This window comes from Ictalurus punctatus, chromosome 27 (assembly GCF_001660625.3).
Source record: "Ictalurus punctatus breed USDA103 chromosome 27, Coco_2.0, whole genome shotgun sequence".
NCBI classification, from domain to species: Eukaryota; Metazoa; Chordata; class Actinopteri; order Siluriformes; family Ictaluridae; genus Ictalurus; species Ictalurus punctatus.
The window spans coordinates 315,163-459,341 of NC_030442.2; the positions used below are offsets into that span (position 1 = coordinate 315,163).

The following is a 144,179-nucleotide window of genomic DNA, read 5'->3' on the forward strand; positions in this document are numbered from 1 at the left end:
TTTACTGAACTGTTGTTTAAAATGAATTACATTTGCAATCTTCTGGAAAATATTACTCTTGCTCGTGGGATATTGCTCCAGCAAACAGGGGACTTCCGCCGGACGTTGCAAACGTCCACTTAAGTCCGCCTTTGGCCCGGTTTATAACATTCGCTGGCAGACACATCCATGGATTTAACCTTATGGAATGTGCTTATTCCTTAAAAACATCCCTTAAATTAACTTTGATAATGGATTTTATGCAGAAACCATGTTTTGTTGTCCCCCCCCCGATTGACAGTACTATGGTTTTAGTGCAAATAAACCATAGTAAAAAAAAAAACGTCTATTTGTAGTTGCTATGGTTTTACTAATAAAAATAATTAATAGCTACTATAGAACAAATATTGTTCTTAATATTGGTTTAGAAACTACTCAATATTCTGTAAAACCTGGCCTTTATATTTATCCATTACAGATTATATTACAAAGATCCAACTAAACCTGTTTATATTTGTACTATAATACTGTCCCGTTGCACTCACACCCATCATCATGAAGTGCTTTGAGAGGCTTGTCATGAGACCCTGACATCAAGACCCTGCTGCCCCATTCACTGGCCCTGCTGCAGTTTGCGTATCGCACCAACCACTCAACAGATGATGCCATCACCACCACCCTACATCTGGCCCTCACCACCTGGATAAGAAGGACACTTACGTTCGAATGCTGTTCATAGACTTCAGTTTAGCATTCAACACAATCGTTCCTCAGCACCTGATTGGAAAGCTGAACTTACTGGGCCTGAACACCTCCATCTGCAAGTGGATCCTGGACTTCTTGACTGGGAGACCTCAATCAGTCCGGATGGGGAACAACTTCTCCAGCACCACCACGCTGAGCACTGGCGCCCCCCAGGGCTGTGTGCTCAGTCCACTGCTGTTCACTCTGCTCACGACTGTGCAGCAATGAACGGCTCCAACCACATCATCAAGTTTGCCGATGAGACAACTGTGGTGAGTCTCATCAGCAAGAAGGAGGTGCAGTGGCTAATGGACTGGTTCAGAGCCAACAACCTGTCTCTATATGTGAACAAAACAAAAGAGATGGTTGTTGACTTCAGGAGAGCACGGAGTGACCACTCTCTGCTGAACATGGATGGCTCCTCCGTGGAGATCGTCATGAACATCAAATTCCTTGGTGTTCACCTGACGGAGAACCTCACCTGGTCCCTCAACACCAGCTCCATAGCCAAGAAAGCCCAGCAGCGTTTCTACTTTCTGCGAAGGCTGAAGAAAGCCCATCTCCCACCCCTTATCCTCACCACGTTCTACAGAGGAACTATTGTGAGCATCCTGAGCAGCAGGAATCACAAGACCCTGCAGAGGATAGTGAAGACAGCTGAGAAGATCATCGGAGTCTCTCTCCACCAATCACAGACATCCAATTAAGTTATAGAAACATCTCAAGGATGATCACTGGAAACAGGATGCCCCTGAGCTCAATTTTGAGTGTCATGGCAAAGGCTGTGAATACTTATGTACATGTGCTTTTTTTGTTTTTTATTTTTAATAAATTTGCAAAGATTTCAAACAAACTTCTTTCACATTGTCATTATGGGGTATTGTTTGTAGAATTTTGAGGAAAATAATCAATTTAATCCATTTTGGAATACGGCTGTAACATAACAAAATGTGGAAAAAGTGAGGCGCTGTGAATACTTTCCAGGTGCACTGTATGCATAAAAGGGAATAAAGTAATCACCTCCAAAAAGTCTGTAGAGCAGGTGTCTCATTCTGTCATGCCAAGCTTTGGCTGTGCAAACAACTTTGTACATAAAGTTAAATTAAAGTATAGTACATAAAGTTAAATACAACAGAAGTTGCACAGAATGTCTTTTTCTGTAAGGGATGCTGTGTCTACGGAGCTAAACCATGTGTTAGCAGCAGACATTATTGAAAGAGTAAATGCCTTGCCCTGGGTATCGCCGATCGTAGTGAGTCAGAAGAAATTTGGAGATATCAGAATGTGTGTGAATCTCAGGGAACACAACAAATCAATCATTGTGGACAGCTATCCTATTACACACATCAAGGAACTGTTTTCACAGTTGAGAGGCGCTGTGATTGTGTTTTCCACAATCGATCTTGCAAATGTGTACCATCAGGTTCCACTACACGAGGAAAGCAGAGACCTGACTGTTCCGTTTCAATACGGTCTGCTATGGATTAGCGTCAGCCCCAGCAGCATTTCTAAAACTGATGTCTACTATATTCAGAGATGTTCCAGGTGTTCAGTTTTATCTGGATGAAATAATTGTGTTTGGTGATTCTGCTGCCAGTCATGATGTCCACCTCAAAACAGTGCTACACAAACTGCAAGAAGCAGGTTTATGTCTAAATCAAGAGAAATGTAAGTTCCACCAGGAGAACTCACATTTCTTGGACATACCATCTCCAAAGAAGGGTTGATGCAAGACAACAGTCACTTGCAGGCAATACAAAATGCCCCAGCTCTGTCAGATGTGTCTTCACTAAGATCATTTCTAGACCTCACCGCTTGGTATGCTAAATTCATTCCAACCTACACAGCAGTTGTTGAGCCAATGAGAGATGTGTTCAGAGGAAACATAGATTTCACATGGCCCACCAAGGCACCAAAGTTTCCCAAAACTGGCTTTATTTGACCCTGCTTTGTCCACAATTGTTACAACAGATGCTTCGGACTATGACATAGGTGGTATCCTGACCCAGCTCCATCCAGACTTTTCAGAAAGAACTGTGGCTTTTGCTTCCAAAACTCTGACAGTTGCAGAGAGGAAATATTCTGTAGTCGAAAAAGAAGCCCTCGCTTGTGTCTGGGCCATTGAGCATTGGAGGACATATCTGTGGGGCATACAATTCAAATTAACATCAGATCACCAAACCTTGACTAACCTTTTGACTACTAAGGGTATGGGACGTGCTAGACTAAGAGTAGCTTAATGGTCTGCAAGACTGCTCTGCTTCAATTATGACATGGAGTACAAACTTGGAGCTGACAACCGTGTTGCAGATTGTCCATCACGTCTGCCATTGCCAAATGAAATTAACTCTGATTTTGATTCCGAACCAAAAAATGTAGCTGCCATCACCACCCTGCTGTCAGCTGTTCCTGTCACCGAGTTTGCTGCTGAAAGCTCCCCCTGCCCTCAACTAACCAAACTGCGCCAATATATTGAGAATGGCTGGCCTACAACATCTAAAACATTGCCTGCTGATGTGCTTCCTTATTTCCCAGTAAGAGACGAACTAGCTATCCATGACTCTTATGTGCGAAGAGGAACTCAGACTGATTGTGAAACTTAGATTACGTTCACGTTTGGTCATTCTAGCACATGAAGGCCATCAAGGAATTGTGAGGACTAAACAACGACTTAGAGACTTATATTGGTGGCCTAAAATGGATTTGCATGTTCAGTCCAAAATTGCAACCTGTGCCACCTGCCAGCTTAAGGATAAGATAGCTAGAACTACACATGCACCACTGACCCAAGTTCAATATCCAGCCGGTCCGTGGCAGAAACTGGGCATTGATGTGGTAGGTCCTTTTGAGATAGGCCCTGTTAGCTGCAGATATGCCATTACATTAATTGATTACCATCAAAATGGCCAGAGGTCGCATTTACACCTCACGTGACTGCGTCTACTGTTACCAGTTTTTTGAGATCGGTGTTCAGCCAAAAAGGGAATCCACTGGAAATTGTCTCCGACAATGGACCTCCGTTCCTTTCATCAGAGTTCAAACATTTTCTGCAAGAAAGAGATGTCAAGCACATTCGTACCTCCATATACCATCCGGAAGGAAATAGAGCTGTTGAATGTTGCAATAAGGTACTGAAGGATGCCATTCTGACTGTGGAGAGAGAGAGAGAGCTCCACGGACATCATTTATTGTAGAATTCTTGCAAATGTACTGAGCTACACCCCATGCTACCACAGGCACATATCCTTTCGAGCTCTTGTTTGGAAGGAAAATGAGGACAAAATTGTCAGTCCTTCCACAGTGCAATCCGAACCCTGCCATGAAAAAAACTGAGAACAAAAGTGATGCAAACTCAGCAAAATATGAAAGCATACCTGAACACAAAGCGTAAAGCAGGGTTTTCAAAGCTTAAGGAAGGTGACTTTGTAATTGTGAGAAAACCTGTGCACGTCAGAAAAGGGAAATCAAAATTCAGTGACCCTATGCAGATTATAAGGAGAAAAGTGACACACAGTTAAAAGCTGAGTGGTGGACGAACTTGGGACATGTCTCATCTGGCACCACTACATGCAGATTTCACTCTGGCTGAACAATCAGCTTCTGCTCCACCACTGGAAAGTGTCGACACCCAAGCAGAGAGACCTCGTTGTAGAAGGAAGCCAAAGTGGTTGAAAGAGTATGTAACTTAATGTCTCACAGTAAGCAAGAAGAAAGTAACGGTCAACTAAAAGTGAGAAAAAGACACGTTTATTAGTTAAAGTTAAGTTGAACTGTATTGATGCACATATAAATATTCATGTTGTTCATGCTTGCTTACTAGAGCATTGTTCTGCATTTTGTGAAATGTATAGGGGAGGGGATCAAATCAGAAAACCTTTGAATGAACTGAGTATACTGTTTTGTATATTTGATAATGTTCAGTGAAGCTGCAGTACAGATGTAAACAGTTAAGGCTAGGGTAGATGTTGTGTTCAATTAATACTGTTGAATGGTAAATGCCACTAGGGGGAGTTGTTGTATTATGTGGGGAACTGGTATGCATGTAAGAGGGGGAGAAGAGAAATTTGTTGTTGGGCATGTAATGCTTAAGTAAAGAGCCATGTGCATTACCCGAGTGTGATCTCGCTTGATTTATGTGACTACACAACAGTGTGATATCATGATACTTCAGCTGGTATAGCATTGCATGCTTAGAAAATAAACAAACAATTGCATGAAATACAGGTGACATTTATTAAAATCATTTAAACATTTGGCAGATGTAAGAATTGCAGTTGATGCATCTTCTTACAAATCTCCCTGCCATCTAGGAAGACAAGAGTCACACTCCCTTCCATCTGAAAATCTGTAAAAGAGCAAAAAGTGTTGGTTAATTGTTAGCAACAAAATATGGACAAATGCCTTTGAGCTTCAACTGCATCACAGAATCTAAATTGTGTAATTTTGGAAATGTGACCTCCATGCTCCCAATGAACAAAATGGTGGTGTAAACTCACCAGGGAAATTGAGCTAACTTTTTAGCCTTTAGCACCTCACCGTCAATTTTTTGCACAACCTAATTAAGTCAGCCAACATTACAGAGATAGTGGAAAACATCCTAAACCCATCCTCTCTTTTTGTCACTTTAACCTTGTGAAGAACTTTTGGCCTCAACATTACTGAGCTAAAAAAGTTCTGTTAGTCAGTGACTGTCTACACCTGTTAACCAGCATCAACATTCACAGAATACATGAGGAAACACGGCCCTAGCCCATCCTCCAAATGCTAATTACTACAGCTTGCCTTGTCCCAAACACTTGCTAAATGTAAATAACATTAACTCTGTATTACTCTCTGTATTACATCATGGTGAAGAGCTGTAATGCTACGTTATCATTAACTCTCAAAAAGGGAATAGGAATGTCTACCATTACCACAAGCTGTATGCTAAAGTAATGCAATCAACTCAAGTGAGCATCTACGTTAGCATCACTCATTCCTACTGTGATTGGTGACAGCATCCAGCTAGCTAACCCTAACTCTGAGCCACAGATGCAGACCTAGAGAATAATAGAATAACCTCAGTCCATATTTCACAACCAACATAAACATATGACACTTGTAGTGTAACTCCAACACTGAGGAAGCAGTACATGATATTCACTATTGAAGCCATCGCAATAGGTAAATTATCACTTGCTGAGTTATTGTTTTCCAATTAATACATTTTCAAGAGCTCCCTGCCTAAATATCACAAACTCAGCCAGGCATTTTCAGCAGCATTAATAGTAAATAGTGATGAACGCTAACTTACCAGTAGTCATTTCGTTTCCTCGCCTCAGGACTCTGACTCTGCAGTCAAAAGGTCAAAGCAACGAACATTCACTTTGAGGTGAGTTTAGATTTGGACGATGATGTCGGCAGCACAGTCTGCAATGTGGTTGGACAATAATTTAACACATTGTGTTGATCACGCGTTTGAATTTTTTTTATTTAAAAAAAAAAAAAAAAAAAACATTTATTGGATCATTTAACACATGACAGCAATTTTAGGCTACTTTTCAGTGTTTTTATGTACATATTCAGAATTCCAATAAAAATAATTGCTCGGAAACCATATTAATGAATCGTATACTATGTAAAGCTTTCTGAAATGTGTAATGCTGCAATGGCGTAGAAAATGAAACTAATACATAAGGCTCATCAATTGTTTGCACAACAAAATTTATTAGAAGAGTGTTATTGAAAAGAAGGTTGTAGTTTCCAGGGAATGCTAAATTATGCGAATCTGAACTGAATAAAACTCTGTAAAACTCACAATTACATTTGCCAAAGGACAGACAAAAACAACGTTTTTTTTTTTTGTAGTCAGCAATTTTTATCAATTCAATGTTTCTGCATTCAAACAGAAAAACAAAGTGCAATTGCCTTCCTTCCAATTGCCCAGAAAACAGACACAAGCAGTAGCTTAAAAATAAAGAATAAACTTTCACAATACAAAAAATAACAAAATTAATGTACATAAATAAAATTACAGGAAAAAAAACACCCCAAACCATTTAATAATACAGTTTACATACCGTGTGAAATTGTAAACAGTAAATCTGGAAATGAGGTCCGTTCTGGCCATAAAATTCATGTCTGAGACTTGGACTGACAGTGTAACTTGTGTATTACACTAGTATAACAACTATATTCTCAGGTAGGTATAGGTAGGTAGGTAGGTAGATAGACAGACATATCAGTAATAATAATAAAAGGTTCTGAGGTATATGGCTAAAACACTAAAATGCAAAACCAACATTTATAACTATACGTTAACTTATTTTTAACAGAAAAGATAAACGTTGCTACAATGCCCCATCTGCATAAATTCCAAAAGTAAATAATAGATAATCATATTGTTAATAAATTAATACAATACAAATGTAATATTCTAGGTAAAACTGTAATATTAAAAAACACTTAAAACTGGCTTCTTCTTGTTTCGTTTCAGGCAGTTTCCTAAGCTGGAACGCTTACATGGACAGAACAGAGATCCAATAAGAATGATAGCCGACTGTAAGCGAAAACTACACTTGCACTATTAAGGTGTGCATTTAAAATTCGTGCTAGGAGTAGCTGTATTATTTTAAAAAGTTGCCTTCTATTGTATTAGTGGAGCATATGAGGCACAGTGTTTACAGAGGACTTTAAATGCAGCTGAATGAATCGCAAAAACACTACTGAAAAGGGCTAATTTACCATTTAAAAAAAAACTTATGTGTTAAATAATCTTGACTGCCAGGGTTCTGTATCACTTTGATGTTAGTCCCTGAGGGGTTGTGGTTGTGATTGTGTTAAATTAAATTTTTATATACAAAATGACACAAACAACCATATTCACAACACCAAGTATAAAGCAGTTTTAGTCAAATGTTTAGAGAAAATAAATGCAGCAGGTGACACATTAGGTAAATCTACAGTCATGTGAAAAAATAAATACACCCCATGGAAACCGTTGGCTTTTTTTTTGTCATATTTGGACAAGCAAACATTTTATCACATTTGAAAAAGTGCCTATTAATAAAGTTGATATACTTGAACAAAACCACAATGAAAATTAACTTTTTTCTTTTACTCAACAGAAATATCAACAGATGATATTGTTCTCTGGAAAAAGTAAAGTACACCATTTTTGACACCAACAGTTGCAAGAATTACTGTACTAGCAGATCATGTGAGGAAATTTTGGGGTTCTTGGAGACTTCTTTTTGCATCAGACGATCTGCTCGTGGGCTGAATTTCCTGGGATGGCCAGTCCTGGACAAGTTGGCAGTCGTTTGAAATCTGCACCATTTGTAGATTATTTTTTTGTACATTACCAGACACTAGATGTAAGTGGGGTATAAATAAGACAGTTCCACCTGTACTCCCTAAGCAGTTTTGAATTACTGAATTGACACCCAATCTTGAACACCTGATTTTATGGATTTGAAGGTGAGATAAATGTATGGGTGTACTTACTTTTTCCATATGACTGATCTGTTTTTTGTTCATTTAAACAGTGAAAATTACTACAAACTGTCAATTTTATGTGTCATTTAATGGAATGTATCAACATTATTAATAGGTACTGTTTCAAAGAGGATGAAATGTTTGCTTGTCCAAATATGTAAAAAATAAATAAATAAATAATAAAAAAAACATTAAAGAATTAAAAAAATTCCATGGGGTGTACTTATTTTTTCACATGACTGTTTGTTGGTGTAAGCTAGATTTAGGACATTTGTCTTATAGCAATATTTTACAACTGTTGCACCCATCAGACTTAAAAGGTGTATACTCATGTACCATGCAAAATACTAGCAATAACAGTAATTAAAAAGTACCTATCCATGGTTACAAAAGAAGTAAAGTACCATCTGCAAATATGTATTACACTGTAACCCGGATTTTAATTAAAAACTTTTTAAGCAGACACAAAACATACATGTGTCACTATTTACATGCAAAGAGTCAAGTATTTCACTCTATATATATATTTATATTACTATAAAGATTAGGTACTAAACCCCACTCTTTACTACTGGCAGTCTTTATACTATAGACAAGGGTCTTTATCTGTTTTCTTTCAACTGAAACTGACTTTACTACAAAAAAGGAAAGGATCAATGTAGCAAATGGGCTATATTAAGGGAAAATGAGTTCTGATTAAATATACTGTTTTAAAACCTTTATTCCCTGAATCAAATAAGAAAGAGATGCATCCCTTTCCTGAAGATGATATGCAAGAATATTCATTATATAGTAGACATTGTAATGAGCAAATACATGTATGAACATGTTAATTTAATCTATTAAATTTCATTAAAAAAAGTTTTACATTAAGTTTTGCGAATACTGAATATGAAATAATGGAAAAGCGCTCACCACCAACAGTGTACGATGTGACAATCCATTAACAGTCCCAATCTTTTTCATTATTTATATGTACAAATATGTTTAATTCTGTGAGACTTACTAATTTTACAATGATGCAAAAAATAAATAAATGAAATAACTGCTTCAAGTAAACCCACAAGTAAGTGCCCTAACATGAAAGGCATCACGTTTTAGGGATGTTACCAAATATGAATACATTATTTGGTTAATGTTCTAAATGAATCCAAATATAGATACAGTCTGTTTACAAGGTGCACTACTTAACTCAAAAACCACACAAAAAGACTGGAAACTACTTCTGATTTTTCAGTATATGCAATACATGGATAGTAACCACTCCATAAACCCTCTCACAATCTTTGCAATAATTCTTAAAACAGAAAGTGTTATGTACATTGTATGCACACTGCCTGTACTTAACCTTTCCCTGTTTGCCATAGCCTATGTTTATGGAAATTGGACTTGTGGACAGTATACTGTATACTCATTGACCATTTTATTAGAAATAATGGCACACCTGCTCACTGTTTCAAAAGAACCACAAAATGCACATCAAGTCAACCCTTGAGGTGGATGGCCTACAGTAACACAAGACCACATTGTTTTCAACTACTTTCAGCCAAGAACCAGAATCTAAGGATACAGTGGGCACAGGCTCACAGAAACTGGACCATTCAATATTTCTCTTAAGAGAAAAAGCCTCACAAACCTATTTTTAATGTCTCTATGTCTGATGTGCTACAGTTTCCATTCAATAAACAAAGTGACCCATATCCCAAAGCTATGAATTTTCCTTCACAGGCAACTGATCTAATCTTTTGACCATTAAAAGCATTGCAAAGCTGAGGTAGCAGAGAATAATGCTCAATCTTATAGTCCACTGGACTGCAAGGCTGGAATAATCACTACACAGTCACATGCCACTTAATGTCAAAGAATAAAGTTTAGATTCACAAGATTCTAGTCATCTATAAGTGTTTCTAATGTATAATTAAAAATAATAAAAAAAAAAAATAGGTGATAGGTATTCAAAGAGGACTGCTCAGTACTAGTGCAAGTGAGGTTACATGAAGAAAGCTTTATTTTTCACTGTCAGTTGGCATTCCCTTGAGTTTATTTACATTTGTAAGCCTGTCATTTGTAAGAACAGTAATGATCTTACTAACCACCTTACTGATTTATATTAGATACTATTTGCTACAGAAAATACTTAATTGTAAGGCATGGCACGTCTTTTACCTAAGAATAATACTGAAACACTCATGACAAACTACAAGCTTATGCACTCATAAGGCCGTATTTTATCAGATTTTGTCAGACTTATGTCAGAAATTCCAAACGGTTGTGTATCCTATAAGTTTAGTCAAATCTAGCAAACTCTGAAACTAAAAACGGTTTTATTGTAAATAAAATTCAAAAGTCAATAGTAAAACTATTCTCCGAAGTGCATTGCTACCCCAACTGAAAATAGTTCCAATGTGATCTGGCATCTATTTTGTAATCATAACCAATATTGAAAAGACGAGGGAAAGCAAAAAAAAAAAAAAAAACCCAAATATTTTCTACTTAAACAACTTTCTACTTATATAATTATCATCATAGCTTAAGTATGTGCATATCTTTTTTTCAGATTTACCCTCTTTAACATTGGTAATTGTTAAAGGTAAAATAATTTAAAGCTTTGGAAGGTGAACAAACTCAAGGGATTAACAGTGACAGTCTTGAAGGAATATCAGCGTGGAACTTTCTATAACACCAGTAACTGCTCTGTGATCAGCTTGGAACAAAGCAAGTTCCCTACAAGTGGTGTTCATATGTGCTTTTACTTGTGTGTCTTTAAGTATGTATGTGCAGTAGGGGTTGGACCAATACAAATTATTACTAGTAAACCAGTCCTAGTCAACTATTTTAGGTTGTTTAATTTCTGCAGCAAAGAATTTGTCAAACTGCATTTCAATGAACAACACACAAGCTGCAAAGTACATGTCCAGCTTCAATGTTTTCAGGCTACACTACACTACTACTAAGTAATTAAGTAGATAAATTGGTAAAACATCTGTCAATAAATAAAAATAATAAATCTGTGAATCATCATATTGCACTTGTTAATAACCTACCAATTCATAAAATGCTCTCATGTACACTAACAAAGTCACTTATCCTGTTGTGTTTTTTATTTATTTATTTATTCTGTCACTGTTTCTCTATCTAGTTGACATCCCCTCTGTGGTGACTAGTGAATGTATTAGTTGACTAGTCCATGCAACCCTAAGGTACAGCATGAATTATACTTCCATATGGTTCCATATGTGTGACTGTGTGCTCTAATGACAGTACATTAAAGTTGCATTAAAAAATAGACCTGGGTTTTATCAAGTAGGTATTGAAATGACATTCTACACTAAATCAACATGACAAAAACCATTTATAAAACACTTCCACAAAACAGTATCCAAGTTTGTATTAGAAATACATGATTAATGTACATGTAATGTAAAGTCCTGATTAGCAGCTCTGGAGAGGTCTGACCTGAGGTAACTAGATATGCAGCACAGAGCAAAACTCATAGAAAAATTATCTGAAATGTTTACAGCAAAAATGAATGATATATGCTATAGAAAGTGAGGTAAGAGCAGAGCATTTTTGTAGTTATCCAGTGTGATATGCAAAAAGAATCACTGAATCAACAATATAAACATATACTGTACACTATATATAACCAATGTTAACATTTCCAGTTTCCATGTTTTCATTTGGAACTCCTGTCCTGAACTGTAGGCAATAAATAAAAATGTAATGATTAAGCCATGGTTCATATTTTAGTAAAAACAAAACCAACCCCCCGCCCCAAAAAACAAAACAAAACAACAACAAACAAACAAAAAACCCTGATGTGTCTATTCTAACACAGTAATGTACGTAAATATCCATGAAATAGTATTTATGTAAAAGTCTCTTTACTTTTTTTTTTTTTACCTGAAAGCACATGAATAATTTGGATGTAAGTACTGGTCTGTCATACAATCCAAATGTTCCTTCGTCAGGCAATGCTGAATGTGAAAGAGCCACACACATGAATCTGTATTCCAACGCTGAGGTATAGCAGTTGCACAAAGACAGTCATACATGTATATCAACACACTACTAATACGGAGAAGTCTGTCGTCCTATGAATGAAAATATTGCTGCCCCTTCAATTCCATTTATCCTGAGATAAACAATGTTGAAGGCTACAGCTGTATTGTGTTAAGAAACAAAAAATTAAAATGTAACAATAAAATATTTTTAAACCTAAATGGCATCATATGTTACACACCATTTTAAAGCTCTGATACATTCAATGCATGTAACATGGGAAAGCTTGAAGACATATCTGAGGAGGTTGTTTTGGACAGGAGGATTCATTAACATAATGGTAAACTTAAAACATCAAATAAAAAACTACATCAAAATGGTGTTTAGATGGCTACAATTTAGGATAACTAACATTCAACATTGGGTTCATGCCATTTGATTACAGAATGAATAAGTAGATAACAGTAATACATAAAAACAAATTTAACTAAGTGATTTTCTGAAAAAAAAAACAACTTCTCAGACTGAGTGAGCACAAGGACAAATGCAAAGATAAAACACGTTTTGATAACTAAATAACAGACACAGCATCATTTTTTCATAAAACTAAGTCTACAAATACATTACACACTAATTCAAGTTGTCAACCAGTGTACATTAAAAAGGTAATTAGGTTTGGGTCAGAGCTGCAGTATTTTATTTTAAGACACTAATGTTCCACCCTCTGACTTCACATACTACAATCTAACCTGCTACTGCAACCGATACTATAATCACATGCTTCCAAAAGTTATTTAAAAAAGTGCTATTCTCAGAGATTCCCTGACAAACTTTCAACTAATCTTTTGAAGGTCTATTTCCTTATGCCGGTTTATATCATTAATGGCTTGGCTAGACCTGACAGACACCTTACATTACCAACAGACAGTGTTGCCTGTTTTTCCTTAATCTTTGACAATAAAATCAATATTTATATATACTGTGTGTGTATATACATACACACACACACACACACACATTATATATATATAGATATATAGATATATAGACATTCACATATACATATACATATATATATATATATATATATATATATATATATATATATATATATATATATATATATATATATATATATATATATATATATATAAAATAAGGTGTCTGTCAGGTCTAGCAAAGCCAGCAAAGTCTAGCAAAGTTTATGAATTAACGATATAAACTGGCATAAGGAGATATATATATATATATATATATATATATATATATATATATATATATATATATATATATATATATATATATATATATATGTATATGTGTGTGTGTGTGTGTGTGTGTGTGTGTGTGTGTGTGTGTGTGTCTCAGTTACCCTGAGAATTAGTGAAAAATAGCATACAGACATGGGCTGCTTCTTATTATTATAATAATTAAATCTTAAATTAAACTTACTCCTTACTATGCACACCATAACTCCACACCGCACACCATTAGAAGCAATGCCAATCTCAATGAAATGATCAGTAACAACTCATCAGTAACCCCTCCATGAGTATTGGAATGGCAATGCAATTAAAAAAACATTGTTATACACTGAAGACATTTGGGTTTGAGATCAAAAGATTTATATGAGATGATAAATCAGAAACTCAGCTTTCATTCCTGATGATGTGTTAAACAACTTAGAGAATGGTAACTTTTGTTTGAACTCACCCATTTTTCAAGTGATCAGAAATATGGAACATGTAACTGACAAGTGTTTTTTTGTTGCCCAGGTGTAATAGCTGTGAATGTCTACTCTTGGTTGAAAGTGGAATCAGAATTTCAACTTTAAGTTCCTGATATTTACATCTAGATGTGTTAAACAACTTAAAACCTGGCCCCTCTGGTGGCAAAAGTATAGGAACAGATGGTCTTAAAGCCTACTTCTTATTCCTAGCATTATTCCCACACTATGGCAGGGTCTGCTTAGATTTTGATTTGGCACAGGTTTTATGCTGGATGCCCTTCCAGACGCAACCCTCCCATTTCTCATCCGGGCTTGGGACCGGCACTGAGCGGAGTGGCTGGGGTTCCCTGCCCGGGAATCGAACCCGAGACACGGTGGTGAGAGCATGGGATCCTTAGCCTCTGGATCACCAGAGAACTCAACAGATGGTCTTAAATAAAATACAGTAACTACCACTTAATATTTGATTCCATATCCCTTGCTTGCAATAACTGTATCAAGCCAGCAATCCACTAAGATCAACAAACTGTTGTATGCTTTTTTGCTTTTTCAAGCTTGTACTGCAGCTATTTTTCAGTTGTTTGTTTTGGGGGTTTCTCTATTCAGTCTCCTCTTCAGCAGGTGAAATGTATGCTTAATTGGGGTAAGGTCAAGTGATTGACGTGGCCAGTCTACAACCATCCACTTTTTCCCCCTGATGAAGTCATTTGTAGTATTGCCAGTATGTTTTGGGCCACTGTCTTTTTGCTTGATGAAATTCCTCCCTATTAGACTGGGTGCATTTCTCTGTAAATTGGCAGACAGACTGTTTCTCTTTCATAGACAGCTCTCTGGCATTCATGTTGGTTTATCCATTTTAACAACAAATGCAGTCTTCACAGGTGAAACCTAGGGCTCAACCAAGAGTAGACATTCAGAGCTATTATTTCTTTAAGCAACAACAAGGAACACCTGGGCAACAAGAAACGCCTGTCTATTATATGTTCCAATATTTTTAATCACTTGAAAATGGCTGGGTTCGAACAAAAGGTGCCATGTTCTAAGTTGTTTAATGTATGCACAGCTTACATTGCACAGCTTGATGTAAATATCAGGGAATAAAAGCTGAAATGCTGATCCATCATCTCATATTAATCGTTTGATCTGAAACATAATTGTCTGCAGTGTATGGCAAAAACAAAAGAACTGGCCTTGTCGAATATTTTTGGAGGGGACTGTACAAAAAACAAACAATGAGGCTCCCAATGGACGACACTTCTTTAGTATCATGAAGTGAGCCACACAGACTGTTAAGTGCATAATGCAAATAACACTGAGGTAATCAGGTCACCAAATTATCACCAGAATCACCAGTATCTGGTAAATCCCAGACTGTAAGAACAGTCCAGAAGAAAACAAACATTTTTTAAAATAAAAAATAAAAACTGAATCAACCTTTTTAAATACTCATATTCATCCCTGAATTACTATTTACCTAAAGCAACATGTTCCAAATGAACATGGCTAACTTAATTTAACAGACTATAAATGTCTGTAATGTAATATTATCTAAATAGACAGACAGACAGCCAAGCATCAGATACCCAATAAGAATCATTGCAGACTTAAAATTTAAATTACCAAAGTATATTACAAACCTGTAGTATGAGAGAGGGAATTGTGGAACGCGAGGGAAAAAGATTCTTTCTTGAAAGGGCTTGTGTCATTCTTTTGACTTGCTAACTGCAACCAATATTTACTGTCCCCCAAAGTGCTTTTTTAAATTGCATGTAGCTGAAGACAGGGGATAGGGCAAGTAGAGGTTTAAACTTCATAATGTTCCTTATTTTTTATATATATATATTTAAAAAATAAATAAATAAATAAAAAAAATCTGGTTTTGCCACCCTCATGGCTTTAATAATGGTTACTTTTGTGAGATTAAATAACAAACCTAAGAACTGCTTGGAGTGACCACTGTAATATTGTTCTTTATCCATTGTATTGGATGCTTATGGTTGTGCTACCCCAGATACTGCAAAGCAAACCGGCATAGTTAAAGCCGTGTTCTTTTGCCAATAATATTTCATTTTGTTCCAACATGGTGTATTTACTAATTTTTTTTTGTTTTTCTCACCACCTACAATACATCCTCTTGCACTGTGCTGGATGTGGCAGTTGGCGCTGCAGTAATTGCCGAGTCTTTTCTATCTATCTTCATAATCATTTTAATCTTCTTTTTTGGTGGGTTCTTCAGTGTTCCCATCCTCTCTTTCACCTTGTACTCCAGGGTACTATGAGGAATACCATAAATGTTCTGTGCCTTTGAAACACTCATTTTCCCACTCATCACCACACCAATAGCCTCTTCCAGGATCTCACTGTTATACTGGCGATACCGGCCCCTTTTTTTGCGTGGCTGCTTGGAGACTGTTGGATCTGCTTCTGGATCTGACGTTGGATACTGAGGTCCAGATGTTGATTGGTCAGCATCAGTGCCTAAATATTCACTCACCCCACTGCCATCAAAGAGGTTTCCCAAGCCAGCTCTACTACTCTCTTTGGGCAAAATGGCCCTAAGCCTCCTGCTGAGAGAATTATCTCTCTGCACACTGCCCATAGAAATGGAGCTGTAATTATATATATCAGAAATGTTACCATTGGAGTTCCAGGAGAGATCCATACCCTTTACTTGTGGAATCTTCAAGTCAACTGGAGGTGAGTTTCTTGCATCTTTCTTTGCTGTAATGGCAAAGATATCATGGGACTTGCTATGGCAGGCACTGGTACCTTTGGTGAAGGTTCCATGATTTTCTAAGACAAGCGGAAGGTTCTTTAGATCACTAATATGGCTGCTGACCGATTTATACTCCAGTACACCATCTAGTTGTGGTTTCTCCCAGAAGCCATCAGAAGACAGGAGAGGGTGTGTTTGACTGGAATTGAGAAAACCTACCATCTCTAAGCTGGCCAAAGATAGAGGTGAGTGTTGTCCAAGAAAGCGATGCTTCTGACTCAGGAGTTCCTCCTTTATAAGAAGTGATTTGGCGAGTAGAGGCTTAATAGGGGCAGAGCAAGTATGGTCCCCCCAAATGCCATCTTGCAAACCTTGTAGTGGCAATCCGTCCTTTTCATCAATTTCTTGGTACTTTTGATCTGTTATCACGGGTTGCCTGATTAAGAAAAAGAAAAAAAAAGAAAAAGAAAAAAAAAGGCTCTCCATGCTTAGCTTTAGGAATAAAATTACAATATACTGAACTGCCTGTAGATCAACATATGAACGTACCAAAAATAAACAGTATTTTGAGGGAAACAAATATAAATTCATTAAACCATAAATACACTATATGGCCAAAAGTATGTGGACACCTGACTGTCACATCCATATGTGGACCTTCCCAAAACTGATGCCACAAAGTTATACGCACACAATCGTCTTTGTATGTTGTAGCATTAAGCTTTCCTTTCACTGGGAATAAGGGGCCTAAACCTGTTCCGGTATGACTATGCCCCTGTAGACAAAGTAAGGTCCATTGAGACATTGTTTGCCAAGGTTGGTGTGGAAGAACTCAAGTGGTTTGACCTCAACTAATACTGACTACAACCTCATTAAACATCTTTGGGATGAATTGGAACGCTTATTGCATGCCAGACCTCTTTGCCCAACATCAGTGCCTGACCTCATTAATGCTCTTGTGGATGAATGGGCAACTCCCTATAGTCACACTTTAAAAATGTAGTGGAAAGACTTCCCAGAAGAGTGGAGGTTATTATAACAGTAAAGAGAGGACTAAATCTGGAATCGGATATTCAACAAGCACATATGGATGTGATTGGTCAGGTGTAAACATACTTTTGGCAATATAGTGTACATCATTGCAAACTGCCAAATCAATAAGAACCTAGAACCTATCTCTAAATTAGTAAAATAACCAGAATACAGTACATAAATAAAAAGATCCTTGTGTAGTGTCCACATCTAATTTATGTAATGTACATTTAATTTATGTAATGAATGCAATGAATAATGTGTAATTTTACATTTTAGTAAAGTAAAATTGTAATTTAAGTAAAATTCACCAGTTATTCATTACCGATATATTATTTCTTTATATAAATCCTTTGAAAAAAAAGTAACAGGTAGTATGTCAGTGCAATTGTACTTAATCAAAAACTTATCTTACTATGGCTGTTGCTGAAATTAGATTTAGGAATATAATTAAAATAAGCTTTTTACATTGTTGCCCAACTAATTAAACCTGTTTTACATCCAGTAGGATGCACTCATTTTTGTGGATTTGTCATAAACACTCAGATTTATAAACTTCATGTACCTTCTTTAACTCATTAGGAACTAATTTGGGATTATTATTATTATTATTATTATTATTATTATTATTATTACTTTCAATTTATAGTATACTGTATATTAAATAAACAAGTATAACAAAAACTATGGTCAATAGGGTGTAAACCATGTTAAATGGAAAAGAATAATATGTAACAGTTGCTGAGGAAAAACACTATCTAGCCTTTTCAATGTTAAAACAGTAAATTGAATTAATACCTGAATGAATATGGCATCAGAAATAACAAAGGACAATTAGGCAGTAAGGCAGAAACACAACAGAATTGAAATGGTGGATAGAAAAACAAAACAACCTGATAAAAATGGCTGTGCTCACCTTTTCACTACAGGTATGACAGAGAAGTCATGAGTGGGATCGAGAGAGATTCTGCTTTGTTTTTTCTTGGTCGAGAGATCCAGGACTCCATCTGTGAATATAAAAGTATCCCCTTTTTACTTGTTTTTTTTTGTTATTGTTGTTTGTGTGTTTCTTTCTTGTTCATTTTAAGTTTGCAATTATTATTTTATGTCAGAGAAAAGTAATAAAACTGTTTTAATATGAATTTTGACTTTAAATAAATGAATATTTATTTGAAAATAAATTCAGTGATTTCAAATTCATCCTTTAAATAACTACTTATTTTTCAGACAGACAGTGCTTGCACATGCATACGACTGCAAATCATTTGATCTTTTATTGACTGTTATATTTTATACAGGGATGTAGCAGTTTTCAAACATACAGCTAGCAGTTGTTGTAGACATGCAGGAAATTGCTGTATTTTCTGCCTTTTAAGCTAATCCTTTCAAACTGTGTACTTATTTACATTATAAAATATACTGTGTACCTAAAAGAACATTATAAAATAACCTAAAAACAAACAAAAAAAACCCCCACAGAATTACAAATTTGAGCAAGGAAATGAACACACAGTATTTCTGTTAACCTGTCATAGATAGGAATCAACACCTGTCCCATTTCGATACTTTGCTTAATTTTTAATCAATTTCAGTGATAATAGTTCCTTTTTTTTTTTATTGCTGATCAATAACACATACAGATTTCTAATTTTTGTTTCTTTGTAGCTGACAGGAAAGAGAGTATGCCAACCCTCCCACTCACAGAGCATGGACAGTTTGGCTCTCCAAAGCTCCCAGCCACAGATGGCTACGGCATCATCAGATTGCTAAATATTTCTAAATATATACTTGACAGACATCATTCATTCATTGTTCATCTTCAGTAAACATATAAAAAAAGCCCTCAAGCTGCATTCCTCTCATCATTGTGATGAACTGAAACACTAAAGCGTACATCTGGGCAGGAAAATATAGTATTGCTTACTTACTTCAGCTATTTTGATTTTGAAACTGTAAACTGACTTTACAATCAGCATTCTTTAAATGAAGGTAATAATATTCAGCACCATGAATCTCTCCTTTCTCTCTTTGTTCTTTCTCTTTCTTGCATGCAATCTCACTCTGCTAACCGACTCAGTCAATAATCTCCATTTTTAGTGAGAAAAAAAAAAGCCCCAAACCCTGTAGCATTATACCCATTAACATTATTACACTCTGGAACTAATTTTGTCATCAGGACTATTTTTAAAGTTTCTATTCCTGGCCATCTACCACGTGTGGTGTGTTTAAAGTCCCAACCACACTTTTTCTCCTGATCGTTCTTCAATTACACACATCAGGAAGCACGCCCACACATCTTGTGTGGTAGTAGCTCAGCATATATTTCAGCATAATAACAACAGTCCCGGTGTCGGCCGGGAAGGAATTACAGGTACTCTTCATGATCAATACAGGGGCTACTTATTCAAGCATCGGGAAAGAAGGCTCACAGCTCCCCCTCACCCATAAAGCAATTCAAACTATGGGCTTCTCGGGCTTCACAGAGCCTCATGAACTTTTGCTCAATGATATTACTATACAGACACCCCTGCTATATTCTCCAAGAGCACCAGTGAACTTACTACGCCAAGATACCCTGTGTGAACTAGCGGCAAAGATACAATGTGACCCGACTGGGCTATGGGTTACCTTTCCGCAGCCTATAGGTACACCTTACTTGCTCCTCCAAGAACAAGACAAGACTCCCCCAGTAATCGACAATGTGTGCTGGTTGGAAGTGGAGGACATGGATAAATTGGAATTATGGGAGATGTTTGAAGAATGGAAACTCTGGCTGAAGTACATTCGCCCACACTGCCATGAAACACAAACTCTGTTGCACTGTACAATCAAGTATGACAAAGTAGGACAGGACTAGGAGTTTGCCCAGTTGTGGGAAGAACTCGAGAGGGATGTAAAGTGGCAGTGAAGACTTTGGATCTAATAAGTGGCCCCCAGCCATGGTACAATTACCAGAAAGACTGAAGAAGTGGTACCAGGTGGAGGATGCAGTCCCCCATGTCTCTCTTATGGTCGCAAATAAGTTTGAAAATAAAGATTTAGGACCAATGGTTAAGCAGGCTAGGGAAGTGAGGGAATGGAAACCAACTGAGAACCCATACTTACACAGGTCACCTGATGGGCAGTTCATACATAGCAACGTGTGTCATGATACATGATAGGTCAAAGGTAGCTGCAGAGGAAAGGCAGATGGTAATTCTAGGGTCAGGAAAAGATCCAGATGAGGAAGAACTGCTGAGAAAGGTGCCAGATGTTATCTACAAATCACCCAACAGACGTGGTGATAGTTGAATCGGCAGGGCTAGGAAAAAATAAAAGTCAAAGAGAACATTCACCTACCATATCAAAGACAATACCCCCTGTCCCCACAAGTCAGGGAAGGTACAAGTCCAACCATACAAGGGCTAATCGAAGCAGTATTGATCTCCACCAGGAGCCCTTGCAATACTCCAATCTTTCCTGTCAAGAAGCTCGATTCAAATAAATGGACGTTGGTACATGATTTGAGAGCTATAGATCAAAATAATGGTACCTGAAACGCCAGTTGTTATCAAACATACCTGAGGGAACAAAATGGTATTATGGTAATTGATCTGTGCTCTGCATTTTTTTAGTGTACCTCTCCACCCAGATTCACAGCATCTATTTGTCGTTCACTTGTTGGACTGTTGTGTATGTGTATATTGTTATACACGTACACGTCACTTTCTCAGGGATATTGCTAATGTCCCTCTATATTCAACCAGGTTCTAGCTCATGACCTTTATACTCTGAATTGTCATAGCACCCTGTTGCAGTACATGGATGACCTTCTGCTTTGCAGCCCTACTAAAGAACAGTGTCAAGATGACTCGGTAAAGGTGTTAACTATGCTAGCCGAAAACTGCCACAAAGTGAGTAAAGAAAAACTTCAGTTTTGTAAACCTAAAGTAGAGTACTTGGGATGTGTCCTAGAAGGAGCAAGCCACAAAATTTCACCTAAACACATGGGAGCCATAAGGAAAGTGCCCCAACCGCAAAAAATACAACAAATGTTGGCATTCTAAGGAATGGCAGGCTTTAGCAGACCGTGGGTCTGTGACTTTGCGCTAATAGTTCACCCTCTTCGTGATTTAATCAAAAGCACAGACCAAACGCAGCTAAATGCTGCTCATACCTGGACTCCTGGGGCGTTAGCTGCATTTGATCGGCATCTGCATTGGCAAACCCTGATTATGGTAAACCCTTTCACTTGTACATTTCAGAAAAATGGTGCTTTGCATCTGCTGTATAGACACAACAACAACAAGGTGTAGGTAAATAACCTATAGCATACTACAGTACCACTTTGGATAATGTTGAGAAGGGAATGCCACCTTGTTATCGGGCACTGGCGGTTGCCGCATTCACATACCAAAAGGAATCCTCAATTACGATGGGGCATCCAGTCACACTGTACACAAGCCTTTCGCCATTACCAACTCGCGAATCACGACGTACGATGTCATTCTGTCGGCCCCGGAGTTGACTATAGAAATATGGAACACAGTCAACCCCACTGTCAAAATGGTTGCTCCACAAGGTGAGTTGCCCCATGAATGCATGTCCTAATCAGAGAAGTTCTTTAAAGCACAAGCCGACTTAGAGAATGAGCCCTTGTCAAGTGCACGTGTTCTTTGTAGATGGGTCATGTTTTCGAGCCAATATAGGGAATAAAGCTGGATTTACTGTCATAGCGGCTAGGTTGGATCTGCATTCATTAAATACAGTAATGGAGGTCTCTTTACTCTATACCTGCTCAACACAATTGGCAGAAATCAGGGCTCTGACTGCTCCGTGTGAACTAGGGAGTGGTAAAAGCTGTACAATTTATACTGACTCAGCATATGCATATGGTGTACATCATATGTATTTGGGCCTATATGGGCACAGAGAGGATTTCAGAGGGAGGATGGGTCCACAATTACTCAAGGAGCAGCTATATCAGACTTGTTGTATGCTATGACTTTGCCAGCCGAACTAGCAATTGTGAAATGTCAGGCTCACAAGACTGAAGGTACTTTTGTTATTAAGATAAGATAATACTTTATTAATCCCCAGATGGAGAAATTAGGGTGTCACAGCAGCAGTAAAAAAAAAAAAGACAAAAAGAAAAGAAAGAAGAGATAAAAGAGATAGTAAGTAGAACAATACAGGGATATATAAAGAGTATATACAGTATGTATCAATATTTATAGACATAAGCACAATCTCTCTCTCATATATATATATATATATATATATATATATATATATATATATATATATATATATATATATATATATATATTACATACACACACACACACATACATACATATGAGCAGTATATACAGCAAGCAACAATGTACAGTCCAACTATGCAAGTAGCCCATGTACATATCGCATATGTACAATACTATATACATATTGCAGCTGTATGGTATAATCAGTGTGGACATATAACAAAAACTTTGAAGAAGTGATCTCATGTGTGAGCAGTGCAAAAATTACAGTATGGTACCCATATGAAAACAGTGTAGCAGAATATTTTTAGTGAAGTCAAAAGTAAGGTAAGGTCAAGGTGGCTAGGTGTTGTACAGTCTGATGGCTGTCGGCACAAAGGAACATCTGAGGCGTTCCGTCTTGCACCTGGGGGGATGAGCCTGTGACTGAAGGTGCTCTCCATCTGCCGCAGCTCAGCATGCAGTGGATGAAGAGGGTTTCCCAAAATGGACCTGATTTTGTTAATTATTCTCTTCTCCACCACTGTCTCCAGATTGTCCAGTTTGTGACCAACAACAGAGCTGGACTTCTTCACCAACTTGCTGAGTTTGTCAGCCTCCCGAGTCTTAATTCCACCTCCCCAGCATGTCACAGCAAAGAACAGCGCACTGGTTACTACAGTCTGATAGAACATTTGCAGTAGCTTGCTGCTCATGTCAAACGACCTGAATTTCCTTAGAAATAACAGTCTGCTCTGTCCCTTCTGGTAGAGAGCTTTGGTGTTTTCCAACCAGTACAGCTTGCTGTTGATGTGCACTCCCAGGAACTTGTACGAGTCCACCATCTCTATTTTCTCCCCCTGGATGGTAATAGGTTTTGGGGGGGAGGCAGGGCGGTGGATGGTGTTAAATGCACTTTAAAAATCGGAAAACATGATTCTCAATGTGCTTCCTGGCCTCTCAAGGTGTGAGTAAGCTCTATGCAGTAGGTAGATGATCGCATCGTCCACGCCGATTTGGGTCCGGTATGTAAACTGCAGCGGATCAAGGGAGTCACTTACGATCAGCTTCAGGTGCCTCAGGATCAGTCTCTCAAAAGGTCTTCATGACATGTGAGGTTAGCACTACAGGTCTGTAGTCATTTGAATTACTGGAATGACTTTTCTTGGGCACCGGAACAATGCAGGAGGTCTTTCACAGTTGTGGCACCTTTTTCAGCCTTAGAGAAAGATTGAAAAGGTATTGAAACACACCTGCAAGCTGTGTGGCACACACCTTGAGCAGCATGGGGTTGATGATGTCTGGGCCCATAGATTTGTTGACTTGGACAGCTCCCATCTCAACTGGCTTGATGTTATTAATGGACTGGTGGAGGGGGTTGTTGGGGTGCCTGTGTCTGTGATCATTCCTGTATTGTCCTCATCATCAGGAGGGTGTGAATGTCCATTTGAGCTCTCAGGGGTGGGGGCTGAGTCAAACCTGTTCAAAAACCGGTTTAACTCATTTGCATGTTCCAGGCTGCCCTCCATGGCTGGTCTGGAATTTTTAAGCCCAGTACTCCTGTTCATGCCCTCCCATACCTCTTTGGCCCTGTTTTTTTCCAGCTTGCACTCTAGCCTCTCCCGGTAGCTTTCCTCAGATCCCTCCTTAGCTCCTTTTGGACTGACCTGACCTCCTCATTGTCTCCTGCCATGAATGCTCTCTTTTTCCTGTTTAAGAGGGCTTTAATGATAATGGTAATGAGTCTTTATTGGTCACATATACATTAGAGCACAGTGAAATTCTTTTTTTCGCATACCCCAGCCTGTCAGGAAGCTGGGGTCAGAGCACAAGGTCAGCCATGATACAGCGCATCTGGAGCAGAAAGGGTTAAGGGCCCAACAGTGGCAGCTCAGCAGTGCTGGGGCTTGAACCAAGGTTACAAAGACCTGTGAACGCTCGCAGCTTAATTGGGTTCAAGCATTGCCACTAGCCATAATGAAAATGCGGTCCCAGACTAACCGTACTACTCATCTAACCCCACACAAGATGTTGAAGGGCTGCCCTATGCCTATGGAATTTACTCAGGTCCCTACAAGGGCCCACCTCTTGAACAATTAGAGGGCAAAATGCAGGAATATATGCGCCACCTAACCCAATCCACAGGCATTTGAATTCGCAGGTTCACGAGGCACTTCATTGTGAAGACGTCACCACACCAGAGAGATTGGTGGAAACAGGGGACTACGTGCACATACCCATGTTCAAAAGGAAGCACTTCAATGACCCTCGAAGAGAAGGACCATTCAAGGTGGTTGCAGAAACTCCAACTGTGGTAAAGGTTGAAGCAAAGATCGGTTTCCCGGGGCGGGAAAAGGCAGGTTTTTGTGCCCTACTGAGGATGGGGAAGATAGGCTCCAGCATCCTAATCAAGGAGGGAAGGGCAGACTCTTGCATCCTGCCGAAGAAGCAGACGGCTCACTCTCTGTAGATGACCAAGAGGACTTAGACTTCACAAGCAACAGTGATCTGGATGACCCCCAGATAGGTCTGTCCCACAGAATACCTGGACAAGTTTTAGGACAGAGTGCAAACCACGCCGACAGGCAGCTAGCGACAGTGACACCCTTAAGAGCACACCAGGTGGTAACACTCCAGAGCACGGACAGTTGTTGATTCCATGTGGAGACTCCCCACTGGCAGTACCAGAAGTGGCTGACTTCCCACCTGAGGAAGTCCCTGCACATCCAGCCCCTATCCTAGACCCAGGCCAGATTCCTGAGGGCCCTTTCATACTTGACGCCGAGACTGGGGAGGGAGTAGTGCAGTTGTTAGAGGAAGACGTCACCCGCATGAGCAGCCGTTTGGGACTCTATACCTACAGGATCTGAGAGATCTCGACATCCCTCCTGATCCCCAACAGCACCTGAACACTGTCCCTGTCGTAGATAAAAGCCAGCAAATTCTACAGTTCCTCTCACCTGAATTCGTAGTTCCGTTGCCGCACGCAGCCCTTGCAGTTGGACCAGATGCCATACCCCAAGCTGGCCCCAAGGCCATACACCCCGAGTGCGGCTGACATCACACTAAAATCTGGGTGCTTCTTGCGGCCATCATTCTAATGAGTGTTTTCGGAATGACTGCACTTGTTATTATCTTTCTAGGTGGCACTAAAGTCCAGAAAATAGTACCTAGTATGAAATCTCTTTGCACCACACTACCTGTCAAGCAGAATCGTAGGCAGGTTCATGGATTTTTTTTTTTTTTAAATCATTAAACACTTGAAACGTGTTAGACTCAAGCAAATCGTGTATAGAATGTCAAATAAAGTTTAAAAAAATTGCTAATGTAGGTAATCTTTTGAGAGCTACAACAATGATAACAAGCTACTTACATTTGTAGCTGGAAGTTGGCTGAGAGTTCATCACCCATTTTTTTTCGAGCTGAGAGGCATCAGGAAACATGACATTATTTCTAGTAAGGGAACATATTGAGCATCGATGCTCCCTGGTTTTTGTGGTGCATTGTGGGATTTTTTATATACTCAAAATTTGCCATTGAAAGAGTCCTTTTTTACTGAACTAGGGAGCTGGTTGAGACATAGGGTGCTTCAAATTTCTTATTTGTGCATCCTCATTTCCTTTCCTTGCCTTAATATTTCATTACTTATTACATTAATAGTAATTACATTTCATGTACACACACCCCCTTAGGATGTGAGAGAAGAATGCAAGGATGAGATGTGAGGAGAGAAGAATTGAAGCCAGTCAAATGGAATATCCTCGCTGTCTCAAGCGTCGCTTCAGAGCGACGTCAATTAATGATGACTGTGCTCAGCTGGATTATGTCACTGCGCTTCAGGGATCTGCCGTTATCCTTTTTTTTAATCTGCTGTTATGTTGATGGAGCTTGGTTAATAACATTCTTAATAAAGCAAAAAGCACTGATAGTATGTGAAATGTTTGGGTTATTGAATAATGAATTAATGGACAATACAAAAATCATCACATTTTTTGTGCAGCTTTGCATATCCAAACATGCAAGGATCAATTAATTACAATAGTCATTGTAAGCATATTATTATTTTATCATATTTCACACAAAATTCCATCACATCATCAAGGGACTTTCTGTTTGAGATTGTGGCAGATGTAAAGGAGGAGGGCAATTTATACGTGTCAGGTTTTTCGACAAGAAACACTTCCGCATAGGATACATCTGTGTATCCTCACTCCTAGCACCTCTGGAAGCTTCCGCATTACCCGTTCCTCGGGGTGCAATTACAGAACTGATATGTCCTTCAAGATGGTTGACGATCAATTTCCGGGTCACAGGCTGGAGAGTGGAGGAGTGAAGAAATGAGGAAGCATCATTTTGAGTATTGAGAAGCACCCATACCCTTTGACAGCATGGAAAACACTAATTTCTGTATTGATCATCTGATCAGTCACATGACAATGTCAACATTATGAAGGATTATAATTAGAACAGCCAGTAGGAGGAGACAAACTATTAAGCAAACAAACATTTCCCTTAAACTGCTACCGAATGTCTGAATCTAAACTGTAACTGAACAAAGGACTTCAAAAAAGTAGTTATAGATTAGCATATACTGTACATTGATCAGGCATAACATTAAAACCACCCGTATAATATCGTGTAGATTCAGTTCTGACCCACGGACTCCAATCAGCTGAAAGGGTACTGTGGTATCTGGCACCAAAATGTTAGCAGCAGATCCTTCAAGTCCGGTAAGTTGGATCGGACTTATTTGTCCAGCACAACCCACAGATGGTCGATCGGACTGAGATTTGGAAAATTTGAAGTCAAAACCTTGAGATCTTTGCTATGCTCCTCAAATCATTCCATTGTTTAGGTTGGTGGTACGTGTCAAAGCAAAAGCCACATGAATGCCAGGATCCAAGTTTTCCTAACAGAACATTGCCCAGAGCATCACACCAGCTTTCCTTCTTCCTACAGTATAGTGCATCCTGGAGCCACCTCTTCCCCAGGTAAGCGACGCACCCAGTCATCCACACGATGTAAAAAAACAAACAAGATTCATCAGACCAGGCCACCTTCTTCCATTGCTCCATGGTCCAGTTCTAATGCTCATGTGCCCATTGTAGGCGCCTTCGGCGATGGACAGGAGTCAGTATGGGCACTCTGACCGGTCTGCAGCTACAAAGCCCCAAAAGCACCATGCTGCGATGTACTATGTGTTCAGACACCTTTCTACTATAGCCAGCATTAACTTTTTCAGCAATTTGTGTTACAGTGGGAAGCTTCTGTGAGATCGGAACAAACAGGCTAGCCTTCATCATCCATGGCCTTTGGCTTCAATGAGCCTTGGGCACCCATGACCCCGTCACTGTGCCAAGGACCCTTGTCCTTTTTTGGACCATTTTTGGTAGGTACTAACCACTGCATACCTGAAACATCCCACAAGACCTGCTGTTTTGGAGATGCTCTGACCCAGTCGTATAGTCGCTCAGTCATCAAAGTTGCTCAGATCCTTATGCTTGCCCATTTTCCCTGCCACCAATACATCAAATTCAAGAACTGGCTGTTCACTTGCTGCTTAATATATCTTACCCCTTAACAGGTGCCACTGTAATGAGAAAATCAATGTTATTTATTTCACCTATTCGTGAAATGTCACGGTTTTAATGCTATGGCTGATTGGTGTAGATGCAGCATAAATATATATACAGTATCTCACTAAAGTGAGTACACCACTCACATTTTTGTAAAAATTTGATATCTTTTCATGTGACAACACTGAAGAAATAACACTTTGCTACAATGTAAAGTAGTGAGTGTACAGCTTGTATGACAATGTAAATTTGCTGTCCCCTCAAAATAATTCAACACACAGCCAATTAATGTCTAAACCACTGGCAACAAAAGTGAGTACACCCCTAAATGAAAATGTACAAATTGGGCCCAATTAGACATTTTCCCTCCCCGGGGTCATGTGACTTGTTAGTGTTACAATGTCTCAGATGTGAGTGGGGAGCAGGTGTGTTAAATTTGATGTCATCGCTCTCACGCTCCCTCATACTGGTCACTGGAAGTTCAACATGGCACCTCATGGCAAAGAACTCTCTGAGGATCTGAAAAAAAGAATTGTTGCTCTACATAAAGATGGCCTAGGCTATAAGAAGATTGCCAAGACCCTGACACTGAGCTGCAGCACGATTGCCAAGACCATACAGCGGTTTAACAGGACAGGTTCCTCTCAGAACAGGCCTCGCCATGGTCGACCAAAGTAGTTGAGTGCACGTGCTCAGCGTCATATCCAGAGGTTGTCTTTGGGAAATAGACGTATGAGTGCTGCCAGCATTGCTGCAGAGGTTGAAGGGGTGGGGGGTCAGCCTGTCAGTGCTCAGACCATACGCCGCACACTGCATCAAATTGGTCTGCATGGCTGTCATCCCAGAAGGAAGCTTCTTCTAAAGATGATGCACAAGAAAGCTCGCAAACAGTTTGCTGAAGACAAGCAGACTAAATACATGGATTACTGGAACCATGTCCTGTGGTCTGATAAGACCTAGATAAACTTATTTGGTTCAGATAGTGTCAAGCGTGTGTGGCGGCAAACAGGAAAGGAGTACAAAGACAAGTGTGTCTTGCCTACAGTCAAGCATGGCGGTGGGAGTGTCATGGTCTGGGGCTGCATGAGTGCTGCCGGCACTGGGGAGCTACAGTTCATTGAGGGAACCATGAATGCCAACATGTACTGTGACATACTGAAGCAGAGCATGATACCCTCCCTTTGGAGACTGGGCCGCAGGGCAGTATTCCAGCATGATAACAACCCCAAACACACCTCCAAGACGACCACTGCCTTGCTAAAGAAGCTGAGGGTGAAGGTGATGGACTGGCCAAGCATGTCTCCAGACCTAAACCCTATTGAGCATCTGTGGGTCATCCTCAAACAGAAGGTGGAGGAGCACAAGGTCTCTAACATCCACCAGCTCCGTGATGTCATCATGGTGGAGTGGAAGAGGACTCAAGTGCCAACCTGTGAAGCTCTGGTGAACTCCATGCCCAAGAGGGTTAAGGCAGTGCTGTTAAATAATGGTGGTCACACAAAATATTGACACTTTGGGCCCAATTTGGACATTTTCACTTAGGGGTGTACTCACTTTTGTTGCCAGTGGTTTAGACATTAATGGCTGTTTGTTGAGTTATTTTGAGGGGACAGCAAATTTACACTGTTACACAAGCTGTACACTCACTACTTTACATCGTAGCAAAGTGTTATTTCTTCAGTGTTGTCACATGAATATATATAATCAAATTTTTACAAAAATGTGAGTGGTGTCCTCACTTTTGTGAGATACTGTATATATTTATATAGAAACAGTTATCAGACCTTAGCTCCACCCTATGTATGAGCACACTCCAACCTTGGCAACTAACCTCAGACACTTGACCTGCAAATGGCTTTAAAGGTTTGTGCAAATCCATAAAGAACATTCTTGCTGGCCTACACAAACTCGACACCCTTCATGAGAAACTTGAACATCTCACCTGATCGCAATGCAGATGAGAAACCAATAGTTAAAGTAGAAGAATCAGGATCTAAGAAAACTGAGTAGCAAAAGAAAAGTATTCAGCCCAGCAAGAACCTAGAGTAGGGCCTCACTCTGCTTCATCCTGTTCCCGCTCCAAGCATGAAGAATATCCTACCACTCTTGAGGTTGAGCTTTCAAGACTTTCTTCTTGAAAAACCCACAAGAATGTAGTTACCTTTGTCACATTCCCCGATATCTTTCAAAGGAAGACGTTCTTGGCATTATTTTCCAACGCCATCTCCCATGAAGCTCTTCAAAACGCTAATTCAGAACATCCACAATGAAGCAATAAAAAAAATACAAAAAGTATCCAGACACTGCATCGTCGTTGCTTAAAAGTCTCGACACATGAGCTCTAGGGAAGAGCATGCGTCCACACACACACACACACACACACACACACACACACACACACACACGTTCACATGATATTGTTTTCTTTCTCACACACACACACACACACACACACACACACACACACACACACACACACACACGTGTGCACACACTTTCCTCATTTTCCTCTCTCCCGCTCTCACACACATGCACTATTCCTTTGGTCTGTTCCTATACTTTAGAAGTTCTTAGTTAAGTAGCTTATTGGTGTTTTTCTTCTTTACACTGTATTTCAATAAACCTGTATTTATTGCCTTTTTTTATTGACTTGTCTTGCATGTTACGTTGACATTGCAAGAAGCCAAACTATTCAGAACCAAGTCAATTAAAATGAGTGCAAGGTGTTGTAAACTGTCCACACACAAGGGAATTCACAAATGTGAATCAAGCATATAATTGTACAAGTACACTTCAGTTCAGTTAGTGTTATTATTATACATTCAATTAATAATTCAATGTTTGTTTGTTTTTTCGATTCGAATTCGGAGTTCGATGGAGTAGGACGCGAAGTTGGAGGCTCCTGCTGATTCCAATGAAAACTGAAATTAATTTGAAGTAATTAATTTGCGCATACAATAGATTTTGTCTGATTCTACTCCATTTCCTTGTTTTCCGTTTCCTTGTTTCCGCTTACTTTTAACTTTGTAGCATGTTAAAATGTCTGGAAAGAACACGAAAACCTGTGGTAGCATTCAGACACGACTGAGGTCTAGTGTGCGCACCGCGAGCGAGTCCCCTTTTTCCCCTGAATCCGCGTCGCCGAGCAGTGACCCTGACTTCACCACACTCAGGCTCGAGCTGCTGGCTTCACTGAAGAAGGACATTGCCGATATTTTAAAAAAGGATCTCCAGGAGACTCTCGGGGGTGCGCTGTCTACTATCCAGCTTGACCTGCAGGCTGTGAAAACACAGCTGGCTAGTGATAAAGTTGCTACCGAGGCTACAATGTCAACACTGAAAGGTACTGTTGGGGAAATGGAGCACACTCTCTCCGGTTGTACCAATGACATAGTTCATATGAAGACTACAATCAAGTCTCTCACTGCGACCGTGACTCAATTACAGAATAAATGTGAGGATTTGGAGTCGAGGTCATGGCGCAATAACATTAGGATAGTGGGAGTTCCAGAGGGCGCTGACACATGTACAACCGCTGCTGTAGCGGCCTTGTTAAAGGAGGCATTTGGTCTGGAGAAGGAGCCGGTTTTGGACCGGTCCCACCGGACCCTTCAGCCGAAGCCCAAGCCTGGTGAACGACCACGAGCTATTGTGTGCAGATTCCACTATCACGGTGACTGTGTTGACATTTTACGCCGTGTGAGAGAGATCCAACGGATTAAAGCGTGGGATTTGACCATCTCCGTTTTCCCTGACTACACAGCCAAGACCGCCCGGGCCGCGTTTAACGAGGTTCGGCGTCAACTTCGTGGTATTGTGGGTGCTCGCTATGGAATACTTCACCCAGCTCGGCTTCGCATTACATATAACGGTGTTCAGAAGGACTTTATTTCAGCGGAGGAAGCAGGAGACTATGTTAAACTCCTGATATTGGGGCGAACTGCATCACCTACACAGCGGCGTCTTTTTTGCTTTCTTTTATTTTTATTTTTTGCACTTGGCCTTCCAGCACTTCTGTATTCAGATTTTTATTGAAGATATTGTCGTTGTATTACTTCGCCTAGATTTCGTGGTCTTACTCCTCTTAAATCTACATCTGTATTAATGTAATTTTGTTGGTTAGTTCAGCTTACTCTCCGAGTTGTTTTCACATTGTGGACAACTTTTGGATATTGTAGGATACACTGTCGTCTCATTTGTTTTATGGAGACTTTGGGTGTGGGAGTGTGAGGGATTGTGAGAGTAAACAAAACATGCCAATGCTTTGAAGGATGTGAATTGGAACAGAGTAATGTTATTCAATTGCGAATCTGTTTTTAGAGGATTTAAACCTAACTTGGTCAACATATATTATAAAATTCAGGCAATTTTACTTAGGTTATCTCATACAGTGTGGCAAGTAACAATCTGGAAAGACCTTTGTAATATCACAGTCTAAAACTGGATTTAAAGAGAAGCAAATTAGTAAATGAATCACATGTAAATGAATCACATGTAAATGTATCATACGTAAATGAATCACATGAATATGAATCACATGTAAATGAATAATATGAAAATGATTAAATAAATTAAAAGACAATAATTCAATGTTTTAATGGAACTGCATAATATTATTTTTATTTTACTTGTATTTATTTTTAATATTAGCTCTTAATTAAATAATTTACCTTGGTTACTGGACTCAACACCAATCTTCTTAACAGTAAGGTCCAGTGGAGAATCCTGGTCAGCCATGAAAAGTTTACAAAGGACAGGGTTCTGTGATGAGGCAGCTGGGTCTAGCAAGGGTGCTTTTGGCAGACTTTGGTACTTGGTGCTGTTAAGTACTGATTGGGAAAGGGGTATATCCTGAGCTGAACTGGTTTTTGAGGTATATTCCGTGGCAAGCTTTCGAATCATTTGTTGCATAATCTCCTGTGCGACTGGAGGGATGAGGGGATCTGAGATGCTTGGTAGGTCTGTGGTAGAATGAAGTAGAAAGAAATGCACATAAATATTATGAGTGTGATCCAATTTAATTATTTGTACCTATGAAAAAAAATAACAAATTGTAACAGAAATAATTTTAATGTCCAGTCAATTACTTTTACAGTGAGTAACTAAAGAGTTATAAAAGCAAAGACACATGACTTTAATAGCAATAAAATGTATAATGATGTTATTATCACAATATCAATTATTACATCATCCAGGCCTACTAGAAAAAAACTCATCACAGATCTTGATTGTGAATACACGTTGATCTGTAGAAATCCTTTGGTCCTATTTCACCACTCCTAATAGGGTAAATGCCTTCTTCTGTGGATGTGTATGCATGTTGATACCTTCCAACAAAGTGTTGTATGAAGCAATATTTGCTGTCATCCAGCCACCCTTCCCATAAAAGTAAATAAACGACCATCAAATATGGGTAAAACATGATTAGAGAAAGTTCAGTCACCAAAAATAATTATGAAAGCATGGTTTCAGTCATAGGACTTCATTCAGCCCTATAGGTGGTGTTCTTTATTACAACTGTTAAGGAAAAACTTTGTTTTTGGTATGACAGACTGGCAAAGAACCATATGCAACAGGGAATTGGTAGCAGACAACATGATTTCAGAATTCATCACAATAGAGAAGACAGTGTTTAAATATGTAAAGAAGTAAATAAGTATGTACTTTTAATGTATAGGGGGTTCATCATCCACTCCTACTTTCATACTGCTTTTCATCATCTCAGTCAACCGAACAAGTGTGTAAATACTGCAGAGAAGCCATTATGATGACGAGAGTAACTCTGTACAACATCTGCATCTCTCAACTTTGCGGTCTCACAAACCGTCATCTTTTATTGATCTCGCAAAATTACCTGAACCTGCGACCTGCTCGTGTAGACACAGCGACGTTGGGCGGAGTAAATAAATAATAATGCTAACGATACAAGCTGGGTTTAATTCAGACTTCTTTATTAAATAATTCCTCACCAATCATAATCAAGATTAGCAACTGTTCCATCTGTAAACATACAGTACAGTACTGCTCTCCATTCACTAACTCTAATAGCTCATTCACTTTATTTAAACTCATGGTTTCCAGATATCACTAGGAAAGTCAACTCCAGTTTCCATGTTCTGATTTAATCTCCTCAAAAATGCAAGTTTATCAGCAGACCTGGCAACACTGTACTGGGGAACGATCTAAAACTGATAAACAAACAAAAAACCAAAATGTAAAGACAGAAGATGTGCTTAGTTATAAATAAATCATTTAATACAAAAAAATAGATATTACAATAACTTTATAAAATATAAATAAAATGAGAAATGAAATAATGTTTAATTACTATGGGTTGCATTTAATATCGATTTGCTATTTCCTTAGATGGCTATTAGCCTTTTTCCTAATATGGATAATTTTTGTGTTAGTCTACTTTTAATTAGGACTCTTTATTGTTTAAGATACTTTAAAATAAATATTTTTATGCTGTTTATTTATCAATTAACCAACTGTATTTCTCATTGCTGTTATTTTACTCAATTAACAGTGACCATGAGCAGAGAGCTTACATTTAAGTGTTTATGACCTCCTGATTAAAGTTTAAACAAGAAAAGATTGGTATTTGTATCGGTTTCGGTCGTAAAAATCCTGATCGGTGCATCCCTAATGAACACCATTAAAGTAAAGCGCTTTGCATCTGACAGGTAAATGAATTGAAATGAATCTGATGAATAAATGCAGGCACATAAAACCGTGTTTGAATGGATGGAAAAGTCCTCAGGACTGAGTACCACATCATTGTGCAGACACAAACTGCTTTCATGAACAAGTCAGAAGTCCACATTTCTCCAAATCTCATAGTTCTCCTGAATAAACACACTCGAACTCTTACACCACTGAAACAAACCCCTGCGACCCATCAGAACCTCTCTCATCTACTACATCTGCAGGAAAGCACCACGTGGTGTCATGAATAATTGAGAGCGCATCTTCTCACAGGATAAGAACACACAGGCTCATGAATAATTATGAGACACCGACAAGTCATCAAAGTACTATAGTACATTGCCACATCACTGCCTGTGACCAAGTTTTAAACCAGGAAGACAAAAATAGCAGACAAAAGCTAAAAATTGACCAGCTTTCACCTACAATTAAAATGAACAGATGCTGAGCTTGTCTTTTATGATGTGTGATACGAACACCTCTGTTAAAATCTCAGAAAATGAAGTTTAGTGTTTCATGACGCTTTAACACTGGCAATTTTACTGTGTGGAAAAATGTTAACATGAAACTTTGCACGTTGATTTCAGATTCTGGGTTCATCTGCTTGCCTGTACAGTGCCCTCCACTAATATTGGCACCCTTGGTAAATATGAGCAAAGAAGGCTGTGAAAATTGGCTTTATTGTTTAACCTTCTGATATTTTGTTCAAAAGAATTCACAAAAATACTGCTCTCATGGATAGCCAACAATTGAAAACAACACAGGTCTATCAAAACAAAAACAAAAAAACCCTACACTGGAAACCCTAATGGTTCCTTACTTAAACAATCAAGTAATCTTGACTTATTTAACATTATTTAACATTTTGCATTTTGAGCCTAACTCAAAAATATAAGTTCGTTTAACTTATTTACCTACAACATACATAAACTTAAGATTTCAAGTGTTCTGAACTCAAAATCATGATTCGTTAAAATAGCTCACACTGGTCTTCCTTTGATGTGATTGGCCACGCAAGGAGTTCTGTAGGTTGCTGCTGAGACCGGTTTCATTATGAAGTTAAAGAAGGGAGTGTGCCCTCATGTGCCATTTTAAGTAAGTAAACTTATCTTGATATCAACTTATTTTGTGTGATTTTTAATAGTGAAATATGTTTGTTAAATTCCTAATGGTACATTTTCTAATAAAGGACAACACAGCCATAATTACAAATGTTTTCCGGTTACAGTAACTTTGCTAACGTAGCCATTAATTAACAATATTTTTAATGATGGTTTTGTGATGGTATGATAACAGAGATATCAAATGATTTTGTGATTTGAAATTTTTAAGCATATAAGTTAATAAACCTAATCATAGTTCCCAGTCAAACTTTGTCAATGTCGCCATTAATTAACGACATTTTCATGATTTTGTGAAGGTATGATTGAGATATAAACTTTTCATATTTTGACTTGTGAGCCGCAAACATTTTGTAAAAGTATTAATCATAGATTAATCACGTGTTTTGAGAAAGAACATGGCAGCTATAGCTGAGAACAAATAGTGATCTTCACACTTGTCACCACCAATTATCTACAGAGCGATCTTGAACCTAGTGGTCAATGGTGTTATTGCAGGGGGTCCGTAGGAAAGTTTTAAAAATGTTTTTATTTTTAATTTTGTTAAATGTATCAAAACATATTAAAAGGAGATGTTTTAAAATTAATCAATTTGGTTATTTGCGTGCATTCACAAATATCACGTGAGCTGAGCTGACGATTGTTCACTGATGTGTTTATTTTAAATTCATTTACAAATGAAATGATAATTTCTCTACCTGAGTGGTAGAGAAGTTCAAGTGTTGCATTGATGGATAAAACAAACAAAAGATAATTAAATGTCACACCAAAAATAAAATGTAAAAAAATAATAATCTTGAAATGTTTTGATTACATTTTGAATGTCCAATGTTAATATTACTAATGTTGAATATTAGTAAAATAAAACAACATACATAGAAATGACTGTTAAATATATAGCCTATAATTGTTGTGCAGTGAGGGGGTCCTTGTGGATTGTCTGAAATATGCTAGGGGTCCAGAGCTCACAAAAGGTTGAGAACCACTGGTCTAGTGTATGAATTTTAGAAAGGTAATATCGTCTCAAATGGAACACATTAGTTTTTTAGTAACTGGAAGTATAAGCTGCTTCCTAGTCAATGGCGCATGAAGTCATATGCATGCAGTGTGATACTGCTAGCATTAGCAGACACATAGAATCACCGACAATGACTTTCTTCGGTTTACTGTTTATGTTAATGTTACCTTTTATTCCCGACATGACCTCAGTCACCATCAGACATCGGCGTAATCATCAAGTGTCTGAGGAAGAAAGTGTGCGACCCAAGTCCTTTAAGGCAGGTGAGCGTTTTATATTAAACACTCTGAAGATCAAACTTTATAAAGATGACTTTGTGTAGCACTGAAACACGACAGTGATGCACGAACACAAACTTATGTTTGTATCCAAAATACTACACTGTGTGCAAGGGACAGGGAAACTGGTGCAAATTGCTTAAAAGGTTTAGTTTAATTTAAGTTTGTTGTCATTATATGTTGTATTTGTGCACTTGCAGTGTAAATTCTGTCGTTTATTATAACGGAAGTGATCTGTTGGTAATGAGGCCGCGTTGCTCCTGACTCGCAGTGGGAGTGCAAGTAAGAGCTGTAATGTCTAATTAAAACACTATGAACAAAAATAAAACAATATTCCTAAAAGCAGTGAGTAACAGAAACCATAAGGTGCAGTAAAAGTGAGTTTTTATTATTAATTTAGTATTGCAGTTTAATTCGGTGCTTTTTGTGTATCCATAAAAAGTAACGCATAAATACTACTATGTATATTTAATAAGTATTTATGTATTGATTTTTATAGATGCAAAAAAAAAGCAAAAAATTAAACTACAGTCCTAAATGACTAATATATATTCTGGTGTGTGTCTGTGTATTGGGTTCTTTACAGTCTTATATTATTGGACAAACAGTTGTGTAAAGATTAGTTTATATTTGTAACATTCAGTTTGTGGATTTTACTTTAAATAAATGAAAACAAAAATGGTACTGAAAGTCGTCCACCCCCACCCCCCATTAATCGAAAAGAAATAATTGGCCAACTGATCGATTATGAAAATAATCATTAGTTGCAGCCAATTATTATTTCTTTTTTTTAAAACAAAAGGGCAAAAGGTTAAACAAAGACAATTTTCGCACCTTTCTTTGCTCAAACCAAGGGTGCAAATATTAGTGGAGGGCAGTGTATATAGGCTAGTAGGTTTCAATAATAAGGTGTATACTAAATTTGGTCCTCCAATATCACTGTCTTAATACATTAAGCCATGTTAAGTGTTTTCTTTATATGCGAGAGAAATGTTTTTCCCTGGTCGTTAATTTAGTGCATTAATCCACGCAAAGCTTTTCAACATTAAGCGTTTTAAAACGTCTCATATTGCAGGCCTAAAATAAAATGGAGCGCGTGCACTATGGCGAAATAACACTATATATCGGCTTATGCACAATTTATGCACGTGACAGTCCTGCACCGAGAATCAAACAAAACGGGATGCTCAAAAAGACAAAGCACAAATGAAAACAGAACGGAGTAAACAGCAGCGAGGCTTGTCTGCTGCAGGGAGGAGACGGTGTGAAGAGGAAAAATAAATAAAAACCCGCTGCGCTTGTCAAGCGCAGCACCGGAGCTTCTGGAGCTGTGCGCGTCCTTATTAAACCAACCGATGCTCTCCTGTCAGATCAGATGTTAAATAAACTTACCTACACATCGAATAAGCTTATGTCTCCACGATTCAAGTTCCTGACGAAAAGCATGTCCTTTGATGGTACACTGTTGACGTTTACACAGACACGCCATTTTCCATCGGCCCCATCCCGCGGTCTCGCGCGCTCTGCTGTGTACTTCCCCGGGGCTACGTCATCAGAGCTCGGACAAGAGGATGGTGTGGTGGTGCGAGAGGGTGGAGGTGATCGCCGGCCACAGCATCTTTTAAATGCACCATCCGTAGGTGCATGAGATCGACTGTTCCGTTCAGTCAATGTATTACTTTTATTCTAATAAATGATTACAGATCTGAAAATGTTAAGGTTTTTGGGGGGAGATTTTTAACATATCCACAGACGAGTACGTTTTTTTTATTTTTATTTTTTTTTAACTATTTTTACATCCCCAGAATAAAGGATGGACTATCTAATCTACATAATCCACGGCTAGGTTTGCATTACGCACAATAATAATAATAATAATAATAATAATAATAATAATAATAATAATAATAATAATAAACACTCCGAGGTGGTGATGCGGCCACGACGCGAAGCGGAGTTACACCTCGGTGTGCTTTTTTTATTGCGAATAATTCAACGGACCAGGGTCAATTATTCCTCACCTAATGCAAACCTAGCAGTTACCACATTTGAAGACATCGTTCAGATGTTTTATTTCAAGACATTTGTCAGGTTTTTGTCCTTAAAACGCTCGTGTGTGCAATTAATTTATTACGCATCTCATCTCAAAGCCTCCGCTATTAATTCCTAAACGAGAGAGGCAGAGGTAGAGAGAGAGACAGAGGGAGAGAGAGAGACAGCGAGAGAGACCGAGAGAGGGAGGGAGAGAGAGAGGCAGAGAGAGAGGCAGAAGGAGAGAGAGAGACAGAGGGAGAGAGAGAGGCACAGGGAGAGAGAGAGACAGAGGGAGAGAGAGAGACAGCGAGAGAGACCGAGAGAGGGAGGGAGAGAGAGAGGCAGAGAGAGAGGGGCACAGGGAGAGAGAGAGACAGAGGGAGAGAGAGAGACAGTGAGAGAGACAGAGGGAGGGAGGGAGAGAGGGAGGCAGAGGGAGAGAGAGAGAGAGAGAGACAGAGAGAGAGACAGAGGGAGACAGAGACAGAGAGAGAGACAGAGAGAGAGACAGAGGGAGAGACAGAGGGAGAGAGTTAGTTCACACGTTGTTTTTTTTTTCGTTTCATGCTGATAATAAAAAAAAATAGAACAAATAATTAAATATTGATAAGCCTGCTTGTTCACAGGGTTTTTCGATTTTTATTACTGCAGAAAATACAATGAATACATAAGTAAATAGTGATGACTGAAATATTGAATATTGATACATTTGATACATTGATAAATAGATATTTATACTCTCTCCAATAACTGCACGTCAATGGCTCAACCCTGCTCTTTGCCTCATGGCTGCATTACCACCTTGGGTTCGCATTTTTTTTCCTAATAATTCAACGGCCAGTCGTCAGTTATTCCTTACATATTTATGGAAAATCTAAATTGTGTCATTTTGTCTGTTGTTAGATCTGTGTTCTGTGGGGGACAGTAGACTAACTTTTCCGTTATTTCAGTTAATTTGGCGAAGTGATGTGGAACTGTAATGCGGTCAAGACCTGACTGGAACTACTTTAGCCGTGCGTTTACTGAAAAGTAATTGCACGCCTCAGAATGTCTGTCAGCCAATCAGAATCGAGACTTCTAAATCATACACAGAGATAAAACAGTGCAAAATGAAGCCGGGGGTTTAAGTGCTGTATGCAACTGTAACTGTTACTATGGTTACAGTTGTATATAGTCAGCGCTTTAACTTAGAATGGTGACTAAACTGACTGGAACTACCTGTGAATTCAACGGTTTGAACGCACACCTTCCAATCAATCAGAATCGAGTATTCGAGCACACGTTCCGACCAATCAGAATCAAGTATTCGATTACTCACTTCTGATTGGTCGGAAGGTGTGCATTCAATTGTAAAATTTATTGTGTAGGCCTACCAGTGTCAGAGACATAACTGTAACGTGCATTATTTATTTATGTCTGAGAAAACTATTGCTAAAATTTATTACATAACCTTTATTTTTTTAATTAAATAGTTAGCTTTACTGTACTCAGATTCCAATCATATATACAGCTTATAGCCAAATATCCAATCAGAAATCCTGAGCAGAGCCAGGATGTGTGCAGAGAGAGCCTTTGGCAGGCTAAAAGCCAGATGGCATTGCCTACTGAAGAGAAGCGATCACAACACAAGTAAGATCAATAAAGTTGTGGCAGCTTGTTGTACACTTCATAATTATTGTGAGAGCAGAGGTGAAATTCTGGAATCTCATCCACTGGAAAATTTGGAAGATGAAGTGGACAAGGAAATGGGTGAGGAAGAGCTGGCAATGCCTGAACATGTCACTGGTCAAGACGTTCACAGAGCTTTAACAAAGCATTTCAGTCCAATTTAAAATGAAAAGGGAACATTATGTATAAAGGTAATTCAACTTCCTTTTTTCTCAGATAATATAATGACAGTTGTAAAACGTTTTTGTTCATAACATTTTTTTGTGAAAAATTCACAATAATCTGTATTTCATTGTTCAGTTTTAGAGATTATTGTGAAATGTTTTGTATTGTTCCAATTAACAGTTGGTATACTTTATGATAAATGTAACAAGTGACTTCTGAACAGAATATTTTCAAAGTCTGAAAATTACATCTGTAAATAATAATAATATAATAATCATTAAAAAAAATAAAATGCTTAGTTCAACTTCAAGCATTACTGTGTTATGTTGGTCAATAAAAAAAAAAAAAAAAAACCCACAGATTCACAATTCAAAACCATATCAGAAAATGTTTCAGATACTATTCTTATTAAAAAATAACATTCAAATGTCTTCTCTTACAAAAAAAGTACCGGTTTCTTATGTGCAAAGGGTGCAACACTTAATGTATATATCCACACACTAAATTTGTTTCAGCAGCAACAAAAAATGTTTTTTGAAAAACTAACATGCACTGCATGAACAACAACAACTCAGTGAACAACATTTTTCAGTTAAATTTGTTTATCTCATGTAAAACTGATGAGTGGCACTTCGGTAGCATCATCAGTGGAAATTTCCTGGGTATACACTGCAAATCTTTGACTTACCTGGCGAACAGGGGTGAGTGTGTGAAGTGTGGTTATCTACTCTGTTGTGCAGATTGGAGCAGAGAAAGGTCTTTGACTAGGTGCAGTATGGGTAGCTGCACTAATCACTTGGGCAAACATATGCAACATAGCTTGGTCATGTTCCATCTGGTTCTGCCAACACCTTTCTTCCAACTCCATTTGCAATCTGAAGCGTTCTCGCTCCAGTTCAACCTCTCTACGCTGTCGTTCTTCCTCTTCAGCAGCAAAGAATAATGGCTTTGTTGGTCAATCATGCTACTTAGCATAGATGGCACCTCTGTGATGGTGGTGGAACATCGGGTTGGTCGTTTTTCAACCGACAGCAGATGTATTCATCTTGGAGTGTCTGCTGTGATCATGTGATCATGATGATTGCTGTTGCTTTCACTCGCTCTACTGTTTTCAATAACACTGCTGCATCTTTCCCATTCTGAAAGGCACAAAATTAAGAAAAAATAATCAGTGGATAACTAATCAGAAGTTTATCACTCAAATAAACTCATTAGTTTATGTAATATGAACTAACAAGAAAAACTTCATTTTTATAATATATCTATCTATCTATCTATCTATCTATATATCTCTCTCTCTCTCTCTCTCTCTCTCTCTCTCTCTCTCTCTCTCTCTCTCTATATATATATATATATATATATATATATATATATATATATATATATATATATATATATATATATATTATATATCTATATATACATCTATATATATATATCTATATCTATCTATATATCTATATAAATGCTGTTAATTCATGACACCTAAAATAATAACCAATGGTAATTGATAGAACCTTACCGTAAAGTGTTTTGTGAGATCGTCAAGCTGAGAGAAGCAGATGATGTGCAGTGATGTACACTGGTTCAGTTGACTGAAGTGATGAAAAGCAGTGTGAAAGTAGCTAACGCGGTGTAGTTAGATGCATTTTGGAATTGTAGTTTTTATTCGGATTGTATTGTACAACTTCGAACAGGCCACCCACACTGGTACAATTATATATTTTTTCCACAGTCGCGCAAAGAGCTTTTCAGTCGCAAATGCAAGTGAAATGGTTGCGCTGTAGTTTCAAACCAGTTTCAAAAGACAATCTTTAATATAGAAGAAGGAAAAGCTCACCTGTGGTCTCTGTGGAGTGGACCATCAGCAGCTGGACAACATGGAGTGCCACATCAGCTTCCTCACCCTGGGAGAGGATAGTCTGGACATCTTTGTTAGTAGCTTTACTCTGGAAGTATTGTATGATCACATGTGATGTGAATGTTGATAAAACTCGAAACCACTTCTCACACTGTCTAAATGGACAAGCAGCTGTTCTCCCCTTTTAAATGTGCATTTTCAAATGAGAGAAAACTTCTCACAAGTGGCACTGTACAAGTCAGCGTGATATGTTAGCTCAGCTGCACCACACAATCTTGTATATCAGCACATCGTTTACCATGAAATATTTCTTAATTTAATACCAAACATGCCCTTAGGAATAGTGTAATTAAACATAGTTTAGATGACCAGTTTTAGTTCAGCTGGATTCCTGATCATTTCAACCTTAATCAAATTACTGCCACAATTTATAAATCTACTACAGGATAAATCAACATGAAGACCAGAGAGCTGTCTGTGTGGTCTGTGTCATGCCATGGCTTGGGCTTGCATGGCTGCTTCTGGAATGGGCTCCCTAATTTTTTTTTGATGCTAGCAGCAGAATAAATTCAGAAGTCTACAGAAACAGTCTGTCTGTCAATTTACAGAGAAATGAATTCAATCTAATTGGGTGAAACTTCATCATGCAGCAAGACAATGACCAAAAAAGCACTGTCAACACAACAAAGGACTTCATCGGGGGGAAAAGTGGAAGGTTTTAGACTGGCCAAGTCAGTCACCAGACCTTCACCCAACTGAGCAGCATTTCACCTCCTGAAGAGGAGACTGAAGGGAGAAACCCCACAAAACAAACAACTGAAAGAAGCTGCAGTATGAGCCTGGATAAGCAACACAAAAGAAAAAGGCAACAATTTGGTGATATAAGTGAGTCACCACTTGATGCAAGCAAGTGATATGCAATCAAATATGAAGTGTTATTTACTTTAATTTACTTTAAGACTGTCTGTTCAATTAGTTTTGCTCACCTAAAAATTGGGTGATCTGCCAGAAAAGGTGCCATGTTCTAAGATGTTTAACACATCTAGATATAAATATCAGGAAATAAAAGCTGAAATTCTGAGCTATCATTTCATATTCATCTTTTGATCTCAAACCTAAATGTATTCACTGTATTGCAAAAACAAAAGAATTGGCCTTGCCAGGGCTATACTAGGCCTAATCAGTTCAAATATAAGTTAGCCTAATAATGTTGATAAATATGATAGTTTACATTCTATAAATGTCTAAAGTCTAAATCAATACCTATAACAGTCTATCCTATATATTGTAATTCATAAAAATGATATATTTCGAGTTTTTCCACTTAAAACAGGGTCGTCCTATAATTTTCCTTTTCAATAATCCATACAAATTCATCATTCGTCTATGATTATAGATGTTGTAGAAATAATACAATACTAAACACATAGAAGCAGGGAAATGGTTTAAAAACGGCTAAAAAGCAAAATTTTCAAATTGGGGCTGGGGTTTTCCCTTAATTTTGCACATCAAAAAAGACACGATGCCACTAAGTACAGTGGACAAAGTGTTCTTCCATTTTCGTTTTTTATACTGCATGGAGGTATATTATGTTGTCAAAAAAAAAAATACATACTTTGAGCAGTATTAGAAATGGTTTATTGAGAAAGATACTCTTTAAAAACTGTGATAGTGTTATGAAATTCCATATAGTGATAATGATCAAGATCGATCAATATAGAAAAAATAATCATGATAACATTTTTGGGCATATCACCGATCTTTAACTGTAGGCTTTTTTTTTTTTTTTTTTTTTTTTTGAGGGGAGGGAGGGTGTCTTGGAAACATACTCAATATAAAAATCAGGTTGGGAAAAAAATTTCTCCAATGTACATGTGCAATGAGAAGACAACCACCATGATTTAATACTGATATACATATACACTGAATATTCTGATAGGGTAAATATACAGTGCTGTATGTATATATTTGATATAATGTTGGTTTATATATATATATATATATATATATATATATATATATATATATATATATATATATATATATATATATATATATATATATATATATATGAATGAGAGAGAGAGAGAGAGAGAGAGAGAGAGAGAGAGAGTGTAATAATTGTCCTGAGATCTTTGAGATTGGCAGGACTCACAGTGAAACGAAAGAAGTGGGCTTCCAGTTGGGACCTCAAATTTGAGGTGGGCACAAATGACTCGGGTGGACTTCCTTTATTAGCGGGAGATGGGGGTGGTTGAGTCGGTTGAGTTCTGAGGAGAATGCACCCGTGGGTAATTGTACTAATAAGGGGTCTGTGTTGCAGTAAGAAGCAGGGGAGGAAATAAAAAGGAGAGTGTGATGCAGATGCTGAGCCATGCTGAACTGAACTGTGTGTGTGTTTATGGTGTGTCTCAGAGTGAAGCCTCAAAGTAGAAAACTCAGAGGCAAAAGGAATAAAATGTGTGTGAAAGTGTGTTTAATCTAGATTTCAATTCTGTGTTGCAGGAAACATTATGGGTTAATCATAATGTCACAATTTATCCAAATTATTTATTAGTTTTCTAAAGTCCATCTATAGCCAGCCATTTGAGGAGAAGTCTGCTTGAAGATTTTCTAACTCCACCTCGGACAAAGGCTGCAGAGGGGAGCGGCATACACCCCCCTTGTATCCAAACCACTCCATTGCTTGCTTTAGGGCAGGAATACCAAACTTCCGTGTGACCTAACAAAATAGGAGTGCAGACAAAATATTTAATCAGATCCTTTCATTTTAAAAGTTTCTAAGTTAATTAAATTTGAGTGTGATTTTATTTAATGTAACATGACCTACTTAGCATGTAAACATAACAGTGATGAATCTCTTGTTTTAATTATGGAATTGTGAGTAATTTTCTTTTTTTGTCATCCCAACCTTCATTTATGTTCAGTAGGGGTGTTTGCAAATATGAATATATTATTGAAAAGATGTGTCCTAAACAAACACAAATACAGATACGCCCAGTAGGTGGATTTTTTATTTATTTATCTATTTTAGATGCACACATACAGACAGTAGATGGATTATTTAGTTGTTATTTTTTAAAAGCTTTGCAAAAAGCTTCACAGTAGGCGTGGATCCCAGAGGACATGTAGACATGTTATTCTTACTTCTTCTCAGTCTTTTTGGAGAACCAGTGGTTAACAGTGGTGGACAATTATGATTAGCAATATCTGCAATACTTATACATTATACATGGAACCTACGGTGGCTGACAGGGGCCAACGTACTGCAAATACAGAAATCACATGCAAATACAGAAAACGTCTGTGTTACCCGGTTCCCTGAGAAGGGAACAAGACGTTGCGTGAGCTCCACGCTGAGGGAATCACCTTCGCGTGTGGCTGGAATCTGAAGCTTGTGCAACATCATGCCTCTTTATAGGCCTGCTGTGATCAGGTGATGTGGCAATTAAGCATGTTGCGTGATATAAAAATGGCACCTGTGAACTGTGCCGTCAGCCTCTATTATCTTAAGCGAAGATGCAATCCACAGGCATGCCCCAGTATGACAAAGCTACGCAAGATCTCGTTCCCTTCTAAGGGAACAGGGTTACATACGTAACCCAGACCCCTTCTCAGCGAACAGGGTTACATGCGTAACCCAGACGTTTCCTTTTAAACTCTCAACATTGCCTGTGATCCACGCTGTGGGAAGACAATACCCACTCCGTCATACTGAAGGTGTGGCCTGTATAAAAAGATCAGAGCCCAAGAGTCACTACAAGACACTTGAGCCCGTGGTGGAATGTATATCCAGGCTGTAATATCGAATTAAAATGTGTGGCATGGACTACCCCACACCCTACCTTTGGACAAAGCCTTCAAGGAGGCGACACGCCTAGTGGAATGAGCCCTTATGCCAGAGGTGTAGCAAGACTGCACGCCTCATAAGCGATAGAGATTGCTTCCACGATCCAATTAGAGATGCACTGCTTCGACACCGCATCACCTTTACTGTCGCTGCCAAAGCAGACCAGCAGCTGCTCCGTCTCATGCTACTGGCCGGAACAGTGGACGTAAGCACAGAGAGCCCTTACTGGACACCGTCGGTGCAATTTCTCTTGTTCCAGTGTGAGGAACGGAGGAGGGCAGAAAGCCTGCAACAATACTGGCTGGGCGGCAGACGTAGGCACTTTAGGATAGAGGAAGGCCATGGCTAATCCAGGGGCAAAGTCAAGGCAGGAAGGGGCAACAGAGAGAGCTTGTAGATCTCCTACTTGCTTGAGAGATGCCAGGGCCAGCAATAGAGCTACCTTTAGAGTCAGAAGCTTCTCTGAGGCTCACACTAAGGGCTCAAATGGGACACCTGACAGACCTTTCAGGACCACAGAAAGGTCCCAGGAAGGTATGTGTGGTCTAGGTTCTGCCGCCTGACACCATGCATAAACCTCGATGTTAGAGGATGCTGCCCCACAGACGCTCCATAGATAGGGGCATGGTTGACCGAAATGTGTGGCAAGCCTAATGTGTATATTAAATAATTAAGAATATTGGGGGTGTTTTTATGTGTCTCCTAAAATGTCACAGGAAGTGCAACAAAATTTGATTACTCCCAGTTTGTGGTCATATTTACTGTATGTATTGATATGAGAACTGTTACACTCTTGCCCATGTAACATTTTTCAGTAATTGGAATACAAGTTTTTAACCAAAAGATTATGTCATGCCCTATAGAATGAACAAGCATAAATGTTAACACAATTTTGCAGTATTGAGTGAAAATGGTTATATGAACCTCACCGCCAAGTTTGGTTCAATGAGACGGTATTGGAGTTCTTTGGCTTTGTCCCATTGTCCTGATGTACATAGCTGTGCTAGCTCACACACCTGCTGACCCAAAACATTTGCTAAAGCACATACACCTCCAACAGCACCTTCAAAAGAAAGAAAGAACACTCAAGGCCAGTGCACAATTAGTAATCATCAGAAGTCATCAGAAGAAGAAGAGAAGGGGGGAAAGAAAAAAAAAAATAATGTCACATGCAAAATGTATGCTTATTTACTGTATATATACACAATTCCTAAAAGTACTTCAGATCTTTCAGACAGTGGTAAATATTTAAATAAAGGTAACTAAAGTGTGAATCTATCCAGATATACTGTGAATGTAAAATAAAGGTATAGTGCCCTCCAATAATATTGGCACCCTTGGTTAATATGAGCAAAGAAGGCTTTGAAAATTTGTATTTATTGTTTAACCTTTTGTTATAAAAACTCAACAAAAAAAAAACTCAAAAAAAAAAAAAAGCAGCTCTGATTTCATGGATATAAAACAATTGCAAACATAACAGGTTTATCAAAAATCTCTCTGTTAAATATAGGTGTGCAGCAATTATTGGCATATTCAGTTCGAGGACTGGTTTGTAACAATAGATCTAAAAGACATATTTCTATGTGGAAATATCACCCAGTCATAGGAAGTTCCTGAGGTTCATGTTTGGAGGCTATGCAGACCAATATCTGGTTCTTCCCTTCAGGCTAGCTTTATCCCCTTGCACCTTCACAAAGTGCATGGATGCCACTCTGGCTCCCTTGCAATTCCAGGGCACCCGTGAACTAAACTACCTGGTTGACTGGTTAATTCTAGCACGTCTAAGACCGGCTAAGGTGTGGCCTTAGTCTTTGGAGCGGCCCTCATCTGGAGTGGCATATAAAACGCCTAGAAATGCTGGCTGTATTTCTAGCAGTCAAATTCTTTCTTCCTAAATTAAGAGGTCACCATGTGTTAGTTGTGACAGACAACACAGCGGTGGTCTCATATCAACCACCAGGGAGGGTCACGGTCGTGCCCTCTGTTGAGGCAGGCACAACTAATTCTTCTCTGGGAAGAGGGAACGTTCTTGTCAGTGAGTGCATTTGTACATGGAGGCTCCATCCTCAAGTGGTGGAGTACATATGGTGGAGGTTCAGTCAAGCGGAAGTGGATGTGTTCGCCTTTGAGGAGACAGACAACACACTGCCTGCTGTGGTTCGCCTTCACTCCTCCTGCACCATTGGGGGTGGACACCATGGTGCACATGTGGCCAAGGTCACATCTGTATGCTTTTCCCCTGATCACTCTACTCTCACAAGTTTAAGTGAGAGCTCACCAAGACCGTCTAATCTGCTGCTAGTAGCACCTTATTGGTCAGGTTGAATGTGGTTCTCAGATATAATATCCCTGCTAAATGGCACTCCTTGGGAGATTCCTGTCCACAGGGATCTACTGTCTCAAGCTGGAGGACTTATTTATCACCCTCGGCTGGAACTATGGAAATTGTGGGCCTGGCCCCTGAGGGGCACCAGCTCATAGATTTTGGTCTCACAACTGAGGTTGTAGAGACCATGTTGAACGCTAGAGCACCATTTATGAGGAAATTGTACACGCTCAAGTGGCAACTTTTTGTCTTGTGGTGTGAGGAACGTCAGCTAGACCCAGTGAACTGCGCAATACCTACAGTCCTGGAATTCTTACAAGGTTGTTTCAGCAGGGTTGGCTCCTTCTTCAATCAGGGTCTACGTGGCCACCATATCAGTCAGCCACACCCCTATCGATGGAGCCTCTGTGGGGCAACATCCTCTGACATCGAGGTTTATGTGCAGTGTCAGGCAGCTGAGGCCCATCACAGACCACACATACCTTCATGGGACCTTTCAGTGGTTCTTGAAGGTCTGTCATGTGCCCTGTTTGAGCCCTTTGTGTCAGCCAGCTCTGACATCTCTCAAGTGAGTAGGAGATCTACAAGCTCTCTCTGTTGCCCCTTCCTGCTTTGACTTTGCCCCAGGATTAGCCACAGTCTTCCTATATCCTAGGACATATCATATTCCTAAAGTGCCTATGTCTGCTGCCCAGCCAGTAGTGTTGCAGGCTTTCTGCCCTCCTCCGTTCCTCACACCAGAACAAGAGAAATTGCACCGACTGTGTCCAGTAAGGGCTCTCTGTGCTTACGTCCACTGTTCCGGCCAGTAGCATGAGTCGGAGCAGCTGCTGGTCTGCTTTGGCAGCGACAGTAAAGGTGATGCGGTGTCGAAGCAGTGCATCTCTATCGCTTATGAGGCGCACGGTCTTGATGCGCCTTGGAGCATAAGGGCTCATTTCATTAGGGGGGGTTACCTACTTGAAGGCTTTATCCAAAGGGGTATCCTTACAGGATGTGTGTGCTGCAGGGGGTGGTCTATGCCATATATATATATATATATATATATATATATATATATATATATATATATATATATATATATTTTCCACCCGGGCTCGAGTGTCTTGCAGTGACATACCCTCAGTATGATGGTTTGGGTATTATCATTCCCACAGCATGAAGCTCACGCAACATTGAGTTCCCTTTGAAATGGAATGCCTGGGTTACACATGTAACCCTGATCCCTGCGAAGGGAATGAGACATTGCTACCTTTGTCATACTGGGGCATGCCTGTGAATTGCATCTTCACTTCAGATAAGGCTGATGGCGCAGTTCACATGTGCTGTTTTTATATCATGCGACATGCTTAATTGCCAGGTCACCTGATTATGGCAGGCCTATATGTAGGCATGATGTTACACAAGCTGCAGACGCGCAAGAGCACTTCCCACAGCATGAAGCTCACATTCCCTTCTCACAGAACATGGTTACATGCATAACCCAGACGATTTGAGGTTGTTTTTCTGCCAGAGGACCTGGACATTTTGTCAGGATACATGGCATCATGGACTCTCAGTTATCAACAGATATTAAATAAAAGCCTGACTGCCTCTGCCAGAAAGCTTAAAATGGGCCGTGATTGGATCTTCCAATAGGACAATGATCCAAAACATGCATCAAAATCAACGCAAAAATGGTTTACTGACCACAAAATCAAGGTCCTGCCATGAACATCCCAGTCCCCTGACCTGAACCCCATAGAAAACCTGTGGGGTGAACTGAAGAGGAGGAATGGTCTAAGATCTCTTGCCATGTATTCTCCAACCTCAGGCATTATCAGAGAAGACTCAGAGCTGTAATCTTGGCAAAGGGAGGTAGCGCAAAAAGAATTGTCTAAAAGGGTGGCAATTATTGTTGTACACCTATATTTAACAAAGGGAGATTTTTGATAAACCTGTGTTTTGTTTGCAATTGTTTGTTATCCATGAGAACCGAGTATTTTGTGATTTTTATTTATTTATTTATTTATTTTACAAAATATCAAAAGGTTAAACAATAAAGACAATTTTTCACAGCCTTCATTGCTCATATTTACCAAGGGTGCCAATATTAGTGGAGGGCACTGAATATAATACAAGTTGCATCACTCAAAATGTACAGTGGGTCCAAAAGTCTGAGACCACTAGTGAAAATGCTTCTATTTTGCATTTTCTTTCTGATTGACTACATCAATTTTCATTTCAAATTATATCATTGACAACAACTTGATTGAAAAATAGAATGTTTTAAATATGTCAGTTATAGTATACTATATAGTTAAAGTATTTACTTTAGTATTTAAAGATTAGGCATAAGGAAATCTGACCTTCTGTACAAAGCAGGTAATATGATCAATATCATGAATTTGATTACATTTGAATAGGAACCTAGAAATAGTGTAGAATCTTGAATATAATTAAGATATTAAGCATTTACTTTCTTTGTTTTAAATATTTCAAAATTCTAAAAGCTTCTGTTTATTGCCAGTTTCAAATGAAAAACAAATCCCAGATTTTCAATGTGGTCTCAGAACCCACTGTAGTATGTTTCACTTAAAAAATGCAAATAAAAACATGTGTATTAGAAGTTGACTAGAGGATTGTCTCACCTACTGAATAGGCAGCCATGAGGAACCCAGCAGATCCTGCCAACACCTGGAAATCCTGTGATCTGGTTTTGTACACAATCAGACTTATTCTTGTAATCTATCAGTTACTCCCAATGAGAAAAGCGAAATGAGAAAATAAATAATTATTTATGGACTCTCTGGATGTATACATCTGGCTACATTTCACAAAATGATGCATTATATGATGTGTCTAGTGTTGAAAATGTTAACTGCTATCAGCTGCAGTAAATACAGTGTGAAGTGGAAGTCCATGCATATGATACACAGTCAATTCATATAGAATGACATGCACTCAACTACAGATTTACTGGCATGGCTAAATAAAATGAGCGATCCACTATATTAGGAACACCTGTACATTCATGCAGTTATCTAATCAGCCAATCATGTAGCAGTGCAATGCAAAAAACATGCAGATACCAGGTGTTCTTTTTTTTAATCTTCAACTGGCCAGTTTGGGTGAGCCTGTGCCTTTGAATGGGCTCAGAAGACCATACTGGATTCCACTCCTGTCAGCCAAGAACAGGAATCTGAGGCAATCATGGGCAGAAACTGGACCAAACTGGACAGTAAACAAAAATCACCTGCTCTATTTCCAGTCATCAACTGGACAGTTTCAGTGAGTCTGTGTCCATGATAGCCTCAGATTCTTGTTCTTGGCTAACAGGAGTGGAACTAGATGGTGTTCTGCTGTTGAAGCCCATCTACCTCAAGGTTCAACATGTGCCTTCTGAGATTCTTTTCTGCTCATCATGTGCTTATTTGAATTACTATTTGACTTCTTGTCAGCTTAGACCAGTCTGGTCATTCTCCTCTGATCTCTCCCACAAACAAGGTGATTCAGCCTGCAGACTCTCTGCACACAGGATTTTTTTTTTGTTGTTTTTCACTTCATTCTGTGTAAACTCTAGAGACGGTTGTGTGTGAATTTCCCATTTTCTGAAATACTCAAACCAGCTCATCTGGCAACAACAACCATGCCACAGTTAAAGTCACAGAGATCACACTTTATTCCCTATTCTAATGTTTGATGTGACCATTAACTGAAGCACTTGGTCTTTATCTGCATGATTTTATGCACTGTGCTATTGCCACAATAGCTAATTGAATAGCCGCATAAATGTTCCTATTAAAGTGGACGGTGAGAATATGTGTATATCGTACCCTCCATAAGAATTGGAAGAGCAAGGCTAATTCTATTGTTTTTGCTATACACTAAAGACATTTGGGTTTGAGATCAAAAGATGAATGAGATTATAGATCAGAATTTCAGCTTTCTTTCCTGATATTTACATCTACTGTAGATGTGTTAAACAACTCAGAACATGGCACCTTGGGGGGTTGAACACAGTATATTCTTCAGGAGATTAATTGCATGGTTAGTTGAGTTAAGGTCTGGTGTTTGTCATGGCCAGTCTAAAACCTTTCACTTTTTCCTTTATTGAGTTGGCAGTGTGTTTTTGGGTCATTATCTTGCTGCAAGATTAAGTTCCCCCCAATTAGATTGGATGCATTTCTCTGTAAATTGGCAAACAATGTTTCTGTAGAATTCACGCTACCATCATAAGTTGCATCATCAATAAAGAGCCTGTTCCAGAAGCAGCCATGCAAGCCCAAGCCATGAGACGACCTGCACCTTACATGACCAATGAGCTTTTATGTTTTGAGCAGATCCTTTCTTTCCCCACACTTTGACCTTTCCATCACTTTTATAGAAGTTAATCTTGGTTTCAGAACTTTTGTAACTCATCTCTGTACAGGTGCATCTAAAAAAAATTGAATATCGTGGAACAGTTCATCCCCCCCCCCATAGTTCAATTCAAAAAGTGGAACTTACATATATTCTAGATTCATTACACAAAAAGTGAAATATTTCAAGGCTTTCTTTGTTTTAAAAATCCAGTACCTCAAAATATTAGAATAAAGAATTTATTATACAGAAATGTCGACCTGAGAAGATCTGTAATCAGCTAATTAACTCAAAACTCTTGCAAAGGTTTCCTGAGCCACAGGCTAAACCCAGGGCTCAAACCAAGAGTAAACATTCAGAGCTATCTAACAGGGCACACCTGAACAACAAAAAATAGTGGTCAGTCACATGTTCCAATATTTTTGGTCACTTGAAAAATTGGTGGATTACAAAAAAGGTTGTTTAATGCATCTAGGTTTAAATATCAGGAAATTAACGCTGAAATTCTGATCTATTTTCTCATTCATCTTTTTATCCCAAACCCAGATGTCTTCATTGTGTAACAAATTGGCCATGTTATTCCGATACTTTGGAAGGGGACTATATATACAAGTAAAGCACCATAGAAAAAACAAAAGTATGTGCAAATAATATCATTATTTAAAAAAATTAATTACTAAGTGAACTTTTTTGTTAGGAAAAGTAAGCAGGTTTTTTTGGTGTTTCTCTTGAATGGTGCCAACATTTTTGTTCATTCATTCATCCATCTTCAATAACTGCATTTCGCATTGGATCCAGAGCTTATCCCAGGAACACTGGTGCGAGGTGGGAAAATACGCCTAATTGGATGTTAATTCATAGCAGGACACCATGCACACATTTACACTAGGGGCAATTTCATAGCCAATCTACCTATCTGCATGTTTTTAGGAGGTGGGAAGGAACTAAAGAATGTGATTGTGTTGACAGGCACACATTAAGGAACAACAGAATTAACTGATTGGTTTCTTAACCCAAACATATTATTTAGTAAATAAATAAAAAATAATAATAAAATGAAAGTAGCTCTTACATCTCCACCACTATCTTTGATGCCAACTATATTTGGATGCTGTGATAGCTGTACTACTGCATCCACAGGCAGATCCAGAAAAGTGTTGGCTGGCACATTATATAGAACAATGGGTATAGGACTGGAATCTGCTACCTGTGTGTTAAAGGATGGAGTATTAAAGCATCAGTAACACGATTATTCAGTACAGTAAACAGAATTTTACAGACTAATAAGCAGTAAAAGCTTAAGTCAATCTATATGCTTGGAAAAACCTCAGTGTATAGCCCCAAGTAAACAATTGTTATGTAATGCTCATATGCAGCACAAATCAGGTCTTAACACAAACATACCATACCATGGTAGGTTAACCCCATGATGTGTAAAAAATAAATAAATAAATAAAATAAAATAAAATAAAATAAAATAAAATAAAACAAAATAAAATTTAAAAATGACCAAGAACCCCACCATTACTTATTGAACATTTTATTACACAACTCACCTGTGTATAGTGGTGAATAAGAGCACTGCTATTCATTCTTCCATGATAAAAACACGGCGTCACTACCAACACACAATCAGCACCTGCACTGGCCATACTCTCACTCATTTGGATTGTGGCTCTTGTGGCTAGAGAGAACATACAAAAGATTCTACTTATAATTTGATTACATAGTGGACTGCACTGATAATATGGAGCAGGGGTGTCAAACTCAAATTCTACCAAGGCCACATCAGCATATCATCAGCTGTACAACAAATTTGAATCTTCATAAAGTTCTCATTCAAAAGCTAAGACATGGGCGTGGAGGGGCTCTGTAGTGCCCCCTTTTGACTAAAGTGGTAGGGTCAGTTTTGCCTACAGTCACCAAACTCAGTACATATTTTGTTCTCATCAATCTGGACAACTTTTGATCGTCTGCTACAGGAATACTGGGAGTCCAATCAGTTTGCCGAGTTTGGTGGAAGTAGCTTGAAAGCTCAAAATTTTTAATGTAAGTCAATGGGAAATTTGGCCATTTTGAGCTTCTGTAACGGGAATTTTGTAATTCCGATCACTTAGAAAAGTCATAGTAACTCGAGTCAGGCTGAAGGTCAGTGCTGAGTTTCCTGCATGCAGCTTGAAAGCTCTGGGAGGAGTAGCAATTTATTTATTTATTTTTTTAAATCTTCAGAAGAATAACTAGACATACACATTTCCTGAAGAAAAGGTCAGTGGTGCTTGCCATAATAAAACTCGGCACTGGGCAGTCGCTATTGTGATGCAAGTGACTGCAAGAGAGCCAAACCTTAAGTCTGTATAATGTCCTGGTGGTGAAAAATGGCTAATTCAAGATGTTATACGGTTGCGAGGGTGCTCTAAATGTTTGCTAGGGTGTTATGGGTGGTTGCTAGGGTGTTATGGGTGGTTGCTAGGGTGTTGCTAGGTGGCTGCTAGGGTGTTCTGGGTGGTTGCTATGCCGTTGCTAGGTGGTTGCTACGGAGTTCTGGGTGGTTGCTAGGCGGTTGCTAGAGTGTTCCAGGTGGTTACAAAGCGGATGCTAGGGTCAATTAGCATGTTTAAAACACTGACAACATGACTTAGCATGTTGCTAGCATGAACTAGCATGTTGCTAGAAGGTTTCAGCACATTGCTAGCATGAATTATCATTTGGCTAGCATGATTAACCATGTCACTAGCATGAATTAACATATTGTTAGAATGGTTTAAAATGATTCTAGCATGAATTAGCATGTTTTAACATATTTCTAACATTTTTCTAACAGAATTAGCATGTTGCTAGCATGAATTAGCATGTTTTAACATATTGCTAACATTTTTCTAACAGAATTAGCATGTTGCTAGCATGAATTAACATGTTTTAATACACTGCTAACATGATTTAGCTTGTTGCTAGCATGTTTTACCTGTTTGACACACTGCTAACATGACTGACTGTGCTGAGTTTCTTGGAAGTAGCATGAAAGCTCAAGTCAGAAATTTTCAATGAGAATTTTGGCCACTTTGAGCTTCCATATCAGGAATTCCAGAATACTGATGCCTTATAAAAGTCATAGCACACCTCTCAATAAGTCGATCGATTTGACACCTCATTCCTGGAACTATGACAAACGGTGCGAAGAATAATAAGAAGTATTGCAAGAGAACAATAGTTATGCTTTACAAGCACCTATAAAGCTAGTACTAATAATAACAATAATCTTAAAAATAGTAGATCAGTATGTTGCCAAAATAATAAATAATAAGTATGCAAGAGAACAATAGTGATGCTTTGCTTCACAAGTACCATTAATAATAATTAAGCATATAAAGCAGAACAGTATGGTTGTGTGTTTGTGTTAAACACACAAACACCATTCCCCAAAGTGACTCAAATTAGTCATATTGTTAGTAATAAATTAATCTTTTAGCCCAGACTCTGATCACTACTTTTCACCATTAGGAAAAAATGGTCCAATTCCATATTCATGAGCTATATAATTCTAGTAATTCATTCAGTAGTAAATCAGCTTGCATGTGGTTTTAAATCAGGGCCACAGTGTACTGAGTCGACAACTTTAACAATTATTTGTCTTTTAATTTGAAATTAATCTTGTCTTGTGCCTTACATATAAACATACAGTCTATCAATATCCTTTGTGGGTGTGTCTTAATAGAGTGTGTGAGCAGGTGTTCCTGAAAAAGAAAATAATACATGAATAAATAATTCCATATGTTCATGGTTGTTAAATGTTCAATCTTCATGTTGATGTGATTATGATATTTTACATTTACGTTGTATACATACTCAAATATACACCATGAGTTTGTCCAAAGTCTCCTACAGGTGTTTAATTGGATTGGAATCTGGTGTCTGTGAAGGCCATAGCATAGTAGCATATTTAAATAATTTTCATGCTCATCAAGTTACTCAGTGGACCCTTGTACCCTATGGAGGGAGGTACTGTAATCCTGGAAAACAGTAGTAAATGTTTAACTTTGTGTAGATTTGCAGTGATCTTTCCCTCTAAGAGAATAAGTGGATGCAAACCAAGCCACCAGAATGTCCCACTGCATACCACTAGATTCCCCTTTCTCACCCATCTGTATGCGAATAGGAGAAAACATCAGATGATGCGAACTCATTTATTAATGGTCGGTGAATCACAAACATCCAGAAGCATCTTACATTCACAGCCAGATCCAGCCATCACAAGCTTTGATGGAGGCAGAGCTTCTCGAACTCTTCTTACAACATCTATGCGCTCTTCGGTTGTCAGATATGGATACTCTCCATTAGAGCCCTGCACCACAAGACCTGACAGTACAATGAGAATTGGAGTAAGACTTTATTTTTATGGGTATGAATGGCAAGAAGACTTTTATGGATACACTAGATGGTGAAATTTTCTAATTATTTGTATTCAACTTTCTAAAACAGTATATTCTATATAAACAGTATATTCTATATAAACAGTATACTATATAGGTTAATCAAACGTGCCTAAACAGGTCCTGCTAAATAAGCACATTTCATTATATAAGATGGTAATGCTTACCTTTAAAGGGTATACTGCCATATTTTCGTAGATTTTCATCTAGGCTTTGATAATCCACATTTCCTTTCTGTGTAAATGGAGTGGCAATGGGAGGATAAATCCCACCAATATCAAGCCTTTGACCAGCATGTTGACTTACACTTCTCCAGAAAGAACTAAATTCTCTTCTGTGTGAGTAATTAAAAATCCTGGCCAACATAATTCCTTTGATTTTTGGTATTTAAACAGAGTAGACAGACCAGATCAGCCGGTCAGGTTCCGAGGGTGGAGACGAAGTTCGTGGTCGATAAACAGGTGAGGGTCAGGCAGGCAGGCAAACAAACACAACGAGGTCGAGGACGGAAACACTGGTCAAAAGTCACTTCGTAAACACACGAGAAAAACGCTTGGATAATGGCAGAGAACAAATCAACTGAACATTACTTCACAAAGTCTCTTCGCTCCTAAAGTCTCTCTCATGCTGTGGTGTGTGTGTGTGTGTGTGTAATGAGATGCAGGTGTGTGTGGGAAGTGTAGTCCTCAGCGGCCATGTTTGTATCACGCGGTGCCTCCTGGGAAACTGAGTCGTGGCTGGGCTGAGAGAGACACAGCCTAACACTTGATATGTGACAGAAACGGTTCGTTTCAGTTGATGTGCACTTTGTACTCTAAAAATCGACAGGTTCAGGGAGGAGGAAAATCATGATTAAAACACACTCAGAAGTGTGACAAGCACACTAAAATAGTTTTTACCTTCTCTCTTATTTTAATGTTCAACATGTATTTGCATTCTCAGCAAATTCTCAGATAAATTTTGTCCTAATGCAAATACATGTTGAACACTAAAATAGTTTTTACCTTCTCTCTTATTTTAATGTTCAACATGTATTTGCATTAGGACAAAATTTATCTGAGAATTTGCTGTGTGACCTGAACGTGTTCACTGACAGATAGTGAGCAACTCGTCTGTAGTGGAACCTGTTAATGATTAAAAATTAAGTTTGGACATTGGAATCTTTTTTTTTCTTGGTTAGCTGTTTTTTTGTTATGAGGGCCCGAGCACTGCTGGTGCGAAGCCCTGTTGGATCTGCTCTGTTTATTATTATTCTCCCGTTCTCAAATGAATCGCATTTTAGAGGGCCTACACATACCCGAAAACTCACGAAACTTTGCAGGCGGATCAGAACCGGTGAAAATTTACATCTGATACAGGGTCCAGAATTGAGTGTGGCAAAATGACTCGATAGCGCCAACTACAATATTTGAATGATGTGCGCCTCGCGTTAGGTTTCACCAACATGTATGAAATTTGGTAAACAGGGGTACCATGCCCATACGTACAAAAACGTCTCTTGAACCCATGCCCTAAACTCAACAGGAAGTCAGCTATTTAGATTTTTCTCTTAAATTTTTGCTCCGTTTTTTTGCCATTTCCAGGCCTCGTACTTTAACAAACTCCTCCTAGAGATTTCATCAGATCGGCATCATATTTGGTCAGTCTCATCTAAAGGCATTGTCGATGCTAAATTTCAAAGCTTTTGAATTTTCAATGCACGGTGTGAGCTTGGCGGTCTCACAAAATTCGATGTTTTGCCATAAAAAATTAAGTTGTTATAACTCAAACATAGAATGTCCATTCTGCTCCAAACTTCAGAGGTTTGATAAAATTCCAGGCCTGAAGACATCTACATGCAAATATTCAGTTGTAGTCATAGCGTCACCAGCTGGCAACATGAACTGTCATGTTTTACACTAACTCAGACATACAATGTTCAACCTGCACCAAACTTCACATGTTTTGTACAAAACCTGGCCTGAGGCTACATACATGCCAATATTCAGTTATAGTCATAACGCCACCTGCTGCCAACATGCTTCTGGCAGGTTTTACACTAACTCAGACATAATGTTCAACTTCACATATTTGATACGAATCCTGCCCTGAAGACGCCTACATACCAATATTCGGTCATCATTATACCGCCACCTGCTGGCAACAGGAAGTGACATGCCTTAACTCTGAACTACAGTTTCCAGCAGCCACTACACCTCACTGCATCATAATCACATGACGACCTGCACCTGAATCACGTCATGTGATAGATCAGCACCTATGTGTATATAGCCACAGTTTGCACTGCACTCCTTGTCTTACGTTTGTCGTTCTTTGCCATTGTCTATGTTGCTGTGTTTATGGTCTTTGTTTCACGGTTATTCTTTTCCATAGTGTTTTGCTGCCTATTCATAGTTCCTGTTTTGTGTTTTGTTTTGCTATTAATTAAAAAGCTAATCTGCACTTGCATCCGTATCTGCCTTGAAATCCTGACACCCGTTCAGAGTGTACACCACCTTGTGCCACATGCTCCCTGGGATAGGCTCTAGGTTCCCTGCAACCTTGTAGGATAAGCATTATAGAAAATGGATGGATATGTAGTACTCTGCAAAAATCTTAGGCACATGCAAAGAAATGCTGCACAGCAAAGATGCCTTAAAAAAAAATAAACAAATTAAATGTTTCTACATATAAAAACAATATTTTTCTTTTATAAGGAAATGAGCTGGTAAGTTTTATTGAGCATCTTGCAGAACCTGTCACAGTTCTTCTGGAGATTTTGACTGTTGCCCTTATTTTTGCAACAAAACCCAAATTCTGTAACACTTAATTTTGTGCTGAAAAATTAATGTTTTGAAATCTGAAATGTTTTTGTACAGACTTGATAATGTAGAAATCATAAAATAAAAATCTATAACAAACAAAGTTTGTACTAAAAAAATAGGATGCCCAATGTGTGTGGGTGTGTGTGTGTGTGTGTGTGTGTCCTGATATAGAGAGATATATTTAGTGGCACTACAGTTATTTGCATGTGTGGAAGGTCAGTTCTCTTTATCCACTCTCCCTCTTCATTGCTTTGGTGATCCTTTCTTCATTATTCCTTTATCTAACAAACAGTAACCTGTTTTTCTATTCTTTCTTTGTATATTTGCTTATCCTTTCAAACTGACATAATTTAAACAGCCACAAAGATCCTAACTCCCACACTATCTTTAAGAGGCAATCTGAAGAAGAGCAGAGGAGAAGAGCAAGCGGTAAGAAATTGGTAACACTTCATACTGGATTATGATCATATATGCAGTATACAACTTTAGCAGCCAAGAACTGTTTGATGCTCTTGACTCTCAGAAGTAAGACTGACTTAACATTATAATATCACAAGTGACAAAATGGATAGATCAGGCTAAATGTGCCCGGATAAATTCTTCACGAGAATGCTATGGCTGCATGGTTTCATAAATGTTTAAGGCTTTTCCAACTTTGACTTAAACTGTGGCGTGAAACTTGTGATTGTGATTATTGATAAAAAAAATTCAAGCTAACAATAAATATGTTTTTAAAATAACAGTATATCAGTCATTTACCATGAGACATTCAATATAAGAAAAGTGGGTTTTTGGCTTCAAAGTAACACTGCAATATTTTAGTATAGAAATATTACTTTGCACATGGCATTTACTGTAATTAGTCTATTGGTTGAGCCGGTTTTTTTTTTTTTTTTTTTTTTTTTTTTTTGTATCACATAGACCTACATGCTGTGTAAGGTGGGGGGAGGGAGTATGAGTTTCATGTTTCACCAGCCAGGCATGGAAACCTGTGACTGATTTATCTTTACAAGAATCAGGTTATTCTGTCCACGTGGAACCAACATACAAGCCACAAACAAGCCAATGGCACATTCCACTTAAGTTAATCTACCCAGTGTACTTCTGGTCAGCAATCATGAAAACTTGGTGGCTATTTTTAAAAATAGTAATTAAATTATAGAAACAAAATTGAATCAATTGATACAATGAGCTGCTTCATGCGTACCTACTTATGAACATACATACTTTACTTATTATTCCAGCAAACATTCAGTGAAACATTCTGTAAGCATATTTATAATTATGTTACTACACCTTATAATGTACAAAGTGCATTTAAAATTATGAACATGCTTTAGATCACCACTTTAATTTAATTACAACCAGTGATTTGTAATTAAATGAATTGTCAAATTCCTTGCTAATTCACTAATGGTAATTTCTTCTCTACTGAGGCAGTTCTTTGTATAAATTTCCTGGATTGAAGAGTGCTGTATGGTCTGGGAGTCTGGATCACAGTTGCGGGTTGCTTTTTGGTATTTGTGCCATAGGTGGATTGGTTATGCTTAATTTCCTCTAAGTGTGAATTACTGTGTGAATGTGTGTGCATGGTGATCTGCAAAGGACTGATGTCCCATTTAGTGTGTATTCCCGCCTTGTTCCCAGTGTTCCCAGCACAGTCTCCAGGTCCACCATGACCAGTATAAAGCAGTTACTGAAACTAAATGAATGAATCTTTGGAAGTTGTTGTCTAAAAATTGGGACAATCGAGCTAGGTCTGTCTACAAAAGTACTATTCTTGTGACTTTTTGTGACAATGGTGTATGTGTGTGTGTCATATTTAAGATCAAATCAGAACATAGCAAAGTATATAATCTCCAATCTTTATTCGATTCAAAAACAAATTGGAAACAGTATGTAATATTGCTTGAATGTGTGGGGTCAAGCATTCCATCAAATGTGTTGCTTTACTATTTACCTAGCAGTAAATTGTAGCAAGCAAGCAAGCAAGCAAGCAAACAATAACCAAAACAACCAACAAATTAAGTCTGATGTCTTGATTTAGATTTAGTTACCAATAGATTGTTACAAAGTATATAATACACATTACATTATCATGTTTAATAAATCTTGTAAAATGTCTGTACTGTCCAGATATAACAGGCTATAATTTGAGGGTATCAGGTGTACAGTATCTCATCCCAGAGGTTTATGCTGATCCCAAAAATATCAACCAAGTGTGTTATTACCACTTATTCTGGGGTCTAGGTTAACTAGTACAGAGCAGAGCAAGGGCATCAAAGGCAAGTGCATGCAGCATACCCTGTGTGTGAAGCACAGTTTTAGAACAGGGATCCTGTTTCCTGGAGTAGGCTATAAGAAAAAGACTATTTATAGTGATGAAATATTTGTGATGGATACTAGTAGTGTGTCTGCGAACAAAGTGGGTCAATTAAAGAAAAACAGATTAACTCTGCTTCTCATGTTCTTATGTATTATGCACATATACACAAAAATGTGTGAATAGGTAAGCTTTCTGATATTTTTTTAAATTAAATTTTAAATAAATAAATAAATTGGAAAAATATCTGCAGTGTCATTACATAATTATCCTCTGCTTATCAGTCTACCCATCCATCCATCCATCTAGCTCTCTAATCTATATATGTATCTGTTTCATTCTGTCCTTTGTTTTATACAGACTGGATAGTTAACAGATCTAGGTGCGTGCACTCACTTTATAATTCAACTCACATAACACATGTGTACCCGAAGAAGCTCAACCGGTGTCACACTGAATTACAGTCCATGGTGCAACTACAACAATCCCAACAGTATCATCCACAAGCATTTATGATCAAATAATTGTTTCATTAAAACAAATTATACAGGGCATAATAACAGTCCAAATGAATGCACACTGTTACTAAGTAAAACTTATACACATCATTTAGTGCGAACAGCCTTGTTATTGATAATAATGTGAGCTATTAAAATAAAATATACCTGACATAACACAACACAGTTTTTCACTAACTTGTTATATTGATATTTATGGCTAATTTGCAATGAATTAGCTAGCTTGCTACTATCGCCTGGCCACAATTGGCTGTTCCTGAGGTGCAGTGGCTTGTGGCATCACCATCAGCGCAGCTTGTTTGGCACGCTCTTTCTTCTTTTCCTTCTCTTGTTGCTTTGCTCCCATCAACTCTCATCAGCCTAGGCATCACCGGAATGGTTCTGCGCTGGGTGGAATCCTATCTCTCAGACAGATCCTTCAAGGTACTGTGGAGAGGAGGTATTTCTGAAACTCAGCAACTCACAAGTGGCATTCCACAGGGGTCAGTTCTGGGTACACTGCTCTTTTCTATCTACACTACATCTCTGGGGCAGAGTCTCATACTCTCATACTATTGCTATGCTGATGACACTCAGCTCTATTTGTCCTTCTAGCCTGACGATCCATCCATCTCTGCACGAATCTCTGCTTGCCTGTCGGACATCTCGGTCTGGATGAGGGAACACCACCTTAAACTCAACCTGGGAAAATCTGAACTTCTCATCATCCCAGGCTGTCCCACAATCAACAACAACCTCACTGTACAGCTCAGCTAAAACTTGGGGTGATTCTTGATGACAGCTTGACCTTTACAGACCACATCTCAACAACTGCACGGTCCTGTAGGTTCATCCTGTACAACATCAAGAAAATCAGACCCTACCTCACCAAACAGGCTACACAACTACTAGTACAGACTCTTGTTATCTCAAAACTGGACTACTGCAACTCACTACTCTCGGGCCTCCCAGCAGCTCCATCAAACCCCTTCAAATGATTCAGAATGCAGCAGCACATCTTGTCTTCAACCAGCCCAAGAGAACCCATGTCACACGCCTCTTCATCTCCCTCCACTGGCTTCCTGTAGCCGCCCGCATCAAATTCAAGGCCTTGATGCTCACCTACAAGACCTTGTCTGAAACAGCACCCTCCTACCTCAACTCTCTCCTGAAGACTTACGTTCCCTCATGCAATCTGCGATCAATCAATCGCAGACGCTTAGTAGTGCCTACTCAGCATGGCTCCAGGTCCCTTTCAAGAACCTTCAAATTAACTGATCCTCAGTGGTGGAATGAACTTCCAACCTCAATCCAGACCGCAGAATATGTCACCATCTTCAAAAAACAGCTAAAGACCCACCTCTTCCGTGAACAGCTAACCAACCCCTAATAAATAAATAAAAACAACAAAAAACACACCTTACTTACACCATTACTCTCCGCACTTTGCTACTTCTGGAACTCAGTTAATGGATCTTGTATAGTAGCACTATTCGTATTGTTCTCTGCTTGATATCGCTTTGCTTGTATTTTCTCATTTGTAAGTCACTTTGGATAAAAGCGTCTGCCAAATGAATAAATGTAAATGTAAATGCTCTTACTATCTCTCATCAATGCCTCGGCTGCTTCTTTAGTTTCCTTTTTCTTTTTCCTGTACTGATCTATGTGATTCGTGACGTGTGCCTTGAATGAGTTCCATGCCATTGTATTAAGTCCCACTACAAGAAATTTTTCTTGCACTTCCTTGGGTAAGGCCTTCTTTAGCATCATCCTGAAGAGTCCTGCACTGGCAGAGGACTCATCCCATTTGCCTCCTGTCTCGTCTCTCCATTTGCCCTGAAACGCTTTTAAGAATTTCATAATGTTTTCTTCCTCTTTCAGTTTGGTACTTTCTAGCTGCCCTGGATCTAACTTTGTGGGGTACATTTTTTGTATTGCTCCCCATGCAACATTCTGCCTCAGGCCAAATGGCATCGGATCACACCTGGGGTCATCCATCCTTTCTCCAAGTTGGCCATCTTCATTATTTCTTTGGTTCGACCTTTGCCCACAGTCTAGCACGATATGGCTTTTATGTCCCCACTGGCCAACAGTTGTCCTGTTGTTTTCTCCTCAAACTTGGTTATCCACCTTTGACTGCCATCGCACAGATTTGGAAGTTTCTGTACCAATCCCGTTAAGTCCATAAAGTTCCACGGTTTTGGCCAATTCCCTCACTTGGTGGAATTCATTTCCTTTTTCCTGTCCAAAACCCTCCATATTCCCTAGTCTCTCCTTCAACCGCTCCCCTTCCTCGTTTTTCAGTGCAGTTATTGTCACGTCTCCTTCCATGTGATCTAGCCTTTGTTGGCTTGTGAGTCCAATGGTCCTGTTTGCATGTCTGTGTCATTAGATCTCACAAATACGATCTAACCTTGTGGTCCTTGTTATCCATTTGCCGCATCTTTCAATCCTTTGCTTACTTCGGGAGGGGGATCTATGGATGCTTCTCCTTTGTGTGCTTTTTCCATTTTCCGTTTTCTTCCAGTCTTCGTAGCTCCCCATCCTCTTCTTGGAGTACGTGCTCCGGGAGAGTCACCCTGCTGGTTGTTTCCCATATGGGGGTGCTAGTATGTTGGAACTGAGGCATCCTTTCCCAATATGGTTGCACTTCTTTGTCCTCTGCGCTTGCGTTCATACCGGGTACAGATGGTGTGCTTTTTGCCGCCGTGTGATGTAGACACTGTCTCCCTTAGGCACTGATGGGTATATTCCCACCATGCGTGGAGGTGGTTGGAGTGTGTAGTGGATGTTGTATGGTGGTGGGATGCTCGGTCCCTGCATGGTGGTGCCGTATCTTTCTCCCTACCCTTGTCTGACTTTTCACTCTCACCCTCACTTTCCTTCAGTTTCTCTTTGTGCTCCTTAACTTCTTTCTCTTTAGCATCCTCCTGTTGTTTCTTCTCCTACTCTTTTGTTGCTTGATCTTTCCTTTTCCTATCCATCTTTCCTTCTAGCTCAAACCACACCACTATTTTCTCCTTCTTCTCTAGCCTGGCCTTGGCTTTTTCCCCCTTTTTCTTCTCATTCTAGCAAGCTAACCTCTGCTTCATCTTTTGACACATCTGTTCATCAAATGTTCCCTCTGTTGGCCACTGCAACTCTCCAGCCATCCTGTCATGCCATTTTTTGCAACAATGCCTTATATACTTTTCATCTTTTTTTATGTTTCCTTATTGTTATCTCTATTGACTCCATACTCTGTGAATCTAGTCTACTCCCTGGTTACACCTAGGTTATTTATTATGTGCTTTATCACCAAAATATATCAATTGGGTACTTTCCTGAGGCTGTACCTCATGATCCACACCCTGTTTGCCGATAGCCTGATTGCTAGTCGATCAACTCCTGGCAATACCAATAATAATTATGCTACAGAGTTGTGTGGCGAATTTCCACGAAGCTTTCTTCAATGCCCATGTGACTATGTATAAACGCAAAACATGGTGTCTGTGATTATAAATATTTACTCCCCTTACCTTTTCCCCTTTTGTCTATTTTTATGATTCTCATGCTCTTATCTGGTTTTCTTTTTCCGGTGCGTAGGGGTATGGTAGGTTTCTTCTCCCTTCCACCTCGTTTCCTAAGGGCTCAACAATATTCACTAATTATCCACATAACCTTCCAAAAGAATGACCACACCTTTTTACACATTGTTTTCCAGATACACCTCATGTTCTTACTGCTATCTAATATATTTTCAAATCTTCACCATTTGCCCAATAGCCCAATATTGTATCCACACCATTAGGTATTTATTATTTTATTTACTCATGCATTCATCTCCTATACTCACACATCACATTCATACACACAATGGGTCTGCTTTCACCAAAAGGGTTGGCTCTTATTGCTCTTACCCCTTCTTTTTCTGGCAGCAGTATCCGGGGGTTCTCTCTCATCAAGTAGCCCTGCCTTACCTTGTCAGTGGTTTCAAGGGAGTGAGGCCTCAAGCTTCCTGTTTCCAAGTAGCCCTGTTGAGGGGGTTTCAAATCCTCGCCTCAACAGTGGTATTACAGGAATTTCTTATTCACTTATTCATTACAACTGAAGCCTTTCAGGATTCACACAGATATACCACAGAAGCACGCATTAAAACATTCACATAATCCTTCTGGTTCTTTTTTACCAGAGACCCAAACTTAATTTCTTTTACTACTCCCATCCACTGTTCTCCCAGAGGTTTCAATTACTTTACCCAATTATTTATTTTAGAGTTATCTCTAGGCTTGTGCACAGGGGACCGGCTCCTCTCTCCCCTTCCCGGGGCCTCCCCCTCCCAGACAGCATGTTTACTACAGCGGAACTTTGAATAAAACAGATGTCTGCTTACCTATATCCTATACGGCCAGTATCTGCTCTCTAGGGAGTGGTGAAGTCCTATGTGATGGGATCAAGCCCTCCTGGCTGGCTCACCAAAATGTCACGTCAAAAACGACTAGCAGTGTTAATGACCTTTTTACATAAGTGATCATACTCAAAAGCAAATCTGAAAGTAAAAATGTAGAACACATTGGCTGAGAGAAGCAAAAATCCAGCTTATTGTTCAAAAACCAACATGAGATCCAATCAGTGAGACATCCCAACGTGGTCTGAATCTATACACAGACTCAATGCCCTATATATACAGTCTTATCTTTAGTCTATGCCCAATTATCTCATTCTTTTGAAATCCCAATATGCTTTAATAATGTATTTGTGATTTCCCCTTAAACTCTACTTTTCTTATTTTTAAATCCCATTAGAATCAACTTTTCTCACTTTGGAATCCCCTTAAAACCCATTTGCAGCCATTGGATATCCCCTTATCTTCATGTTTTTCTTTCTGGTGTTTTTCACACTGGCATTCCTACTTCCAGTAAGTGAGCTGTGCGTATCTCTCCGCACAGTTGTCCTGGACAATTATGGATATTATACCACTTCTTCATGATGGGTGAGATATATTTTTATTATTGTTTACTGTTATACATTTTTTCTCTCTAATCCTAAGCTTGTTATAAATTTTTGGTGCTTTTTAAACATTTTGAGAGTGTATGTGTGCGTGTTTTTTCCAACTTTATACTCTTTCCATGCAGTGTATTGATACCTGTTTCTTACATTTTTTGTATGTGCTTGTACATGTGTATATGTGGATATATAAGTGTTACCACTACTGTTTTATCTCATTTTTGGTCTCTCTCTCTGTTCTATGTCCAGCTGACCAACGCCCTCATTCAGCTGGACCTTCTTGCTCTTGGCTCCTTAATCTCTCAGGCCTGGGTGAATATCTACATCATCACCTGGCACATTTGGCAATGGACGTTACAGGTCTACTGGAACATCTCAGCTCTTCACCTGTACCCCCAGGGTTTGCTCATCCTCCTGCTTATTGTATCATTCCATTGGTGACCTATGCTCATGCTTCTACTCAAGCTGAGGCTAATCTGTTTCCCATAACCTCTGTGGAGGACCCGTTTATTCTTTCCTCTGATGATGATAGTAGCTTTGCTACAAACACACCACCATATTACCTTTCACCTACTGATTATTCTCTGACAAGTCCTGTTCCCTCCCCAGTGTATGATGGTGATTCTCAATAAACTACATACACTGTTACCCTTGTGTTTTCCTGTGTCTTAAATTTATTCCCACAGTGTTATGGTTTAAATTGGGTCTCACAACGCCAAGTTCTGAGAAATTTAATCAAAAGATGAGTCTGGATTTGCAGTTGAATCCCCAGAGCTTATTTAATTGAACAATTAATCAATATTTCAAAGTTGTCAGACTGTTAAATACACATTAGAACCTAGTTTCTAAAACAAGTGTAGGAGACAAAATTAATAAAGCAAGAGATTTCCTGAGTGAGAACATCCTTAATTTAAAACACAGATTTCAATAATAACGATAATCGCATATAGCATGCTGCAAATTCACTATGAAAATTCTATGAAATAATATAGCTTTCACACTATAAGTAAACATAAACAAAGGCCCACTTTTACAAATGCTCTTTGTTCTCTCCAAACAGACCAGAAGCCATGCATTCCCGTAGCAGCAGCCTGGAAAATATTTCAGAGGTGAATTCATCTCAGCGGCCGCTACAGCAAAGAGAATTTAAGAGCTTTCGAGATGCTAGCCAAACATGTTACAGGGAACCCCCAGACAACATGAGTACAGTACAGCAAAACCACAAGAGCTGTTGCTGCAGCCAGAAACACAACAAAAACAATGAACTGACAGAGCAGACATCACTGGGGAACAGCAGGGACCTCTCACATGATGATCTCCTGCTCCTGCTGAGCATCCTGGAGGGAGAGTTACAGGTATCAATGAACAGAATGCAATCAAAGACCTCAGTTAAGGTCAATTCAGATAAGAACAGAGCAATGAGCAGAAACTCAGTTAATTTCAGAATGAACATTTAACATGTATAAGCATTGAATATTGAACAGGATCTCTAGAGTGGAACAGAAATGTAATTAAGAATGCATGTTTTATCACATGGTTAACGCAGTTTGTCACGTGTGATCACGCGGCACCTTGCAATCACTCTTTTTGCAAAAAATTGCAAACAGCAATTTTTAAATGTGCCTAGGGCATTATTACATCATATATTTAACATAGAATTAACATTATTCTCTGACAGTGTCTTTATTAACTGAACATTTAATGTCGTGATTTCCAGAATACATAAAAGGTTGACACTAAAATATGAATTAAAAAATAGGCTAATAATGGACAAATATATTTAGTAATATTGGAAAATCCATTTACAGGTGCCAGGTCAAAAATGAGCAGAGGGTAACTTCTAAGCATCTAAAGGCCTCTTTCAGATTGGCTATTGTTAATGTCCACCATCAGGAGAACGCTGACCAACAATGGTGTGCATGGCAGGGCTGCAAGGAGAAACCCACTGCTCTCTTAAAAGTTAATTGCTGCAATTAACTAAACAATCCTTCAGCAATTTGCTAAACATCACGTGGACAAAATGTTTTGTGTATTTTTGAGACCAAAATAGAATTTCTGTTTTAAATACAAAGCGTTATGTTCGGAGAAAGGAAAACACTGCATTCCAGATTAAGAACCATATCCCATCTGTAAAAGATGCTTTGGGCCTGGACTACTTTACTGATGAAACAATGAATTTTGAATTATTCAAGCGAGTTCAAAAGGAAAATGTCGGGACATCTGTCCGTGAACTGAACCTGAAGAGAAAGTGGGTCATGCAGCAAGACAACGACCCTTAGCACACAAGTCGTTATACCAAAAGAACGGTTAAAGAAGAATAAAATTAATGTTTTGGAATGTCCAAGTCAAAGTCCTGAACTTAATCCAATAGCAATATTGTGGAAGAACCTGAAGCAAGCAGTTAATGTGAGGAAACCCACCAACATCCCAGAGTTGAAAGAGTTGATACTGAAAGCAAAGGTTCACATACTTTTGCCGCTTACAGATATGTAATATTGGATCATTTTCCTCAATAAATAAATGACCAAGTGTAATATTTTTGTCCAATTTATTTAATTGGGTTCTCTTTCTCTACCTTTAGGACTTGTGTCCTGATTATAAAATATTGAAAATTCTACTTTCAAATTTTAATTCACAAACATTCAATCATCACTGTATGTGTTTTAATGCGCTCATGATCATGATATACATTTCTCCAATGCATAACTTATTTTATTTACTCTGTAAATATTATGATTTGAAGGTCATGTGCATATTTCCATTTCGCAAAACAATGACAGCAAATGAGTCATTGATTAAAGTTAAACTTAATATTAATGTAAATATAGTTGTTCTGCAGTTTACTTGCCATTTTGTTTACTATATTTTAAGTTTATAGTCCTCACAAAATTTTCCAATTTTATTCAAATGTATTCTGAATTCATAACGTGCACATTATTAAAAAATTGCTCAACTCCGTGAGCATTACTCACTCATTACTCATTGTCTGCAATATAACTTATTTGAAAAAGTATGAATAATGAATTTAAAATGATTAACAAATACCCACAAATAATAAAAATAAAAAAATATAGTCTAGAAAGATGGCTGAAAAAACATTTGTAGAGCGAAATGTGTAATCAACACACCAATAACTAAATGATATGTCTGTGAAAAACATAAATCGTAAGTCTGAACTAAATTATTTTGTGTATATCACTGTTGTCCCAACATGCCAAACAGAGGCATTGAGTCAACAGAGTAGAGTTACTCTTATAGTTAAATATGCTTTATAAAGTTGCTTTTTTGAGTTAGCAACAGCGTTTTTACAGTTAAAAAATTAATGACAATAACTTTGTTTGGTGGTAAATTCTGCATAAGACAAAGAACGTGTGATTAAATTTGTTTTCCCTTCCTGGTCATTGTCTTTATTACATTGCGACATGTTAATACTGCAATTTATGGAAGCCCTAAGTGACCATGTCTTATTTTTTCTTTCATGTTTTCTCGTGATCGCGACTTAATTTTCTTTTTACTCAACATATGTTTTTATTGTTCTGGAGGCAGCAAAAGCTTAGCACATGATCCCACAGCATCATGATAAAAAGACGTTGTGAGAAAACGGTTTTTGTTATCATAAGATCACAAGAAAACTAAAGTCACGATCACGAATAAACAACTTTTGTTATGTTGATATAATGAGACAACAAGAAAGAACAAAATAATAATTCAAGGCATCCATACCAATCCCTAGAAATAGCCCCCCCCATCACCCACCCCACCCCACCTCTCCCCACCTCAGCCCACCTCAGGAGCGCTCCTCTTACTCTCCACATAAACTGGCCCCATCGTTTTTTTTTTTTTTATACTTTCTGCACAGATGTCCTTGTTGCAAAAGGGCAAATGTCTCATAATTGCTTGATAATGGTCACGGGGCATCGCAGGTTTCATTACCAGCACAAGAAATAGTTCAGACCAGGCATTACTCTCTCTCTCTCTCTCTCTCTCTCTCTCTCTCTCACACACACACACACACACACGTCTTTATTTTTATACCGTCTTATATTTGAATTGTGCACATTTTTAACACGTACACTTCAAGTTAAAATTATTTCATTCTTACTTCTGTGACACATTTAAAATGCATATATCGTGCCTATGTCACGTGAGGGTAATTATAATGGTAAACATAAATGATTTATCTTTTAGCACTAACATTCTTTATTTCATATATTTCCACATTGTTATAGTCTAAGAATGCTCTTGTTTGTATTTCAAATTATGTTATATGAACAGGAGCATTATATAATTCTTAAGACCATGCTGTTACACAAACTCGCGATGCAGAGTTGAGTTGAAATGAAACATGGCAGCCCCCTACTGGTCTTGTCTTTTCTGATCCCGGAGCATGCGCGTGATCTTGCAGCATGAAATCGTAGTATCGTTTTTCCTTTAAATGCTCACTCAATGGCCAGATCTGTAGAACATTTGAAAAGAAGCCAATCAGCTATACATTCAACTTACAATACTCTCAACATGTGTATTATCTGTATCATTATAGGCCAGAGATGAGGTGATCACGGTGCTGAGGGCAGAGAAGATAGATCTGGCATTATTGGAGGCCCATTATGGCTTTGCGACTCCTCCGAAAGTCCTTCAGGCCCTGCAGAGAGACACCATACAGGGAAAATGTCATGGCTGGCAGGAAGACATCTATGAGAAGCCCATTGCAGAGGTGAAATAAATAATTCATGCTAAAATATAACGTGATTTTAGTCTGCTGCTTATCTGTGAATAAGGATGAAAATAAATTATCTGACTCCAATTCATTAGCTTAACTTAATGTAACCGATTCCAAAGAATAATCTTTTAGTTAGCGCTAGAAGTGTAATTTTTATTTATTCTGATGTCTTTGTTCTGATGTATTTAATCTAAAACAGTTCCATGCTAATCTTTCATTATAAAAGCACATTTCTAGGTCAGAGGCTTTTATATAGCCTATTTATTAAACAACTATTCTGTTGAGGTTTCCATCAACGTGCCTTAGGCCTTTACTATACACTTGGCACTTGGCAGCTAATATAAAAGGCTAATAATTGCCAATTTCAATAAAAATATTTCAACTTGCAAGTATTAGCCTTTTATATTTGCTTGTCAGAGGTTACTTTCAAACATCTCTAACATACTAAAACTTTAGCTAGAAACCTATTTCTAATAATTATATGTCATGCACTTTTAATGCACCATATTTTCTTGCAGAACTACTGAGTATTTAGAGATAAAATAATGAATGTTTACTGTACAAAATACAAATGCACAGAGGACAAAAATAAAGAGAACTTACAGAATCAATGGACAGAGACTCAGACATAGGTTGCTTTGTGGAGAAGTATCTGTATGCTCTATGCTAAAGCCTCTATGTATTGCATACAATCCATTTACATATATTGCATTATATCCTGGAGATTCTTTGACGTAAACAATGATCAGAGCACCAAATGGAAGAGACACCATGTATTTCATGGCAATATGGACCCCCAGCTTGGTAGCTCACCCTAGTGAACTGTAAGTTAATTGGGTTCCTGAGAATCTAATCTAATTAAGATTCCAGGACTGTGGGCAAAAGGTCTCCCATGCAGACTAGGTGGTCTTAGTAGCTATATGTTTGGGTGTAGGTGTGGGAAGAAAACAAACATATTGCAACATATACTGTAAATGTTGTTCCCTAAACTTGTATGATAGTTATGATGCCACCACATTGTTCACCAGGCAAAAACATGCCCTGAGGAATACTGTAGTTAAGCACAGTTTAGATGACCAGGTTTAGTTCACATAGTCTCTCTGAGCCACATTCCAGATCACGTTAACGTTACACAAATTACTGCCACAGTTTATAAATCTACTACAAATCTACTCCAGGACAGCTGAATGTTGAGCCATTTAACAGCCATTACAACTGAAGTCAGCTGCCTGGTTTGGGCTCCTGTGCCCTTCCAGCACGCCGGCTTTCTCCTTCCAGCAGAAAGATGCATCAGTGTTGTCATGGAAATTAGACAAGACTTGCAGACTCATCCTCTCAGGTGAAGAAGGTTTAATATAAAGTGATGAATACAGGATAGAAGTAGAGAGCACTCTGAAGAACTCGTCTCTCACGTGCACTATTAAGATAACGGGTGTAGGACATCTGCGAGTCTCGAAAAGGGAGTTCTAGGTGGTTTGAACCGGTTTGGTGGTTTCAAGGTCTTAGCCGATGTGCAGACACTCAAAGATAAAAACATGTTTGTCTCCCACAGAAGACCGATAAGAAACGTTCTGTGCTAATCCACATGGCATGACCTTACATAATAACTGTCTGCTACTGCAAGTACACATAAAACACAGAAAGAATAACAAATTCTCTCACAGTGTACAGTGGTACTTCTTGTCCAAGATACTTGGATGTCCTATTTTTAAGTTATTCTTTACTTCCTTACACAGGAGACCTCCATAGTTCAAAGAGGTCCTCAATCCTTGGATACACTGATATTCGACACATATTGCAACTGTAAATTCAGCATAGTTTCATGTTTTATGGGAAGACAATGTGGTTAATATATCTGTACCTTTAAGTGATATCACCATTTGGTCCCATTTGAGAACCTGATCTTTGACAACAATCTATAATAAGGTATTATATTTGGAAATATATTCTCATGATCAATGGTGTAGCAAAAAAGTTATATAATACCAACTGGGCCTGTGTGAAAATGCCCAAAGTTGTGCCAAAGTTGAAATAAATTCCAGAAATTATGAGGAAGAAGGGGATTGAAATACATTAGTCTGTGTAGGGTTACAAACAGGGTATGAAATTAGCTCCTGCCACAACTCAAATGCAGATTAATTGTTGTCAGTGGCATGTAAAATTGTCTAGTTATCTGCCACTTTGATAGGGCTTACAAAAACAGAAATCTCAATTTGCATAATTTTAGTTGTACCTGGTCATCCCACAATGTTCACAATTACTAGTGGCTGTCCAAACATTAAGCATCACTTTGAAAGTTGAAGCGAAGAAAACACAAAATCCCGGTAACAAAAACATGGAATTGTGAGTGGCCGGTAAAAAATAAATAAATACCAACCACTATGGCAATTGGAGGAATAAATTTCTGACCCTGTTTACAAATCTAAAATGGGACTCCCTTACAACCCCTGCCAAACATTATGGACTCACCATACTTCACACAGATACAAATCACAGATCATGACACAATTTTTATTTAATAGCTGAACATTCTGGCTTCATGAAACATTCCTCAAACAAATTCAGTTAAATTGTTTTAGTTAAGCATATTTGTTTCCAGATCAACTAAAGGGAAAAAAATGGAATCACTCAATGTTGAGGAAAAATATTGTGGAAGCATCAACAACAAAATCACAATTAATAAATTACTTGGGTTACTGATGGGAAGGTCAGGGGTTCGAGCCCCAGCATTGCCAAGGTGCCACCGTTGGGCCCTTGAGCAAAGCCCTTAACCCTCTCTGCCCCAGGGTGCTGTATCGTGGCTGACCCTGACCCTGTATGCGCTCTCTTTTAACTAATTTGCATTTTTAGACTTGTGCTGGAATTTGTTTTAGAAATGCAAATTTGAAGGTGATTCCATAATTTTTTCCTCTGCTTGATCTGAAACAAAATGTTCCACTAACTTAAATAATTTAATTTATCTTGTATGTTTGACGAAGCCAGAATGTTCAGCTATTAAACAAAATTTTGTTTAATGTCATATCTGTTATTTGTTACATAATGGAGGCTGAGACGGAAGCAGGTTAATTAATTTAATCTGAGAAGTACTAAGGATCAGGCAGAAATCAAGGTACATAGGCAGGCAAGGGTCAAGCAAACAGCCCAAACTAGGCAAGGCAAAGAGACAAGATCGTAAACGAGAACAAGGTCAAGGTCAAGGTCAAGGTCAAGGTCAAAATAAACAAACACGGTATCGCGGCTTGATAACAACAGAGACAGAAAGCAACTTCACACAGAGTGAATGCATAGAAGGTCCTTTTCAACTGTGGTTGTGATTGTGCTGTGAATTGGATGCAGGTGTGCATGATTAGAATGAAGGTGAGTGTTCTGGAAATTGTTCTCCATGGCAGCCATGTTTGTAGGCCACAGTGCAGGATGGGAAATGTAGTCACTTGTTTGCTGTGATTTGACATTATTCGAGTAAATAAGCCGGGTGAAAAACCTCTAAGTGTGGTGATTCCAGTACTTTTACCAAGATAAGGAATCCTAATAATAATAATTTATCGTTTCATTCCTTGGAAATATCCATTATTCAAGTTTGACACACTAATCCTTATTATCTATGATGGAGCTGGAGATGGTGACTGATTCCGATAATGAGAAAATCAATTACCCGTGGCATTATTTGTCGAAGTTCATGTGTCTTTACTATTTGATTCCTTGACTCACTCTTGTTCTTGACCACAAAAAAAAGTAATAGAATACAAATGGGAAAAACTGGTTGTGAAAACCACTTGAAAAGCTACTGGAATACTTGAACTGGATGTCTTTGTAGAGCCTTTTGATGTGAAATCAGAACTGTATCATGATTTTAAAAAATGCAAACACATGATGTTTCTTCATCAGATGTTTCCTGTATTTTACCTCCATTTTATTGCCAAGTCCATATTTTTCCTAGGTTTATATATTGTATATTCTGAAATGAATGCAAAATCAGCTAACAGCATAATACTATTTTCATGTGCGTTAATGTGTCAACTAATGTGTGTCTACATTTGCCTGTTTCTTAGCTGGACAAGCTTGTGGAGAAGCAGAGGGAGACATATAGACGTATGCTGGAACAACTGCTGCTAGTAGAGCAGGCACACAAACAGACACTCCACAAACTAGAGAATGAGAAGCGGAATCACAGCGATTACATGAAAAAAAGTGATGAGTTCACCAGCCTTCTCGAACAGGAAAGAGAAAGGTCAGTGCCAGCAGAAAAATTGGCCCAAGCTGAAATTTAAGCAGTCCTTTGTTTGAACATCTGATGAAGGGACATCCACCCAAGTATCCCAGGGTCAGTTGCATCAGCAGAGCTCATGCCTGGAGGTAAGCCTAGTTGGTCATAACTTACTGGGGATAAATTTTAGACTATTCTGTTACTAATTACATAAAGCCTAATGTCCCTTTTAGGGTACATACTCTGTATAATTTTAAAATAAAAAAAAGCAAATATGGCAAATAAAATATTGTATTTGATACTCATTTCTTACAACAGGTGAAACAATGCTTTTTTTAGACAAAAAGTTTAGGAAAGTCTTAGGAAGTTTAGGAAAGTTTTAGGAAGGATCACAAAGAAAATAAGTGAAAACAGATATCTACAACAGAATGTGTGTGAAACATGAAAATAGTATTATAAGGGGAGCCTTTATAATACCATTCTCATGTTTCACACACATTAATCTCATGATAATTAATCTCATGGTCGCAATGCTTCATAAACATTTTATCCATTAATTATTTTCTTTGTGATCCTTCCTAAAACTTGACTTTCCTAAACTTTTTGTCTAAAAAAAGCATTGTTTCACCTGTTGTAGGAAATGAGTACCAAATGCAATATTATTATTATTATTATTTTTTTTGCCATATTTGCTATTATATTTTTTATTTTAAAATTATACAGAGTATGTACCCTAAAAGGGACATTAGGCTTTATGCAATTAGTTGCACAATGTTAAGTAATAGCTTTTAACATGTTTAAGGGCCTTAAATCTCTTGAACCCCGAAAATTGCTGAAAGGGCTGAAACCCAATTGTAATTGTAAGGATTTTTATTATAAGTGGTTCAAGCCTGAAGGGCTGAAAAACAATTGTAATTGTACGGATTATTTATTTATTTATTTATTTATTATTATTCTGCCTTAAAATTGATTGTGCAGACCAAACCGCAAGGCCTAGAGAGTTTAATCTTTGAGAGAAGGTTGTAGCCCAGAGAACTACAGTGTCACAACGTTTTGGCCGATCGGCCAGATGGTGGCGTTATAGTGAGCATGTATACAAAAAGGGCCAGAACCGTTTGTCAGAGACTCAAGTGTCTAATATCTGTGGGATCCTTGGGACCAGACGAACAAAACATATATCTCCGATTTCATTTCTGTCTATAAAGATATTCAGCCATCTTGGATTTTTTGTAAAACCTACTTTTGCAAACTAATCCTAGGTTTTTCATCCAATCAGGAACAACCCAGTGTCAAATGAATCTCTTGAGTTTCACTATCAAAAACTATTGAACTTTTGACTTGAGGCAGCTACGGTATGTGAAAACAAAGGAAGTAGGTGTGGCCATTTTATGTAAATAGATAGAACTCTTGAATGAAATGAGATATCACCAACAAATTTGGAATGCTTATGTTTGCAGACAATCTATCATTGCCCAGCAAAGTTTGCACAGTTTTTCCACATGGTGGCGCTATAATACCAAAAAAACAACAAAATGAAATTGGCTGTAACTATGGAACCGTTGATTCGATTGGCATCAAAATTTGCATACAGTGTCTCTGTCTCAATGTTGCAACAATGTATGTTGCATAGCATGTCCGCCATCGGCCAATCAAATTTCAGTAGCTATTAGACAAGGTTACCAATGGCCGATGGGAATGAAACTTGGTGGACCTATTTGACTCTTGGTCTAAGAGGGTTGTGCAAAGTTTGAAATAAAATCGGCCATAGCTATAACAGGGTCATTTAGAATATGGGTGTGGCAAAATATACTCAAAAGCCTATAAATCCTAAACGTAAAGTTAAAAATTTAACACTAGGTGAGCATGTGCAGCATCTAATTCTAAAGAAGCCTGCAAACTTTTATTGGGATCAGACAATAGGTTGAGCTATAACTGTTAAAAAGCTTTAACAACCATATATTTCCTGTATTGGCTGTAAATTATCTTTTCCATGTCTGATCTAGGTGGCTACAGGCTAGTTAAAGAATACGTAATACCTTTTTACGCACGTTTAAAGGCCTTAAAATGTGGGCTTGAGCAAGTTTATCCCAAAGCATATAACTCATCGAGGAATACTTAGATCTTCTGTAAAGTAGTAAGCTCATGTGACATATGACTCTGAACAAGCACGAAAAAATGTATGTACATTGGACAATAACTATCTCTATAACAGTTAAAAAATTACTGATTTCTTATGGGAAATTAACTGAAATTGCCATTATAACCACTAGATGGCAGCAGAGGACCAATCGTTGGCTCATTCTTCTCAGTAATATAGTTATTTTCAGAAGTTTTTCTTTTGAAATCATATGTAGACATTATTAAAGCATTATAATAACATTTCCAGTCACATTTTGTCAAAGTTTATCACATTTTTGTTCATTTGAGGTATCATGGTTTGCAATTATATCACATTATGATCAAAAAATGAGTTTATAAAGGGGAAACCTGAAGTATGCATTTTCTTACCCATCATTAATTCCAAGTGTCTATATCCACAACAAAAGGTGTGTGAAACCTGAAAATGGTATTATAAAGGGGAGACCTGGAATAAGCATTTTGTTTTTTGTCATTCATATAAAATTTCTAATCTAAGACATATCCAAGACAAAAAAAAAAATCAGCTTTATAACCACTAGATGGCATTCTAATTTCTAATATATGTCCTTGTCCAAGGTCCAATCAGCACATACGAGGACAATTGTGAATCTTGAAAAACATGGCCGCCTTTGCTTGAGCAATGTTCAGCAGCTATTAGACAAGCTTAACGAAGGCCACACACTAATGTAAAATGAGTCCAGAGGATCAAGCAGACAAACAGAGACACTGTATTAGATTTACAATCTCAATATGTAATATTCAGCACCAAACAAGTCCCACAATGTTTAACTCACAGACACAGATCATACTTCAAATCGCTCTGAATTGTTGGGAGATGTATATGATTACTTTCCTCGCCATTCCCACGTACTTGTCATATGAAATTTCCTGTTGAAATTTCCCCCATACACACTCGTTGAGAAATCAGTATCGGGAAACAAAGGGCCATAAACTAATCACCAAACTAATGCAGCCATGTCATACATCAAATGGATCGGCTCAGTGGGAAGATTGCATCATGGGGATGACAACATCCTCAAATTATTGTGCAGAAATGTGTTATGGGTATTTTAGTGACAGCAAGGGCACGATAACCTCTAAAATAAGTGGAATCACAAAAGTACAACAACATAGACATGTGACATGTCAAAACACTCAGCTCAATGAGGAGAACTACATTATGGGTATTCTAGTGATGTCACTTGATATCACATAATGTAAGTTAACCCAGAAAATAAGTGGAATTACAAAACTACCTCACCGTAGGCATGTTACATATCAAAACGCTTAGTGAGAAGAAATGCAGATTGGGTATTTGGACTGCCATAAAACCAATGTTAAAAACTTGAGATAAATACAATTATTACAGATACTGATATATGTCAAATTAATTATGCTTCAACAAACACATGCACACATGTAGCGCCCCCTAGTAACCCGCATGTGAAGCTGCATGTTGGTGTCATTTTTGCACAGGCAAGCACCACTCACATTTTCTTCAGAAAATTTAAATTCTAGTTATTATTATATAGCCACTGTTGGAAAGGGGTGAAATATGCAGAAGATGCTGGAAAACCAAATAAAGTGCAGGACCTGATGGAGTGGGCAGTTTAACTGCTCACAACAAACAAAGGCTTCATGAACAGTTATTGATCATCCAGGTAACACACATTATTAAGCGTATGTAAACTTCTGAACTGGTTTATTTGTGTAAATTAAGTTATTATTGTGTCTTGGACTATATGTAAACATCTGTTATATAAAATAGCTTATTCAGGGCAGTACTAAATAAAAAACTAAATGCAGTTTTGATGATCCCTCTATTTTTTTCATTATTAACATTTTGCAGATTCTGCAAGGCATATGTAAATGATAGATTTCAACTGTATGTCCTTTTACTTGTTTGCTATGCCTTTTTTCCATCGACTACACTGAAATGGTTGCAGTTTCTGACATATTTTCAATTGTCCTTTGATGTTTCTTTTAATCAGACTGAAGCTACTCAATGATCAAGAAAAAACTTACCAGGAACAAAGAGAGGAAGAGAATAAAAAGAAGGTCACCAATCTTAAAGAAGAACTGACTAAACTGAAGTCATTTGCCCTCCTGGTTATTGATGAACAGCAGCATGTCACAGAACAGCTGGGTGAGCAAATTGCAAAGGTTCAGGAGCTGCAAGCTGCTGCCAGAGAGGCCCAAGAGGAGCTGACCTCAGCACAGACCAGGGCACAAAACATGGAGAGCAAAGTGTTGCACCTGGAGGCAAAAATACATGACCAGGCTGTTCAGTTCCACCAAGAGCAGGAAGCCATGAGCACCAAACTGACTGACGAAAACAGCCAAAACAGACATCTGAGTCAGAAACTGTCTACACTTTGCCAAGAGCTGGATGAACTTGAAGCATCAAACAAGGCCCTTCGCAGGGCAGAAGAGGAGCTACAGGAGCTAAGGGACAAAAGTAGCAGTGGGGAGAATGGAAACGCTAACCTTGTGTCAGAAGTGGAAGAGTTGAGGAGAAGAGTGGTAGAAATGGAAGGAAAAGATGAGGAATTGATCAAAATGGAGGATTTGTGCAGGGACTTTAAAAGGAAGCTGGAGAGGGAGTCCATCCAGAATCGTAGTCTGAAAGCAGAGGTGGACAAGCTGAATCACAGAATTATGGAGCTTGAAAAATTAGAAGATGCCTTAGGAAAGAGCAAACAGGAATGTAGCTTGCTCAAATGCAACCTTGAGAAAGAAAGGACAGTAACTAAACATATGTGTAATGACCTAGATATTCTGAGGGTAAGGATCAAGGAACTAGAAGCTGCTGAAGGTCTATTAGAGAAGACAGAGTGGACACTAAAGGAAGATCTTGCAAAACTGAAAACACTAACAGTAATGCTTGTTGATGAAAGGAAAACCATGGCAGAGAAACTGAAGCAACTGGAAAACAAGGTTCAAAATAGCACTGATAAACTTCAGGCCGAAAAGGACAAAGTCACATCAGTGACAGATAAGCTGATTGAAGAAAGCAAGAAAGCTTTGAAGATCAAAGTGGAGATGGAGGAAAAAATCTATATCACCACCAAGGAAAAAGATGATCTGAAGACCAAGCTAAAAGCTGAGGAAGAGAAAAACAATGCCCTTCAGTCCAATGTCAGCATGATGAAGAAGAGGCTTTGGTCCTTGGAGGCTATTGAAAGGGAGTTTTTGAGGAACAAAGCAAAACAAGAGAACATGAAGAGACCCACCCCAAATGGTTTCCAACAGGAAGACAACAAAGTGAAAGATTTAACACAGGAAGAAGAAGGGCTCAGAAGGAAACTCCAAGAGATGAATGTGGTTGAAGATGATCTACTGAAGACACACAATGAGGGTGAATCCTTGGAAGAGAGATACTCCAATGAAAAAGGCCAAATGGAACAATTAGAGATCACAAGGAAGGACCTTTCTAAATACCAACTGGGTGAGAAGGAAAATTTTAACCAAGACATTCTGTATAAGCAACTGAAAGAGGAAGCGATCAAGCCCAGTCATCTGACCGAAGAGGTAGAAGCATTAAAGGAAAAGATACACAATTACATGGGCACAGAAGAGTCCATCTGTAACATGAAAAGAGAATATGCAACTCTCCAGAGAAAGCTTACCCAGCAGGAATTCAGAAACAAGGAACTTGCTAGGGAGAAGGAGAGCTTAACAAGGGAGCTTGAAAGATATCGTCGCTTTAGTAAGAGCCTCCGGCCTGGCATGATTGGAAGACGGTTCTCAGACCTACAAGTCTCTACAAAGGAGGTTCAGACTGAACCAACAGATAGCCTTACACCTACTACTAAGAACCTTAGTCATCTAGAGCAAGCTGTGGTGAATAGGAAAATGTATGAGGAGAGTAATCAACAGTATGAACCCGATTATAATGAGATTACTCCAGCTAAATGTAGTCCCTCACTCAAAAACAGTAATAACCACCAGAACAATACAAAGCTAATTAGAAATAATTTAAAGAGTATAGAGATACACCAGCTTATCAACTGCAAAATGCAAACCACACAAAACGGAACTCATGTTCAGCAAGGGGATGTGTTAGTCACCCATAATCCGAGCCAACATATCCACATCAAGTTGACACCAGACCATAGCCATAAGGCAGTTGCTGTTGAGACTATGAGTTCTACTACAGAAAATACTCAGTTTTATACTACTACAGCAGTTATCCCAACCAGTGGTTGCACCACGAAACAGCAAATTACTATTGACCAGAATGCAGCAGTCTCAATACAGAATAATAAGAGTTCTTACATTGAAATCCCTTCTACACCTGAACAATCAGTGTCACCTCTTAGTATGACAACTTATTCCCAAACAGTGATTCCTGAATTCACAAGTTTATTGACACCAGACAGTGCAATGTCACCAACTGAGATAACAACAGTTACAACAAGAGTTTCTGATAGAGCACAGGAGACAGAGGTCAAAGCAGGTCACACTATATTCTGTGCAACACCACAAAGACAAAATAACTGGCATGATGTGCATAGGTATAATAATTCAAGTCCAAGTGTCATCACCAATGAAGACAAGAAAATTCAAGTTCCCTTAGACCTCCAGACTATCAACAGCAATACAGAACCCCCCAGTCCCTGTTATTCTCCTGGCCAGGAGCAAAGAACCTCAGCATTATTAAGCAATGCTCTGGCCAAAGTTAACAGCAAAATTGTTAGTAGCATCAGGATAAAGCCTGCCTCAACTCCAATCCCACAGCTGTCACAAATTACAGTAAGTAGTGTCTATAACCGACCAAACTGTTAGTACACCCACATACAATACACTCCAGTCATGATTTGATTTGATTTGATTTGTATGACTCGAATCAGTTTAATTTCTCATAATATTTTGAACAAAATTTTAATAAAGAAAAAAAAACGACTGAAAAGACTAATTTTGTATTTCTGCAAAACCATGTGCTTTTTGTCTGTATAAAACTAAATAAATCAAACATTGCTAAGAACAGAACTTTAATATTGTAAACAAAATGTACTACAGGTTCACCATAACAATAAAACTGATCAAATCTCCCAACATTTTGACTGATAAACAAAGTCTCTGGCCTGGGGAAAATTATGGATTGACACATAATGAAGTCCATAGCACCTCTTACCACCACCGTTCACCAGAAATACAGCTCCAAAGTCATCTAAAATGCCTGAGTTCCACTGCCTCTTTCTTGGGCTCTGTTGTCTGAGCCAGTTGATTTTCATGGGTTTTATTTTCCTAAAAGTCTTAGCCACCTCTGCATTTCTGCACTGGTGTCAGTGGTGGTGTAGTGACACTCCAGCCTCAGTGTGTATTGTCTCTGGCATCCCTTATGGCTCTTCAAAGGTCATATCTGGCCTTTCTGTAGTCACTGTGACAAATCCAGTGGAGCGGGCATGTAGCACGGATCAAACCTCACAGTTTATCCACGGCTTTTGGTTGGGGTATGTCCAGATCTGTTTAGTGGGTGCAATGTTGTCGATGCTCATGTAGCTGGTTACTACTGAAGTGTACTCATCCAGGTCAGGAGTACAGTCCTCATGCATAGCAGTGTTCTTAAACACCTTCCATTCAGTGCATTCAAAGCAGTCCTGAAGCAGCTAATCAGATTATTCAGTCCACACTTTTACAGTTTTACTTACTGTGAGGGTTTGCTTGAGGAGTTGTCTGTATGCAGGGTAGAGGAACACTGAGATGTGGCCAGACTGTCCAAAGCGGGGGTGGGGTGCAGCCTTGTATGCACACTTCACGGTACTGTACAACTGGTCTAGTATGTTTTTTTCTCTTTGTAGGGAGATTAACATGCTGTTGGTATGTTGGAAGCACATTCCATAAATCACAGTGATCGAAGTCACCTGCGATGATAAACACAGCATCTGGGTGTACAGTTTCTTGTGTGTTTATAATGTGCAACCGAATTAAGTGCTGCTGTGGAGTTCACGTGTGGCAGAATGTAAACAGCCAGGAGAAATACAGCTGTAAATTCTCTTGGCAGATAAAAGGGCCTGCATTTCACTAATAATTGTTCTGTCACTTGAGCAGTGTTTACTGACAATCTACATGTCTGAGCACTACTGGTTGTTAATGTAGATATAGGTACCTCCACCTTTCTGTTTCCCAAATACTGCTGTACAGTCCCTGTGGTGGATGGAGTGCATCTACAGGTGAATCGCAGAGTCCATTGTGTAGTCAAATAGCCAGGATTCTGTGAAAATGAGCATGCAGCAATCTCTGATTTCTCGCTGTGATATGATCCTAATTCTAAGTTCGTCCAGCTGGTTATTGAGGGATGAGATGTTTGCTAGCAGTAAGCTAGGGAGAGGCAGTCAGTTTGCTCTAGCCTTTAGCCTAGCCTGTAGCCCACCTCTCTTGCCTAGTCACTGCTTAGATTGCTCTTTCCACCACCTACGCTGATCACTCCATTCTGGTGTTGGTGGGCCTCACTGATGTGAGCTCGGATGCAGGAGGTAATCCAGATCTGACAGACTGAAAGAAAGCTTGGATGTTTGTTTTCCAATTTTCAGTAGTGTTTCTCTGTCTTATGTAATGAGTGCAGATGATTTATGTACATTTAAGGATTTAAGAAATACTAAACAAACAAAAATATATGACAAATAATGATGGCCGCAGGAGGAGTACACAGACATCTGCTACGGTGGGTGCCATCTTGGTTATGCAGTGGTGTTTGCTTCTATGTAAACAAAGGTTGGTGTACAGATGTATCTGTTTTAAAAAATAGTCTGTGAGCCCTCTCTGGAAACGCTAATCAAAAACTGCAAACCATTCTGTTCATCATGGGAATCCGTTGTTTGTTCTGATGAATGTTTACATTTCACCACAAGCCTAAGGAATCTGCAGCAGAACCACCCGGACTTACTCATCATTTTAAATGACTTCAACAGAGCAAAACTCAGTGACGAACTTCTTAAATACAGGCAACACGTTAGGTGCCCAACAAGAGGAAAAAACACTCCATTGCTACACAGTCAGCCTAGTTCACCTCCTACATACAAACTGAAATTGGCCAAACCTACCTAGGGAGACCTGTGAAGAGGTCTCCCCTGCAGAGCTCCGGTGGACAGGGGCAACTGGAAGCCTGAATGCTGCCAGCTTTGCTGGCTCATTGGAGACTGTAAGACAAGAAAAAACTTTTACTGACGGAGGATATGTAAAGTCATGCACATTGAGTATGGAAACTGAACTGTCTACGGATTTCACAAACAAGGAGAAAATCATTCAGAAAATAAAAGACGTGCCCCTGTCAGCCCGAACTGTGCATGACCGTGCTGTCTTGATGGCACGTGAGATAGAGAGGGTAAAGAGCATGGATATAGGCTTAACTTTGGCAGATTTTCTTTCTCTTGCACTGGATGAGTTTACAGAATCACATGCACACATGCACTCACACACAGAAGAGATTTTTGCAATGGTTTTTTTGAGAAAAAAAAAAAGTATAAACTAACAAATGGAAAAAGGTTCCTGACCCCTGCTCCATAACCTTCCCTGTAATGCCAACCAATCAATCTTCAGGGGCAGGACATGACACAGGCCAGTAGGTGGTGGGCTGCAATGCTGGGGGGCAGGGGGAATAAAAAAACAATAGTAAAACCTATAGAGGAGGACAGGTGGCCAGACCATCACCCATGTTAATTTTTATTTACATTTTAGCTTGTTTTATTAGTTACATCAGTGTGGCGACTTAATAATAATCTCCTTGTATAAAACTCTAGTCTAATTGAGATTTTTGTTCTTGCAGTCAAATTCTAGTGCTGCTTGAATTCAGTGTGAAGGTATATGAGTATTTCTGAATGATACTGTGCTAATGATTTGTTAACACATTTCCCTGTGAAAAGAACAGTAGGATAGAGTGGGGTTGTCTCGTGGGAAAGTTATCACATGGTTTATACCTCCAAACACCAAAGGAACTAAAGAAATAGCTTTTTTGTGTGACTTCATGTTCTGAGGTCAGTTTCCTCTTCAAATGTAATCAAAGTCACTCTAATATTACTTTTTGACCTTTTAAAGTAAAAGAACTGTAGCACTTCATATTTTATGTAATAAAACTTTGTCAGGTGTGAAAAAAAGTTCTATTTTTTACTTTGAGTGGAGGAAAGAACTGTAGTCCTTGAGATATAGCTACAATTAGTATACCGTACATGTCCGTTTGTTACAAAGACTTACAAAGTAAGTTACAAAGTAAGCACATGCGCATACTTTCCCCAGTATTAATTGAAGGAAATTACTCACAAATTATTATGATAATGTGTAATCACCTACTGGGTTGCTGCTAATAGTATTAAACATTATTGTAAAATGATTATTATATTATTACATGCAATGTACAATATATTATTTATATTACTCATTACAGATTTGGCTTATTTTGGCTGGTTCTTTTAGTAAGTTGCTGGATTTGACTTTGCTTAACTATTAAGAAGATGCAAGATGCATAATTCTGGGCCTTAGGACTAATTCTTTAATGTGTCAAATCAATGGCAGAATCAGCATATAACTTCCAACAGACATTGTGACATATAAACATGGCCACCAAGGGCTTCATCTCCTGACACACACACACACTCCTGACTCGATCAAACACACTATAAATAATACACTCAAGCATTTATCTGTGCAAAGTATGGCTCAGTGTAGCCTTGTATCCTGACATGTCAAGACTTGTTGTTTATGCTTATTTATCTGGTTATGATCTTTGTCTGTCCCCTGATTTCAGAATCCTTCAGAAAAATGCCTTGTTTTTCCCATTTCTTTATTGCCTGACCACTGCCAGACTTTGACTTTGCTTCACGATTTGGATCTGTTTGCCTGTTGTAACAATACAGCCTTTGACCAACACCTGCATGCATCTCTGCCAACTGACATAATGTGCTATGATGTTATATATCACACCCAAGAAATGTAAGAAACAGTGAATAGTGTAATAACAATGGCAGATCGGCCAATGGGCATATGAACCCAGAATGACTGACAGTTGTGCAGGTGTGTTGACAATGTCCTCTTCTTCTTTCCCAACAGGTACCTGTTGAAGCATTCCAGCAGTCTGGCCCCACAAGGATACCTAAACCTAAAGCCTACAGTACACCAACAGGAACAAATTCCACGGCTGCGCTGACACAAAATGCAGGAACTTCCCAAGCACTGCCGAAATTGGGGGGAAAACATATACAATGACTTGAATACAGGGGACCTGTTTACAAAGACATAATGAACATTATTTCAGCAACGTTTCAGAAACTGGGAAGAATTTTACATGATTTAATATTTGTTTATTTTTGGCATTACTCATCAGAAAAAAGCAGAAATTTCTGAATTACTTGTGAACAATTCTCATGAGAGACAGGAGAAAATAAGATCAAAGCCAGTAAGTTTCGTTATATTTTTAATGTTGAATCAGACCGAAACTGAACTAGACTACCAGAGATCCATTATATTTTTAGAATACACTCCAACTCCCATGGTCCCTTCACACATTACAAGACCTGACAACATTAAAACAAGAAGTCTAAGTACTAGAAAATGATTTTATTTAACTTAAACAGTCTGTAAAAAATACAGTGTTTATATTGCTTAGGTGCTTTAAATTTCTGTGCATTTTAACAGTGTAAAGCAACCCTTTGTCCAAGAAGAATCTGATTGTTCTACTGCTGTGCAAAACTGACCCTACAGAATAACCATTCTGTATCGTGCTGTCACTCATTCCACTGAAGTTAATGCATCTTAAAGCACAGAAGTGAATTTTCCTTGATTTTGGTGAAAGCCTCAAAATGAATATTAATTGATATTTTTCAGATATGAATCACAGAAAAGACTTATTTTAAGACCACTATAACAGAAGTACGCTATTTGACCAATAGTATGTGGACACCTGATCGTCACACCTATATGTGGGCCTTCACCAAACTGTTTCCACGAAGTTTGAAACACATAAATGTGTAGAATATTTTTGCATTGCTGTAGTATCAACCCTACTGAACACTTTTGGGATGAATTGGAACTGGCCTATGTGCCAGGCCTTTTCGCCTGACATTAGTGCCTCACATATGGGTGTGATTAGTCAGATGTCCACCTCTGATGATTTGTGTTCTCTGTTGATTTGTTGTCATTAGCTTGATGAAAGATCCACATATGGATTTTAGGCTAAATTATGCTTGTATTTGCAATGCTGTTAATCTCCATGAGAGTCCCTGCGCCCATCAGCTACCACATAGTGCTAAAAAATTATAGGCAATTTTTTTCCTGTCGGTATAAATACTGTTTTATCATATTTAATTACCTTTTTTTTTCTCCAGACAAGATTATGATGTTCATTTCCGATTAGTTGTATCTGATTCCAAGATTGCTAATTGTTTGTACTTAGAGCTACGTAAAGTTTAGCGGAGTTTAGGGGAATTATGGGTCGCATATAGAAAGGGTTTCTAGCTGTCCGAATAGCTTTTTGTTATGGCAGTGGTCTCTAATTCTTTATTTTGAAATGTGACCATTTAGAATCCACTAAATTGTGTAATTCTTGAACTGAGATCTTTGGGGTGTTCTTCTCCTTCCTCACCTCCATCCTTGCAAATCCTGCACAACTGTCTGAGTAGTGTCCATGGTTATGTCTGAGGTCTGAATACTGATCCAGACCCAAAACACTATTTTTAAAAATTAATTTTTCACCATGCATGCCAAACTCTACTCTGAATACAGCCCATAATGTTTAATGAATAATTAAAGTTTTCACAACCATACTTCCATTATATTACAAAGAGTATTTTAAAGATTAGATGTAGTAATAATTTGGTAATTTTTCATATGTTTTGTCAAGCTCTTGTGACGACGACAATTGAATAGTTACTCTTTCATTACCATGTAACGTACCATGTACAAAATGCACTTTTTCTTGCGGGTCTAATTCCATTGTATTACATAGCAGATACTTGTATATGTTACCCAGTTATATTCTTTATGTCTGATAATGGGCTCCATACCATTATGATAATATTATGATAAGATAAGACCTACTAATATTTGAGAATTAAATTAATGCAAGATTTCTGAAAAGAATAATTTCAATGGAGTCATAAAATGAATCTCCTGAATAGCCACTGCTAGGTACCCTCACAATTTCTCTAGCTGTACTTTCTACACATCAAATCCATCACATTCTATCATATTATCAGCAGGCTAGGGAGGCAGCATGATGTCCCTAGTGGGGCAGGGTGGGAACTGATACCCTCAGCAAGTAACTACGAAATCACTGAGCTGGGCTGGAGCCTTCTCCCATAAAAAAAATCTCTTGGGCAAAGTTTGCAGCAGGCTGACTCCACATGGTGCTGACCATCTCAAGCTGCTGCTGCTGCTCAAAGAAAACGAGGTTCAGTGCTGTCAATTACTGATTCATTCTCATTAAACCTGCTGCTTCCATGTTAAGGCTTGGCATTCTCTACAAATCTAGAGAGGTGGATGCAATAGCAGATAATCTTTATTTAAACATTTTCTAATCTATCAAGGAGAATAGTATGATCTATAGCATCAAAAGCTGCACTAAGCTCAAGTAACACAAGCAGCGAGTCACAACCCTGATCAGAGGTCAGTAGAAGGTCATTTACTACTTTAACTAACGCTGTCTCTGTGCTATGATGAGGTCTAAATCCTGACTGATACATTTCATGAATGTTGTTCCTATGAAAGTACGAGCATAACTGCTTTGCTACAACCTTTTCTAAGATCTTAGAGATGAAGGGGAGATTTGATATAGGTCTATAGCTGGACAGTTGAGAGGGGTCGAGGTGAAGTTTTTTAATCAGGGGTTTAATAACTGCTAGTTTAAATGATTTAGGCACATAGCCAGTACTAAGGGAAGAATTGTTTATTTTTAGAAGGGGTTTGATTACTTCTGGAATAATCTGTTTGAAGAAACATATAGGTAATGTCACATTTCAAAGTTGGAGATGGATGCAAATGCAGAATTTCAAAGGATTTAATAAACAAACAAACAAAATACAAAGACACAATAACATGAGGCAAAATACTGTGGCAAAAACTAAACATGGACGCATGGACAAAAGCATAGAAAGATGATAACGGGAGACAAGGAAGCAGTGCAAAACAGTGGCTATATACAAGAGTGCTAATGAAGCAGTGGCTTTTGGGAACTGTAGTTCAGAGTTCCCTTACTGATTTCATGACAGGTATTATACAAGTTGATGATTTTGATGAAAAAATTAAGGCTTTCTGGTTGTAAATTAATAGCCTGAATTTTTATATATAAGATTTATAATTTTGCCAATGAAATATTTCATGAAATCATCGCTGCTATATAATGATTGTGTGCATGTTTCTGTTGTGGTCTTATTCCTAGTTCATTTTGCTACAGTATTAAATACGAATCTAGGATCTTTTTGTTATCTTCAATTAGGTTGGAGAGGTAGCTTAATCTAGCATCAGTAAGAGATTTTCTATAGTTCAGGAGGCTCTCCTTCCATGCTGTTTGAATCATCACACGTGACCTGCCGGTTCGACCTGCCACGTCTCTGTCTACATCTGATGTATATTAGTAGTTATTATATTTTTGTTTAAATATCTTCATTTTTTATTAAGTACTACCCTTCAGAACCTACATAAAATATGTACATGTTTCCCAGAAGACAAAATAATAACAATTTACACCGATCATCCTGTTCAAAATTTAACATACCCAGGCTTCCTCACTTGTCCAAAGTATGAAAAGATGGATCTGAAAATCATACAGTCACTGTTGGAATGGGGTGAAAAATATAAAAACACGTGTTTTAGTGCACACGTTATCATTAATGCACTTTCTGGTTTAAAAAATACACTCATTTTGTTACTGAATATTTACCCTTTATCTTTCTCCATAGAATACTGTTATCTGTGCAAAGATAAAGATATAGAAAAAAATAATGTTATCATCAAATAATGTAAATAATGTAATTTTTAGGCTTTATCTGTTGATCATATTCAAATGACAGAAATGTTCAACTTTTTTATCTATCTATTTATATATATATTTATATGTCTATCTATTTTTAAAAAATACAGTTAGATTACTGTTGGTCTTATATTAGATATCCTATTAGGCATTCTAATTTTCTTAACTGTTTAGTGATTTCTGAGTGAAAATTAGGTGTGATTAGGTCAACGTAAAGGAATGAGGTCCCAAGATCAACACAAGCATATTTCATTATTGTTATTATTAATGTTAGCCCCTGCTTGTGCTTGACCCCTGTTGTTTTCATTAGTTTTCTTACAGAGGTCAAGCCTCAATGGGACGAAGACCCCAATTGTTTTTGTTAGTTTCTTCTCTTCTTCTTATTCTGCTTCCACTCTGGAAGTCTATGGCAGCCCATAGAACCGCTTGCAGGAAAGTTATGAACTCAGCACACAGATAGAGGACAGCCTGTTCTGTTAATACAGCAAATTTGGAGTCTCTAGCTCAATCCCTCTGCTGCCACCAACTGTCCAAATTTGCTCTCACGTTTATGTTAATGAACCGTGAGTCCTAGAAATGAAATAATTTTTTCCTCCAATTCCTTGGCTTAATATGATTGCCCCCTGTGATATCATTTTCCATCATAAAAAAATTTCCACAATTTTGAATTTTCTGAAAAATCTACTTTTTCAAACCTGTCCTAGGCCGCTTGTCACATTTGCACAAAATTTGTGTTGCTGCTTGCATTATTATTGTTGTTTCTGTTGTTGTTGTCGGATGGCAAAATGGACCAATATATTGCAAGCCCCGGTCAGTTTTTTGGTCCTAGTAAATCTGCGAAAGGATCAAGTCCTTTGTTTCTCTTTTGTATAATAGTGTGCTAAATTAATAAATGAAAAGTGATATAAATGTGAGATATGAGAAGTGATATACATCAGTGAGTGAAAAGATCCTGTGACATGATCACGGGGGCAACACCTCCCCAGTTCCGACGGTGAAATGGTCAAGGCCGCCCGATAGGAAGGTGATCGCACGGTTTTTCACCATAAGTCAACAATTTAGCTAATGTTAGTGTTACATTACATTACAGACTTTGGCAGACGCCTTTATCCAGAGTGACTTACAATTATCTAATTTTTATACAACTGAATAGCAACAGTAGCAGCCTGGTAATGCTGGGATTTGAACTCATGATCTTCTGATCAGAAGCTGAGCTACCCCTTCCCTGCTAGTGTTAGTAATTATTTCATCATGAGATTGAAATCAATACATTATGATGAACGGGGGACACATCTAAAGTGCCACACTTTACGGAAATGCCCTTACCTCACCAAAATGAATTAGATCACAGGGACTTTGATGAGATGAGACTTGAAGGCAGAAACTGAAAAACTGCCACACAAACCGGATGATGTCACATAATTCCTCTGTTTGGTTGAACAACTGTACCTTAATCACTTCTCTTGTTGACCCAGGAACACGTCTCACTATGCAAAATGAGGATGTGTGAGTTTGCACAGTAGGTCAAAACTGGAGCCAGACCATATGCAGTAGATACTGCTGGTCACACAGTAGGTCCACCTCTCACCCACCCATACTGGAGCATGCACACTGAGGGATTACCTGAACATACACTTTCACATCAAACTCTAGCTCAAATAGTAAACAAAGCATTATTAATTAACATGCGAAATGCTACACTTGATTAATATAATTTGCATATTGATTTAACCATTGTTAGGAAAGTGTTTTAGAGCATTGAGACAATGACTAAGCCAACATTTGATAGCTAGCTGACATGCTAATGTAATATAACAACTGAAAATATACTTGTAAACAGCAGTCAATATTTACCCTCAACACAAGTATTTAAAAATAAATATATATCGTTTTAAACCAAGAACTGTGGCTCTTCTTATTTTCCTCTAGCTTTGACACCTACAATAAGTTCTGCTCATTTTGTTGGAGGACATTTAAAAAGGACTGACTGGCTAACCTTTAACAAACTACTTCAAGTTAGCTAAGGTGGTGGTTAGTGCTGTTTTTTTAATTTAATAGCTAAAATCTAATATCTATCAATAGCTTGACAATGAAACTATAGATTTTACCAATCAATTATATTCTGAGGTATCAGGGATAATAATAATAATAATAATAATAATAATAATAATAATAATAATAATAATAATAATAATAATAATAATCTGTAAGTTGCTCTGGATGAGGGCATTTGTTAAATGCTGTAAATTTAATTAATATTGGGGCAAATTATTACATACACATATCCTGTCACATCAACAATCCGTCCATAGCTAGTGTTTGTGAATTGTCCAGTCCAAGAGCAGCTACAGAAATCTTATCTTTCCTTATTTGTACTTTTTCCATTAATTAAGCAGTCATGATTGTCACACAAGTGTTTGACAACGAGAGTATACAAGGAGGAGTTAAACTTGCCTATTCTTCTGTGCTTGAAGCCTATATTGACATTCCTTTCACAAAAGTGAGGCCCGTGAACTGACAGTCCAATACAGCGTTACAGAAATAAAAACAGCTCATTCCCTATAGTCCCTCCCAGCTTAGTTTACAAAAGTCTTTTGAATGCTCATATATTTTTGCATTTGACTTCTATGCATCTTTTTTAGGATTTGGACTGGATTGTTAAGAATCACAGGGCGTTTCTACTTTTCCCCGGATCACCTGTCTTTTCCTCTCTTTCCGTTAGGGGGCAGTGCAGACAGCTTTTAGTTCAGCCTGCACTGCCAGCACACTGCTCATTCACAGGGAAAGGATGGAGTTGGCGCATCCTCAACTTTCATCTACCGCAAGAGCCGCACCGGACTTTATGACAAACGACGACATATTAGATCTCGTATTCGTTTTTGTATATCCTACTTCCTTTCATACGTGATATGGATATTAGTGCGGGTTTCTGGCACCCGGTCGCTTGTTGATCGGCGACACTGCTCTGGTTAGAGGACCATCGGGACATTCGGAGGAGAGGAGAGTGTCCATATGACTGCGGGCTTAGAGACAGATCTCAGATGCGCCAATACGGGATAGTTTGGAAATATTCCTACATATCTGTACTTACCGACTGCTGAAGGTCATATGAGCAACAGGGATGGCTTTGCATTGCGCATCTGAGACAATCTACAGTTAATTGATATTTCATGCTGCCTTTCCGCTGACATTACCATAGGTTCCTTTAAGTTTTCCGACAGATCCAGGAGAAGGATCCTATGCGCACTGCGAAGATTCTAAAAGCACACAGTCTGCGCCTCTGTTTCGGATTAAACAACACTGAGACCTACCTAAATGGGATATTTTCCCTTAATGTGACCGCTCTTTGAATTGATGGGGAAACGTGCCGTTCTCCCGGAGTGATGGGAACCCTCGGACTTTACTGACATCGGGAACGGTTATTGTTTGGGGCTTTTTTTTCCCTGGGTAAGCCTCAGATCTGTGTGTTCATATTACAGTTATATTATGATAAAACTCTAAGGAAAGGTCTGTTACGTTTAGCTGTTGCTTTTCGTATCATGTACACAACCCTGGCAATGTCGTTTATCCGAGTCAACAATCTTACAGAACGGCAGCAGAGACTGAATGGTGCCTCCTGAATACATTAAGACTGGGTTTACAATTCTGCAGTCTCTTTTAAGAGCTCCTTCACTGCTTCATTCTGCCTGTACACAGTGCCTTCAGTTAAATACACGCTCTTTTGTGTGTGTGTGTGTGTGTGTATGTATATGCATATATATACACACACACACATATACATATATTTTATATATATACACACACACACACACACACACATCTCTCTCTCATATATATATATATATATATATATATATATATATATATATATACATATAAAGAGAGAGAGAGAAAATCCGTACAGGCTAAATTAAGTCTGTACTATGTTTCGACAACAGGTTTAATGCATTTTACTGTAAATTCCAGTGGCTAGCCTTACCTATGTGCCTGTTTAGGCCTACACTACACATTAAAGTTCTTTAGCCTGAAGGACTTTCCTATCACAATTTCCTAAAACCAGGCTATTCTGCAGGAATTTTGATGTTGTGTTATCAAAGGTCCAACATTTGCAGATGTTTTTCAGTGAAATGCCCATACAGCAGCTATAATATCACAAAGAGAGCAGTGGAGAGAGAGCGTGAGCAATATATATATATATATATATATATATATATATATATATATATATATAGAGAGAGAGAGAGAGAGAGAGAGAGAGAGCAAAAGCGAGAGAGAGAACAAAAGCAGAGTCACGACACCAGCCCGCTTCTATCAGCCTGGTCTCACGCTGCCTCTTTAAGGGAGTTATATACTGGAGGTAAAGATTAGAAATTTAGCTGTCAGGATTTTTAATACAGAAAATGCCTTTGAAAATGTTTGACTGACAATGGACAAGGGATAGATTTCAAGAGCGTACATTTATCCAAAATAACAAATGAAAGTACATCAACTAGTGTTGCAATATAGGGCTACATTTGTTTAATAAAAATGACAATGGCAAATAAATAGAAAAAAACCCCAAAACATAAATGACTAAATTTTATATGGTCAGGCTAAAAACAATAATTTTTCAGTGAGCAGGGTTGCCAGGTTCTATGTATAATATCTGTGTATTGCAGATACTTCAAATTAGAAATGTGCACCACTGTTAACTAGTACCCAAGAAAAGACTAAGAAAAACAAGTAAAACTTGTATTTTTCTGTGCCTGAACATTCTGGGTTGGTCTTTTTGTTAATTTTTTGATTTGTAGTTAGTTTGGGTAATTTGATGAAACCTGACAACATTGAACAGTTATGCGAAGCTCCACATCAAAGTAAAAACATTGCACTCATGGGACTGTGTTTTTTGTTGTCCAGCGGGATCCCGATGCACAAACCTAGTCTAAATTAAAAAAATAAACAAACAAAACAAATAAAGCCCATATAGTCTGCCTATCTGAATATCATATATATTCTTATTTGTTCGTTATTTATTCAGTCTGATTAATGAATTTGTGGTTGTTTACATCCCAGCTGCAAAGGTTATTTCCATGATTCACCTTGACTGCTTTCACATAAATAATAAATCACATGCACAATAAAGGTAAAACAAACTCATTCTGCTAGTTTTTTTATACCAATACTATATCCAATATTATCTAAAAAATACTTTAATTTTATTGTCTTGATTGATTGGTAAGCAAAATTAGATTTTGCCATGTAGCACTGGTGCCAGAAAACCAAGAATACCAGCACTAACAAAAATTCAGAACTCCACTTGAGTTCTCCCATACCAATCTTGGCATGGACCTCACTTTGTGCCCAGGGTCATTGTCATGCTAGAACATGTTTGGGCCCGTTATAGTTCTAGTGAAGGGAAATTTTAATTTTAAAGCATACAAGGGCATCTTATACAATTATGCGCTTCCAGCAGTTTGGGGAAGGCCCAAAATGTTTGTGTTGGTCAGGTGTCCACAAACATTTGCTCATATAGTGTAAAAATTAAATAAATATTGATCATTTCTTAAACAACTAGCATGGCCATGCCTCTGCTTTCTCTGTGCTGTTGCTGGCATCATCACAATCACCAGCAGCAGATTTGGAATATGACAGCAAAGCTTTTCTTAATTTTGCATGCATTCTTCACACCACCTTTCTCCAGCATTGTCTAGTTTACATACTTTGACAAACACATGTAATTGATCAATGAATTAGAAATAAGGTCTCTGATTGGTATTGCCATGCTGTGTATGTGTATGTGAGTGTCATCTGTAAGAGAGCATACATTAGAGAGATGGCAATGCAATAAGAATGAAAAACATTCAGCCCACGTATAGGAAAATGGAATGACCTACAGGAAAATACACAAACTTCCTGATGGCCTGTCTGCGCATGACAGAGTTGATTCCTGACAGTCCAAAACCACATAATGCTGGCTTGATGCTAATTTTATGACCAATTTTCAGTTAAAATGGGTGCACAATTGGTTCCTAACAACAGGCAAAAATTAGCACATAAAAAACCCTTATGAGATATCAATACATAAAACAACAAAATATGTTACAGAAAAGCACAATTGTGACTATTAGCACAGGACTTATTACCCTACAAAAACATATAATAATGGCTATGTTTACATGCAACCAAATAATCTGATAGTAATCTGATTGACGGCTCAATAGACTGAAAAGCCTTCATGTAAACACCTTTATTGATCTGACTGAGCTCAATCTAAATGAAATTTTGATCGGATTGGAAGGGGTGGTTTATTCCTTTTTTAATCATTCCTTTTTCAATCGAGAGGAAACAAATGACCATGTAAACGCTCAAATCCTATTAATTTTCTCAATCAGATTCAAAAATACTTTGTTCACATGCGCAGTGCAATGGTGCCAATCACTCGACACACTGCGCACTAACCTGATTTATATAAAACAATGGCAACACACATTATAAAGGGCATGGGGCACGCACTGCATATTCTGCAGAGCTCATGTGTTCATTCATAACACTACATAAAGCAAAAAAGAACGTCATGTCATTCAAAAATTCTGTTTCCATTCCACGTCTGTAAACTCCTTAAGAACAACTCTCTCCCACCAATCTTGACTTCGTACCTTCATCCAGAGTTGTTGGGTTATTGGAGGTGGAATAGGCATAAGTATAATGTGGTGAAGCCACACAGGATGTTATAACACTGCTTGTAGTTTTCTTCGTTGGTCGAGTAAAGTGAGTAAGATTTGGAAAAAAAAAAATGTTGCAGACATATTTATATGTCAACAAAGCAAAAAAATCCTATTAGGTCATTTGGTGTCACATCCATGGCTTTCTTTCTTCGCTATTGTATGGTTGGCATGACGACAGACATTGTACGCTGTGCGCTTGTGCAGAAGCTTTGTTTGGAATACATATGATGCACATATAAACGAATATTTGAATCGGATTGCAATTTTTAAAGGTATATATACACAGATCTGCAAACGGATTGAATTTGGATTGATGGAAATGGGTGCATGTAGACATAGCCAGTGTGAAACTGAAAAAATGCTGGGTTTAATGTAATCCAGTCCATTCCTGTAACCAGTGCTGGGTGAATATATAAGAGAATATGTTAGGTCAGTTTGGCCACAAACTGTTGGCTTATGTGTAGAACCCAATGTGCTTTTTGCTTTAATTACCCAAAATTATACTTTTCTGTAAAGTATTTTGTTGTTTAACATAAAAAATATTGAAACCAGTTTTAATTCATTTTTTTAACTGCAAAATAATATCACTTTTGTATTGTTATTATTTTTAATTAAATTAATTAATTAAATTATTTATTTATTATTTTTAACCAACATATACCATATGTTACCACCAAAACCACAAAAGCTAAAGAGAAATGAGGTACTTACAGATTTTTCTCTCAGCCTTTCACTTTGCCACTCTCTTGAAAATTCTCAATGGATTTGTTCTATACCATGACACTGCAGCAGCAAAACTGACCAAAATGCTAACAGAATGTTCTGTTGTGTTAACTAAACGAAAGTTGAGGTAGTATTCTGAAATAACCCAGAATTCAACCCAGTGAGTGGATGATGTAAATAGATTATTAAATAATATCTGGTTTTCTGTAAAGCTGCTTTGTGATAATGACCACCCAAGTCTTGAAACAGCAATAAACTAAACAGAATCAATATTCTATTTGACAACCTTTTGCTGTTTGGAAATACAAAACATTTTGGTATGGGCCCAATAATGCAGAATTCATAAAATAAACATCTATAAAAATCTACAACAAAATTTGTACTAAATATAATAGCGTGCAGACATTTATAAACAGACACAGTAGTAGTTCCCTTTCAAAGGGAACTCCATGTTGCGTTTAACATAACACTATGGGAGCGCCCTCGTGCACGACCGATATCTGAAGCTTGTGTAACATCATGCCTATTTATTTATAGGCCTGCCGTGATCAGGTGACGTGGCTATTAAGCGTGTCACGTGAAATATATGTGACCTGTGAACTGCGCAGTTAGTCTTATTATCTTCGGCGAGACTGCATGTCGGTTGTTTGTGTAAAGAAACAAAAAGATGCTTTGTTTCCTCTCTATCTTTTAAAAAAAAGAAAGAAAAATCTCTTAAGTTTTCTGTCGCTTTGAAAAAAGAGAAGAAAAAAAGAATGAACGAGAGAGAATTCAGGAAGTGTGTTACGCCTTACTCCCGTTTCATCATGGGGACGGACGGACTTTCTGTGTGAAGTGTTTAGGGGTGGAGCATGCCACAGCAGACCTCGAGAGGTCTGACTGTGAGCATTGGGAACGCTTTACAATTAGGCAGCTCCGCTCGTGACTTGCTCTCTTCTCGGCCGAAGGGAGATGAGTTTCAGTGCCTTGCAGATCTGGGTATCTCGTATGGATCTGGAAGAGGAGCCGGAGACGAGCGCAGGTCCCCTTTTTTCCAGAAGTGCATGATGAAATATCACGCTTCTGGGGGAAACCATACACTAGCCATGTTTAAAACTGCACAACATCTGATTACTCAGGGAGTGAGCAGCACAGCTATTTAACTATGCCGAAGGTGGAGGAGGTGCTTGCGAGCCACCTCTCTCCATCTACAGTAGGTAATGGTAATATAGGGGGGCCAGCTTTGCCTTCCAAGCCATGTAAGGCCACCTCGTTGTTAGTGGGCAAAGCCTATGCGGCAGTGGGTCTTGCTTGTGGTTCACTGCATACAGTGGTATTGTTGCAGGCCTACCAAGCAGACCTGCTGAGTGAGCTCGACACTGGGGAGGGAATTGGGCCTGAGGCAGTGGCAGAGCTGTGCCGCGTCACAGATTTGTCTCTTCGACCAAGCAAATGGCCCATCATATCGGCCGTTCAATGGGTAGCTTGGTTGTGGTAGAGAGGCACCTATGGCTCAACCTCTCAGGAATGGGGGACAATGATAAGATCTCCTTGTTGGACACCACGTTAATTCTTCCAGCCAGTTCGGCAGCACGGTTAATGCCATTGCCAACAGGTTTTGTGAAGCAAAAGAGCAAACAGCAGCGTTCAGCCAGTTCCTTCCCTGACGTGTCGAGTTCGCTAGTGCGAGGGAGGCACATAAGGCAAGTGTGCCGGCCCGCCTCCCCCCGCGGAGAGCCAGGGGGACTGGGCGGCCTGCTGATCTGCCTAGTCTGGGAATGATCATAAAAGCCAAGCAGGCAAGGAAGGAGCCAAGGAGGAGACTGGTTTGTGACGATAGATCTAAAAGGTGCATATTTCCACATAGAAATATTGCTAGCTCTATCTCCTTGCACCTTCACAAAGTGCATGGATGTCACTCTGGCTTCACTGTGACTCCAGGGCATCTGTGTACTAAACTACTTGGACGACTGGTTAATTCTAGCACGATCCAGGGAACTGGCGGTTCAACATCAAGATGTTGTTCTCACCCACATGTAGAGCTTGGGGCTCAGGTTGAACCTCAGAAAAGTATGCTTTCCCCAGTGCAGTGGACAACTTTTCTAGGGGTTATAAGGATTCTACTACAATGAGGGCGTTTCAATCCCCAACATGCGTAGGGTCAATCCTATCAACACTGAGCAAGATAAAGCTGGATCTTGGGAGACAATTGGCGCTTATGGGCCTATTGCACAGGAGACCACTGAGAAGTTGGGGCTTTCATCCAAGGATGAAACCTCTGAGAATAATCAGTGTCACGCGGCGATGCCTATGTGCTCTGAGAAATTGAGTGTCCCCGGTTTCTAGCCTTGGGTCACACTCTAGGGTTGTCTCCTTAGCGCAAGACAGTAATGACAGACACCTCCCTCATGGGCTGGAGCGTGGTCGTAGACAGCTGTCCAGCTCACAGTCTCTGGTGTGGCCCTCATCTGGAGCAGCATATAAATTGCCTAGAACTATTTCTAGCACTGAAATTCCTTCTTCCTCAATTGAGAGGTCACCATGTGTTTACAGACAACACACTGGTGGTCTCATATATTGACCACCAGGGAGGATTATGTCCGTGCCCCCTGTTCAGGCAGGCGCAACTAATTCTTCTCTGGAGAGAAGGAAAGTTTATCAGTGAATGCACTGTACATTCTGGGAATATGGGGGCATACATCCTGTTGAGGCAGGGGCTGAGGCCCAGGAATTGGTGGCTCCATCCACAAGTGGTGGAGTCCATATGGCGAGATTTGGCCAAGCAGGACTGCATGTGTTCGCTTCGAGGGGACAACATATGGCCCGCTGTGGTGCGCCCTCACTCCTCCCGCACAATTAGGGCTGGACGCCATGGTGCACATGTGGACGAGGTCACATCTGTACGCTTCCCCCCATCGCTCTGCTCCCACAAGTTCTAGCGATAGTTCGCCAGGACAGTCTATGTCTGCTGCTAGTAGCACCTTATTGGCCAGCTTGAATATGGTTCTGAGAGATAATATCCCTGCTAGATGGCACTCCTTGGGAGATTCCCATCTTCAGAGATCCACTGTAGACCCAATGAATTGCACAATAGCTACAGTCCTGGAGTTCTTTCAAGAACATTTCTCAGTGGGGTGGGCTCTTTCTACAATCAGGGTTTACGTGACCACCATTTTGGCCAGCCATGCCCCTGTTGATGGAGCCTCTGTGGGGCAACATCCTCTAACTTCGACAAGATCTATGCTTGGTGTCAGGTGGCTGAGGCCCATCTGCAGGCCATGCATACTTTCCTGGGACCTTTCTGTGGTCCTGTAAGGTCTGTCAGGTGCCCCATTTGAGCCCTTAGAGTGGATCTACTGTCTCAAGCCGGTGAGCTGATTTATCACCCTCGGCCAGAACTATGGAAACTTTGGGTCTGGCCCCTGAGGGGCACCAGCTCATAGATTCTGGTCTCACAACTGAGGTTGTAGAGACCATGTTAAATGCTAGAGCACCATCCACAAGGAAATTGTATGCACTCAAGTGGCAGCTTTTTGTCTTGTGGTGTGAGGAACGTCAGCTAGACCCAGCAAACTGCACAATAGCTACAGTCCTGGAGTTCTTACAAGGACGTTTCTCAGCGGGGTGGGCTCCTTCTACAATCAGGGTTTACGTGGCCGCCATTTCGGCCAGCCCCTGTTGATGGAGCCTCTGTTGGGCAACATCCTCTAACTTCGAGGTTCATGCGTGGTGTCAGGCGGCTGAGGCCCATCTGCAGGCCATGCATACCTTCCTGGAACCTTTCTGTGGTCCTGTAAGGTCTGTCAGGGGTGCAGGGTGGTCTACGCCACACGCCAAACACTTTAATTCGTTATTACAGCCTGGATATTCATTCCACCCCGGGCTCGAGTGTCTTGCAATGACCCTCGGGTTTGGGTCTTTTTGAACAGGCCGTACCCTTGGTATGACGGAGTGGGTATTCTCATTCCCATAGTGTTATGCTAAATACAACGTTGAAGTTCCCTTTGAAAAGGAATGTCTGGGTTACGCATGTAACCCTGTTCCCTGAGAATTGAACGAGATGTTGCGTAGCTTTGTCATACCAGGGCATGCCTGTGAATCGCGTCTTCGCTTCAGATAATAGAGGCTGATAGCGCGGTTCACAGGTGCCATATTTATATCACACGACGCGCTTAATTACCACGTCACCCGATCATGGCAGATCTATAAATAGGCATGATTTTACACAAGCTTCAGATGCCGGTCATGCACAAGAGGTACTCCCATAGTGTTATGCAAAATGCAACGTCTCGTTCCCTTCTCAGGGAACAGGGTTACATGCGTAACCCAGATGTTTTTCAGCCTTAGTAGTACAAGAGTAAATTGTCCTGAATTTAAAATACGCTACTCTCTCCACAGCTACTCTGTTTATTAACAGATCAATTTTACTTGTCTTGCTAAAATCTCTTTTGTCTTCCTGGTGTTAAGGGTGAGATTATTGTTGGAGCACCATGCCGTCAGATTTTGTATGCAAACTCATCATTGTTTGTGATCAAGCCAATGATTGTTATATCATCTGCAACTTTTCCAGTGGTGTTTGTTATATGGGCAGGTAGGCAGTCATGAGTGAAGAGTGAATTTCATGTAAAATGTGAAATGTACTTTTTGAAGGAGTCATATCGTGATTTTTTATGTTTTCCTTCTGTTTGGGTGTGTAATGTATCTGCTTGTGCAAGTATAAGATCTGCAAATTCCCAAAGCTCATAGTCTCCCCGAAAGGGATTTATTTGATCTAACAGATAACACTACTCTAGACCTACCCAAAACGTGTCGTTCAAAGTCCAGAATTTACTTCTATCATAGACTTAGGTCTCCTTTAGTGAACAGTGGACTAGTTCAACAAAGACTTCATATTAAACCATAATGAACTTTCTTTTACTTTCACACTATCCTTTGTTACCCAGATGAGGATGGGTTCCCTTCTGAGTCTGGTTCCTTTCAAGGTTTCTTCCTCATATCATCTTAAGGAGTTTTTCCTCACCACCGTCACCACCGGCTCTCTCAATAGGGATAAATTCACACACTTAAAATCCTATGTTTATATGTTTCTGTAAAGCTGCTTTGAGACAATGTCCATTGTTAAAAGCACTATACAAATAAAATTTAATTGAAACATAATCCCGCCCAAAGGCAGCCCCTAAGAAAGAAGGTGAGGCTTCAGTGAATTCAGGCGCCATGTCGGGGAGATTCTGTATGCTTTGGTGTGGAAAAAAAAACCTTTGTTTAGCCTTCTGAAAATGTACGAAATTAGGAATCAGTGGTTACTGTTTTTTTATAATGCTGTTCTTGAGCAGTACAAACCAAACATTTGTGCACTGCTGAGAACCTGAGACTCTGGCTTCAGGGCAGGTAACAAGGACAGTCCCTAAGAACAGTGAGAGCCAAGCTGTCCCGGGCCATCAGAGAGGCAAAGCTCGCACACGCCAGAAATCCATAGTCACTTCATGGATAGCAGCAACAAACGCCACATGTGGCAGGGCATCCAGGCTGTCAGCAACTACAGGACAACATCACCCACCTGTGATAGTAATGCCTCCCTTCCAGATGTGCTAAACAACTTCTATGCTTGATTTGAGGTGCAGAATGTTGTGACAGCGAGGAAGATCACCCCTCCTACCCACGACCAGGTACCGTGTCTAACCACGGCTGATGTGAGGAAAACTCTAAATAGAGTCAACCCACAGAAAGCTGCTAGAACAGACAACATTCCTGGCAGAGTGCTCAGAGGATGTGCAGACCAGCTGGTGGATGTTCTCACTGACATCTTCAATATCTCCCTGAGCAGCGCTATCATTCCAACGTTCTTCAAGGCCACCACCATTGTCCCCATGCCAAAGAAGTCTTCCGTGTCCTGGCTCAACGACTACCAACCCGTTGCACTCACACCCATCATCACAAAGTGCTTCAAGAGGCTCGTTATGAGGCACATCAAGACCCTGCTGCCCCCTCACTGGTCCCCCTGCAATTTGTGTATTTTCCCAACCAGTCAACAGATGATGCCATCGCCAGCACCCTACATCTGGCCCTCACCCACTTGGACAAAAAGGACACCTACACTCGAATGCTGTTCATAGACTTCAGTTCAACATTCAAGACAATCATTCCTCAAGCACCTGATTGGAAAGCTAAATCACTGGGGTCTCTCTTCTCTCCATCATAGAGATTTACACCACATGCTACATCCGCAAAGCCACCAGCATTGTGGATGACCCCACACACCCCTCACACACCCCTCATACAAACTCTTCACCTTAATGCCGTCTGGCTAAAGGTACCGGAGCATTCGGGCCCTAATGGACAATATACAATTTCTTCTCCTAAGCTATCAGACTCCTCAATACTCAGAGACTGGACTGACACACACACACACACACACACACACACACACACACACACACATACTGAACTGAATACCATCCCATTCCACTTGCAATTTTTGCACATTTCTGTACTGACTACCTGTATTTTGGCTGCTAACTTATAAAAATATCATGTTTAATTTCTTTTCACCACTATACTCTACCTGGCTGCTACCGCAATAACTGCTATGTCCATATATGGCATAAGCTAATCTGCTGAATACTATGTCAAAGTATGTTATGTTTATATTAACAGCATTTTTATTATATTGTTATTCTTTTGCACTACCTGTTATATCTGACACTTGCACACTAGAACTGTATTAGTAGTAGTGTCCTGTCTTGTGTTGTTTGCACATGCAATTTATGTAGAAATGTGTAGATCTTATTTAGTTAAGCGTTGTCTCATGTGGTTAGTGTCTTGTTTTATGTAGCAACATGGTCCTTGAGGGACATTGTTTCGTTTCATTGTGTACTGTACCGGCTTTATATGGTTGAAATGACAAAAAAAGCCACTTGACTTGACTTGACTATAGGAGCCTGCATCAAATTCAAGGCCTTGATGCTCACATACAAGACGTTGAACAGCACCCCCCTACCTCAGCACTCTCCTTGAAGTTTATGTTCCCTCACGCAACCTGCGATTAATTAACGACCGATGCCTGGGAATGCCTACTGAGTGAGGCATTAAGTCCCTTTCCAGAGCTTTCAAACTTAATCTGGACAGCAGAATCTGTCACTATCTTCAAAAAATGGCTAAAGACCCACCTCTTCCGTGAACACTTAACTAAACTAAACTTAAAGTTTGGCTATAACATGTACATATGGATATACAATGTGTGTTTGTGACAGGACATTGATTTTTATTGTATAGAAGTTGCTACAAATAAGGTAATTGTGAATGTTTTATGAGAATGGATGTTAATATAACTTACATGAGAACACAGAAGCATTAGATGAGTAAAAAAATCTGTTCACTAAATGTGTAAACTGGTTATTTCCTGCTTTTATTTAAACATTATTTTGGAACCATAGCTTAATAAATCCATTTTCTATACCGCTTATCCTACTGGGACACAGGGAACCTGAAGCTTAACCTAGGTAACATGGGGCACAAGGCAGGGTACACCCTGGACGGGGTGCCAAACCATCACAGGGCACATTCACACACTACAGGGCCTGCTGCAGGGAGGCATGAGGACTGCAGATGTGTTCAGAGCAATAAACTGTAATGTCTGTAATCTAAGATACCTGATACAGTGCTACAGGGATACAGGAAGGACAGCTGATCGTCCTTGCAGTGGAAAATTGCATGTAACTATGTGTCGACCCAGACGTGATCACAACTTGCAAATGCCTTGGTGGAAGAGTGGAGGAACATCTCACAGCAAGAACTGACCAATCTGGTGCAGTCCATGAGGATGAAATGCTCTGTTGTTCAGGGACTCATTATTCCCTTTCTGTTCGTAAAATGTCTGTGATACTTGTTCAGTTTATGTCTCAGTTGTTGAAGGTTTTTACTTTTCAAAAATACAAATATTTACACGTTTAATATTTACACAAATTTGCTGGAAATAGTTGAATGCGAGAGGACATTTTGCTGAGTATATATTTATATGTATGTGATAGGAGGTTGTGTTGTTGGGTTTTTTTTGCTACTCTGTTTTAAAATGGCGCTAATGTTCTTTTAGTAAAATATGTAGAAAGTATGTGTCCATGTGGAATCATGGACTAGTGATTCAAAATTTAACATAGTTTATTTTGTTGTGGACTTACCAAAGATTACTTGGATCTGTGTACAAGGCTTTGAAATTTTTATTTTGCTCTTTGGATTCTCCTTTTTTCCAATCTTAAAAATGTATGTACTTTTTCATGTATTTGCAGGACATTGTCACAAGGGAAAATGAAAGGATCTATCCCTCTTCAGGTTCTCCTCTGTGCTACATTAATTCGGAGTTTAAAGGTCTTATCCAAGAGAGGTTCAGGTAGGACTCATATTATTGTCTTCAAGTTGAACTTGATGCCAACGGTATCTCAACATGTCTAGTCCTTCCTGTTACTATTTGTATGCCTCAAATAACCTTAAAATATAGTTCAAACAGGAAGGAAGCTATTGAAGAAAACACTATTAAATTTGCCCTTGCTGTGACCTTGACCTTGTTTGGATTAATTCCAAAATCTAATCAGTTCATCTGCTGGTTTACACTGATACTTCCATATAAATCCTACAAACATTCAGTCACTTGTTCTTCAGATAAAATGCTACTGATAATCTCAGACGGACAAACGGACGCATGGACAACCCAAAAACATAACCTAGTGGCAGAGGCATAAAAACTGATCTTTAAAACACTGAAGAAATGAAGTTGTGTGTAGAAATATTTTGAACTTTTGAACTTTTAATATGGAGAATTTTGACTCATTCTCTTTGACTCTGACTCTTGGATTTGGCTTTTTTAATTTAGATCTTTGATGCACTGTCAAGATGCATAGTGACTTGTGATATCTTAAGTATTCTTTTTGCTATCAGGTAATTATAAAAATATGAATTCTTATTCTGAGCTATTGTACCAGAGGTGCTGGCGAAGAATTGTGGCTTCGTGCATGTTTTATCAAGCATTTGACTGCTAAAGATACCACTTCAACTGTACACTTCAACTCAGATTTTTAAAAATGTTTTCTTAATTCCTATTGCAGCATTCTTAGAGGTCCTTAGAGGTACCAGTGTGAAATCAGTGTATCATATTTTTACTGAAAATAGGCTAGACCAGGCCTTGCCATGATAGTCTCAATAAATAGATTCACATTAAAAAATAAAGATGGATCATGTGAACTACATCTTCTGGCGCAACACAGAGATGCGGTGTGTGGTATGCTGTTTTATACAGAGCTTGATGCTGTGAGACATTCAGCATGGTGTAGAGAAAACCACATTGGAGGTCAGATGTGGTGGGTGTGGCCTTTGATGAACAAATATCTGAGAAATGTGTAAGCAGAAACTAACATGGAGAAAGGGACCCCAAGAAAAGAAGATACACTTAAAAAAATGAAATATATGAGCCAAATTCCAAATAAATGAGCCAAATGAACGAAATTTAACCTTCAAACATATGCATCTAAACTTATGGACTTTGAGAAGAGATCAATTGCCACCTTGGAATGAGGAAGGTATTTAGGAAGGTGAATAGTGTGGTGGAGAAAGACAAATATGAGGAGACAGTACAGAATTGTAGCAGAAATGTTATGAAAAGTTACAAGTTGCTTGAAATTTAAGAAAAGATGATTCACTGCTAAATTGATGAATTGAAACTGTGTACTGTGTACTTTGATCATGACACACAGCTGTGGCTCCTCACAACCTCTATATCACCGTGGTACTTCTTCTGCTCTCTCTCTCTCTCTCTCTCTCTCTTTCTCTCTCTCTCTCTATCTATCTATCTATCTATCTATCTATATATATATATATATATATATATATATATATATATATATATATATATATCTATATATTAGTAGAGACAGCAAGTGTTAGACTTTCCAATACAGCTATATGACACCGTTTTTAGTGTTTAGGTAAAGTAGAGACTCGACTCAGCTAGTTAGTGATCTACGAGATACATGCATCATACAAGCATGATGATGTTCATGATGATTCTTTTCATACACACACAGTTTTAGACATTTTTAAAGCTGGAATAATTCTATGTAAGTTTATTATACATTATTTAACTCTCTGGGATGCATGAGTTTGTTTTTAGAAAGGAAAACTGTAGAAATTCTGAAAGACACCATAGAAGATGCTCAAACCCACATGTTGCTTGGGGCCCTGAGGTTTGAAGCACATAATAGGGACTTTAAGCAGCAGCTGCAAATGGAATGGCTATGGCTATGGAAGTAAGCTGTTACACCGCCAGGGCCGAGAACTTAAAAATCACTAAGCAACCGTAAACAAGATGGCACAATGCAGCATTCGGTCATTTATGGAAATACAAAAAAAATGCAAGAGATTGACTGCTTTTGACATTAAATAATAATCTGTTGTCAGAAGAAGAGTTTTTATTCTTGTATGAAGCCAATCTGTCTAAAACCCTAGATTTACTGTGTAAGCAATACAGTACTTGCCTTTTAATCTTGATTACATGGAAGAAGATAAATGCCTAAATGAATTTCGTGTCAGAAACATAAAATTAGCTTAAATTTAAAACATATCAACACAGATTAAATAAAAGACTAATGATACAATCATATACTGATGCAATTACAATATCATATATCATAAAACATAACATTTACTTGCCTAAAGTTCCACGTTGTAATGACTACAGCAAAGCAGCTATTCTCCCGTAGTAGACGGTTACAGTAGAATGTCACGAAGTCGCAGTTAAAGTCGTGCATGCGCGATACAACCTCAGAATGCCGTTGCTGTTCCATTCGCAGCTGTTGCTTAAAGACCCTAATATTTTATGGTAGAATGGAATCCCCAACCAGACAAACTCACCCCAAGATGTTACATAAGCTATCAGTTCCTTGGAAAGAGATCAAGAAAGTTTGACAAAAGTCTAATATGTCCTCTGAATAAACCAGATACCTTAGGTATGCATATGTGTGGGGATGTGGGTGTATGTCTGTTTGTAGACATATTACAAAATATAAAAACATATTCTGTAACTGCTATTTCCTAAACTTATGATTTAACGTATGATATTTTTGATCTCACCATATTGTTCATCATTAGCATAGGATTGATATTAAACATACTGTGAGGAATATTTTGGAAAAACATAATTAGGGATACATTTATATATTTAAAATTTATATCCATAGTAGAGGAATAAATGCATAAATTGATCAATTATAAATTCAACATTTATATTCAGAATTTATGTTTCTTTAAAGCTGTTTTATATATTGTATTTTGTTAAAAGTGCTATACAAATAAAATTTAATTTAATGGAGTGGAATAATGTAAATGACCAGATTTAATTCATGTACTCTCTCTGACCCATATTCATGCAACCAAGGGTGTAAAATGGCCCTACAAGTGTACACTTTCTTGGTAGAATTCACAATTTTGCTCATATTTGTCTTGATAGCAAAGTTGGTTGTTTTGTAAGACTTTTTAACAGTTTCCATTGGTCTTGTTTGGCCATGCTAAACCTGCACCACAGCCTTCACACTTTTTACTCTAAAAATTAAGAGAAATAATTAATTGAGATAGAAAATGTGTAGAGAGTGAGAGTGTCATGTCACTGAACATAAGGGAAGTTACGACAGATGCAAGTGCAGATAAGAGCTAAGGAAAAAAAAATACTCCCTCCCCCGGCGGTCCTGGCCCTCTGGGCAAAATGTCTTCACAGCCCCTCGGGTTCCAATGCCGGCATTGTCCAACAAGTAGCAGGTTCCTTGAGGAGCTGGGGAGCAGACATGAGGCTGGGGCTGGTTGTCGGGGTCGTTCGGCAAGACCCAGGCTTGGGAAGTTGTGTCGTCAGCTTTAGATGGGGGCTTGACTTGGTGAGAATGAGGTTGGCCGTGTCAACAGACATGGACGTGAACAGAACTTGGTTGTCCGTGTCAGCAGACTCGGGCGTGAACAGAACTTGGTTGTCTGTGTCATGGACCTCGGACAGGAACATGGCTTTTTTTCTTTGACCTCTAGCTGGAGCTTGGCGTGGGAGGTCACCTCTTCGACTTCAGACTGGAACATGGCTTGGGAGGTCGCCTGGTCGACCTCTAGCAGGAACTTGACTTTATGCTGGAATTCTGGAGATGAGACAACCTCATGGGTCTCATGCTGGAGAAGGTCACCATGTTGACCTCCGCCTGAGGCTCTGGGGACGTGGTCACCATGTCGACCTCCGGCTGGAGCTCTGCTGGTGAGACCACCTTGTGGGTCTCAGGTTGGAGCTCTGGAGATGAGACAACCTCATGGGTCTCATGCTGGAGCTCTGAGGAGGAGGTCGCCATGTTGACCTCCATCTGGGGTCCTGGAGCTGAGGTTGCCACATTGACCTCAGACGCTGTGTTCAGGCGGTGAGACCACCTCATAGGTCTCATGCTGGAACTCTGGGGAGGAGGTCGCCATCTTGACCTCCAACTGGAGCTTGGCAGGTGAGACCACCACATGGGTCTCAGGTTGGAGCTCTGAAGGTGAGGTCGCCATGTTGACCTCTGGCTGGAGCTCTGCAGGTGAGACCATCTCATGGGTCTCAGGTTGGAGTTCTTGTGTGGGGGCAAACCGCTTTGCTTGCATATAATAGGTGGGGAAAGGCAGGGCAGGTTTATCTGCCAGTCTGATCCCCGCAAAAGATGTGAAAGATTAGATTCTGGACTCCCGAACGCCATCACAAGTATTTCCACAAAGTGGGATACATTCCCAAGTTCCCTGGCTCCCTTGGCCACTAGGAGCCACACCCATTGGCAGGCAGGTCCAAAGAACCGTGACCACATGAACTTGAGCCATTGCTTCTCCTCTGGCATGGGATCTGCTAGGCTAGCAAAATAAAACTGGCAGTCCATTGGGGAATGGTTTGGGGCATGATGTCTCCTACATCTTCCTGCTGCATCCATGGTGAGGCGAAGTATTCTGTCACGTAACTGAACGTAACAGAGGTTAGGACAGATGCAAGTGCAGATAAGAGCTTTAATTAAAGAGAGTCAGACAGACAAATTTAAATCATGAGACAATAGCATGGCCAAAAAACAGGCAATGGGTCACGCAACCTGCAAGCAAAAAACAAGATAAAAGACTATGGAACAAAATGAGGAACAGGGTACAAATTTTTGGTGCGGTGATAACACTCAATACTTTGCGACATACATAGATACACGAGGGATTTAAATAACAAATAGGAGCAATCGGGGTGAAACACAAGACAGCTGAGAACAATGATGACACATGCGGGAAACAACCACTGAAAACACAGGACAGAAATCATCACAGATGCACGGTTCAAATGTCAACAAAGTCAAGGTCACTGAAAACCAAGAAGTATGCGCTTGCTTTGAGCCCACACTTTGAGCTGGCGCATCGAACTTGCGCTTGAGCATGCTGTGTGCTACAGCGCTTACCACAAGGGGAAATCATGACAGAGAGAGAGAGAAAGAGCGAGAGAGAGAGAGAGACTGGATGTATTTCAAAATCCAGTCCATGTTCAACAATAAGAGCGGTATAAAAACAAGAAAAGCATTTGCGCTGGTACATTTAGGGTGGATAAAAGGTCTCATTTATTGATCCTTGTAACCGCTTTATTGTAGTCAGGGTGTTAATACATACAGTGCATATCCCATGAACACTGGGTGCAGGTCACAACCTAGGTAGGACATCAGTTTATTACAGCAACACACTGTAACATCCCTTATTTTATTTATTTCTATTTTGGGTGCTATTCATGTGTCTAGGTTGGTGGTAGGCTGGGTGTCTTTTGTCTGCTCCTCTTTAAGAGCCCAGCCTACTGCAACATGTCATGTTCCTGCATCTGGTTTGTCAGTGGAAGATCACATCTTTTAAAAACCTTGCTCCCACCTCATGTGTATTTAAACCTTGTCAGTGTACATCCTAGTGCAGATCATTGCCTTAGCCTTGTCCTGTGTGAATTTTGCTATGTGTGCTGATTTATTCTTTGTATGACCCTCTGCCTCTTGTTTATCTCAATTCTGCATTGCATCTTTTGATTCAGTTGTTTTGTTTAGATATATTTTGTAAATAACACCTCGTTGTAAATAGTACATTGCAAATAGTGGTTAGTAGGAAGTCAGCGCCATTTATGTTTAATCCATTTTCTCTTGAAAAGCAGAGTGTCACAGTTGAAAAAAAACAGTATAGAAGATCATGTAGCGAAAATGTCACCTTGGTCTTCACCTGTTATTCTAATGCTAAAGCCGGACCAGTTGTACTGGTTTTGTGTCAATTACAGGGATGTAAACAGCAAGACCATACCAAATACTTATCCAATGCCCGTACTACATGACATCCTGGAATCCTTGGAAGGCGCCTCCTGGTTCATGACCTTGGATTTGCACTCTGGCTACTGGAAAATGGAGATGGAGGAGGAGTGCAATCAGAGACTGCCTTTATCACCACCAAAGGCCTATACCAATTCAAGAAAATGCCATATGGACTACGACCCGCAGCTGCCACTTTCCAACGGCTGATTGAACGAGTACTGTGTGGGCTGAGCAAGTTTCTCTGCTCTTTCATCACTGCTCTGGATGATTCAGTCAGCAGGATACATTGTTCCGGCGGAACGTAGGATCCGCACAATTCCAGTTGCTGGAAATATTATGACTCGACCTGGAAGAGGATATGTTTCTTTATTGTCTCAACACACTGCGAAGAGGACAGTTTGAGTGGCTAAAAAGTCTCCAAGCATCACAGCTGGAGAACTTGCAGAAGTTAGTTGCGTCTTGGGGTCAGAAAGTCTCCAAAACTACAATCCGAAGTCACCTACATCACCACAAGTTTTCTGGAAGGGTTTCAAGAAAAAAGCCTCTACTTTCACCCAAAAACAAACTCGAGCGTCTTCAGTTTGCCAGACACTACTGGAACTTCAAATGGGATCGGGTTCTATGGTCAGATGAAACCATACCAGAGCTTTTGGGCAATAAACACCAGAGGTGGTTTTGGTGCACACAGAGAGGTAGCCATATGAAAAAGTACCTCATGCCAACGGTTAAATATGGTGGTTACTCATTAATATTTTACACCCCCTTTTCCTCCTTTTAGCAAGGTTGAATCCTGCCTCATCAACTCAATCCACAAAAAATATTCAACTTCATTAAAGTAAGCGTAATGTGCAGTAATTTAGGCTATGAGATTATGTTATACCCTAACAACATTCAAATTCTTAAAGGTACAGATGATAGAAGCAACCGTGAAACAGATCAGATTTGGTTGAACTTCCATGGACAAGACCAGGTTCAATCATTGTGGTCCAAATTTCATGTGATATAACTGTTCTTTTACCCTTTCCTCGGTTGTCTTTTGTCATAATTTTTTTGTCCATCTTTGAAAAACAAAACAAAACACATTCCAATAACTGAAGGAAATCTTTATGGAAATTATTAAATGGTTATTGTTGTCAACTGTAGCCTAAATAGCTTTGGTTCTTGATTTGGGAAAGATATTGTTGCTTTGGAACATGGTTAGCTTGCTTACTCAGTCACATTAGATAGAAGAAGAGCTTTCCAGAAAGTTCCATGGGGTGTCTGGTTCAGCAGATTGCTATTTGTTGTTATATTGTGCAAATCATTCTAGCAGCCCTTTTTTTTTTTAGTGTTTCCAGGGCATAGGGGTAGGGTTAGCATAAGACAAACAAACCAAAAACTTCCAGTATTCTGTAGACAATGCCTACTTCAGGTTTTTAATCCGGAATTGTCAATTGATCACACTTCTACATAATCCAGTCTAGTAATTAGAAAGTTGTTTAAATTAAATTTAATGTAAGCAATGAAGGCCTGTTCTGATGAGAAATGTAATAATTTTATGTAGACTATACCTAATGTTTTCTATTAAATCTGACCCATCACATATTCCCTTTTTAAAATTAACTTAATACAGCATACACACTTTTAACATTTAAACCCTTAAATGTTTTACATAGAATCAGATTTTCTATCCTTTTGAAAGCTAAGAAACATTAACCCTTAAAGAACCCTTAAACATCGCACACACACACACACACACACACACACACACACACACACACACACACACACACACACACAAGCCTTCCCTAACTAACTTGCTTCCTGTTGCTCATTCAAAACATTGAGGTGTTCTTTTTTTTCTTTCTGGAAAAGGACACTTGCCAGTTTTATTATGTGAGATGGCTCTAGACCAAATCTTCTGTGTGTCTCTGCATACACATCAGGTCGTTATGTGCAGATGCTTGCACAGGCTGAAGTATTCATGTCCTCTAGGAGGTGCTGTGACATGAGCCACACCAGAAGAGCCGAAAAAATGCAAGCTCCATGTTTAACTGTAGGAATAATAAATAGAAGTTAACACAGACATGATTTTATTTTAAAAAGTTCTAGGGAAAAACCTAACTTTGCATGATAATAATAATAATAATAATAATAATAATAATAATAATAATAATTATTATTATTATTATTATTATTATTATTATTATTAGTAGTAGTAGTAGTAGTATTATTATATAAGTTAATTCTCAATGAAAGCATTTTTGAAGTGTTTTAACTCAACTGTATGCAGCAGTATGAGCAGCTTTAGTATCAAAGCACTTCAATTTAACTAGAGTTTAAATCTGCAATCCACAATCACTGATTGGGGGATGCTTTAAGTTTTTTTTAATTGAGTTGTTATGATTTACATCACCTACACTGTGTGTTTATTGAGAGTCTGTTAGAAGAAAGAAAACATAAACAGTGCAATCTTGCAGGATTAAATTGTATTAATTTATACTAACTGTTCAGTGCAAGAGTTTTATCATAGAGAAATTTTAATTAAAGTATTAGAAACAGAGCGAATATGTTTAAACTGAGGTTTTCACAGAGCCTTTTCATCTGTTTCTGTCATAAGCTGTTTTAAGGGTTTTAATGACCTACACTTTCAGAAAGCAGGTTCAGAGCACAAGCACATCTACAGAAGATGGAAAGTTCTGTATATGATAAGGGAAATTTAATTTGTTTACACTTTATTACTTAACAATAACATAAGATAAATACCCTTCTATCTCCCAGTGGCTAAAGGACATGATGTTTTTTCTAAAACTTGAGAAAATAAGGTATACGATGAAGGGTTGTACGGACAAGTTTTTTTTTTTTTTTTTATAAATGGCATCCCTTTATCGTATACTTTATGGAGTTACAGACACTTAGCACTTAAATTTTTGTGTCTGTTGTTGGGTCTTACAATATCTATATAACCAGCGACAGTTATTGGGTAGCCATGATGAGCCGAGGGGGGCGGGGGGGTGGGTACTTTTAATTTTGTTTTCCTTTGTTAGTATAAAAATAAAAAAAATCCTGTGAATGTTTACTGCTGTGTGTTGCTCAATTTCTTTTCTTTTTCCTTCTCAATGGAATATTTGGGAAAGGGAGGGGAGGAGAGAAGAGAAAAGGTGATGTTCAGCAGACATGTTTGGTAGACGTGTTCAGCAGAAATGTTTAGTTCAGCAAAAATGTCCAGCAGAGATGTTCAGCAGAAATGTCCAGCAGAAATGTCCAGCAGAAATGTTCAGCAGAAATGTTTAGTTCAACAGAAATGTTCAACAGAAATGTTCAACAGAAATGTTCAGCAGAAATGTTCTGTAGAAATGTTTAGTTCAGCAGAAATGTCCAGCAGAAATGTTCAGCAGAAATGTTCTGTAGAAATGTTTAGTTCAGCAGAAACGTTCAGCAGAAATGTTCAGCAGAAATGTTTAGTTCAACAGAAATGTTCAACAGAAATGTTCTGTAGAAATGTTCAGCAGAAATGTTCTGTAGAAGTGTTCAGCAGAAATGTTCTGCAGAAATGTTCAGCAGAAATGTTCAGCAGAAATGTTCAACAGAAACGTTCAACAGAAACGTTCAGCAGAAATGTACAGCAGAAATGTTCAATAAAAATGAAATTGGAAAAAAACAATAACATAAGTAAGAACATAAGCACAATGTGCAGTTAGCTCATAGGAAGACTGCTAGGGGCACATCTCGGTGTGCCACATTTAACTATGATCCCCCTCTCTGAGTAGCAATGAGTATAAATCAGCCTTGAGCTGTTGGATCTCTTTTGGAGGGGCTGGGCTGTGGAGGATCTGGGAAGTATTTGGGAGCCAATCTCTGTGCGCTCTTCTCTAGTGCTACCTGAGAAAGACAGATGCAATTCAGAACTATTGCAATCATTTCTATTTTTCAAACAGAAAATCTGGGATTCCTTTTCTCTCTGTGGTGCTTTGTAAACTGCATTCTACACTGAATTTTAAACTGTTAAATTAAAATCTCACTTCTCTTAAAAGTGGACAGAAAACTTACAGCTACAAATATGATAGTGGCAATGTTGGAACCTAAAGGGAAAAAAGTAATGGACAGAAAAAAAACACCTTACTTTGAAGAATGTTTCTTTTTATGCAATTTTCTGCAAGTATCTGGATCATGCTGATTGATGATGTAAGCAAAAGTAGCAATTTTCTGTAATCACAGGTCTATTGTTAAAGGATCTTCTAAAAATCTAAAGCTAAAAAAAGACCTATTATTGCACAGGCTATTTATAGAATTCGGCCAAAATTTTATTGGGATAATCTCATACAGTGTGACAAATATTAATCTTAAAAGACCACTGAAATTGCACAGTCTAAAACCAATTTAAGAATATACATGTTTGTTTGGGAGGCAGCACTTTTGGGCCCACATCACTGAATTTGCATTGAGTTTATTATTTGATATTTCCAGTATAAAAAATGCAAATGTGAATGAAATGAGAATAAAATCAAAATTAATTTTTCAAAAAGATTAGTGATTCACACTCTCAATTTGCTTTCATTTATTTCTATTTGTAGATATTTCTGATGCACGTTTTGCCTCTGGAATCACTCTTCTACTATCTTTTTTTGCTTCTGACTTTGGCACGTATTTTATGGGGCATGAGGTGCGGTCTTAGATGAAGGTGTTCACTTTAAATCTCTACTGCTCAACTGTGGTGCAGTTTAGCAAACTGCGCACCATCGAATGCATCACTGAGCTCCACACTAGGCATTGACAACTGCCCTTTTGGATCTACCCTAGACTTGACAAGGATGAATGCTAGTTGGAGCTCTCCATGTTGTCCAATGTTCCAACCCATAAGCTGCCTCAGATACATCACAGAAGATATAAAGTTTTATTTTTGCTTGTGGTATATACAAGACAAGCAGGATGAGGAGAGTGATCAGCAGTAGGTAGTGCAACTCCGCTTGGGTCTTTTGGGTGGTTGCAAGGCAGTTACTAGGGTGTTCTGAGTGGTTGTTAAGCGGTTGCTAGGGTGTTCTGAGTGGTTGCTAGGGTGTTCTGGGTAGTTGCTTGTGTGTTACTAATCAGTTGCTAGGATGTTATGGGTGGTTGTTAGGGTGTCCTGAGTGGTTGCTTGGTGGTTGCTAAGGTGTTATGGGTGGTTTCTAGGGTGTTCTGTTTGGTTGCTAAGCTGTTGCTAGGCAGTTGCTAGAGTTGTCTGGGTGGTTGCTAGGTTGTTGCTGGGCAGTTGCTAGGGTGTTCTGAGTGGTTGCTAGGTTGTTCTGGGTGGTTACTAGGTGGTTTCTAGGGTGTTCTGTGTGGTTGCTTGGGGTGTTGCTACGCAGTTGCTAGGGTGTTTTGTGTGGTTGCTAGACGGTTGCTATGGTATTCTCGGTGGCTGCTTGGGTATTGCTTGGCGGTTGCTAGGGTGTTCTGAGTGGTTGTTAGCGTGTTGCTAGGCAGTTGCTAGGGTGTTCTGTGTGGTTGCTAGTGTGTTGGCAGGCAGTTGCTAGGGTGCTCTGCATGGTTACTAGGGTGTTGCTAGGCACTTGCTAGGGTGTTCCGGGTGGTTGCTTGGGTGTTGCTTGGTTGTTGCTAGGGTGTTCTGAGTGGTTGCTAGGGTGTTGGTAGGCTATTGCTAGGGTCTTTTGGGTGGTTGCGAGGTGGTTACTAGGGTGTTCTGGGTGGTTGTTAGGGTGTGCTAGAGTATTCTGGGTCATTTGCTAGGGTGTTGTGAGTGGTTGCTAGGGTGGTTGCTAAGGTGTTGCTAGACAGCGTCCCAATATGTTTGGAGCTAGACAGCATCCCAGTGCCTCTGGTGCTAGGCAGGGTCCCAATTCTTTTGGAGCTAGGCAGCGTCGCAATACTGTTGGAGATAGCCAGCATCCCAATACGTTTGGAGCCAGGCAGTGTCCCAATACTTTTGGAGCCAGACAGCATCCTAATACTTCTGCAGCTAGACAGCGTTCCAATACTTTTAGAGCTGTACAGTGTCGTGGAAATTTAGACTCGTCATCTCAGATGAAGTTGTTTATTACAGAAGCAAAGATACAGGAAGAAGAATTTTGAGCCAGTTTGGTTGTTTCAAGGTCTTAGCAGATGCACAGACACTCCTGAAGACAATAACATGTTTGTGTCAATGTAAGAGGAAAGAACATTCTGTTCTGATGAACATGAACAGAGTGAACAGAACTATTAAAAAAGTAAAAATGTATCATTTCCCTCACAGCAGATAGATAGACTGTTAGCTTGATTGATATAGATAGATAGCCAGACAGACAGACAGAGAGAGATAGATAGATAGATCTGATCAGTTTGGAAAAATAGAGCCTGACCAGTGTGATCAGCCTAAAGGACTGTGCTGAGTTTGGTAGAAGTAGCTTGAAAGCTCAAGGAGTTATAACTGTAACGTATCGGAATGTAATGGAGTTGAGGATGGATGCAAATGCAGATAAAGACGTTTATTAAAGAACGCGGCAGGAAGACAAATCCAAATCGTGATACAGAAGCGTGGTCAAAACAGGCAATGGGTCAGGCGATTTACAAACAGACTTAAATAGGGTGAGAACAAAGAACAACCGCTTGGTAAGTGAGTTAAACTCAATACTATGCATAGTCATAGTATATGAACAGTCTCTTATATACTGTGGTGTGAGTGTGTGTGAGATTGGAAACAGGTGTTTGTGATTAGAGTCCGGAGAAGGTGAAGGTGTGTGTGTGTGTGGGAAGTGTAATCCATGGTGGTCATGTTTGTAGGATGCAGTGCGGGATGGGAAATGTAGTCACTAGTTTGCTGTAACATAACAGAAACCCCCCCCAACCAAGCGTGAGCAGAACTTGGTTGGTTGTGTCATTAAGCCCGGGTGTGAACTGAACTTGGTTGTCCATGTCAGCAGGCTTGGGCATGATCAGAACTTGGTTGGTCGTGACGTCGGGTTCAGGTGTGAGCAGAACCTGGTTGGTCGTGACGTCGGTTTCAGGCATGAGGAGAAGTTAGTTGTCTGTATCAGCAGACTCGGGTGTGATCAGAACTTGGGTGCTCATGACGTTTGCTTCAGGCGTGAGCAGGACCTGGTTGGTTGTGACGTCGGCTTCGACCTTGGCATGAGCAGAACTTGGGATGGCAGTCTCTTTGACCTCGGACAGGAACTGGGCTTGAGAGGTCGTCTCTTCGACCTCGGACAGGAAATGGGCTTTAGAGGTCGTCTCTTCAACCTCGGACAGGAACTGGGCTTGAGAGGTCATTTCCTCGAGCTCAGACAGTAACTTGCCTTGAGAGGCCGTCTCTTTGACCTCGGACAGGAACTTGACTTGAGAGGCCGTCTCTCCGAACTTGGACAGGAACTTAGCTTGAGGGGAGGCTCTTCGACCTCGGACAGGAGCTTGGCTTGAGAGGTCACCTCTTCGACCTCTGACAGGAACTTGGCTTGAGAGGTCGTCTCTCTGACCTCTGACAGGAACTTTGCTTGAGAGGTTGTCTCTTCGACCTCACATGAACTGGGCTTGAGAGGTAGGTATGATTGCTTTCTCCATCCAAATTAATAATAATAATAATAATAATTATAATAATAATTAAAGCTGCAAGCAGTGATGAACGGGCCCTTGCACCTATATGCATGATGGATGCACCTGCCAGGGGAACGCCATTCTCAAGCTGATTAGTTAACACATTGAATCCTTCATGAATGAAAGCTAACAAGAACAGTTTATCCACTTATCATACCATGGGTTCACTGGGTGCGATTTTGGTACGATCATAAGATATCCAACCATAAAACACTACACTTTGTGCTCGATTCACAAAATTAAGTTGCACTGGCAAGAAAAACATTTAGTCACAGTTTTAATCAAATCTTTTATTTTGTTACAATCATTACACAGGAACGATGACAACGGAAACAAACACTCACATTACTCAACTTCTGTACATGATCTCTCAGTCTGAAGCTTGTGTCACAGGAAAGCGCGTCCACTTTACTTGACAAAATTCATTTGAAATTATAATCTAATTATTATCAAATTATTTCAATTTCTATTAATTATGTAACTATCTATTAAGAATAAATTTTTAAAATAACATTTGTTCAAATTCACTAGAGTTCTAGGGTTAGTCTCTGAAATGCGGCACATTAAGACTACATGTTAACCAGCATTCACTTCCAAGCTGCTGCTCTGCACTGCTAGAATCCTGATTTTATAACCACAACGTCATCTAACAAAATCACTGTATATGTAAGTTAAACACAACGGCTGTGCTGTGATTTTGGCCATATTTACATGTAAAACAATCACTCAGAGAGAAAGTTAGAAGCGACAGAATGTCTTTCTTATTTTTTGTCTCACACTGAATGTGCTGCTACAGAGTAGCTACAGAGAGAGGTACCTGCAGTGGGAAAGCAGGACCTCACGCTCACAGGGCTGAGAAGTGGACCGGAGCTGTCTCTGTTAAAATGAGTGAGTGAATAGTGGGAGGAGAGGGAGAGGGAGGGCCCGCAGCGGGGAGTCATATCTTGAGTGAAAGGATTGTATTCGTGTTCTATCAAAAAAGAACCACTTTGAAGTTATTTAGCGATTTTATATTTATTGACTTTATCATTCAAGCACTTTTTAAGCACCACTAGAAATAATATGGCTATTTTCAAGGTTCTCCAATACTTACATTTCAAAAAGCCAAATTCAAGTACTTCAAGCTCTTTGTACAAACCCTGATGAAACAAGTTTGAGACTCTTTAGTTTTATTCATAGGAACTGTAACAGAATTGTTTCCCATTGTCATATGACTGTTGTCATAAAGAGCAAATTTAAGACGAGCCATCTTAAATCCATTTTTAAAATGCAACAAAGGAGCATATAAAAAACGCAATCACTGTGGTTGGCTGGCACAACAAAAGTACAAATACAATGGACAAAGACGAACTGACCAACACATGAAACACAAAACTGGAGGGAAAACTGTGCGGGCGCAGGACATTCCTAGCTAATCTTGCTAGCCAATTTACTTGGAGTGAATCTCAATTCTAAGAAGGTATTCTCATGAAAATCAGTTTTGCTACATTGAAAAAGAGAACTAGAGGATACTAATAATAAGCACTTGCTGCAAATCTAAGCTAATCAGCATTGTAATAATAAAAGCATTTTAATCATACAACCAATAAAAGTCACTCAACTTACCGGGTCTCGCTAAGTGAGTTTGTTAACGTTCGGTTCGTTCTACTGTGTTTGACTGATATGTACACGCGCTCCAAAATCACGCCCAGCTGATCACGCTAAACTGTAGAAATTAATTCGAATAGGGATGTGCATGTGAATTTTTTTTTTTTAAATACTACACTTTGCATTCCGTATTTTCTCCTTCACTGTGATTGCAAATGTTATTATACTGATATTTTTTAAAGAATTGTTTAAAGACCTTAATTTTATTTACCTATAGCCTTGTTTACTTTTTTACGTATTGTACAAATAATTATTCAATATAATAAATAACTGTGAATTATTATATATTTATTTATCAATTGCATTACTCTACATCTGTTTATTTATTTATTTATTTATTTATTACAAATTTTATGTCATGACATATTTTTTAATGTAGTTATGTTTTTAAAATGTTCCACTAACAATGTAAGAATTACGTTTTTATGCTAACGTTTTAAGAATGTATGACTATGCCAAAAGCTTTTTAATAGAACAAACCATTCTCATTTAACGCATCAACAAAATGATGGCGTGATGCCAAACTGTATTTGAGGCTGTATCTCTGCAACTGTTATGCCACGGCGAACTCGCGGCCGCAATACTCAGATGGCGGCACTGCTTACAAAGATGGCGGACAAGGACTATACTTCCCGGCCATGTCAGGCCAGTCTTTTGTTCTTTCAGCGCTAGTTGACTCCGGAGCAGCCGAAAATTTTATAGATGAGAGGATTGCACAGAAGCTCAGCCTCGCTGTACGTCCCCTGCTCCGACCTCGAGAACTGCAATTCATAGACGGGTCCCCCATCGGTGGAGGAGTGATATCCCACAGCACATGGCCCATTAACATCCAAGTCAGCGCCCTCCACCATGAAACCATCGTTTTATACCTTACTGTTTCCACCAGACAACCCGTCATTCTCGGCCTACCCTGGCTAGCGCTGCACAACCCCCAAATCTCTTGGGCGGACCAACAGCCACTGGTCCCCGTATTGCTTACACAATTGTCTGAGGGGCCCTACGGTCCCTGTGGCCACGATGACGTTAGAGAGCCTCCTGTCCCATCTCCCGGTTAAGATGGGGGTCACCGTTAACCTCACGTCGGGGTACCACCCCCAGGCTAATGGCCAGGCAGAACGGGCTAACCAGGAGGTCATACGGTTCCTCCGAACCTTCTGTGCCACCAATCCAGGAGACTGGAGCCACTTCTTGCCATGGGCGGAATATGCACAGAATTTGCTACGGCATTCCGCCACCCAGTTAACCCCATTTCAGTGTGTCTTGGGCTACCAGCCACCATTATTCCCCTGGAATGCTTCCCCCACTGACTCACCTGCGGTAGATGAGTGGTTCCGCCGGAGTGAACAGGTATGGGAATGTGCCCACCAACAGCTAGTGCAGGCATCCCGCATAGCCAAACGAAAGGCAGACCAGCGCCGGAGGGATCACCCCAATTATCAACCGGGGATAGAGTGTGGCTGTCCACCAGAGATTTAAAGTCAGACCTCCCGAGCAAGAACCTCCAGCCTAAGTACATTGGCCCCTTCCGAGTCATGAAGTAAATCAATGAGGTGGCATAACGCCTGGACATACCGAAGCACAGTCGCATCGCCCCGTCGTTCCATGTTTCGCTCCTCAAACCAGTGATAACAGGCCCCTTGGCCACGTCGTTGGCGGAGGACCACCCACCGGAACCACTAGAGATTGAAGGCCGCCCAGCGTACCGCGTCCGCGAAATCCTGAACTCCAGACGTAGGGGGGGCAAACTCGAATACCTGGTAGACTGGGAGGGGTATGGCCCAGAGGAGCAATGCTGGATTCCAGCCCAGGACATCCTGGATATGAGTCTGCGCAGAGACTTCCATACGGCTCATCCAGAGAGGCCGGGACCCCGGAGAAGAGGGAGGCCTCGGAGGGATTCGGCTCCCAGAGTGAGCCCTTTGGGGGGGCTACGCCACGGCGAACTTGTGGCCGCAATACTCAGATGGCGGCACCGCTTACAAACATGGCGGACAAGGACTCTTCCCAGCCATGCCCGCGCTCAAGTTCACCTGAGTATTGATACCAACACCTGTGCGGCTCATAAGTTATAAAAGGCCTCGTTAACCTTCGCGCCCTCGCAAAGTAAACGCTCAGTTCTCGTGACTTAGTTGTGTTACCAAGCCTTTAGCTTTCGTCTAGATTTTCCTGGTTCTTGGACTTTCCTGCCTGTTATTTCCGATTACGATTCCCTGCTCTGTCTCATTTGGATTGACTTTTGCCTGTTTCCTATGTTTCCTCTTACGTCGCTTCTGCACATGCCACCCTGCCTGTCCGCGTTTGTCTCCAGCAGGTATTGTGACAGCAACACTTTGGCATATTCACCCCCCACCCTGACCAATTGTTTATGTTAGTTATGTTCTTCTTCTTCTTTTTATTCTTCTTCTGCTCATTATTATTATTCTGTTTCTTCTGCTGCTCTGGAAGTCTATGGCAGCCCATAGAACTGCTTACAAGAAAGTTATGAAATTTGGCAAACAAATAGAGGACAGTCTGATCTGTAAATACAGCAAAGTTGGAGTCTCTATCTTAAGCTCTCTAGCACCACCAACTGTCCAAAATTTCACTCACATTTATGATAATTTTTGAGCTTTTGATCTTAGAGTCGAAAAGTTTTCCACCATTTTGAATTTTCTGAAAAAACTACTTTTTCTAACTTGTCCTAGGCCGATTGTCCAATTTGCATGAAAAAAAGGGACCGTCACGACAAAAATCTATTCACAGAATTTTGATAAACAATACCATTTTTGAATGGCGCTTCAACAAATTCAAGGGCAAGCATGCCAAAATGGATGTGAGGGTATATCTCCATAACCCTTTAAGGGATTGTGACAAAAGTATGTTATGTATGGTATGTGTTATCAGCATTAGGCCCTGCAGAGTTTCAGAACAGCACCACCTAGTTGTCACGAAATATGAAAAAAGAACACGAGGCTCTGAAACTCAACTCCCTTTGGCCAAGAAGAGAGCAAGCCATGAGCGGAGCTGCCTAATTGTAAGTCAAACCCCTCGAGGGCTACTGTGGCGTGCTCCATCCCTAGACACTTCACACAGAAATTGTGCCTGTCCTCCCCGTTATGAAACGGGAGCAAGGCGTAACACACTTCCTGAATTCTCTCTCACTCATACTCTTCTTTCTTTTTTAAAGGAACAGAAAAGAGACTTTTCTTTCTTTTTTTTTTCTTTTAAAGTTAGAGAGGAAATGAAGAGTCTTTTTGTGAGCATTACGCAAATGACTGACATGCAGTCTCGTTGAAGACAAGGCTGACAGCATGGTTCATAGGTGCTGTTTTTATATCACGCGACACACTTAATTGCCACGTCACCTGGTCACGGCAGGCATGATGTTACACAAGCTTCAGATACTGGTCACGTGCAAAGGCGCTTCCCACAGCGTGGTACTCATGCAATGTTGAGTTCCTTTTTAACAGGAACTAGAACTTCCATATGGGTACTTATTAGGGGTAACACAGAACAGGTATGCGTGATCAGTGCAACATGTGACATGGTCATGTGATGTGCTGGGCCATGTATTTCAGCATAACCATGACACATAGCTGCTTCATTGAAAAATTGATGTTGTGTAAGTGGTCTTACTCTTATAATAACAAAAACAATCCGTTCCTCTGCTGGGATATTATGCAAATCATTACTGTAGCTTGTTACTGGTTAAATCTAGCTGGAATATCTAGAATATCTTATTAAGATAAAGTTAGATACATTTTCTTAAAATTAGATTACTTTTCTAATGCCAAACATACTTGACAATATTTTTTCTTCTTACACAGAAAATAAGACTAATTTTCAAGAAACTTCATTGAAATTGCTTTATTGCAGTGCAATAAAGACAGGTAAACACTGAACATTACTTTGTGACAAACAAGGAAACATGAGGGCTATAAATATACAGACTAATCAAAGAAAAACTAGGAACAGGTGTGAGTGATAATGACACGTGATGGATACAACCAACAACAATACAGTGGGGAAGACAGGACATGAACCAAAACAAAAACACATTGCAATGTAAACATTCATGAATTGTGGAATGAATTGCACATTCTGATTTCTGCTCTGTTTTGAAATAAAATCAATAAAGATGATAATTTTGCAATACTGGTACTAGATACTTTGCATATTTCACTGCACAAACCACAGCTGCATGATATCTTTATACACATTTCCCATGGATCTAATTTAAATTTGACTTTTGCCATGAATCAGATGATTTTATACTCCTTACAACAGGGGACCGAGGGAGACTGCAAAGATTTGGGTTACTAAGACCCATTAGCCTTGAAATGCAAAACTATGAGAAGGATTATTAATTCAAAGCTGAATGAAAAGGGGCTGTTACGAATGCATTCTGTGTAGGATATTCTGTGTGAATTGGCAGTCTATAAATGGCAAGGTGATTATTTATGGTGCAATAAAATGCAATGAAAAGACTCCCCAGACTGCAGTGCAATACACATACATAAATGAATAATAAAAATTAATATAAACAGAGGTTATGTAATTAATATGATTAAACAACCAAATTCATTGCGAAATATGCAAAAGATATTCCCTTTCATGAGGAATACGAAAAAAGAAAACGGAAAAAAAGAAGAAAGTAACGAGTGTAGAATTTGTTGCTATGGGGACAGTAATTGTGTATAGTGATACCAGTTTATTTACTTCATTTTATTAGATACTTTAATTGAAAGGACTGGTCTAATTAAGAGTACTGTCTTTTCTGTGTATTGCAGCAGCATGAATGAACCTTTCAATTAAGATAAGCTATTATAAGATGTACCTTTATTGAACCCCCATAGAGGAAATTCAAATTGACACTGCAGCACAAGTAGGATAAGTAACATCAAAGAAAGAAAGAAAGAAAGAAAGAAAATTATTTACATACATACCAATACAATAGAAATAATAGAAACAATGAAACAGATCTGTGCAGGTACATATGCTAGAGTTCTATTTGTATATATAAATATGTATATACAAATAGGTCACTTGTATATGTGCAGTATCCTAAGTATTTATAAACATGTGCAAGATCTGTGAAATGGTAATTTACTGTTGAGTGTGTGTCTCTGTGAAATTCAATCAGTGGGATAGGAGGTACTGGGTATTGTTGCATTGTGGAGTCTGATGGCTGATGGCACACTAGGGGCCCCAGATGTTTTGAGGAACGTGGCTGGATGAATCATTAAACTCTCCATGTAATTGTATAAATAATTACAGTGTGAAACATTTCCTCATATTCTGACAAAGGAAAGGTATTTAAAAGTGTCATGTGAGGATCAAATATTAACTGGATGAATGTGCACAAATCCCCACAGCCACACAATTAGATTGAGAAAAGTGGAGAAGTTAATACCCTGTTTTCTGTCTCTCTGACAAACACCTGACTGTCATATCCATGCTTGTTGAACACCCCAATGCAAATGTAGTCCCCCTTTTGCTGTTATAACAACCTCCACCCCTCTGAGAATGCTTTTCAATAGATTTTGAAGTGTCGCTGTGGGGATTTGTGCCCATTCATCCACAAGAGCATTAGTAAGGTTAAGAACTGATGTTGGGGGAAAAGGCCTGGTGCAGTCAGCTTTACAATTCATCCCAAACGTGTTCAGTGGGGTTGAGCTCAGGGCTCTGTACAGGCCACTCAAGTTCTTCCACACCAACCATGGAAAATATATAGTACTGTGCAAAAGTCTTAGGCACCCTATTTCTTAGTAAAAAATTTGTTGTAAAAGTTTATCTTATGAATTTTTTATGAATTATTGAATCATTTTCAAAGTGGAATGTATTGAGCAATACATGTACAGGCCCTTCCAAAAGTATAGGAATGGCATTGTTTTTGCTAAAGAGAAATGGATGGAGAATGATGCAAAATGGATTGAGTTGAAATTATTGCTGTTTATTATTAATGCATCTTTCTACATTCAATAATGTAAATTATGAAAGTAATCCAATTTGAAACCATGCTTGATTAATTCATATTCCTTCTTACAGGGCATTTTTGATTTAGATTACCCCTAGGTGTTAATTAATAAATTAACTAACAAATATGTACTAACGTACTTAGGGTGGTCGCTATTCACGAATGCATTCATAAGACACATGTTGTAGTTCAAGGTTAGCTCTTCATTAGTTTGTGATTAGTAGATGCCTTAATTCATCATTAGTTCATAAGTATACGTAAGATTTAAGTAAGTATTCATTCAGGTACTAGTGCATGAATATTCATGTACTGTTATTGTAAAGTGTTACCACTTAGCCTAAATTAAGTAACCTTCTAAGTGAAACTATTAAGTATAGGTGTGAATTGAAAACATAAATAAGAGTGGATGGTTATGCTGGTCACTCTGGAGACACAGAAGCACTAACAAAAAAAAAAGTTAGTAACTCATTGTACTCGTTGTTACTGGTTCCCTGATCTGTATATTTATGCTAGCACAAGATGCCATCATACTCTTTAGCAACCTTTTCGATTGCAGTAAAGTTATTGTGTGATATATGTTCTAATAGCTAGCTAAGAGTAACAAGTGTGATGACTCCCCACCAAAGTTACTGAAATTAATGTATTTTATTTAGCCAATGCACAACAAAGAAGGAGAAGGGCTTTATTAAGCCTGTAATGTCAATTTGTAAAATTATCTGAAATTCCATTTCTGAAAGACTTAAAACATGTTGCATGCGTCGTTTGGAAATTCAAACATTATTTATTGTGGGAAAATACTATGTTCATTGAATAAAACTTTTCAATTTTAGTTAATACTAAAATTGCTGTAGTTTTATTTGTAAACTACAGAAAGTCTGGACTAAACATCACAATAATCAAATTACTAAATCTGAATAAAACGTATGTATTTTTGTCAAAAGGGTAAGACTAAAACTAAATACAATTCATCTGCTAAAATTAACCTATAATCAAGGTAATGTCACTAGTAATGACTGCCAACCATGATCTAGTCAACCCATTTACATTGCTGACCCTTACGTATCACTGATGATTATGGACTATTATCATGAGTGGATTTTAGAGATGATAAAATAATACTGAAATTGGCATAATATTTTCTTCATTTAGAGGGCCAATCAGGTGTTGTTAATATGATGGCACTTATTCAGCAAAAACAGGCTGAGTGCAGTATGGTGGCAACTGGTAGCATTATCAGTTCTTCAATTTCTTCTAAAAAAAAAAAAACATGCATAGGTGATTTGGCTAGGCTTTATCACTTTTTATTTTAGGTGAAATAGTAGCTTTTTTCAACTGTTTCTGCCATCTAAACATTTGAACACAGACAGCCTATGTATTAACCAGAGTACTTAGCTATGTATGTAGCTTAGAAAACATAGAGTTAGAACAGTATCATGACAGTCAAAACTATTCAATCATTCTGCCACTGTGTTATCCAATCTATAATAGAGTTTACCTGAGCCTTGCATCTTTTTGTCTCTACTGTAGATTGTCCTCCATCCATTTATCTCTTTCTGACACATTCTCTCTAACCCCTACTCTGATACTGTCCTCTCTTTTTTCCTCTGCTCTTGTGAAAAGTGGAGCTCTAAGCTATCACACTGGCAGGGCTTAACAGCATTTTCATGAGTGGGTGACTGAAAAAATCTCTAGCAGAGAAACTGGCCAAGCATGGCTCAGCTCAAAGCCTAGCTAAATCATGGATCAAGTCACTTGATCCATAGTGCTACAGCTCTCCAACAATGAGTGAGAACCTGAGCTGCCATGGTAACCCATGGTTATACACATACCTCAAGCAAGAAGAAAGCTAAATTATAATAGCATCTGACAACATGTTTACAATGTGCCCCTTTACAAAGACAGGGCAAGCAGGGCTCGATCAGAGGGGTGATAGATAAAGAAAAGAAAACATTTCTCTGTTGAGAAAATATCTTTGTCGAGCCACACATGATTTTATGGAGATGCTAGTGATCCTGATCCTTTCTGCTCTCCAGAACTGCCTGATCCATTCGGTTGCCCTTCCTCTGGATGGACCTCTCATAAACTCCAATTCCAGATGGCCATTCTCACTGTGGTTGCTGAGACTACGGTTGCTGCTAAGGCCCTGGGACTGCAATTACAACATGCAGTTTTGCACTCGGTCTCATTTGAACAGAGGACTAGTTCAACAAACAGACTTCTTATAAAACCATAATGAACTTTCCTTTACTTTTACAGTATCTCTTGTTACCCAGATGAGGATGGGTTCCCTTCTGAGTCTGGTTCCTCTCGAGGTTTCTTCCTCTTAACATCTTAGGGAGTTTTTCCTCACTACCATCGCCACCGGCTTGCTCAATTGGGATAAATTCACACACTTAAAATCGGTATCCCATGTTTATATGTTTCTGTAAAGCTGCTCTGAGACAATTTCCATTGTAAAAAGGGCTATACAAATAAAATTGAATGTAATTGAATTGAATATCACCAGAAATTCAGTTATCAGTGTCCTAATGTGTAGTGAGCCAGGGTCCTTACCCGTGCCAAAACTCATGTACCTGATATACTAATTCTGACCTACTGGACTAGGAAGATGATTGAGACATACTTGTCATTTCCAGTAAGGGAATTGGTTTAAGGCGGAGTGATTGGTTTAAAGCAGGATACATGAAATGGCAGAATGCTCTAGGTGTTGGTGAGCTTGTTTCCACACATGCTCACTCTCCTAAAATCAGCAGTCCACAGCAGGTGAGTCCATGGGGTTAGTGTTCCATGGAAACAGGGGTGGCAGGTACCCCAGGATGCACTGGAAAGGCATGAGCTTGGTTGCTGAATGCTAGAGGGAATTTTGTGTATGTGACTTGGAAAGTCGGTCGACAATCACCATGATGAATGTTTTGCACCATGATGTGGGGTGATAAATGATAAAGTTAATGGCTAGGTATGACCATGGTCTTTTGGGCATAGGTAGCAGGAGGAGCTTGTCCACCAGCCAGGTGTGAGGTACTTTGGCTTGGGTACAAACTGAGCAGGAGGAGACAAATCTATGGATGTCTTAAAGCCACCCCTATTTTCCTTTTCAGTAAGTGTGTTCTGTGAGTGCCAGGGTGTCCAGTGTCGGAGGAGGTGTGAGCCCACATGATTAACTTGTGTCAGAGGGGAGAGGGCACAATTTTTTTCCCCACTGGGAACTGTGTGGGAATTCTCACCTCCTCAGCTCCCACAAAGTGTGATTCAGGTAGGATGCAATCTTCTGAGTGTTCACGGGGAGGATGCTGGGCGCATCCAGGAGAGGTAGTCTGCTTTGGTGTTCTTGAACCCTGGGCAGTATGGTAAATCATTTGCACTTATATAGTGCCCTTTAACCTTAGTGGTTCTACAAAGTGCTTTACACTGTTTCTCATTCACCCATTCACACACTCACACACCAATGGCAGCAGAGCTTTTTTCTTTCTTTCTCTCATGTGAAATCTTGATCTGCTTCAGGGTTCCACTGCAAATGTTTGATGCTAAAACCTCTGATGAATCATTTATAAAAGTTGGAAAAGCCCAAAAAAGTTGCAACTCTTTAATTGTGGTGGGGACTGGCCATTTCATGACCGTTATAACCTTATCCTGGTCCATGAGAACCCCCTCTGGCCCAATTATGTACCTCAGGAAGTCCACCTTGTGAACATGAAACTCGCTCTTTTCTCCTATTACATAGAGCTGGTGTTTGAGGAGCTTAGACAGTACCCTCTTGATGTGCTGGTTGTGGGTAAGGGGTAAATATGTTGTGAGGGGGTGTGGCTCCTGCTACTAATTTGATGGTGCAGTCATAGATGCGGAGTGATGGGAGCCCACTGGCCTTGGTTTTGCTGAATACCTCACAGAACTGTTCATACTCTGGGGAAATTTTCACGAGGACTTGGGTTTCTGGGCTCTCTATGGTAGTTGAGGCCACAATGACAGAGTGCTGTAATGGAAGACACATTCCCTGAGTGCACAATCTGAACTGGCAAAATTGGGGTGAGAAAGAACTCACCGTGTTGGACCAAAGTGGAGAGGGTTCTCGGTCAGGTGTGGACTGTGGAACCTTGACACCACTGTGAGGTACAATGTGCAATCTAGTGTTGAGGACTGCCACAGTAGAAGCATAATTTCTCCTTACGATGCCTTTGTTGTTACACATTGGTCAGCTTCACGTGGCTGAGTTGCATGGGTTCAGTAGCCTAGATTTCTGGGACTGGAGTGATGTTTGCCCTTGTGACTCCTCTGTTCTTGAACAGGGCAACAAGGCAAATGGACATTAAGGGAGTCAAGGATTGCCTGGTCTGTTGCCGCTCTGACTAGTCTGTGACTATGCAGCTGAGTGTTCTGACACCTTTTTATCCTAGCCAGTATAAACGTTTTAGCAATTTGTGCTACAGTAGCTCTTTTGTATGGAAATATTTTCTGGACTATTTTTTAAAGTATTTGCAAATTGTATTTGTGGACACAAATTTACACATAATTCAAATGAAAATGCAAGTTGCTTATTACCATTTGCATTTTCATTTACACGAAAGTACACCGTCTGCCAAATTTTAAATGGAAAAGCAATTGCATTTCCCATATCTTATGAGTTACAACCCTTTCATATCGAAATAGCTATAGCAACTGCCTTGCTTGCTATTTCACTTCCTTGGCATTGAGTATGGAGCCTGCCAAAAATCAAATGGAAATGCAATTCCCTTTGCGTTTGCATTTCCAATGCCTTGGACAGAAACCTGTCAATCAGCATTGAGGGTGGGAGTATGTATTTGTATTTGGAAGTGATGTCAGCCACAGTCCAACGTATTTTAGCACAAGACAGCCAAGAAGGAAAATGTGCTGAACTGATGATCACGCCAATGCTTTTAAATGTTGTTTTGATGTGTATGTGAGTGCGGCCAATCACGCGTGATGACATTCTCACGATGCTCCCAATTAGTCGCATGCACATACACATCAACAAACATTCAGTCAGTGCATGGACTGGGCATGACCAAGCAGTGCGGCAAAAAGATCATACTTAATTTCAGGTCAGAAATCAAGATGCGTGACACTCACATATGATTTGGATGCATTTTAATAACATAGACAACATAGACAACAAAGTCAGAATGTAGAATTTGTAAAGTAAAAATATCATATTCAGGACTTGTGTTACGCCTTGCTCCTGTTTCATCACTGGGGATGTATGGACACATGTGAAGTGTCTAGCGATGGAGCATGCAGGGGCAGGGCAGCCCTCGAAAGGTCTGACTGTGCACATTGTGAACGCCTTACAATCAGGCAGTTGGCACAGGTCCTGGGGATCTCGTATGGATCTGGAAGAGGATCTGGAGACGAACGGCGCTCTATCTCTTTCTCTGTGTTCTGGGTCTGGCTCACCGCCGGATTTTGGAACTCGCGTCGCGACTCCTCCTTCTGCTATGGAAAGCCAAAAAAAAAAAAAAAAATTCCTCTCTGACTCTGAGGAGCCAGAAGGGTGTGCTACAACTGAGAGCAGCTCTCAAGCATATAAAGAGCTGCTTGAAATGATTACTAAGGCTGGATGAGCTTTTTTTCTCACCAGTGAAAATAACACTTTAACTCCTTACACTGCAGAAAACTCCCCTTTTTAAATATTTTTTATTTATTGTATGGAAAATATTACATATGCTGTATTTATAATACCACAATGTCAGATTATTCGGCAATCATGGGGAATGAACGGCATGGCTATTTAAGCTATGTCAAAGGTGGAGGAGGTGCTTGCGAGCTACCTCTCTCCATTGATGGCAGGTAATTTAGGGGGGCCGGCTTTGCCATCCAAGCCATTTAAGGCCACTGGTGGGCAAGGCCTATGTGGTAGTGGGTTTTGCTTGTGGGTCACTGCATACAATGGCAGTGTTGCAAGCCTACCAAGCAGACCGGCTGAGTGATCCAGCGCTAGTGCGAGGGAGGCACAGAAGGCGAGTGTGGCAGCCCGCCTTCCCCCGCAGGCAGCCTGGGGAACTGGCCAGCCACAGTCACTGCCTGCTACTAGGCCTGATCTGAGAATGGTCATAAAGGCCAAGCAGACAAAGGAGAGGTCCTGAGGGGCCGTGGAGGAATATATCAGGGGACATGAGGTTGTTAGGGCAGTGAGCCCCCAGTACTACTGTAGAGCCTCCCCTAGTTAAAGGCTGTCCCAAGTTTTCAGTGTTCTCTGGTTAGTGAGCTGTCACAGGGCAACAGAAATCTGATGCTTTCCCTCCAATAGAATATGGAAAAGTTAACGTCAAATGTGTCTCCATGGGTCCTGTCTACCATAGAAAAGGGTTATTGGGTCCAGTTCAGAGCTCAACCCCCCCGGTTCAGAGGTGTGCTTACCACAGTAGTCAGCACAGAGCAAAGCCCGACATGCAGGAAGTACGATACCTCTTGGACAAAGGGGCCATAGAACTTGTACCCTGTTCCCGAAGGGAGGGAGGTTTCTACAGCCGTTATTTCCTGGTTTACAAAAAAGATGGGAGTATACAGCCAATTTTAGATCTCCGTCATCTGAACTGTACTCTTCAGACATACAGGAATGGTTTGAGGAATGGTTTGTGATGATACATCTAAAACAGGGGTGTCAGATGTACAGCCCACAGGCCAAAACCGGCCTACTGGGGGGTTCAATCTGGCCCCCAGGATGAATTTTGCAAGTGAAAAAAATGCATAAAAGACACAAACTAGATATTATAAATAAAATGATATTCCTAAATTATCCACTAGGGGTGCACTGTTTTAGTCAGAGTAGAAGACGCAGCACAACTCTGGGACTCAGACCAAACAGCAGATGGTAGCAATGCACCTTCTCCATCCATCCATCCATCAATCTTCTACCAGTTACTCCCTCTTCAGGGTCGCGGGGAAACCTGGAGCCAATCCCAGAGAGCATTGGGCACAAGGCGGGTTACACCCTGGACAGGGTGCCAGTCCATCGCAGGGCACAATCACATACACACTCACACACCCATTCATACACTACGGACACTTTATACACGCCAATCAGCCTACCATGCATGTCTTTGGACTGGGGGAGGAAACCGGAGTACCCGGAGGAAACCCTCGCAGCATGGGGAGAACATGCAAACTCCGCACACACATGGCCCCGCCGGGAATCAAACCCCGGACCCTGGAGGTGTGAGGCAAAAGTACTAACCACTAAGCCACCGTGCGCCCGTAATGCGCCTTCTGCTGTTTGTTATTACAATGTAGTCTATCCTATTTTCTACTCGGACGAATTTGCTTCAGTGGGCTTAGACACATTTTATCATTATATCTTGTCAGGGTATCCCAAATTAACAGCCCTGGCTGCAAAAAATTTGTGCATGTTTGGGACAATCTACCTCTGTGAACACGTTTTTTCATTAAAGAACATCAATAAAACTAAATTCCGCTCAAGGCTCACACACAAGCACTTAAATGACATTCTGAGTTTGGCTGCTACTCAGGACATGACGCCTGATATTGATGCACTTGTGCAGATCAAAAGATGCCAAGTTTCTGGAGCAAAAACAAAGTAGTCTAGACATGACTAACTCCTTAAAAATGCTGCTTCAGGCACTGATTGCACTTAAAGAATACAGTTAAAAAATGTGCAATTTAATGTTAGTCAACAGCTTCACTACAAAAGAGTTTGGTGGAATCCTATTGTTCATGCAATGCCATCAATTTTAAAGTGCAATACTATATTTTTCAGTTCCAAATACCTGTGACTTAAAGTTTTTTGCATTTGTACAAACACTGTGACCAGTTGTAATGCACACATGTAAATGATAATCAGAACCAAATTGCACATGCTTGTTTTACGAAATCTGAGGTTGATCATGATATGTTTTGTAAAAGGACATTTCATTAAATATGATTTTCCTAATGTACTTCTTTGCACAAAAACAAAGGGAAAAACATGCACTTGTTTGGATTGTTATTTATAGGTAATTATGCTATGATTTTACTGGCCCGGCCCACTTGACATCTAATCAGGCTGTATGTGGCCCCTGAACTAAAATGAGTTTGACACCCCTGATCTAAAAGATGCATATTTCCACATAGAAATATTACCCAGTCACAGGAAGTTCCTGAGGTTTGGGTTTGGAGGCAATGCATACCAATATTGGGTTCTTCCCTTCGGGCTAGCTTTATCACCTTTCACCTTCACAAAGTGCATGGATGTCATTCTGGCTCCATTGCGACTCCAGGGCATCTGTGTACTAAACTACCTGGACAACTGGTTAATTCTAGCAGAACTGGCAATTTAACATCGAGATGTTGTTCTCTCCCACACGAAGAGCTTGGGGCTCAGGTTGAGCCTCAAGAAAAGTATGCTTTCTCCAGTGCAGTGCAACTTTTCTAGAGGTTATAAAGATTCTACTATGATGAGGGTGTTTCTATCCCCAACATGGTCAATCCGATCAACATTGAGCAAGATAAAGCTGGATCTTGGCATCCCCTCCAGTCTCTACGAGAGACTGTTGGGACTTATGGCAGCAGCAGCCAACATCATACCATTGGGCCTGTTGCACAGGAGACCGTTTCAGTGGTGGCTGAAGAGTTGGGGGTTTCGTCTGGAAGTAATCAGTGTCACGCGGCGATGCCTACATGCTCTGAGAATGTAGAGGTGTCCCCAGTTCCTAGCCTCAGGTCACACTCTGGGGCATCTCCTTATTGCAAGACCGTAATGACAGACACCTCCCTCATGGGCTGGAGCACGGTCTTAGATGGCTGTCCAGCTCACGGTCTCTGGAGCTGCCCTCATCTGGAGTGGCATATAAATCGCTTAGAAATGCGGGCTGTATTTCTAGCAGTGAAATTCTTTCTTCCTCAATTGAACGGTCACCATGTGTTAATTGTGACAGCCAACACAGCGGTGGTGTCACGAAATGGAGGCAGAGATGGAAGCAAGTGCAGGTAGGCAGATATATAATAACAATTCCAGGGGTAAAGCAAAATCCGTGGTCAATAAACAGGCAGAGGTCAGGCGATCAGGCAAACAGGCAAAACGAGGCAAGGCAGAGGATCGAGGTCAAGAATGTAAACAATGGTCAAATATCACTAAGGCAAAACTCGAGTATAAGGCTTGGATAATAACGGAGACAGGTCAGCTGAAAGTTTACTTTGCAAAGTCTGAGTGTTCACAAAGTCCTTTAAATGCTGAGTATGTGCTGTGTGTGCGATTGGGTGCAGGTGTGTGTAGTTAGTACTCCGGCGAAGGCAAGTGTCACACCACTGGGGCTGGACGCCATGGTGCAAATGTGGCTGAGGTCACATCTGTATGTTTTTCCAGTGATCATTCTGCTACCACAAGTTCTAGTGAGAGTCTTCGTCTGCTGCTAGTAGCACCTTATTGGTCAGCTCAAATATGGTTCTCAGCGATAATATCCCTGCCAGACGGCACTCCTTGGGAGATTCCAATCCGCAGGGATCTTTACCAGGGGTCTCAAGCCAGAGGGCTGATTTATCACCTTTGGCCGGAACTATGAAAACTGTGGGACTGGCCCCTGAGGTCTGGCCCCTGAGGGGCACCAGCTCATAGATTCTGGTCTCGCAATTAAGGTTGAATGCTAGAGCACCATTCACGAATAAATTGTATGTAGTCAAGTGGCGACTTTTTGTCTTGTGGCATGAGGAACATCAGCTAGATGCAGTGAACTATGCAGTAGCTACAGTCCTGAGGTTCTTACAAGGACAATTCACATCAGGGTCTATGTGGCTGCCATTTTGGCCAGCCACGCCCCTATTGATGGAGCCTCTGTGGGGCAACATCCTCTGACTTTGAGGTTTATGCATGGTGTCAGGCAGCTGAGGCCCATCTACCTCAGAGAAGGATCTGACACTAAAGTTAGCTCTTCTGCTGGCCCTGACATCTCTCAAGCAAGTAGGAGATCTACAAGCTATCACTGTTGTCCCTTCCTGCCTTGACTTTGCCCCTGGATTAGCCAAGGTCTTCCTATATCCTAGGCTGGATTATATTCCAAAAGTGTCTATGTCTGCTGCCCAGCCAGTAGTGCTGCAGGTTTTCTGCCCTCCTCCATTCCACACACTGGAACAAGAGAAATTGCATCTGCTTTGTCCAGTAAGGGCTCCCTGTAGTTATGTCCACCACTCTGGCCAGTGGTGTAAGTCGGAGCAACTGCTGGTCTGCTTTGGCAGCAACAGTACGGGTGATGCTACGTCGAAGCAGTGCATCTCTAATTGGATAGTGGGAGCAATCTTTATCGCTTAAGAGGCACGCAGTCTAGCTATGCCTCTGGGCATAAGGGCTCATTCCACTAGGGGTGTCACCTCCTCAAAGGCTTTGTCCAAAGGGGTATCATTATAGGATGTGTGTGCTTCTGCAGGGTGGTCTAAGCCACTCACATTCATTCGATATTACAGCCTGGACATACTTTCCAACCTGGGCTCGAGTGTCTTGCAGTGATCCTCAGGCTTGGATCTTTTTTACAGGACACCCTCAGTATGATGGAGTGGGTATTGTCATTCCCACAGCATGTAGCTCACACAATGTTGAGTTCCCTTTGAAAGGGAACGTCTGGGTTATGCGTGTAACCCTGTTCCCTGAGAAGGGAATGAGACGTTGCATAGTTTTGTCATACTGGGGCATGTCTGTGAATTTTGTCCTTGCGTCAGATAAAAGAGGCATGATGTTACCCAAGCGTCAGATATTGGTCATGTGTGAGGGCACTTCCCACAGCGTGAAGCTCACACAAAGTCACCAGACAGGCTAGCCTCCTAACATGCATCCATGAACCTTGGGCACCTGATCACCAATCGATAAGGTGCCCAATCGGTTGTCCTTACTTGGACCACTACATGTACTAACCACTGCATACTGGGAAAATCTCACAAGACCTGCCATTTTGGAGATTCTCTGACCCAGTCATTTAGCCATCTCAATTTGGCCCTTGTCAAAGTCGCTCAGATCATTCTCATTGATTTTGTTTGGTAGGTTTATTTATTAATCCTGAATTTAATCATGAAGCCATCTTGTTTCAGTCAGTTGCCACTTAGTGTGTAACATATGGATGTAACCAAGTACTAATACATTATTAGTAATGGACAGATTATTTTATCTAAACAAACACCAATACAAACAGAAGGCTGACTATTCTTTTTCTTCTTTTTTTTTTAAAGCTTGCCAGAAAGGTTTACAGGGCATCTGGTTAAGACTAGAGGTATTCATTGGGACTGCAGTCCTGTGAAACAAAACAAAAAAGGTCATGCTAGCAGGAGGTTTTTATTTTTCCTGCAGGATTCTCACACCATGTTGACAGTGCTGGCATTTAATATGGATGCCACTTGTTACGTCAGTTTAGTGGCCTGTATTCACTTATTCATCAGAATTTATTTTTAATGAACTATTTAAAGCCAGTTTCAGTTGATTCTTCATTCTGCTGGAGTTTGAGATGAATGCAAAGAAGGTGGATATTTTCACAAAAGTGACTGTAGCCTATCTATCTGCTTTTCTGTTCTTCTATTGGCAACAACACAACCATGCAAATATGCCAGGCATGAATTGCTTTTGATCTATTGCTATTGCTAAGCATTGTTGTCATAGTCCTATTTCAGGAAAGCAATACATCTTCTGCACCAAGAAAGACAGATAGATAAATGACAGGGTTGTTTGTTGCTTGTGCTCTGTAGCAGATGTTCAGGAAGTTTATAGAAGAGGCAACAAAGACAATAACCATTAGAATCATATTAGAGTTTGTCTCATGGTGCGCTCTGGGCCATAAACTGCAATTAAATGCAAAATAAAATATTTATCTTCAGTACTTGCTGCAGTGGAAGTAATTCTGGATTTGTAGCGCAATGTCTCTTTAGGAGTCAGTGTAGTTTCCACTGAATGGTTTGTTCAATTTGAGGAAAGTGTTTAGTAAAGTACTAAAATGCTGGAAAAATATAGCCACAAAGTGTTTCTGACTGCAGGCTTCATTTACTTTAGGCAAAGGGTGTATGAACATTTGCTACTGATATCATTCTCAGTTAAGTGACACAGGATGATATTTTGTATAATAGGTAAATAAATTTACTAAGAATAGGCTGGGATCAGATAGAATTGATTCAGGAGTGATCAATGTGCAATCTGATGCTAGCTTACCCTGGAAGTTAATCACTGCATTTTTCATGATATTGCACCTCGTACTACTTTTGCTTGCAAGTGCTTATCAGAGATTTGAACTTCTGGGATAGAGACGTGCACAAGTGGTTGTGACTTGGTAGCACTGCTTTTCTACTTGCATGCAGGATGCGTTGAGATTTGTAGTAGCACAAAGGAAATAGGTACAAATATCGGAGGGCTTTCTAGTGTAAATGTGCTTTAAAATAGAATGTTAACATGGCTAAAAAGTAGTTATTAATCTTACATTATATTATTAACAATACTGTACTGTACAGAATGAGAGGCTTAATCTAAATTAGGATGTTCACAAAGCACATATGGGTGTGATGGTCAGGTGTCCACAAACATTCAGCCATACAGTCTAGCTGTACAAGGTAACATAATCTCAGGAAAAAAAAAAAAAAAAAAAGATTAACAGAGACCACTTAGGCCAAATTAGCTTTTCAAGCAAATTTTAGTAAAGTGCACTTCTGAACAAAATGTAGACAATTAATAAAACAAAAATAGACACAAATAAAACAATAAAGAATGGATAACATATTTTACAAATATTGAATACAAATTTACCAAATACCAAATCACCTTTACTAATGTCTTCAGTATTTAAAAGTTATTGGCAGGTAAGTGTGTATTTAAATGTTTAAATACTGAATACAGTAGCTGTTTGTTTAAAAATAAATAAATAAATAAATAAACATTTAAAAAATAATCAATTCGTGTTTCATTGTTTTGGTATTTATTACATTTTTTGCATCATTCTGTGTACAGCTGAGGAATAGTGGTTATTTTTTTTATTTATTTATTGTGAATTGTAACAAGGATCAACTATTTTTAGAAGGCTTTTAAAACCCTAGTTTTTGATTGTTTTGATGGGTATTATATTTTATATATATAAATATATCAATATATAATATCAATATATAATCAAGATATAATTATTAATATATATATATATATATATATATATATATATATATATATATATATATATATTGATATATATATATATGGGTCAGTCCATCCCCTTCTGTGTTTGGTGTTGCTCTTGGTCTGTGTATATAAGAGAAATCCAACCAATCCATGGTTCTCACTTCCAAAAGAATCACATTTAGCCACTGCATTTCAGTGTCTGTTGTAGATCCCTACATCACTAGGACTTGGGATTAGTGAAGATGTTGGCACTTGTCTCCCACTCTAAGTGGATAATGGATGATGAGTGCATCAAAGACATGAGGAACTGGAGGAGGGTCTTTCCACTATGTGTTCTCCAAGGCTGATTACATAATTTTGTGGGTTTCAGAAGAGTGTAACAGTCTACACATATTAAAGGAAAATAATCCAACTTGAACAGCTTGCATATTAATCTTTGCAATTAACTTGTGATCTTCAATGGCATCCAAGTTTGTCAAAATGAAATACTGGTCTATTTTCATTTTGGTTAGCGGTTTCCTACATTGCCAACAGTGCCTGCTGATAGTGGCACCACTGGGAATATCTCTGCCATATTTCAGTGCAACTGTGTCCCTGCATTGCGTTGTGGAACTTTGAGTCCAGCGTCTCCACAACTGGCCACTATTGTTTTCTTTACTATTTCTATGTTGGATTCTGTTTTAAAGAATTTAGTCTATAGCTTAACAATAAAATTCAATATTTCATTTGATGTGTTATGTTTGATAATATTCTGTCTGCTACACTACACTGTCCCGAATGTTTATCACTTTATTTTCTGTTATGATCATTTCCTGTCTGAATAGAGACATTTCCAGAGTTCAGAATTTATTCTGAGCATTCCATTAGCCCATAACTGAGATAGACTTAGCAATGGGTTAATGATCTGTAACAATGTGAATTTTGCTACAGTGGAGGTTCCATAAGCACAAGGTTTATAGTTTTGACTTTGTGTAAACTAATTTGTCTAAGGTCATCATGCCAGCAGTGCTCACTCGTGCTAATAGCAATAGTACTAATAGTATTGTATTTATCAATATGGCAGGAAATGTACACTGAAACGCTTGGTTTGGTACAATAACACTTCTAAGTTCCTATGATTAAAATTTTATATATTTTAAAGAAATATTTTCAAATTGACTTAGTCTATGTATATGAATGTCATATTTGATCATTGAGAATATATCACATAGGAATATGACAAATAATTCCTGCAATAATATATTAATGGACTGATTTGAAAATACTAAGCACCATGTATTTTATTCATGATGTGC

General features: G+C 39.2%; 4 protein-coding genes and 1 long non-coding RNA gene across 12 annotated transcripts in view; 2 read left to right on the forward strand and 3 right to left on the reverse strand.

Annotated features, from left to right (window-relative positions):
- Positions 1–13,566: 13,566 nt before the first annotated feature.
- Positions 13,567–39,435, reverse strand: lcor (ligand dependent nuclear receptor corepressor). The gene is made up of 4 exons (XM_017458356.3): positions 38,994–39,435; positions 33,147–33,437; positions 18,595–18,685; positions 13,567–17,082 (listed from the first exon to the last, which is right to left on the reverse strand). Exons 1-4 carry the CDS (start codon positions 39,088–39,090, stop codon positions 16,050–16,052), a joined length of 1,512 nt encoding a protein of 503 aa, XP_017313845.1. The 5' UTR covers positions 39,091–39,435; the 3' UTR covers positions 13,567–16,049.
- Positions 39,436–44,950: 5,515 nt separating this feature from the next.
- Positions 44,951–58,951, reverse strand: hoga1 (4-hydroxy-2-oxoglutarate aldolase 1). The gene is made up of 7 exons (XM_017459221.3): positions 58,441–58,951; positions 58,071–58,199; positions 55,403–55,530; positions 54,919–55,053; positions 52,136–52,232; positions 48,109–48,242; positions 44,951–46,051 (listed from the first exon to the last, which is right to left on the reverse strand). Exons 1-7 carry the CDS (start codon positions 58,637–58,639, stop codon positions 45,902–45,904), a joined length of 972 nt encoding a protein of 323 aa, XP_017314710.1. The 5' UTR covers positions 58,640–58,951; the 3' UTR covers positions 44,951–45,901.
- On the reverse strand, positions 56,051–58,064 carry LOC128629258 (uncharacterized). Its single transcript, XR_008393589.1, has 2 exons — positions 57,690–58,064; positions 56,051–57,577 (listed from the first exon to the last, which is right to left on the reverse strand). It is a non-coding gene; the product is annotated as an uncharacterized LOC128629258 (long non-coding RNA).
- Positions 58,072–90,492, forward strand: filip1l (filamin A interacting protein 1-like). 8 transcript variants are annotated; one of them, XM_053676488.1, is made up of 8 exons: positions 58,075–58,222; positions 68,682–68,869; positions 69,133–69,283; positions 69,944–70,238; positions 73,424–73,597; positions 77,653–77,831; positions 81,938–84,701; positions 88,992–90,492. In XM_053676488.1, the coding sequence occupies exons 2-8, from the start codon at positions 68,863–68,865 to the stop codon at positions 89,145–89,147; spliced, it is 3,726 nt and encodes a 1,241-aa protein (XP_053532463.1). In that variant the 5' UTR covers positions 58,075–58,222; positions 68,682–68,862; the 3' UTR covers positions 89,148–90,492. The 8 variants fall into 8 exon arrangements, with proteins under 8 accessions (XP_047007504.1, XP_053532463.1, XP_053532464.1 ...); XM_053676487.1 differs by lacking the exon at positions 58,075–58,222 and adding an exon at positions 61,299–61,506; XM_047151547.2 differs by lacking the exon at positions 58,075–58,222 and adding an exon at positions 61,299–61,506 and having other exon boundaries at positions 68,796–68,869.
- A 5,204-nt stretch (positions 90,493–95,696) lies between these two features.
- The window catches only part of il1rapl1b (interleukin 1 receptor accessory protein-like 1b), a 313,259-nt gene continuing 264,776 nt past the window's right edge, over positions 95,697–144,179 (forward strand). The window contains exons 1-2 of the mRNA XM_017458332.3: positions 95,697–96,354; positions 108,596–108,696. Coding sequence (XP_017313821.1) covers positions 108,615–108,696 — 82 coding nt within the window. The 5' untranslated portion in view covers positions 95,697–96,354; positions 108,596–108,614. The remainder of the gene's footprint in view (positions 96,355–108,595; positions 108,697–144,179) is intronic.

What these genes read in the sequence shown, in the direction of transcription:
- lcor (XM_017458356.3), bottom strand. Translation starts at nt 39,090, where the DNA reads ATGGCGTGTCTGTGTAAACGTCAACAGTGTACCATCAAAGGACATGCT. An exon ending in TAAGCTTATTCGATGTGTAG is followed by an intron (nt 33,438 to 38,993) that starts GTAAGTTTATTT and finishes ATTCTACCACAG; the next exon opens with ACCTACCAAGCATCTCAGAT. An exon ending in GTCATACCTGTAGTGAAAAG is followed by an intron (nt 17,083 to 18,594) that starts GTGAGCACAGCC and finishes TTTCTTAATCAG; the next exon opens with GCAACCCGTGATAACAGATC.
- hoga1 (XM_017459221.3), bottom strand. Translation starts at nt 58,639, where the DNA reads ATGTTGGCCAGGATTTTTAATTACTCACACAGAAGAGAATTTAGTTCT. An exon ending in TGGCAGTATACCCTTTAAAG is followed by an intron (nt 58,200 to 58,440) that starts GTAAGCATTACC and finishes TTGTACTGTCAG; the next exon opens with GTCTTGTGGTGCAGGGCTCT. An exon ending in CATGGCTGCCTATTCAGTAG is followed by an intron (nt 48,243 to 52,135) that starts GTGAGACAATCC and finishes TTTCTTTTGAAG; the next exon opens with GTGCTGTTGGAGGTGTATGT.
- filip1l (XM_053676488.1), top strand. An exon ending in TCCTGGAGGGAGAGTTACAG is followed by an intron (nt 70,239 to 73,423) that starts GTATCAATGAAC and finishes GTATCATTATAG; the next exon opens with GCCAGAGATGAGGTGATCAC. An exon ending in ATGAGAAGCCCATTGCAGAG is followed by an intron (nt 73,598 to 77,652) that starts GTGAAATAAATA and finishes CCTGTTTCTTAG; the next exon opens with CTGGACAAGCTTGTGGAGAA.